Source organism: Staurois parvus, unplaced genomic scaffold (genome assembly GCF_062004578.1).
Source record: "Staurois parvus isolate SC_StPar_1 unplaced genomic scaffold, SC_StPar_1.0 ptg001025l, whole genome shotgun sequence".
In the NCBI taxonomy this organism is placed as follows: domain Eukaryota; kingdom Metazoa; phylum Chordata; class Amphibia; order Anura; family Ranidae; genus Staurois; species Staurois parvus.
The window spans coordinates 12,065-156,243 of record NW_028318821.1 but is presented as its reverse complement, the minus strand read 5'-3'; the positions used below and the strand labels follow the sequence as shown (position 1 = coordinate 156,243).

The following is a 144,179-nucleotide window of genomic DNA, read 5'->3' as shown; positions in this document are numbered from 1 at the left end:
CCCGCTGTGTGCACCGACCACCCGTGTTCTGAATTGTCCCTGCTGTGTGCAGCGACCACCCGTGTTCTGAACTGCCCCCGCTGTGTGCACCGACCACCCGTGTTCTGAACTGCCCCCGCTGTGTGCACCGACCACCCGTGTTCTGAACTGTCCCCGATGTCCCTAGAAAGCTGGGTGGGAGCTGTGCTAGGCCAGACTCCACAGCTGGAGCCCTGTTGAGTCCCCGTGACCCAGATGTCCCTAGAAAGTTGGGTGGGAGCTATGCTAGGCCAGACTCCACAGCTGGAGTCCTGTTGAGTGCCCATGACCTCGATGTCCCTAGAAAGCTGGGTGGGAGCTGTGCTAGGCCAGACTCCACAGCTGGAGTCCTGTTGAGTCCCCGTGACCCCGATGTCCCTAGAAAGCTGGGTGGGAGCTGTGCTATGCCAGACTCCACAGCTAGAGTCCCGTTGAGTCCCCGAGACCCCTGCCCAGGGGTAGGTTGCCCGCCTGTTGCCCGAGTCTACAATCCCCTGTCCAGTCACGGAGGAAGCTCAGCTGAGGCGTCCAAAGGGGGGAAGACCGCACAAGCCAGCCTGCTGGAGAAGACCCCCCCATGCCTGGAATCATCCCTGGTTTGCGCACACATCACCCTCCCTGCCATTTCCCAATTGAGTGTCTGTCATTTTGTTGTTTCAATAAAGCTTTGTGTGTTCCCCATCTTCTCCGTGTGCTCTGTCCTGCCTACGCTTCCGTTACACCACCATTTTCAAAGCCCTTGGGAACATGCAAAACAGTTATAAAGATGCTTAAAATAAGTTCCATATACTTATCAAGTCCAAGCAGCAATCAGATGGTTTTCCCAGTGTGGGGCAGTGGAGATTAGGCCATCCTGACTGATTTCACCAGATAGACAGGCTGCCTCAAAGGTAGGCTGGTGTTTGTCTGGCATGCTTACAAACAATTGGGCCTAAAATGGCCACTGGGCGTCTGCCGCGCATGCACGGAACACCACGACATTTCGAGCACGCATGCTGCAGCGTACTGCGCGTGCGTCATGATGTCATGCACACGCACGGATCCCCAGAAGCCGTACACATTAGTTGAGCACAGGTGTAATGTAGCAAAGCAAGTATTAAGCAAACCAACATCAACAAGCAGGATGAATCCTGCCATCTAGGGGGCTAACACAATACCTACACTTAACCCCTTGACGCCGACGTAACACAAATATGCGGCCTCACAGAACTGTGCTTTTTTTATGTGGGACCGCATATTTGCGTACCTGTTTTGTGCAGCACAAAGGCCGGGGTGTCCCTGAGAGCCCTGGGTCCCGTTCTAATGATCGGGACCCGGGACTCCTGATTCTGGGTCACATGATTGCTGTGATAGCCTCTGATTGGCTAACACAGTGATCAGTCACTGTACATCCGGCCCCACTTGCTTCTTTTTCTCTATGAATGGAGGAGAGAGATACATTGTATCTCTCTCTCTCTCCATGCATAGAGGAAAAAAAAACTGGTTTGTTAAAAAAATAAATAAATATTAAAAAAGAAAAGAAAAAATACCTAGATCAAGGTTTGATCTAGTTCAGTGCCAGGGTTAGTGTTTGGGTCAAGGTCAGGATTTTGTTTTTTAAAGTGGTATCAGTGTCAGTGTGTTTTAGGTAAAAAAACAAAACAAAATGCGCACTATTGTTTCTGGGCCATACTGTGGGTACAAACAACAAATAACATACATATATGGTATCACTACTGGAAAATTTATTTTGGGTTGTTCTTAGATGGTAAGTTATGGCAGTAACCAGAAACACTCAGCTAAATAGAAAAAAATATATTTTGTTTACTATTTTGGGACAGTTTTCCTTTGCTAATAAATAAAAAAAATCACGAGATATCCATTACCATTTACCACCAAATGAAAGCCCAATTTGTCGTGAAAAAAACAAGGTATAATCCACCAGGATGTACAAAGTAGTTGTGATGATATGTACGGTTTTACTAACACATGTCAAAGTTGCAAGATTGTGCTTAGGCGTTAAGATTTGTTTTACCCTTAGGCGTGAAGGAGTTAAAGATGGTAATATATCTGTCTTCTACATCATAAAGCTAAACATCTCTTCAATCATGTAGTTAGACATTCAACATTAACTTAAGCCCAATGGGAAAGCATGCCAGTACAAAGCTATATAAAAGAATGTACACAAAAAAGAGAAATTGTAGCAAAAAAAAAGATAAAATGCTCTAGCCACTAATACTTGTTCCAAACATAATAGTGTCTAGCTAGTGGAAATTTTAGATGGTACATGGAAATCTCATAAAGATGATCCTGGAATCTCTTACAAATTATTTGAATGGTCTTGTCGATGTAGAAGGACCCAAAGGCGGAATGGATGACATGTATTACGCCAGTTGTATCACAACTGGCTCTCTGCCAAGCACTTGAGGGTCCTCCCTGTTGGCAAATCTAAAGTGTCCTCCTCAATCATAAAGGGACAGACATTGCATATATCACATTTGTGCATGCCGACTTGTGTGCCAAGTCTGGTGGAGGACCAATTGATGTCATTATGGACTAAGTTACCCACAGATTTAGCCTTCCTATAAATTACATTTGAGAAATATTTATCCACAGAGGGATCTTCTTTCATTCAGCAAGTGCCTATGTTTCGCACAAATGTTTCTAACTTTATCTGAAAGTTCAGTGTATTGCATGCTGAGTCTAATGTCTTGGGATTCCATAATTCTTTCTCTGTGCCCAAATCCAAATGCTTTCTGATATGGTTTTTTTAAGCCATTTCTTTTTATTCCCCCATTGAGAAAATCTCTCACGCAAATTAGGTGCCTCGACTTCAAAGTCCTGAAGATCTGAGCAGTTTCTTCTTGCCCTCAGGTATTGGTCCTGTCATGATTACCTGAATCAGGGGGCGTGGGTGGAAACTTCTAGCATCCAACAAGCTGTTAGTGGCTGTAGATTTCCTGTACAGTTTGTTTTTCACACCACCCCTACCATCCAGTTCCACTATTAGATCTAGAAAAGTAACCTAGTTAGGGCTACGCTTGCTGCTAAATTTTAAATTGTATGGGTTGGGCATAAGTTCATTCACAAACCCTCAAGCCTGTCGCATTGTACCTGTCCAAAGGATGAGGACGTCATCATTGTACCTGTACCAGGCTAGAATCCTGGACAGGCACACCAACAACATCCCTCCCTCCATCAAAAAGCCAACTCTCCCAATCGCCTAGGTAAATGTTCGCACATTTTGTGCCCATGGCAGTTCCTTGAGTCTGGCAATATGTTTTACCACTAAACTGGAACTTATTGTGCGTCAAAAAATCCTTAATCACAAATTGGGTATGCTTCTGTTAGTCTATCACCCCACTAGAGAGAACTTTGTTGATAACCTGAAGACCTGTGGACTGTGGAACTGAGGAGTAAAGAGCCTCTATGTCAAGGGTAAGGAGGATTGTATTAGTGGGAATAACCAAGCCATGCAATAGTGTCAAAAGGTGCAAAGTGTCTCTAACAAAGGAGAATTTATTTGTCATGAATCTTATCTTTATACTCATTGGATTTTTCCGTGAGCAACCCAATGCCCAATATCATTGGACGTCCTGGAGGGTTGTCCATTGATTTATGAATTTTTGGAAGTGCATAAAGAACTGGAATAATTGGATGTTCAACTTTCAAAAATTCAACTGTATCCCTATCAATCAATATTCTTTTCTCATGCCTGGTCAATGAAAGTAAATAAGCAGGTTTTTCCCTTTCCAAATTGACACTTGGTATGGGGGTGTACCAGTCCCTGTTGTTCAGAAATCGCTTGCACATCCCTACATATTTTATTCTGTCCATTATAGCAAGGTTTCCCCACTTGTCTGCCATTTTAATAATCAAATCAAAAGCACTGCATTTTGCTGGAGTCAGGTTGTCATTAGACATTCCTTTCCACCTCAGTTTTATTAATTTGTTGGTGACAACCTTGACAAAGCAAGACACTCCAGCTATGACAAACAAAGGGGAAGAAAAGCTAGATCTCTTAAAGAGGTTGGTCTCCTTCAATGTGACAGTATGTGTTGCCTGATTTTGTAAGCAAAATGCCTCCCCACTCACCTCCAATGCTAGGTCCAACATCAATTGGGAGAACTACTCTTGTGAGGATTCCTCTAGATCCACATTTTCCTCCTCCCAGAGGTCCATCAAATCCCGTAATGCCCTGTATTCGCATCTAATTAGATATGTCCAATCACCCAATGGTCCCATCGGGGGAAACTTGGGATTTCCGATCATGCAGGGCCCATAATACTAATCTTCTAGCAAATAGACATCCTTGACAACTTCAAATATCTCCCCACAAAAAGTGGGACAAAAAGTTAGACTTCTAAGAAGAAGGGAAAGCTGGGCCTCAGAGAATTGCACACTGGAGAAATTTATAACTTTTAGACTTTCTTGTTCCCTGGTTGTATCATATACTGGTCCAGCCCATATTTTTTGGGAAGGGGGTGAAGGTAAGTTAGGGACTGGTTCATTGTGGCATGTGTACTGCCAGCCCTATTGTGTTGATAACCTGTTGAATCGGGGTTTGATCCTCCTGATATTCTATTTCTTGTGTGCCTCCTCCTTCTGCGTTTTTTAGAGCCCACTCGTTTTTTGACTGGGGTTGTTGCTGTGTATGTCCTGTATCCACACCCATTACTATATTAGACTGTATTTTTTCTACATCTTCCAACACCACATTTTTCCTTTTACAGTGTCTCCACTTCCCCAGCCTCTACCCCCCCTAGGATACCCTCCCCTTTGTGGAAAGAAAGATTTCCTTTCTTGGTTGCCTGTTTCAGACTCTGACTACTTTCATCATAGATTGTGTATTCCTTCTGTTGTTCTCGAGTTCTCCATAAATGTTTGACTCTATTCCATCTATACGCTTCTCACTCTTTGATTTTACAATATCCTTATTCAATTTTTCCATTGAGGTACAAATTTCTTTTTCTTTCTGAATAACAGTTGAATTCTGTTTAAAGGGTTGCAAAACTTCCAAAACTCCTCGTAGATCTTTATAAATTTCAGCCCTTTGTTCTTCATAATATTCTTTTAACAACACCACTATATTATGGGAGCACTGTTGGAGGTTTTCCTCCCATTTGTTTTTAATTCAGGGCTGGCTTATTTCTCTGATCTTAGGGAAAATCTGGACTCTTAGACCCCTTGGGTATACTTGTTCATTAATATATTTATTAAAATAAGAGATGTTCCACCAAACCCTTGACTTTCTTTCATATAGATTTTTCAATCTGAACAGTCATTTTACCTGCTCCATCTCTCTGGTCCTATTTCTAGATGGGGCACCTTCTTTCAATTCTAGTTTCCCAACCATCTCCTTTGGGATCCATGATAAAGGAAAAGAAGAGAGAAAAGCAACCCTGACAACCCTTTGGAAGTACAATTATTTATGGATGATTAACTTTGGAAGGCAAATTATTAATATAAACTCTTCAGTGCACAGGGCACATGCTAGTTTTCATCGATCATGGATACCTATATTATCATTTACAAATATTTATAATGCCCAAGCAGTTGTTCTGATAGTTTATAATTACATGTGAGCAGCAATCAGCCCTAGTATAAGTAAACCCAGGTGCTTGTGGAAATGTTTTGTAATGTGTTGTGTGTGTTATTTGTACAATAAAGAGAATTGTCTATATGCTCTGGTCACAAGTATACATATATATATATTATATATAAGTAAAGCTTCTACATATATAAATATATAAAAACCCACTTAATTTGGTTGAGCCATAAACGAGTTATTTTTCCATTTTTTGTTTCATTCGAGTATCGATTAGTGGCTCCCAGATTAATTTGCAGAATTTAGGGCCTTGAGGCTGTTAGTTTTTGTTTCATATCTAAAAAAATTATACAGCAGCAAGAGGCTTTTCAGATACTGAGTATGATGGACAGGAGTAGCGGGGAACTCTCTCTGTTAGACTCAGATTCTGAGTATGAGCTAGTTGAAAGCAGTGGATTAGTAATGGATTCTGAGGAGGAGAGAGTCCAAGCAAAGAGGTTCAGGAGCTCTGCAGGCATCCACTAGTAGCGCTGAAAATCCTGGTGCAGTGGTGAGTACAAGCAGTGGCGTCCCGAGGCAGGTGGGGGGGGGTGCGGTCCGCACCGGTGACACCAACCGCACGGAGTGACTCCGAACCCACTCCACAAAAAGGTAAGTTGTAAACCAAGCCAATGGTCCCCACAGGATGTATCGTCGGCTTTCTTTACAACTTACCTTTTCTTGGAGCAGGTCCGGTGTCACCCCGTATAGGTTGCATGCGGACGATCCTGCGAGGTGACACTGGTGTATCGGCAATATGTGTCTCCCATGCAGGAGTGTATCCACCACGAGGCAAACAAGGCATTTGCCTATGGCGGCAATTTTTAGGGGGGTGTCACCGCCCCTACCTCCCCCCAAAGAAGGGACCCTTTGAGCAGCAGCGGACAACATGAAGATTGATGGGGGGGAGGGCGGTTGCAGAGCGATGATCATGCACCTCTCCCTCCAGCAGCTGACAAGCCAGGACCAGGGGAATGCCTGGAGCAGGGAGAGAAGCGATGAAAGAGCCCAGAAGAGGTGAACTGTGTTGTCTTCTGTGGGCTCTCCCTCCTGTCATCCATCCAGCAGATTGCACTGATACTGATCACTGGCAGATCGTATGGGACTGCACACACCTCCCCCCCTTCCTGCTGCATGGAGATCAGCAGCCCTTGGAGCGGGGGGAGGGGTGGGTGTGTGGGTGTGGCCCAATAGGATTTGAGGGAGGGGGAGGAGAGAAAGAAAGGGAAGAGAAAGAAAGAGGGAGGGAGGGAAGAGAAAGAAAGAGGGAGGGAGGGAAGAGAAAGAGGGAGGGAGGGAAGAGAAAGAGGGAGGGAGGGAAGAGAAAGAGGGAGGGAGGGAAGAGAAAGAGGGAGGGAGGGAAGAGAAAGAGGGAGGGAGGGAAGAGAAAGAGGGAGGGAGGGAAGAGAAAGAGAGAGGGAGGGAGGGAAGAGAAAGAGGGAGGGAAGAGAAAGAGGGAGGGAGGGAAGAGAAAGAGGGAGGGAAGAGAAAGAGGGAGGGAAGAGAAAGAGGGAGGGAAGAGAAAGAGGGGGAGGGAAGAGAAAGAGGGGGAGGGAAGAGAAAGAGGGGGAGGGAAGAGAAAGAGGGGGAGGGAAGAGAAAGAGGGGGAGGGAAGAGAAAGAGGGGGAGGGAAGAGAAAGAGGGGGAGGGAAGAGAAAGAGGGGGAGGGAAGAGAAAGAGGGGGAGGGAAGAGAAAGAGGGGGGGGGAGGGAAGAGGGAGAGGGAGGGAAGAGAGAGAGGGAGGGAAGAGAAAGAGGGAAGGGGAAGAGAAAGAGGGAGAGGGAGAGGGAGGGAAGAGAGAGAGGGAGGGAAGAGGGAGAGGGAGAGGGAAGAGAGAGAGGGAGAGGGAGAGAGAGGGAGAGGGAGAGAGAGGGAGAGGGAGAGAGAGGGAGAGGGAGAGGGAGGGGAGAGGGAGAGGGGGGGGAGAGGGAGAGGGAGGGAAGAGAGAGAGGGAGGGAAGAGAGAGAGGGAGGGAAGAGGGAGAGGGAGGGAAGAGAGAGAGGGAGGGAAGAGAAAGAGGGAGAGGGAGGGAAGAGAAAGAGGGAGGGAAGAGGGAGAGGGAGGGAAGAGGGAGAGGGAGGGGAGAGGAGAGAAGAGGGAGAGAGGAGAGGGAGGAGAGAGGGAGGGAAGAGGGAGAGGGAGAGGGAGGGAAGAGGGAGAGGGAGAGGGAGGGAGAGGGAGAGGGAGGAAGAGGAGAGGGAGGGAGAGAGAGAGGGAGGGAGGAAAGAGAGGGAGGGAAGAGAGGGAGAGAGGGAAAGAGAGGGAGAAAGACAGAGGGAAGAGAGTGGAGGAGGGAAGAGAGAGAGAAAGAAAAAGAGGAGGAAGAGGGAAGAGAGAGAGGGAAGAGAGGGAGAGGGAGAAAGAGAGGGAGAAAGACAGAGGGAAGAGAGTGGGGGGGAAGAGAGAGAGAAAGAAAGAGGGAGGAGAGGGAAGAGAGGGAAGAAGAGAGAGAGAAAGAGAGAAAGAGAGGGAGGGAGGGAGGGAGGGAGGAGGGAGAGGGGAGAAAAAGGGAAGAGAGAAAGAGAGGGAGGGAGGGGGGAGAGGGGGAGAAAGAGGGAAGAGAGAGAGAGGGAGGGAGGGAGAGGGGGAGAGGAGAGAAAGGATAGGGGAGGGAGGAAGGGGAGGATAAGAAAGAGGGAGAGAGAGAGAGAGAGAAGGGGAGAGAGAGAGGGGGGAAGAGAGAGAGAACAGAAAGAAAGGGAGGGAGAATCATATATACAGTGGGGATCGAAAGTTTGGGCACCCCAGCTAAAAATTTGTATTAATGTGCATAAAGAAGCCAAGGAAAGATGGAAAAATCTCCAAAAGGCATCAAATTACAGATTAGACATTCTTATAATATGTCGACAAAAGTTAGATTTTATTTCCATCATTTACACTTTCAAAATAACAGAAAACAAAAAAATGGCATCTGCAAAAGTTTGGGCACCCTGCAGAATTTATAGCATGCACTGCCCCCTTGGCCAAGCTGAGACCTGCCAGTGTCATGGATTGTTCTCAATCATCGTCTGGGAAGACCAGGTGATGTCAATCTCAAAGGTTTTAAATGCCCAGACTCACCTGACCTCGCCCCAACAATCAGCACCATGGGTTCTTCTAAGCAGTTGTCTAGAAAACTGAAACTGAAAATAGTTGACGCTCACAAAGCTGGAGAAGGCTATAAGAAGATAGCAAAGCGTTTTTAGATGTCATTATCCTCTGTTTGGAATGTAATTAAGAAATGGCAGTCATCAGGAACAATGGAAGTTAAAGCAAGATCTGGAAGACCAAGAAAAATATCAGACAGAACAGCTCGCAGGATTGTGAGAAAAACAATTCAAAACCCACGTTTGACTGCACGATCCCTCCAGAAAGATCTGGCAGACACTGGAGTTGTGGTACACTATTCCACTATAAAGAGATACTTGTACAAATATGGTCTTCATGGAAGAGTCATCAGAAGAAAACCTCTTCTACGTCCTCACCACAAAAATCATCGTTTGAACTTTGCAAATGAACATATAGACAAGCCTGATGCATTTTGGAAACAAGTTCTGTGGACCGATGAGGTTAAAATTGAACTTTTTGGCCGGAATGAGCAAAGGTACGTTTGGAGAAGAAGGGGCACAGAATTTAATGAAAAGAACCTCTGTCCAACTGTTAAGCATGGGGTTGGATCAATCATGCTTTGAGGTTGTGTTGCAGCCAGTGGCACAGGGAACATCTCACGAGTAGAAGGAAAAATGGATTCAATAAAATTTCAGCAAATTTTGGATGGTAACTTGATGCTATCTGTGAAAAAGCTGAAGTTATAGAGAGGATGGCTTCTACAAATGGATAATGATCCTAAACACACCTCGAAATCCACGGGGGATTACATCAAGAGGCGTAAACTGAAGGTTTTGCCATGGCCTTCACAATCTCCTGACCTCAACATAATTGAAAATCTATGGATAGACCTTAAAAGAGCAGTGCGTGACAGACAGCCCAGAAATCTCAAAGAACTGGAAGACTTTTGTAAGGAAGAATGGGCAAAGATACCTCAAACAAGAATTGAAAGACTCTTGGCTGGCTACAAAAAGCGTTTACAAGCTGTGATACTTGCCAAAGGGGGCAGTACAAGATATTAACTCTGCAGGGTGCCCAAACTTTTGCAGACGCCATTTTTTTGTTTTCTGTTATTTTGAAAGTGTAAATGATGGAAATAAAATCTAACTTTTGTTGACATATTATAAGAATGTCTAATCTGTAATTTGATGCCTTTTGGAGATTTTTCCATCTTTCCTTGGCTTCTTTATGCACATTAATACAAATTTTTAGCTGGGGTGCCCAAACTTTCGATCCCCACTGTACATACACACACTTATTGAACTCTCTCGCTCTCTCATTAGGGAGGGGGGCACAACATTTTTGCGTTACCTAGGGCAGCACAAAATCTAAATACACTACTGCTCCCATGTAGATATGTCCCCCTGAAGCAACTGCGCATGTCCCGGTTTCAGGCACGATCAATCGATGATAGAACTACTGCTATCATCGATTGATCGTGCCTGAAACTAAGACATGCGCAGTTGTCCCGGACCCGCTCCAAGAAAAGGTAAGTTTTAAAGAAAGCTGACGATCCCCGCAGGATGGATCGGATCTGCGGATTGAGCATAATGGATCGGAGTCCGATTCATTCTGTGGAGATGGTCGGTGGGGGTGTCACCAAGTGTTACTGCACCGGCTGACACCAACCCTAGGGACGCCTTTGAGTACAAGCAAGGCAGCAGTCCCAGATGATAGGCAAGGCACAAAAATTAGATAGGGCCCATACTAGCCTCTCAGACTTCCTTTTATATCCCAAATGGCTGCCTGCTAATTTAGCAGAATCTACAATTTCCCCTTTTACAGGACAGCTGGTCAGATAAAAACAGAAAATGTTATCCCAATTTTTTTTTTCATTTCTTTTTTACTGACGATCTGCTAAATTACTTTGTGGAGTGATGTAATCTGTATGCTAGCCAATATATTACCAGCACATATCCATTTTCTGACCAGAGGGAGAGAGAGGAATCTCCAGGATTTCTTACACACATGCGTATTTTAAATGTGTTTCTGGTTAGTTTGCATTCTTTCCATTGGCACTGGGAATTATTGAGCACCTTTTCAGGACTATTATTGTGTTGATTTGCATGATTTGATCATTTACAGCGCTGCATTTTTATATATATATATGTTTTACTGAGGATTTTTACATGCGTTTATCCTGGATGTTCAGCTGCTGTTTCTTTGAGAGCGCTCACTGTGTGTCCTTTACCTATACAATATATTACCAGCAATCCTAATTCATCATATGCGCTCCCATTTGTGTGGACATCCCTCACTGTCGAGGAATTTAAATTTTTTCTTGGACTTACTTTGAACATGGGACTGACAAAAAAATGAAGTCCGTGCCTACTGGTCTTCCCAACCTATACATCATATGCCAGTCTATTCATCTTGTATGCCCAGAACATGCTACGAGATGATAATGAGGTTGTTACATTTCAATAATAATACCCAGTGCCCTCCTCAAAATCATCCTGATTACGACAAACTGTTCAAAATTACACACTAAACAACTTTTTTTTTTTGTATCTTCAAAGAAATGTTTACTCCCAACAAAAATATTTGTGTGGATGAATCCCTAGTCCACTTCACTGGAAGGCTTGGCATTAAACAGTAAATCCCTAGTAAACAGGTTAAACATGAGGTAAAATTCTACAAAGTATGCAACAGGGTCAAGTGATATACCTATAACTTCAAAATTTATGAGAGAAAGAACAGCCAGCTAGACCCCTCTGGATGTCCTACCAATATGGGTACAAGCAGCAAAATTGTTTTGCAACCTATTGAACCGCTGTTCGAGAAGGGTTACCATCTGTATGTAGATCATTTCTACACAAGTCTCCCACTATTCTGCCATTTCTATCTAAAGCAAACTGTGGCCTATGCCCAGCTGCAAAGGCTTCCCACAAAGATTGGTCACCACAAAACTAAAACGGGTAAAACAGCCAGTTTGCAGAACAAAGAGATACTAGCCCTAAAGTGGAGAGATAAAAGAGATGTCTATACAGTATCCTTTCCTTAATCCATGATGACACCTCAGTGAAACTTTAAACAAGACAAGGTCACGTCCAGAACCAGAATGCATACATGACTATAACCAGTTAATGGGGGCATGGATATGAACAACCAGATGTTAACGCGCTACTTAGCCACCAGGAGATCAATCTTTTGGTATACAAAACACAAATGCTCCTGCACTTGGGGATGGACTCAATGTAGGCTAGGATCACATCATGAATGTCCTGGAATATGCACACCTTGCTGCCCTCAAAAGACCGGGGAAGTCCAAAATATACTGAATAGAGAAAGAACAAACAGAGGGCGCACCGGCCTAGTGCATTACAATAAAAAATGTTTAATAAGGGATAAAAATAGGTATTGTACTCACAAACTACAGTAAAGTCAAAGGCACATCATAAAAGGACAGCTTGGTCAAAACCACGCTATGTGACTTTCCGCAATAGGGAGTGTAGACATCCAGTAGGCGAACGTGTTTCGAGGACTTGCCTCTTCCTCAGAGCCAACTGACCAGATGTCTGTACCCTCTTTTATATGCTCACTACTAGTTTAACCAAAGGTCACATGTGGGCCGTCCTGGACACTATCCGAGGCAGGGGGAGGAGTCACAAGGGCTATTGACATCATGAAAGCAAACACAAAAACGTATACTGAAGCTTGTCAAAATTCATGCACACCATAAAAACCATAAGAAATGTACATGTGAGAACATAGAATCCTTCTCTTATATTGCACTGCATTGCCTGCATATATATGAAAAAATAGATAAATGAGTATATAAATCATTGGATGGTGGAAATAAATAATTTAATAATTTATGAGATATGGGGATACTTAGCAGCCAGAAGGTGAGTATTTGTATAAGTGAATGTAATATAGTAACATAGTGTTCAGGGACACACATACCAGGTGAATGGGGCATGATGATAGCCTGGTGCATGAGTTGGATAATGGATCTTACAAAAGATCGGCTTCAGGAGTGGTGGTGCGGCTGGAAACTACCCTGTAGAGCTGTGTATGCTGGAACGCATGCCCATATAAGTTAGCCATGGATCTTTAGGCTTGTGCGTTCTAGCAGAAGGCGGGACCGCCTCCCTCCACGAGGATTTGGCTTGGAAAAGCAGCAACAAGTGCACTCCACCAAGGGCCAATAGCAGGGGCGGACTGACCATTTGGAAACTCGGGCACTGCCTGAGGGCCCAGGGTCAGTAGGGGGCCCCATGAGATTCCCCTGGTACCTTTTTCATAGGCTTTTTTGAGTTTGGGCAAGGACACAGGGACCCCATGATCCCCTATTGCCAGGGGGCCCCATGAGTTGTCAGTCCGCCCCTGCCCAATAGGAACCCCTGGATACAGGGAGTCTCAGGCCAAACCCACCAAGGGGGGGGGCTCAGAGTGCGCTCCACTGGGGGCCAATCAGAGCAGGGAGTAAAACACATGACCACTCATCACCACAGAGGGGCGGGCATATTGAGATCAGTACTATGATGCTGCCTGGTGCCCTAATTGGCAGCCACGGGAGGGGGATCCTCCTGCGGAATATGTATTGCTGGTATAAACAGAAATGTTAAAACATTACAAAATCATATTGATAATACTGATGAAAAATTAATGAGATAATAAAATGGACATAGATGCAACACACACACCGAAATAAGTATTTGATCCCCTGCTAATTTTGAATGTTTGCCCACTCACAAAGAAATGGTCAGTTTAAAAATGGAACGGTAGGTGTATTGTAACACTGGGAGACAGAATAGCAACAAAAAATTCAAAAGAATGCATGTCTAACAAATTATGCACTGATTTGCATGTTCATGAGGGAAATAAGTATTTGATCCCCTTCACAAAACATGACTTAGTACCTGGTGGCAAATCCCTTGTTGGCAATCACAGAGGTCAGACGTTTCCTGTAGTTGGCCACCAGGTTTGCACACATCTCAGGAGGGATTTTGGCCCACTCCTCTTGGCAGATCCTCCCTATGTCATTAAGGTTTGGTGGCTGACATTTGGCAACTCGAACTTTCAGCTCCCTCCACAGATTTGCAATCGGATTAAGGTCTGGAGACTGGCTAGACAACTCCAGGATCTTAATGTGCTTCTTCTTAATCCACTCCTTTGTTGCCTTGGCCGTGTGTTTTGGGTCATTGTCATGCTGGAACACCCATCCATGACCCATTTTCAATGCCCTGCCTGAGGGAAGAAGGTTCTCACCCAAGATTTGATGGTACATTGCCCCGTCCATCGTCCCTTTGATGTAGTGCAGTTGTCCTGTCCCCTTAGCAGAAAAACACCCCCAAAGCAGAATGTTTCCACCACCATGTTTGACAGTTGGGATGGTGTTCTTGGGGTCATAGGCAGCATTCCCCCTACTCCAAACACGGTGAGTTGAGTTGAGTTGATGCCAAAGAGCTCGATTTTGGTCTCATCTGACCACAACACTTTCAACCATCCTCCTCTGCATCATTCAGATGTTTAGTGGTAAACTTTAGACGGGCCTGGACATGTGCTTTCTTGAGCAGAGAGACCTTGCTGGCACTGCAGGATTTTAATCTTTGTTAGTGCACTGTGTTACCAATTGTTTTCTTAGTGACTGTGGTCCCAGCTGCCTGGAGATCATTGACAAGATCCTCACGTGTAGTTCTGGGATGATTCCTCACTGTTCTTATGATCATTGACACTCCACGAGGTGAGATCTTGCATGGTGCAGCAGACCTAGGGAGACTGACCGTTGTTTTGTGTTTCCTCCATTTGTGAATGATTTCACCAACTGTTGGCACCTTCTCACCAAGCTGCTTGGCGATAGTTTGGTAGCCCAGTCCAGCCTTGTGTAGCCCTACAATCGTGTCCCTGACATCCTTGGACAGCTCTTTGGTCTTTGTCATGGTGTAGAGTTTGGAATTTGATTGTTTGATTGCTCCTGTGGACAGGTGTCTTTTACACAGGTAACAAAATGAGATTAGCAGCACTTTAAGAGACTACTTCTAATCTCAGCTTGGCACCTGTATGAAAGACACCTGGTAGACAGAAATCCTGCTGAATGATAGGGGATCAAATACTTATCATTTGAATTTTTTGTTGCTATTCTGTCTCTCAGTGTTACAATACACCTACCATTCGATTTTTAGACTGATCATTTCTTTGTGAGTGGGCAAACATTCAAAATCAGCAGGGGATCAAATACTTCTTTCCTTCACTATATATATATATATATATATATATTTAATTTATATATACGCGGAGAAGTAAATTAATGAATAAATACCTAAAAGCCATCAAATGGTATGGTGGGAAAAACACCTGCATGAAAACACAGCAGTGCCTCGTGGAATACTCCCTATACAAATGCCTGCATACATGCGCATGTTGGTACATATCCATATGTATACTTGTCATTAATGCTATAAATCATATATGATGTAGATATGAGAAAGGATATGTTAAAAAGGTAGTAAAATGAGTAGTGAATGTAACACACAAGAGAGCGCATGTGCGGATGCGCACGCGCCCACATGAGCCACATGTATACAGATAGATGTAGTATGTTATAAAGAATTAATATATTAATAAAGAATTATTATTCAATGAGGGGCAGGATGAAAAAAAATTAAAAATGAATATATATATATATATATATATATATATATATATATATATATATAATGTTAAGTAAAAGAATAAGTAACCAATGAGAGACGCAAATGCACACATGAAATTTAATCGAGTGCATGGGAGGCACAATAGGTGTAATGTGAGCAACCTGACATATGAAGATACAGGGTGTTGGTAGCTTTGCTGATGATACTAGAGTTGTGGTAGCAGGTGAAAGTTGGTGTACATATGAGCATCTGTAATGGGTAGTGTGCCCGCTATAAGTCACGAAGGAAAGGATGAAATTAGCACAAAAGAGGGGGGGGGGGAGACAGAAAGGGAGGAGTGAAAGAATGTGAGAAACATATACAGCTCAGCAGAAGGTCCCTATGGATGATAGGGGGTCAGTGAATGACCCCATGTATCTCAAGATCTTCGTTGAGCCCAGTGGGTGCAAGGGAATCTAGAGGAAAGAAACAATAAGTCTCTCTCTTGCATAGTCTTTGAAATTTTCTTCCACCATCTGAATCTCCTGTGATGGATTCAATCCCAAAGACGTTCATGCCTGATGGATCATTGTTGTGTGCCTCCTGAAAATGCCGAGGTACAGAATATTTATATTTGCCTTTATTGCTCTCCTTATAATTAATGATGTTGCATTTATGTTTGCCAAATCTGACCCTCAAAGGACGTATGGTTCGGCCAACATTTAGGAATCCACAGGGGCAAATCAGTCCATATATCACAAAAGAAGTTTCACAGTTAATTAACTGCTTGATCTTATGCGCATGACCATTGATGCCAGCCACCTCTTTCTTTATGTGGCACATATTTAAAAGTTCCACAATTGGTCACTCCACATTTGAAGCTGCCCCTTTGATCAAAAAGGGCAGACCAAGGATTGACCGTATTAATGGCACTGGCAAGAGGCTTCTTAATCCTACTGGGTGCTATGTGACTCCTGAGATCCCTGGGTTTCCTGAACACAATTTCAGATCTTGAGGCAAGGCTCTGACCAAGGATAGGATCTTGCGTCAGGGTTTTCCAATGCTTTTGTATGCTTCGCTGTATGTCGAAGGCTTTGGTGTTAAACCTGGTGCAGAATCTGACCTGGTTGTTGGATCTGTTGTTAGAGTCTTTAGTGGCTTGCCTGGCAGATGTGTGTGGTATATTCAGTCGACTCTCTCCATATTGGCCCCAATATTTCTGCTAGGCTTCCTCAATGTGGACCTCACTATAGCCTTTTTCTAGGAACTTAGTCTTCAAGATGGCGCTCTGTTCCTCATAGTCAGCTCTGGTGGTACATGTTCTCCTCAACCTGCAATACTGTCCAAAGGAGATACTTGAAGGAAGATAGAATCTCCAACATATGTCAGAGCTTCATCTAACAACCCTTTCAGGGAATCTTTGAAGCCTAGCAGAAATATTGGGGCCAATATGGAGAGAGTCCACTGAATATACCACACACATCTGCCAGGCAAGCCACTAAAGACTCAAACAACAGATCCAACAACCAGGTCAGCAATTTGGGATGCTACATTGATCATTTCCTCCAAGAATTAGTCGTGAGTTTACCATCATATGTCAGAGACTCAGGACATATGTTGGAGATTCTATCTTCCTTCTAGTGGCGTCCTGATTATAAATGGTTATCCTTAGATGTTACTTCGCTCTACACATCTATTGAACATCAGTATGGCATTTCTGCCATTAAACACTTTTTGGATAAGGGAAAAATAAGGGATAAGGGAACTTTTATAGACAAATTAGAGGCACGGCTATGGGAGCCAGATTTGCCCCCAGTTATGCAAACCTGTTCATGGAGTATTGGGAGGAGGAATCGATATGGAATAACAACCCATATCGGGGCAATCTGGCCCTGTACGCCAGATATATATCATCTGATATCCTCATCATCTGGCAAGGGTCAGACGAAGAATTTGATGGGTTCCTCGCACACTGCAGAAATAATTCCTTTGGCATTGGGTTTACACATGAGGAACAGAGCATCGTCTTGAAGACTAAGTTCCTAGAAAAAGGCTATAGTGAGGTCCACATTGAGGAAGCCTATCAGAAATATTGGGGTCAATATGGAGAGAGTCCACTGAATATACCACACACATCTGCCAGGCAAGCCAGTAAAGACTCTGATAACAGATTCAACAACCAGGTCAGATTCTGCACCAGTTTTAACACCAAAGCCTTCGACAGACAGCGAAGCATACAAAAGCATTGGAAAATCCTGAAGCAGGATTCTGTCCTTGGTCAGAGCGTTGCCTCAAGACCTGAAATTGTGTTCAGGAAACCCAGGGATCTCAGGAGTCACATAGCACCCAGTAGGATTAAGAAGCCTCTTGCTAGTGCCATTAATACGGTCAATCCTTGGTCTGCCCTTTTTGATCAAAGGGGCAGCTTCAAATGCGGTGTGACCAATTGTGGAACTTTTAAATACATGTGCCACAGGAAGAAAGAGATGGCAGGCATCAATGGTCATGCGCATAAGATCAAGCAGTTAATTAACTGTGAAACTTCTTTTGTGATATATAGGCTCATTTGCCCCTGTGGATTCCAATATGTTGGCCGAACCATACGTCCTTTGAGGGTCAGATTTGGCAAACATAAATGCAAAATCAATAATTATAAGGAGAGCAATAAAGGCAAATATAAATATTCTGTACCACGGCATTTTCAGGAGGCACTCAACAATGATCCATCAGGCATGAAAGTCTTTGGGATTGAATCCATCACAGGAGATTCAGATGGTGGAAGAAAATTCCAAAGACTATGCAAGAGAGAGACTTATTGGATCTTTACTTTAGGTTCCCTTGCACCCACTGGGCTCATCGAAGATCTTGAGATGCAAGGGGTCATTCACTGACCTCCTGTCATTCATTGGGACCTTCTGCTGAGCTGTATATGCTCTTCACATTCTTTCTCTCCTCCTTTTCTGTCTCCCCCCTCCCCTTCCCCTTGTGACTTAGAGTGGGTACACTACCCATTACAGATGTATGCTTATATGTACACCAACTTTCACCTGCTACCACAACTCTAGTATCATCAGCAAAGCTACCAATACCTTGTATCCTCTTATGTCAGATTGCTCACATTATACCTATTGTGCCACCCATGCACATATGCACTCAATTACATTTCATGTGTGCATGTGCGTCTTTCATTCTTTCATTGGTCACTTATTCTTTTACGTAACATAAATATATATATATATATATTAATATATATACTTTTTTTTTCATCCTGCCCCTCATTGAATAATAATTCTTTACTAATATATTAATTCTTTATAACATACTACATACAGCTATTCGTATACATGTGGCTCATGTGGGCGCGTGCGCATCCGCACACGCACTATCTTGTATTTATCTTAGCATGCAGGCTTTCATGTGCCACATGTGTGTTACATTCACTACCCATTTTTACTACCTTTTCAGCTTATCCTTTTTGCTTTCTCATATCTACATCATATATAATTTATGGCATTAGTGACAAGTATACATATGGATATGTACCAACATACGCATGTATGCACACGTGTATAGGGAGTATTCCACAAGGTACTGCTGTTTTTTCATGCAGGTGTTTTCCCATCATACCATTTGATGGCTTTTAGGCATTTATTCATTCATTTACCCCTCTCTCTCTCTCTCTCTCTTCCAATTTATACTATTTTACTATCTCATTAATTTTTTATCAGTATTATCAATATGAATTTGTAACCTTTTAACATTTATGTTTATACCAGCAATATAATTTTCCCCCTTATATAGTATTTATATATGTATATCCACCCCTGGTGCACTGCATTGCAATGCATGCCTTATCATTGGCAACCATCTATGACTATATTATAATAGCACATCCTACAGGTTTCATTTTTATAACCCACACTGAGCATCTCCTGGCCTCCAGATCCTCTTTTTCACTCTACATCTACAGTATCTTAACATCACATTCCGCATGAGGATCCCCCTCTCGCGGCTGCCAATTAGGGCACCAGGCAGCATCATAGTACTGATCTCAATATGCCCGCCCCTCTGTGGTGATGAGCAGTCATGTGTTTTACTCCCTGCTCTGATTGGCCCCCAGTGGAGCATGCTCTGAGCCCGCCCCTTGGTGGGTTTGGCCCGAAACTCCCCGTATCCAGGGGTTCCTACTGGCCCTTGGTGGAGTGCACTTGTTGCTGCTCTTCCAAGCCAGATCCTTGTGGAAGGGGACAGTCCTGCCTTCTGCTAGAATGCACAAGCCTACAGATCCACAGCTGACATATATGGGCATGCGTTCCAGCATACACAACTCTACAGGGTAGTTTCCAGCCGCACCACCACTCCTGAAGCCAATCTTTTATAAGATCCATTATCCAACTTATGCATCAGGCTTTCATCATGCCCCATTCACCTGGTATGTGTGTCCCTGAACACTATGTTACTATATTACATTCACTTATACAAGTACTCACCTTCTGGCTGCTGAGTATCCCCATATCTCATAAATGATTAAATTATTTATTTATTTATTTCACCATCCAATGATTTATATACTCATTTATCTATTTATTCATTTTTATGTGGGCAACGCAGTGCAATATAAGAGGAGGATTCTAATGTTCCCACATTATGGTTTTTATGGTTTTCATGAATTTTGACAAGCTTCAATGTATGTTTTTGTGTTTGCTTTTATGATGTCAATAGCCCCTGTGACTTCTCCCCACGCCTCCAGGACAGCCCACATGTGAGCTTTGGTTAAACTAGTAGTGAGCATATAAAAGAGGGTACAGACATCTGGTCAGTTGGCTCTGAGGAAGAGGCAAGTCCTTGAAACGCATTCACCTACTGGATGTCTACACTCCCTATTGCAGAGAGTCACGTAGCGTGGTTTTGACCATGCTGTTCTTTTATGTAGTTTGTGAGTACAATACCTATTTTTATCTCTTATTAAATATTTTTTATGGTAATGCACTAGGCCGGTGCACCCTCTGTTTATTCTTTCTCCATTCAGTATACAAAGGTCACTATCTGCTTGCTTCAGTTAGCCCTGTACAATTTGTATGTCATCTTTTCTAAGTGCACACAAAGATCCCTAACCTACCTTAAATACCAAGAGGACATTGTTACAGCCCTTCTCTATCCGCATGGCCATGCCTCTAAACAAATTTGCTCTGATTCATTAACCAGACTCCATGAAAGGCATTTCCCCGATATCCTCCCTCTTACATAAACAGGCTGCAAACCCCAAAGAAAATGTGTATGTTGCAGTTATGGTATTCGGCGTGACACCCAATAGTACCGTCCCCAATGTCCCTCCCAGCCAGGTCTCTGTATTGGAGAGTGCTTCCAGATCTATCACACATCACTATACTATTAGTCAAGTATATGTGAAGTGAAGATATTTTTCCAATATCTGCTAACTGCTATTTCCATGTATGAACAGGACTGTTTACTGACAATGCCTCTGCTTGCTGCTTGAACTGATCCTGGACTGTTTATTAATGATGCCTCTGCCTGCCGCTTGAGCTATCAACCATGTTTCTGCCTTCTACGTGTATTTACCTTGGCCTCCTAATCGACCATGCTTTTTGTCTGCCTCACTAACTGATCTTTTGCCTTGCCACTGTATTAGTGGGATTCAAGACAATACAGGGGTTTCACATATGTGAGGGGCTCCAGAATAGTTTTTCAGAGTAAAGGTAACTACATTTTTGCTTTTCTCTGGGATTTATAATTTTTGGATTAGGGTCTGCAGACCAGAGGCTTCGAAGAGATTAGGGTGGGAAGAAGCCTCTACCCCTGTGTCCAGGTCCTACCTTACCTAGTTTCTAAGACTGACGTGTCTTCCTGCTGCCATCTGACCCTGGCCTGTTGTGCCTCTGTCTGCCAACTGAATTGACCACGCCTCTGCCTGCTAATGAACCATGTTCCCGCCTACTGCCAGGACCAGTACTTTGGCTGTGCTGACCACATCTCTGCCTGCTGCCTGGACAATTCTTTTGGTTGTTGCTGACCACATCTCTGCCTGCTGCTTGGACCAATGCTTTGGCTGTACTGACAATATCTGTATCTCTGCTACCTGTACTGACTATGGACAGTATTCCTGTCTGCTGCCTGGATAATTCCTTTTGCTGTTGCTGCCCACATACCTGCCTGCTGCCTGGAGCAATGCTCTCCTCTGTGGACAACTACACTACTAAAACCACAGGTAATATTTTGTTTACCCTTTGCTGTAATTTGGGGGGCAATGTACATGCTATGTGTTAGAGGCCTGAAGGTGATACTTGGACGTTGGGCCTCTATATGTGGTCAGGCTGTGGAAAAGTCTTAAACATGTGGTATCACCATACTCAGGAGGACTAGCAGAATGTATTTTGGAGTGTAATTCTTGGTATGTACATGCTATGTGTTAGAAATATCTTATAAATTGGCAACATTGTGTAATAAAATAAGTTTTTATTTTTTTGCCACATTTTCCAAATACTTATGGAAAAAATGACATGTTCAAAATACTCATTATGCCTCATAGAATATACATTGGGGTGTTTGCTTTTCAAAATGTGGTCATTTTGTGGGTGTTTCCATTGTTCTGGTGCTCCAGGTCCTTCAAAAATGTGATATGTATTCAGGAAATTAGATGCGTAAATATGCCTCTAGGACCCCTGAAGGTGATATTTGGATGTTGGGCCTCTGTATGTGGTCAGACTGTGGAAAAGTCTCTAACATGTGCTATCACCATACTCAGGAATAGTAGAATGTATTTTGGAGTGTAATTCTTGGTATGTACATGCTATGTGTTAGAAATATTTTATAAATTGACAACTTTGTGTAAAAAAAAATATATTTTCATTTTCTTTCCACATTTCCATATACTTGTGGAAAAAAATTACATGTTCAATAGACTGATTATGCCTCATAGAATATACATTAGAATGTTTGTTTTCCAAAATATGGTCATTTTGTGGGTGTTTCCATTGTTGTGGTGCTCCAGGGCTTTCAAAAATGTGATATGTATTCAGGAAATTAGATGTGTGATTTATGCCTCTAAGAGGCTACTTAGGGGATACTTAGATATTGGGCCTTTGTATGTGGTCAGGCTGTGGAAAAGTCTCTCACATGTGGTATCACCATGCTCAGGAGGAGTAGCAGAATGTATTTTGGGCTGTAATTCTTGGTATGGTGTGTGTTAGAAATATTTTATAATTTGACAACTTTGTTTAAAAAAAAAAAAAAAAAGTTTTCATTTTCTTTTCACATTTTCCAAAAACTTGTGGAAAAAAAATTACATGTTCAAAAGACTCAGTATGCCTCATAAAATATACATTGGGGTGTTTGCTTTCCAAAATGGTGTCTTTTTGTGGGTAATTCCATTATCCTGGTGCTGCAGGGCCCTACAAAATGTGATAGGTAGTGTCAGGAATGGACTTGCCAGTAATGGTGGGACTCACCTGCCTTGTGGGCTGCAGTACCAGGGCTGGCCAGCGGGTGCTCCCAGCAATCAGAGACTCAACCCTGCAGCCAGCCAAACACCTGAAGTTGATTATGCAGGTGTATTTAAGGGATGGCCAGACCTGCAGTCTCTGCCTTGGTGTGTGTTTTTCCTGGGCCCTGTATCTTGTTCCTGCATCCCTGTCCCTGTCTGATTCGTTGCTGACCCTGCCTGATCCGGACCTCTGCTGACTTCTCCTGTTTTATCCCTGGCTTGTGACCCCGACCATTCTCTGCCTGACCCCCTGTACCTACCTGCCCGTTAGTTGCTGTACCCGGCTCGTGACCTGACTACTCTCTGCCTGCTCCTCCTGTTCCTACCTGCCCGATTGTTATTGACCCGGCCTGCCTGACGACGCTTGCATTGTATGTACTGTTATCTGTGGGTGGTTTGGTTTATAACTTATCTGAAGCCTGCGTTTCCGTGCGTCAGTTCACATACCTCTGGTCATACCCTGGAGCCCTGACATTACACCAAGGCCAATCCTGACCAGAAGTGGCTGCACAGGGAAGCCATCTTGGCTTGTTGCTGGGAAGGATGGATCTTGATGAGGTTGTGTATTTATCTCTGCTAGTGTTTGATGACAGAGAGTATGCTTATCAAACTCTGAAGGAGTATCCCAGGGATCAACTGCTAGAATGTATACGGATCGCTCATTGCCTAGTAGATCAGGGCACAGAGTTCTCTGAGGTGCAGCCATTGATTCAGGTTTGTGCTAAGTTGGTTTCATCTGGTACCCCCGAATGCAGGGATGAATTTTTGCCCCCATTTAGTGCTGACCAGGTAGAGTCCCTGGTATGGTTATTAGAGGATGATGTGGATTACTTTCTGGAGCGTTATTCTGCATGTTCACAACAGGTACTAAGAGATTGTATAAATGCAGTGCAGTCTTTGGTCAGACAGGCTTTGTGTAAGCTGAGCTTTGTTCAACCCATAATGCAGACATGGTCAGACTTGTTGCACCCAGCCTCAGTCAGCTTACAAAAACCCAGTCCTGCTCCTAATCTATTTCTTCAAAGCTCTATTCCTGCATTCCCAACAGCACTTCCAGTTACAGCCCAGTATACCCTCCTATCTACCGCATGTCAGTACCCTGTTCCCACTCGCTGCACCTATCCTGCCTTTAACCCTGTAAAGAAGCCCTCTGTAGCAACTGTTCCCTCCCCTGTTCCATCCTCCAGCTCTTCTCTGTCTCCAGCTGCTCCATCCGTTTACAAACCTGCGCTTACTTACGGTGCTCCGGTAACTAAACCAGGAAAAGGCGAAAGTTCTTTCCAACCAATACCATCCTGCCAGTATCCAAACCGGTCAGCATCCCATCTGAGAACCTGCCTTCCGTGGTGCAGCCTGGTGCCTCGGCGCCCACAATTCAGCCTGATGCCTCTACCCAGCCTGATGCCTCTACCCAGCCTGATGCCTCTACCCAGCCTGATGCCTCCATTCAGCCTGATGCCTCCATTCAGCCTGATGCCTCTACCCAGCATGATGTTTCTACCCAGCCTGATGAACTGATCCAGCCTGATGATTCCATTAGGCCAGTTGACTCGATGCCCGCTGTCGATCCAGACGATCCGGTACCTGATGACCCAGTACCCGCTGTCATGCCTGGTGACCCGATGCCCGCTGTCGAGCCAGACGATCCAATGCCTGATGACCCAGTGCCCGCTGTCATGCCTGGTGAACCGATGCCCGCTGTCGGGCCAGACGATCCAATGTCTGACCCAGTGCCCGCGGTCATGCCAGTTGACTCGGAGCCCACTGTCGTGCCTGGTGACTCGGTGCCCACTGCCTTGCCAGATGACGCGGTGCCCGCTGGCGAGCCAAATGACCTGATGCCTGGTGACCCAGTGCCCGCTGTCATACCTGGTGACCCGATGCCCGCTGTCGAGCCAGACAATCCCATGCCTGATGACCCAGTGCCCGCTGTCATGCCTGGTAATCCGATGCCCGCTGTCGGGCCAGACGATCCAATGTCTGACCCAGTGCCCGCGGTCATGCCAGTTGACTCGGTGCCCACTGCCTTGCCAGATGACGCGGTGCCCGCTGGCGAGCCAAATGACCTGATGCCTGGTGACCCAGTGCCCGCTGTCATGCCTGGTGACCCGATGCCCGCTGTCGAGCCAGACGATCCAACGCCAGATGACCCGGTGCCCGCTGTCGATCCAGACGATCCGGTACCTGATGACCCGGTGCCCGCTGTCGTGCCAATTGACTCAGAGCCCACTGTCGTGCCTGGTGACTCGGTGCCCACTGCCTTGCCAGATGACGCGGTGCCCGCTGTCGAGCCAAATGACCCGATGCCCGCTGTCGAGCCAGACGATCCAATGTCTGACCCAGTGCCCGTGGTCATGCCAGTTGACTCGGAACTCACTGTCGTGCCTGGTGACTCGGTGCCCACTGCCTTGCCAGATGACGCGGTGCCCGCTGGCGAGCAAAATGACCTGATGCCTGGTGACCCGATGCCCGCTGTTGAGCCAGACGATCCAATGTCTGACCCAGTGCCCGTGGTCATGCCAGTTGACTCGGAACCCACTGTCTTGCCTGGTGACTCGGTGCCCACTGCCTTGCCAGATGACGCGGTGCCCGCTGGCGAGCCAAATGACCTGATGCCTGGGGACCCGATGCCCGTTGTCGTGCCTGATGACCCGGTGCCCGCCGCTCCGCCTGGGGGCCCGACGCCCGCCGCTCCGCCTGGGGGCCCGATGCCTGTCGCTCCTCCTGGGGGCCAGGCGCCTGCCGCTCCGCCTGGGGGCCCGATGCCTGTCGCCCCGCCTGGGGGCCCCGATGCCTGTCACCCCGCCTGGGGGCCCGATGCCTGTCCCCCCGCCTGGGGGCCCGATGTCTGTCACCCCGCCTGGGGGCCCGATGCCTGTCGCTCCGCCTGGGGGCCCGATGCCTGTCGCCCCTCCTGGGGGCCCGGTGCCTGCCGCTCTGCCTGGGGGCCCAGTGCCTGCCGCTCCGCCTGGTGGCCCGGTGCCTGCTGCTCCGCCTGGTGGCCCGGTGCCTGCTGCTCCGCCTGGTGATCCGGTGTCCAGCTCGATGTGCCTCTGCCCGGAGTCCAGCTCGATGTGCCTCTGCTCGGAGTCCTGCCCGATGTGCCACTGCCCGGAGTCCTGCTCGATGTGCCGCTGCCCGAAGTCCTGCCCGATGTGCCGCTGCCCGGAGTCCTGCCCGATGTGCCGCTGCCCGGAGTCCTGCCCGATGTGCCTCTGCCCGGAGTCCAGCCCGATGTGCCTCTGCCCGGAGTCCAGCCCGATGTGCCTCTGCCCGGAGTCCAGCCCGATGTGCCTCTGCCCGGAGTCCAGCTCGATGTGCCTCTGCCCGGTGTGCCGCTGCCCGGAGTCCTGCCCGGTGTGCCGCTGCCCGGAGTCCTGCCCGGTGTGCCGCTGCCCGGAGTCCTGCCCGGTGTGCCGCTGCCCGGAGTCCAGCTGCTCGGAGTCCTGCCCGGTGTGCCGCTGCCCGGAGTCCAGCTGCTCGGAGTCCTGCCCGGTGTGCCGCTGCCCAGAGTCCTGCACGGTGTGCCGCTGCCCGGAGTCCTGCCCGGTGTGCCGCTGCCCGGAGTCCTGCCCGATGTGCCAGTCTTTGATATCCCGCCAGTTACCAGACCCGGGCGGTGGAACATTTTGCCCAGCTAGGACTGTTTGGAGCGTCCTGAGGCCGCTCCTTGAGGGGGGGGTACTGTCAGGAATGGACTTGCCAGTAATGGTGGGACTCACCTGCCTTGTGGGCTGCAGTACCAGGGCTGGCCAGCGGGTGCTCCCAGCAATCAGAGACTCAACCCTGCAGCCAGCCAAACACCTGAAGTTGATTATGCAGGTGTATTTAAGGGATGGCCAGACCTGCAGTCTCTGCCTTGGTGTGTGTTTTTCCTGGGCCCTGTATCTTATTCCTGCATCCTTGTCCCTGTCCCTGTCTGATTCGTTGCTGACCCTGCCTGATCCGGACCTCTGCTGACTTCTCCTGTTTTATCCCTGGCTTGTGACCCCGACCATTCTCTGCCTGACCCCCTGTACCTACCTGCCCGTTAGTTGCTGTACCCGGCTCGTGACCTGACTACTCTCTGCCTGCTCCTCCTGTTCCTACCTGCCCGATTGTTATTGACCCGGCCTGCCTGATGACGCTTGCATTGTATGTACTGTTATCTGTGGGTGGTTTGGTTTGGTTCGTTTGCACTGTGTTATGTTTTAGTATTGCACTGCGTTTATGTTTGTATTGTTAGTCTTTAATAAATTATATTGTTTATAACTTATCTGAAGCCTGCGTTTCCCTGCGTCAGTTCACACACCTCTGGTCATACCCTGGAGCTCTGACAGGTAGTCAGGAAATTAGATGTGTAATTTATGCCTCTAGAATGCCTAGATGAAAGGTGCTACTTGGATGTTGGGCCTCTGTAAGTGGTCAGGCTGTGGAATGTATTAGTGTAATTCTTGATATGTACATGCTATGTGTTAGAAATATCTTATAATTTGACAACTTTGTTTAAAAAAAAAAAGTTTTCATTTTCTTTCCACATTTTCCAAATACTTGTGGAAAAAATTACATGCACAAAAGACTCATTATGCCCCATAGAATATACATGTTTGCTTTCCAAAATGGGGTCGATTTGTGGGTAATTCTATTGTCCTGGTGCTCCAGGGCCTTCGAAAATGTGATACGTAGTCAGGAAATTAGATGTGTAATTTATGCCTCTAGAAAGCCTTTCAGTGCTGCTTGGATGTTGGGCCATTGTATGTGGCCAGGCTGTGGAAAAGTCTCACACATGTGGTATCACCATACTCAGATGGAGTAGCAGAATGGATTATGGGGTGTAATTCTTGGTATGCACGTCATGTTTTAGAAATATCTTATAAATTGACAACTTTGTTTAAAAAAAAAAAAAATATATATATATTTTCATTTTCTTTCCACATTTTTAGGAGTAGCAGAATGTATTTTGGGGTGTAATTGCAAGTAAGCCTATGCCATGTGTGAGAAATAACTTGAAAATATGCCATTTTTGTGGAAAAAAAAATATTTCTTAATTTTCCAAACAATTGTGAGAAAACAATTACAACTTCAAAAAACTCACAATGCCTCTTACTAAATACATTGGACTGTCTTCTTTGCAAAAAGGGGTCATTTGGAGGACCTATTGTTCAGTATCGGAAAAAAACATGTGAGGTTCACTGGTCAACGAACACCAAGTGTTTTTTCCACTCTAATGATACTGAACAATTGAGGTCCAATAATACCTCCATATATACTGCCTGTCAGGAATGGACTCACCATTAGTGGTGGGACTCATCTGCCGTGTGGGCTGCAGTACCAGGGCTGGTCAGCGGGTGCTCTCAGCAACCAGAAGCTCACTCCTGCAATCAGCCATCACCTGAGGCTGATTGCAGGAGGTGTATTTAAGGAATGGCCAGACCTGCAGTCAGTGCCTTGGTGTATGTTTCCCATGAGCCCCTGTACCTGCATCCTGTCTGCTTCCTGCCTGATCCTGACTCTGCTTTGATCCTGACTCTGAACGAACTCCGCCTGTCCTGACCTCGGCTATTCCTGACCACTCTTCCGCTCGCTCCTGGTACCCTGTTTGCCCATTTGCTACCAACCCGTCCTGCCCGACTACGTTTGATTTGTATATATGGTTATCTGTTGGAGTTTAGGTTGTTTGCACTGTGTTATGTTCACCTTGCACTGCGTTTGTGTTGTTTAGTCTTAATAAATTGTCTTATTTACACTATACCTGAAGCCTGCGTTTCCCTGTGTCAGTCCACACACCTCTGGTCATACCCGGAGCCCTGACACTGCCATTCTTCAATCTAGCTTAGTCATTATAGACCTCTTCTGGTTGGGACACAATGCAAGGAGGATTGTTTCCAATCATCGAAAATACAACCCTCGCTCTCTGTTTTTGCATCCTCTCTCATCCATAAACTATCTCAGTGTCCACTTTCAATGGTTTAAAGGGTGATGTGGAGAGCCTCTTCTATCTGAGGGTTGTTTTGACGTGATGGCATTTGGATTATGCTTTTATCAACAGATTTTAATCTTTGTTTATTTCATTAATTTATCATACCGTATTGTACACAGAGTTGTCCCTGAAGAAGGAGCTACTGTCTCCGAAATGCGTCAGTACTTAGAGTTTCTGCTAACATATAAAACTCTTTTGTACTATTTGAAATAGGTTTATTATGTAACAATACTGTATGGATAACATTGTAATGTATAATGTTTTACACTTTTAAGATATAACCATAATAAAGAATATTTTGTAATCTTTTAATACATTTTCAAATTTGCCTAAAAAGTCCCATATAATAGGGGGGATTTGGTTGTGTATATTCCTAATCATAGAAACATAGAAAAGTGATGGCAGAAGAAGACCAAATGCTCTATGGAGTCTGCCAGGTTTTTTGGGGGAGTGGTTTTGTTTTTTTTTTATTTTTTTTTGTTAACCAGAACCCAGAAAGGGCAAGTTTTATATTCCCTTTTACAAACCTTTATTCAAGGTGTTTCTCATATCAGGCACTCTTGCAGCATCCCACGCTTCCTTGTGACCTCTGTTTGGTACTCTCTGCCTTGCAGAAACCACCCCTTCAACCCATTAGGGATATTCCCTTGGAGATTCCTGCCAGTAGCTTTTCTGGTGGCCATCATGTCTGTCAGACATATGTCTCTGAACTAGCAGCTGTAGAGACCCTTTTCTCATACTTTACAATGTCAAGGTTGCATTATGCCCTAGAGTTGACCATTCTTTTTTCCAAAGGTGGTTTCAGAGTTCTATGTCAATGAGGACATTGTTCTGCCATTATTGTGCCCTACTCCTAAGTATACAAAGGAAGTCTGTCTACATTGACTGGACATAGTCAGAGCCATTTGAATGTACAGTACCTAAAAGTTACTGCTTCCTTTAGATGGAATCCTTGTTTGTTCTTTTTTTGGGACCTTGAAAGGGGCTCCCTACTTCAAGTCTATCATTGCAAGGTGGATAAAGAATTTGATTACAAGATACTATGCTCAAAAACACAAGATACTATGCCCCTTTCTGCCCTGTTGCAAGCCCACTCAACTAGATCTGTTGGAGTTTCCTTGGCCACCAAGACTCTGTTGTCCAACTCTGGTGTTCTGTTCATACTTTTTCAAAGTTTTACCAGGTAATGTCCAATCTTCTCCGGATGCAGCTTTTGGCTGAAAGGTTCTTACAGCAGCACTCTTAAGCAGGATCTTTTACCCATGTTGTTTTTGGGCCTGTTGGCACAGTTCCATTTGCCTAGTTATTACCCATCCTTGTATTCATTGCATCAGGATGTCCCATGCTGTATGAATAAGTTTGCCCCAGAAAGGAGGGGGGGTCCTCAAAAACTTGTCAGTGTCTAGTTATTTGAAAGTACATGGCTATAACCCATGGTCTATGAATACATTGCCTGTGTCCGTTACTGTACTCTAAGATTTGGAATTTACAGGTAAGTCAAAATTCCACTTTTTCCTTTACTGTCACCTGGTAATTCTGCCATTAACAGGCTTCCTGTGCTAGGGTGACAACCATACTAAGCAGCATTGTCACCATAGAACAGGTAGTATTAAAACAAATGGCGCTGATCAGTACCAGCCACATATCAATTACGTTGTGCAATGAATCAACTTAATATATTATTAATAAAAATGTGATAAATAAAATCAACCATATATCTCATGAATCCCTAAATAAGTTTTGTCAGTCCACCTTATACTTGTGTCAGTGTCCTTTTTTCCCCCACTACTGTCCTTCAATTTAGTGAACTGTATACAGGATTGTGAACTCCTCCACTCTCAATCATGCACCAATTTCACCATACACCGTGAAATTCCCAACACCAACAATCAAATGCCCTCACCTTCTTCACATGACCTAAATGTATTTTGGTCCAATACACATTCCCCTTTAACCACTTTACAATCGCGCTATAGCCGAATGATGGCTACAGCACGGTAGTCCAGTTCCAGTAGGGCTTCATATGACATCCTCTCAGCACACGCCCCCAGCAGCATGCACCCGACGCTGTCTGTGGTCACTGTATCCTTTGGACATAGCTGATGACATGACATGGTAAAAGGCCAATCACTGTGGCCTTTTGCCACGTGATCAGCTATGTCCAATCACAGCTAACCACTATGTAGTTACCGGCAGTACTTTCCTCACACTGTCACAGCATGGGGAAAGTACTGCAGATAACTGGCACCCGTCAAAGCAGGCATCTGCACTGATAATCAGGGCACTGATTATCAGTGCAGGTGTAGATGGAGAAGAGAAGGGGCCTGAGGACAGAGCCTTGAGGGACCCCAACAGAGAGGGGGAGTGAGGGAGAGGTGGTAGCGTTATAGGTTATGCTGAAGGAGCATTGTGATAGGTAGGACGAGAGCCAGGAGAGAGTGGAGTCTCTGAGGCCAAGGGAGTTTGTTTGTTGAGGAGGAGGGGGTGGTCGACTGTGTCGAAAGCCGGGAAGAGGTTAAGGAGTAGGAGCACTGAATAGTGGCCATTAGCTTTGCCAGTTAGCAGGTCATTGGAGAGTTTGAGTAGGGCAGTTTCGGTGGAGTGTAGGGGATGGAAGCCAGACTGTAGGGGATCGAGGAGGTTGTTGTCGTTGAGGTGGGAGCTTAGGCAATTGTAGACTAAGCGCTCGAGGAGTTTGGATGTAAATGGGAGCAGGGAGATGGGTCTAAGGTTGTTCAGGTCAGTGGGGTCCAGAGAGGGCTTTTTAAGTATGGGAGTGATGTGCGCGTGCTTCAGAAGGGAGGGGAATGCGCCGGAAGAGAGGGAGAGATTAAAGATGTGGGTGAGGGAGCGTAGGATGGAGAAGGAGGGAGGTCGTAAGAGCTGTGAGGGGAGAGGGTCGAGGGGGCAGGTGGTGAGGCGGGCTTCAGAGAAGACCTTGGTGACCACCTCAATGGTAGTAAAGTCGAAGGAGTGGAGTGTTGAGGGGGCTTCAGTGTGAGGAATGTTAGGTGGGGTGGAGGTCTGAACAGTGGTGAGGCTGAGGGAGAGGGGTGATGACGGGGTTGTTATGTGAGAGGGGATGGGTGGGGAGGAAGTTTTAGCAGCTGCAATGCCCCGGCGAATTGTGTCAATCTTGTTTTTTAGTGATTGGCAATCTCAAGGCGGTGAGTGAGGTGCTGGGTGGAGGTGGGGGCGGAGAAAGTTGAAGGTGGAGAAGAACCGGCAAGGATTGGAGGAGAGGGTCTTGATGAGGGTCAGGAAGTAGGCTTGTTTGGCAGCGTGGAGGGAGAAGGTGTAGGTGTGGAAGGCAAATTTATAGCGGGTGAAGGCTAGTTGGGATCTAGTTTTGTGCCATAGTCGCTGCGCACGACTTTGAGAGTTTTGGTGTGATTAGTCTGCCAGGGCTGGAGCGGTCGGGGTCTGATGTTTCGTGTGGTTAAAGGCGCTAGCGAGTCAAGGGTTGACAGTGAGTTGTTATAGGCAGTCATGGCCAGGTCGGGGCAAGATAAGGGGAAGGATGCTGTCATGAAGTTGATCAGCTGCAGAGTGTAAGGGGGCAGGGTTCAAGTTGCGGAGGTTTCGGCTGGTAGTAGTATGCCATTTGGTGGGGTAGGCGTTAGAGGATGAGGAGACAGAGAAGGTAATAAGGTTGTGGTTAGAGAGAGGGAAGGGGGTGTTTGTGAGGTTGTGGGGAGCGCAGAGATGGGAGAAGACAAGGTCCAGGATATTCCCGTCGGAGTGGGTGGTGGATTGTATGCACTGTGCGAGTGTAAAAGAGGAGGTTATGTGGAGGAGTTGGGATATGGCCGGGTTGTCGATGTTGACAGGGATATTGAAATCTCGAAGGATGATGGTGGGTAGCTCGGAGGAGAGAAAGAAGGGTAGCCAGGCGGAAAAGTCATCAAGGAAGCGGGATACGGGTCCAGGGGGCTGGTAGATTACAGCAATCCTCAGGGGGGTTGGGGAGAATAGTCGGATGCAGTGGGCCTCGAAGGAAGAGAAGGATAGAGAGGGGGGGTTTGGGAGGACTCAGAAGGTGCTCTGTGGTGACAGAAGCAGACCAACCCCACCACCTTTGCGACCGTTAAGTCTGGGTGAGTGGGTCCAGATGAGACCTCCATAGGAGAGTGCTGCAGGGGAGGTAGAGTCAGTGGCTTGGATCCAGGTTTCCGTGATCGCTAGGAGGTTAAGGGAGTGGGAAACAAAGAGGTCGTGGATGGCGGTGAGCTTGTTGCACACCGATCGGGCGTTCAGGAGTGCACACGAAAACGGGGGGGTGGTTTTAGGTAGCAGGGGGACAGATACTAGGTTGAGGGGGTTGCGGCAGGACGTGGAGGAGGGTGGGTGCCGTGTGGGTGAGCGAGGTGGTGGAGGGCCAGGGTTCAGGGAGATGTCCCCCCGCGGTTAGGAGGAGAAGAAGGGTGAGAAAGGTGGCATGGGAGCAGGATGTGCAGGAGCGTGTAAGTCTACCAGTGGAGGTGTTCGGGTCAGTGGGAGAGTGGAGTATTAGGAGGAGGTGGTGGGTGCCGTAGAGGGGCGAAGGAAGCAGTGAGGGCACAATATACAGTTGTTTGGGAGGAGCAGAGGGATATAGAGAAGAGATTTTGGGAACGGAGGAGAGGAATATGAGGAGGAGTGGAAGAGGCATTTTAGGGAGGTACATGGGGTGGCGGATAGGTGTGGTGGGAGGCTTGGCTGCAGATAGTCCAGCGTGCAGTGGCGTATCTCGTCACTGTGTCTTCCGGTAGCTAGAGTTTAAGGGTGTAGGGAGTGGGGATCAAGTGTGGAGAGATGGTTTCCAGGGGCACTTGATTGGAGATTGTCTAGCGTGGGATGATTGGATTATAGGCTGCAATGTTCAACACTCTCATTAGGTGTCAGTATATTTTTACGCACACATATGGTAGGGATTTTGTTGTTGCTCAAAATATGTTTTTTTCTGCAGTGCTTGATACTATGTTGCAAGAAGTAGTGATTAATGTTTAACTCTTCACTTACTGATATATGTGCAGCTGTAAAATGGCATCATAGTAAATTATACAGAAATAATGGAAACATTACTCAATATATTAATAGGAATAGATTTACTGATTTCATACAGTACAAGTATGTGTAAATGCATATAATTATTTTCTACATGGGGATTATGGGTGCATTTTTGTGGATACACATGCCAAGGATCAGATTTGATCTATTTCTGAAAACACTATGGGTATAGTTATTTTTCTACATGGGGATTATGGGTGGGATATCATGGTTATACATGCCTAGGAACACATTTGACCCCTTTCTGATAAGAATATGGGTATAGGTATTTTTCTACATGGGGATAATGAGTGGAATATTGTGGTTAAACGTGCCTAGGAACACATTTGACTTGTTTCTGATAATATTATGAGAATAGTTATTTTTCTACATGGGGATTATGGGTGGATTATTGTAGATACACATGCCAAGGACCAATATTTGACATGTTTCTCCTAAGAAATACAATGTGTGTTACTGCAATGCATGTTAAGTGCGTTAGCATGTGGCAGTGCCATTATCTTCAACAGAGAAGTGGTGTTTTCCTCCTGCATAGGATATCCATTTGCAGTTGCTTACTAATGAAAAATGTCATACCACTATTGCCACTCCTCTTGAAACAACCTCTTCATCCTTCCATTCATCGGGGGGGAATGGAAGGCTGTGCCTTAAAAACGTGAAGTATGTTCTAACTTCAAAGGCAGTCATCTGGGTCATTCCGTTCTGGGCCTGCTACCTAATGAATGACTGGACCCAAGAGACACTTGAACCCTGCTTAGCCTTTTCAAGGAGCATAATTGACCTTCTTCCACCTCTGGTGGAAGCCAGGTGCAAGGCAAAAGTGAATGGCTTGGATAAAGGTGCCTCCAGAGCCAGGAATAAAAATGGCTATGATAGGCTTGGGGCCTCCTTGGTAAGGAGGGCTAACTGGTGCCCTGTGTGCAGGGCTGAATCCTTGATGTTGTGCCCAGAGTCTGCTGGCATAAGTGGTTGGAGAACTCAGAGGATCATTGAAGTGTTACTAAACCCACAACAGTAAAATCAGTCTGTATATGCGGTAAAGCATGCTTGTTATACTCATTGTGGAACCCTCCTCTTGTTGAAATGACCACCTGATACAGACTGAACCCATGCACATGCTCAGTTTGGTGTGTATTGCAAGAGTTTTTTTTTCCCTTAGAGAGGGTGCATGTGATCAGCACAGGGCCAATCAATACTGTCCAGACAAAGGGTTCATATCCTACTAGAGCAGAAAGAAAATGCCTATAGGCTTTAACCAGTGCTCGGCTGGACACTGACAGAAGTCACAAGACTTCTCTAAATACTGCGAGAAAAGGAATTTAGCAGTTTAGATTTACTAAAATAACTCAATTTCCATGTTGTGTGTACTGTGGGTGTCAGGGCTCCGGGTATGACCAGAGGTATGTGAACTGACGCAGGGAAACGCAGGCTTCAGATATGTTATAAACAATATAATTTATTAATACTAACAATACATAAACGCAGTGCAATACTAAAACATAACACAGTGCAAACGAACCAAACCACCCACAGATAACAATACATACAATGCAAGCGTAGTCAGGCAGTCCGGGTCAATAACAATCGGGCAGGTAGGAACAGGAGGAGCAGGCAGAGAGTAGTCAGGTCACGAGCCGGGTACAGCAACTAACGGGCAGGTAGGTACAGGGGGTCAGGCAGAGAATGGTCGGGGTCACAAGCCAGGGATCAAACAGGAGAAGTCAGCAGAGGTCCTGATCAGGCAGGGTCGGCAACAAATCAGTCAGACAGGAACAGGAATGCAGGTAACAAGATACAGGGGCCCATGGAAAAACACACACCAAGGCACAAACTGCAGGTCTGGCCATCCCTTAAATACACCTGCAATCAGCCTCAGGTGTTTGGCTGACTGCAGGGTTGAGTCTCTGATTGCTGAGAGCACCCGCTGGCCAGCCCTGGTACTGCAGCCCACAAGGCAGGTGAGTCCCACCATTATTGGCAAGTCCATTCCTGACAGTGGGAGACCAGATATAGTGAATGCAGGGTCCGGGGTTTAGTATCACTTTAACTATTTGTCCTTGAAGGACCATGACTTGCTGGCTTCCAGCCTCCTTTGTCCTTAACATGTTCCCGCCTGGCCTATAGCAGATTGGGCAGGACACTCTCCGCTGTGACTGGGCATCATATGACGTCCTGTCAAAATGAGACGCTCACACAGCCACGGGGCCATGCAGCGGAGTGATCTGTCACCGGCTGTGTACATGTGACACAGCAAATGACATATCACTACACAGGCCCGTAGCCAGTGTCATGTGACCGCTGTGACCAATCACAGCAGATCACATGTCAATTGTATACAATGGATGGCTTCCATTCATGCTATCCATTGTATACAATTATGTTGTTAGCTGTAACTGGCCAAGGCAGCCACATGATACAGACAGGGCCAATCACAGCCCATCTATATCATGTGATCAGCTTTGTCCAATCACAGCTAATCACAACAAAAGGCTGAATGAATCAGTTTAATTCAGTAACAATGATTGCAAATATCAATGAAATACATTGGTATTAGCAATCATAATGTGTTAAGAAAAAAAAAATCCTGTGTGCTGAAAAATAAAATCGTAAAAAAAAGAAAAAATATAATAAAAAATAAAACATAGAAAAATGTAAAAAAAAAAACAAATTCAATTATTATTTTCATCAAAATAATGTAGCAGAATACATTTTGACCTAAATTTATGAAGAAATGTTTATTTGCAAGATTTTATAACAGAAACGAAGAAAAGTGTGTTTTTTTTTTCAAAAGTTTCAGGTGGTTTTTTTTTTATTTAGCAAAAAATAAAAAACTCAGTGGTGATTAAATACCACCAAAAGAAAGCTTTAGTGTTGCATGACCGTGCAATTGTCATTCAAAGTGCAACAGCACTGAAAGCTGAAAATTGCCCTGGGCAGGAAGGGGGTATAAGTGTCCGGTATTGAAGCAGTTAAACAGGTTTCAGCAGCAATATCACCACACATGTTGGTCTGGTCGTAGGTCCAAGCCGAGGGCTCAGCACTTTTTACCCTTTGTCACTCTTAGAGCTCAGGGAAGTAGAGATGCCAACACTCACTGGGAACTTTATGTGCATCCTGGGTGAGACCTACAGGGCTGCAAGAGCCCCTGGACTCTTCATGCCATGGCAACGCTATTTTAGCTTGACCTTAAGCAAGAGCGGGCTAGGTTGTACCAGAAGATTAAGGTCACACTCCTGGAAAGGCACTCTTTTTCCTCTTTTTACTTATCACACTCAAGATAAAGATGTAACCGATTAAATGAACACTGAGTTGGTTTTGGACTGTGCACTATTGGTTTTGTTCACTTTTTTGGCACATTTGTCATCTGTTTCAATAAATTTAATATTGTGATATTTGTTTATTCACTCACTTTTTTTGCTTGTACTCACTTCAATAGTTATCACATTGCATTTCATGTCATTGTGTATTTGTTCCCTGATGATTTTATTGTATTTAAGATCACGTGTATGATTATTATTTATTTTATATTTTTTGTTTATTTACAAGAGTGAGGTAAAGATTTTTATCCACTTTTTTGATCACATCCACCTCTCTTTATACAGTGAGGAACAGAAGTATTTGAACACCCTGCGATTTTGCAAGTTCTCCCACTTAGAAATCATGGAGGGGTCTGACATTCACATTGTAGGTGCTATTCCCACTCTGAGAGACAGAATGTAAAAAAAAATTCAGGAAATCACATTGTATGATTTTTAAAGAATTTACTTGTCTTGCACTGCTGAACATAAGTATTTGAACACCTGAGAAAATCCATGTTAATATTTGGTACAGAAGCCTTTGTTTGCAATTACAGAGGTCAAACGTTTTCCTGTAGTTCCTGACCAGGTTTGCACTGCAACAGGGATTTTGGCCCACTCCTCCACACAGATCTCCTCTAGATCTGTCAGGTTTCGGGTCTGTCGCTGAGCAACACGGAGTTTCAGCTCCCTCCAAAGATGTTCTATTGGATTTAGGTCTGGAGACTGGCTAGGCCACTCCAGAACCTTCATATGCTTCTTACGGAGCCACTCCTTGGTTCTCCTGGCTGTGTTCTTCGGGTCGTTGTCAAGTTGGAAGACCCAGCCATGACCCATCTTCAATGCTCTGACAGAGGGACGGAGGTTGTTGCTCAAAATCTCACAATAAATGGCCCCATTCATCCTCTCCTTAATAGAGTGCAGTCGTTCTGTCCCCTTCGCAGAAAAGCACCCCCAAAGCATGATGTTACCACCCCCATGCTTCACAGTAGGGATGGTGTTCTTGGGATGCAACTTATCCTTTTTCCTCCAAACACGATGAGTGAGGTTTAGACCAAAAAGTTCTACTTTGGTCTCATATGACCACATGACTTTCTCCCATGCCTCCTCTGGATCATCCAGATGGTCATTGGCAAACTTCAGACGGGCCTGGACATGTGATGACTTGAGCAGGGGAGCCTTCCGTGCAATGCATGATTTGAAACCATGACGGTGTAGTGTTCTACCGACAGTGACCTTTGAAACTGTGGTCCCAGCTCTCTTCATGTCATTGACCAGCTCCTCCCTTGTAGTTCTGGGCTGATTCCTCACCTTTCTTATCATCAGTGATACCCCACGAGGTGAGATCTTGCGTGGAGCCCCAATCCGAGGGAGACTGACAGTCGTCTTTAGCCTCTTCCATTTTCTAACAATTGCTCCAACAGTTGATCTATTTTCACCAAGCTGCTTGGCAATTGCCCCGTAGCCCTTTCCAGCCTTGTGGAGGTCCACAATTTTGTCTCTGGTGTCTTTTGACAGCTCTTTAGTCTTGCCCATGGTAGTAGTTGGCGTCTGACTGACTGTGAGGTAGACAGGTGTCTTTAAAGAGCTCAGACAGGTGCTACTAAGTTAGATTAATGAGTGGAGTAGAGGTAGACTTTTTAAAGGCACAGTAACAGGTCTTTGAGAGCCAGAATTCTTGCTGTTTCTTAGGTGTTCAAATACTTATGTTCAGCAGTGCAAGACAAATACATTCTTTAAAAATCATACAATGTGATTTCCTGAATTTTTTTTTAAATTCTGTCTCTCAGAGTGGGAATGCACCTACAATGTGAATGTCAGACCCCTCTATGATTTCTAAGTGGGAGAACTTGCAAAATCGCAGGGGGTTCAAATACTTCTGTTCCTCACTGTATATAGGGTTAGCGCAGCGCCACCCGTTTGTTCCTTAACAAATATGGTCACCACAAGAGTGTATGTGTGGATGCCATAGCCAGCCATGAGATCGGAAACAGCCACACACCCCGAACTGGATTATGTACACACACTGGTCACAGGAGAAAGGAAAAAACAGCTGACAAAAGAAAACCCCTTAAATCACTCTCACAAATGAAAAATGACAAAATCTAATGAAGATAGAGGCAAGGGCGAGAAGACAAAAAGGCATAGCACTAACCTGTGGGAGAAACAAAAAAGGCAGCACTAACTCCAGCACCATGAACAGATCCAGGTGACAAGAGGTCTCCTAATGCAGGATGGATGGAAGGGGTTGCCTGTTTACAGGAGGTCTTCCTCCTCTTGGTATGGTGCCTAGGATCGTGAAAACGGGTTCTGCAAATAAAACTCCTCTCAAGGAGTCAGGGAAGGTGCCCATAGTGTAGTATGATAGAAAATTGCTTTATTATATACAGAGTAGCGGTTTGCAAACATATGTCATCCAGGTAAATAGAGTAAACTAACCCTAGGAGATTCAAAATGGCCACCGGGCCTTGTCATGGCTCCGACGGCGTAGCATCACGACGTCCGGGCTCCTCCTTACGCGTTACGTGCGCACGCACTTTATCAGAGGAATGGAACCAGTCAAATATAGTCCTTGACATGTGTATCTGCAATCATGCACCCATAATCCCTATGTAGAAAAATAACGATTCTCATATTATTATCAGAAACAGGTCAAATGTAATCCTAGACATGTTTAACCATAATATTCCACCCATCATACTCATATAGAAAAATAACTATACCCATATTCTTAGGAGAAACAGGTCAAATATGGTCCTTGGCATGTATATCTGCAATCATCCACCCATGTAGAAAAATTGCTATTCTCCTATTTTTATCAGAAAGGGTCAAATTTGTTCCTAGGCATGTTACAAAAAACAATATTCCACCCATAATCCCCATATAGAAAAATAACTATATTCATATTCTTAGGAGAAACAGGACAAATATGGTCCTTGGCATGTGTGTCTGCAATTATCCACCCATAATCCCCATGTAGAAAAATAACTATGCCCACCTTTTCAGAAATAGATCAAATATGATCCTTGGCATGTGTATCCACAAAAATTAACCTATAATCCCCATGTAAAAAAATAATTATATGCATTTGCTTATCCAAAATAGGTTAAGCGTGACCATGATATTCCTCTCATAATCCCCATATATAAAAGTAATTTTAGCCATATTTTTATCTAAAAAGGTGAAATTTATTTTGTATATGATGTGTATCCATTATGTTCCACCCATAATCCCCATGCAGATCAATAATAACCACATTCTCAGAAATACATTAATTTTTTCGTTGGCGTTAGAAATTTTTAATCTTCATTTTTAAACATGCTTTTCCAGGTTCCTAATAAAACAGTTCAAAGTGTAGTCCTTTACATATACATGTACAGTGGGGATCAAAAGTTTGGGCACCCCAGCTAAAATTTTTTATTAATGTGCATAAAGAAGCCAAGGAAAGATGGAAAAATCTCCAAAAGGCATCAAATTACAGATTAGACATTCTTATAATATGTCAACAAAAGTTAGATTTTATTTCCATCATTTACACTTTCAAAATAACAGAAAACAAAAAAAATGGCGTCTGCAAAAGGTTGGGCACCCTGCAGAGTTAATATCTTGTACTGCCCCCTTTGGCAAGTATCACAGCTTGTAAACGCTTTTTGTAGCCAGCCAAGAGTCTTTCAATTCTTGTTTGAGGTGTCTTTGCCCATTCTTCCTTACAAAAGTCTTCCAGTTCTTTGAGATTTTCTGGGCTGTCTATCACGCACTGCTCTTTTAAGGTCTATCCATAGATTTTCAATTATGTTGAGGTCAGGAGATTGTGAAGGCCATGGCAAAACCTTCAGTTTACGCCTCTTGATGTAATCCCCCGTGGACTTCGAGGTGTGTTTAGGATCATTATCCATTTGTAGAAGCCATCCTCTCTTTAACTTCAGCTTTTTCACAGATGGCATCAAGTTACTGAAATTTGCTGAAATTTTATTGAATCCATTTTTCCTTCTACTCGTGAGATGTTCCCTGTGCCACTGGCTGCAACACAACCCCAAAGCATGATTGATCCAACCCTGTGCTTAACAGTTGGACAGAGGTTCTTTTCATTAAATTCTGTGCCCCTTCTTCTCCAAACGTACCTTTGCTCATTCCGGCCAAAAAGTTCAATTTTAACCTCATCGGTCCACAGAACTTGTTTCCAAAATGCATCAGGCTTGTGTATATGTTCATTTGCAAAGTTGAAACAATGATTTTTGTGGTGAGGACGTAGAAGAGGTTTTCTTCTGATGACTCTTCCATGAAGACCATATTTGTACAAGTATCTCTTTATAGTGGAATAGTGTACCACAACTCCAGTGTCTGCCAGATCTTTCTGGAGGGATCGTGCAGTCAAACGTGGGTTTTGAATTGTTTTTCTCACAATCCTGCAAGCTGTTCTGTCTGATATTTTTCTTGGTCTTCCAGATCTTGCTTTAACTTCCACTGTTCCTGATGACTGCCATTTCTTAATTACATTCCGAACAGAGGATATTGACATCTGAAAACGCTTTGCTATCTTCTTATAGCCTTCTCCAGCTTTGTGAGTGTCAACTATTTTCAGTTTCAGTTTTCTAGACAACTGCTTAGAAGAACCCATGGTGCTGATTGTTGGGGCAAGGTCAGATGAGTCTGGTCATTTAAAACCTTTGAGATTGACATCACCTGGTCTTCCCAGACGATGATTGAGAACAATCCATGACACTGGCAGGTCTCAGCTTTGCAAAGGGGGCAGTGCATGCTATAAATTCTGCAGGGTGCCCAAACTTTTGCAGAAGCCATGTTTTTTGTTTTCTGTTATTTTGAAAGTGTAAATGATGGAAATAAAATCTAACTTTTGTTGACATATTATAAGAATGTCTAATCTGTAATTTGATACCTTTTGGAGATTTTTCCATCTTTCCTTGGCTTCTTTATGCACATTAATAAAATTTTTTAGCTGGGGTGCCCAAACTTTCGATCCCCACTGTACTGTATGAAATCAGTAAATCTATTCCTATTACTATATATTGAGTAATGTTTCCATTATCTCTGTATAATTTACCTTTAAATGTTTTCCATATTTTGTCTCTGCTCCTCCCTTTCCTTTGGTTTAGTTAACGCTGCATAGATAGCCCTCCCCTTTTCCCAGAGATGCATTGCAGCAGCCTCATGGCATGAAGCAAGAAACAGTATGTTCTTTTGACCTATGGAATTTCATTGTAGTTGCTCCTCTGAGTGACAATGTGGAAATATCTTTGCCCACTATCACTGAGTGCAAACAGATTCCAAGCATCAAAGAGGAGAACCCTACTACTGAGGCTGCTTTTCACCATTCTCACTTAAAGCACATAGCCAAATACCAGCCCTTGATGAAAGTGCCGATATCCTCCTGTTACTTGGTCGAGACATTCTAAGGGTGCCCAAAGTTCGTCATCAAATCAATGGTCCACACAATGCACCATATGCTCAGCGTCTGGATCTAGGATGGGTCATCATAGGCAATGTCTGCCTAGACAAGAACAAGAGATCCTACTCAGTCACTTCCTTTAAAACACATGTCCTGTCAAATGAACGAACAACTTGTTCTGCACAACGACCACATAAATATATTGTGAAAGCAAGTATCACGATCCGCCTGGCGGCGTCTCTATCAGTCCACAGCACGGGGTTCCTCAGGGCGCGGGGTCTAAGTCCCAATCTGCTTATTTACCAGGGCCCCTGATGGTGGGGATGGACATGGAGCAGACTGAGACCAGGTCGCAACCCCTGAGTACGTCCGACAATGGTAGAGAGCACCGTCAGAGGAGTGTGGGTAAAGGAGTCTGATGTGAAGAGGCTGGCAGACCTGGTAACCGGGAACGATCGGTGCGGGATGGATGGATGGTCTGGGTGACGTGAAGCGTAGTCAGGCAGGCCAGGTCAGCAACGTGCGGGCAGCGAGGTACCGGAGGAGTAGGCAGAGAATGGTCAGGGTCACAAGCCGGGTTCAGTAACTAGCGGACAGCGCGGTACAGAGGATCAGGCAGAAGGATGGTCAGGCAAGCCAAGGGTTAAGCAGGAGACAATCAGCAGGGTCAGGTACAAAGCAGAGGTCGGCAACGGAATAAGCAAAGGATCAGGTATCAGGAACAGAGCACAAAAGACCAAAAGGCAACTTGACATACCTCTAGTCCTGTTTAAATAGCCCGCCCTGCACTGTCATTGGTGCCAGGCGCACGTCCGCAATCGCGAGTGTGCATGCTCGGCCGTCGCGATCGCCCAGGTCCCGCTGCTCGCTGGCTAGGGTGCATCGATGTTCTGCACATGCGCCGCCCGGCGCATTGCAGCAGGGACACCAATCCCTGACAGAAAGACTGTTTGAAAAAGGTGCACAACAGCACATCATACAAGACAATAAGAAAGCTCTTAATCTCTGGGATGACGATATCAGCAACACAGTGTTCAAGGTAACCACTAAAGACAATGAGTTGGTAGCTACCATAGAAGACAAAGAATTCTTGGAAACCATGAGTAAAGAGTTCTACCAAGATGATTCCAACAGTTGGGTAGCCCCTCTACCATTTTGTACTCCAAGAAAGAGACTACCAAACAACAGGGTACATGCAGAATCTTGGTTTGTTCCTTTAAATCACAGTTTGAACCAGAAGCCTAAGATGAAAAGGCACTTTATGGACTTTATGCAGAAGGTGATTGAGAAAGATCATGCTGAACCTGCACCTCCTCTTACAGAAGGAGAAGAATGTTGATACCTACCATGCTTTGGTGTCTACCATCCTCGCAAGCCTGATCAAATTAGGGTGGTCTTTGACTCAAGTGCTCATCATGAAGGTGTCTCCCTCAATGACAATCTTCTCACTGGGCCTAATCTGAACAACAATTTCATAGGAGTTTTACTTCGCTTCAGACAAGAGCAAATTGCTTTTATGACTGACATTCTTCAGATGTTCCACTGTTTCATCGTCCGTGAAGATTACAGAAACTTCCTTAGGTTCCGATGGTATCGCAATAATGATGTCAACGATGAAGTCATAGACTACCGAATGAAGGTAGATGTTTTTGATAACAGTCCTTCTCCTGCAGTAGCAATTTATAGACTGAGGAAAACAGCTCAAGAGGGTGAGAAAGTATTTGGATCTGATGCAAGACAGTTCATCAAAAGGAATTTCGATGTAAACGGCGGACTCAAATCTATGCCCAATGAAGAAGAAGCTATTGACCTTCTTACTAGAACCCAGAACATGCTTACCACTGAAAACCTCAGACTTCACAAAATCATCTCTAACAGCGACAAGGTCATGATAGCCTTTCCTTCTGATGACCATGCTGTCAGTGTGAAGAAATTCCAACTAGGATCTGACCTTTCTGTTACACAACGCAGTCTTGTATTGCTTTGGAATGTTAAACAAGACACATTCACATTTCAAGCATCAGCCTGTGACAAGCCCTTCACAAAGTGAGGAGTATTGTCTACAGTAAACAGCATTTATGATCCGTTAGGTTTAATTACACCTCTCAGCATTCAGGGTAAGATACTGCTGAGACAACTTACTTCTGAAAGATTAGACTGGGATACCCCCTTACCCAAGGAGCAACAACAAAAGTGGGAATCCTGGAAACAGTCTCTAAAAGCATTAGAACAACTCCAGATACCACGCTCTTACACCCAAGCATCCTTAAAGAATTCCACCAGAAGAGAGAATCATGTCTTCTCCGATGCATCTAACGAAGCCATTGCTGCAGTGGCTTATCTTTGAGCTACGGATCTCAGCGGTGAAGTGGGTGTAGGATTTATCATGGGCAAGACCAAGCTCACACCAAAACCTGCAGATACTATTCCAAGGCTTGAACTTTGTGCAGCTGTGTTAGCTGTGGAAATTGCTGAGCTTATAGAACTTGAAACAGATGTTGAAATAGACTCCTTTGACTTTTATACAGACAGCAAAATAGTGCTAGGATATATACACAATCGCACAAGACAGTTCTACGTGTATGTCGGCAACAGAGTGGAACGCATAAGGAAGTTCTCTACGACTGAACAATGGCACTATGTTCCCACTAGCCTTAACCTTGCTGACTGCGGCAGTCGTGCAGTACATACTACTACATTTCGGGACACATCTTGGCTATATCCACCATGAAAGAAGGTTCTGCACACCTTTACTTTACGCCTATAAAGGAACTGGTACTTCTTTTGCCCAAAGAGTAAGACAAGTCATCAACCTGATTTAAAGGGAGGTAAGAACGAATCGTGCATGTTGCTGCCTTCCCCTCTGAATATGGATTTCCATGTCTCATCCTGGATTTTGAGACCAACATCTGCAAGTATTATGTTAAATGTTTGCATTGTTTTCCCTTGTTCTTCCCTTCCCTTTTGTTTTGCAGATGTTCCTGGAAAGAAATTTCATTATTTATATTGGACTTGAACTAAAGTTTATTATGATAGAAATCATGGATTTCGACAGGGAGTGTCATGTTTCACGACTGTCATATTGACTGTCATATGCCTTTAAATGTTTTCTATATTTTGTCTCTGCTCCTCCCTTTCCTTTGGTTTAGTTAATGTTGCATAGATAGCCCTCCCCCTTTCCCAGAGATGCATTGCAGCAGCCTCATGGCATGAAGCAAGAAACAGTATGTTCTTTTGACCTATGGAATTCATTGTTGTAAGATTCTCTCAGTTTATGGAATAAACTTCACAAGATCTACAAGATGTCATTCTCATTGAGTCACTGACTGTGGTATCCAACTGAGGTTGAAGTTATCGCTATCTAATCACTGTAAGTTACAGAGATCACACTATCAATGCTTAGATTGGAGACACAGAACAAAGAGTTAAACATTAGTCACTACTACTTACAACATAGTATAAAGCACTGGAGAAAAGAAAAACATTTTGTGTAACATCAAAATCACTACCTGTTCTGTCTCTCCAATCTAAGCATTGAAAGTATGATCTCTGTAACTTACAGTTGTGATGAGATAGCGATAACTCCAATCTTAGTTGAATAACACAGGCAGTGACTCAATCCAGACGACACCTTGAAGATCTTGTGAAGTGTATTACATAAACTGAGAGACTCTTACAATGAACATCGGATAGGTCAAAAGATCATAATGTGATCTACTTCCATAAGACATGACGCTTGAAGCTGAACTGCATTACTGGGAAAGGAATAAAAGGGTGGAGCTATCTACACAGCATGAACTAAACCAAAGGAAAGGGAGGAGCAGAGACAAAATACAAAGAACACTTAAAGGCATATGACAGTCATGTGAAACATGACACTCCCCGTCGAATTCTATGATTTCTATTACAACAAACTTTAGTCCTATATAAGAAATGAAGATTCTTTCCAGGATCATCTGCAAAACAAGAGAGAAAGGAAGAACAAAGGAAAACAATGCAAACATTTAGCATAATACTTGCAGATGTTGGTCTCGAATGTCCAGGCTGAGACATAGAAATCCATATTCAGAGGGGAAGGCAGCAACATGCACCATTCCTTCTTTCCTCCCTTTAAATCAAGTTGATGACTTGTCTTCCTCTTCGGGCAAAAGAAGTACTAGTTCCTTTATAGGCCTGAAGTAAAGGAGTGCAGAACCTTCTTTCATTACTTTAACTTCTACCCTGCATACTTTTCCATCGTTACTTGGCATAGTCTTTGTAATAAGACCCATGGGCCAATGGTTACGATGGGAATCTGTCTCCTTCAAGAGAACTACGTCTCCCACTTGTAGATTGGGTTTGCTAGTTTGCCATTTATTACGACTTTGAAAGGTAGAAAGGTACTCCATCTTCCAGCGGTTCCAAAACACATTAGCAAGATGTTGAACCCGTCGGCATTGATGCTTGTAAATGTTAGGGTATACAAGTTCCTCTGTGGGAATAGTGGCTACCCCAATTTTTTGGGTAATAAGAGTGGCTGGAGTGAGCAACACTGGGCACTCCGGATCTGAGGACACAGGGACCAATGGCCTTGCATTGATTATAGCAGACACTTCTGCAAGAAGAGTGATTAAGATTTCATGAGTAAATTGAGAAATTTTCTTGTCCAGTAGCATAGAGTCCAGGATCTTTTTTGCAACTCCAATTATGCGTTCCCAAGAGCCTCCCATGTGAGAGGAATGAGGTTGGTTGAATTCCCATTTACACTTCTTGCCATTCAAGTAGTTTACAATTTTTTCTGCTCCTGTAAAATTAGTCCCACAGTCAGATCTAAGTAACATTATGGGTCCTCGTACAGAAACAAATCTTCTGAAGGCATTAATGAAACAAGAGGAGTCCATCGATTCTATCACTTCGATGTGCACTACAAGAATGCTGAAGCAAGTGAACAGCACAGCCCATCACTTAATATTAGCAACTCCACCACGATATCTGTGTGTAACAACAGTTCAGGGGCCAAATATGTCCATGCCAACATTAGTAAATGGTGGTTCAGTGCTTAATTGGTCAGCTGGCAACTCTGCCATTTGTTGTTGTAGGTGCTTTCCTCTTAGTTTTTGGCACTTGACGCATTTGTGGAGTATGGACGACATACACCTTTTCATCATTATTGCGATACCATCGGAACCTAAGGAAGTTTCTGTAATCTTCACGGACGATGAAACAGTGGAACATCTGCTGAATGTCAGCCATAACAGCAATTTGCTCTTGTCTGAAGTGAAGTAAAGCACCTATGAAATTGTTGTTCAGATTAAGCCCAGTGAGAAGATTGTCATCGAGGGAGACACATTCATGACGAGCATTGAGTCAAAGACCATCCTAATTTGATCAGGCTTGCGAGGATGGTAGACACCAAAGCATGGTAGGTATCAACATTCTTCTCCTTCTGTAAGAGGAGGTGCAGGTTCAGCATGATCTCTCTCAATCACCTTCTGCATAAAGTCCACAAAGTGCCTTTTCATCTTAGGCTTCTGGTTCAAACTGTGATTTAAAGGAACAAACCAAGATTCTGCATGTACCCTGTTGTTTGGTAGTCTCTTTCTTGGGGTACGAAATGGTAGAGGTGCTACCCAACTGTTGGAATCATCTTGGTAGAACTCTTTACTCATGGTTTCCAAGAATTCTTTGTCTTCTATGGTAGCTACCAACTCATTGTCTTTAGTGGTTACCTCAAACACTGTGTTGCCGATGTCGTCATCCCAGAGATTAGGAGCTTTCTTATTGTCTTGTATGATGTGCTGTTGTGCACCTTTTTCAAACAGTCTTTCTTTCACAATAGAGATGATTTTGTGAAGTCAGAGGTTTGCAGTGGCAAGCATGTTCTGGGTTCTAGTATGAAGGTGTCAGGAATGGACTGGCCAGCAATAGTGGGACTCACCTGCCTTATGAGCTGCAGTACCAGGGCTGGCCAGCGGGTGCTCCCAGCAATCAGAGACTCAACCTTACAGCCAGTCAAACACCTGGAACTAATTATACTGGTGTATTTAAGGGACATTCAGACCTGCAGACTCTGCCTTGGTGTGTTTCTCCTGGGCCCTGTATCCTGTTCCTGTCTGATTCTCTGCTGACCCTGCTCTGATCCCTGGCTTGTCTGACCATTCTCCTGCTCCTGATCCCTGGCTTGTCTGACCATTCTCCTCTGCCTGACCCTCTGTACCACGCTGCCCGCTACCTGCTGAACCTGGCCTGTGACCCCGACCATTCTCTGCTTGCTCCCCCTGTACCTACCTGCCCAATTGATATTGACCCGGCCTGCCTGACGACGCTTGCATTGTATGTACTGTTATCTGTGGGTGGTTGGTTTGTTTGCACTGTGTTATGTTTTAGTATTGCACTGCGTTTATGTTTGTATTGTTAGTGTTAATAAATTACATTGTTTATAACATATCTGAAGTCTGCGTTTCCCTGCGTCAGTCACACACCTCTGGTCATACCTGGGAGCCCTGACAGAAGGTCTAGGGACCTAGCCATCTGATGAGTAGATCTAATTCCTCTGTGGCATTGATGTCTAGGTCACTCATTGATGCCTTAAAAGTGGATTTCCAGCCTCCGTAAATTTTCAGGCTTGTCATCAAACTTGGTGAGGCCTGCCTTAACAAGATCTCTGTGGAGCATGTATTTAGCAAACTGTGACATGTCCGTGTTTTCAGATTTTGGGTGCATGACTGCAGGTGGAATAGAGTTGGTTGTGATGGCTGGTGGACTTACGTGGAGTGACTTGGGAACATATGTTGCTGCTAAGGCATTCAATGCCGGAACTAGCTTAAAGTCCATTGGCGTGTTAGTTTTTAGAGTAGTGCGTTTGCTAGGAGGTACTCTGTTGGTGCCAAAGTAAGGTGGACGGTCTATAAATACATACGTGTGTCTGCGGCTAGCTGAGATGCTACAGTCTGATGTATTGGAGGATATAAGGGCAAATCGTCTTGAGGTACAGTAGGTGCAGAGAAGAGACTTTGATTGAGTAGTTTGGCTACTGTGACAGGGAGTTGACATTCTGGAGGTGTGTGAAGAATCTGAGACATAAGATACAACTGAATGTCTGGAACTGTTGTCTCTTTCGTTTTCACTAGCTGCTTGTTCTAAGACCCTTAACCTTGCCATGGCTGTGGCATGCTCACATTGTTTTTCCAAAACTTTAATTTCTGCCTTTTAGCGTGTGGCTTCAGCTTCTTTCTCTGCTTCCTGATGTGCGCCCTGAGCCTCCATTTCTGCTTTCTTATATGCATCCTGAGCCTCTATTTCTGCTTTCTTATGTGTGGCCTGAGCCTCCATTTCTGCTTTCTGATGTGCGTCCTGAGTTTCCATTTCTGCTTTCTTATGTGCGGCCTGAGCCTCCATTTCTGCTTTCTGATGTGCGGCCTAAGCCTCCAATTCTGCGTTCTTATATGCGGCCTGAGCCTCTATTTCTGCTTTCCTTTGGGCGAAAGCTGCCTGAATTTTAGAAGCATCAGCACAGGCTTTTATTAGTTGTTGACTGAGTGTAGAAGACCTTGATTGTAGGGCTTTGGAAGATCTAGTAGATGCAGAGCGATAAGATCTGGATTCAAGGAGCTGTGTTAATCTTACTTCTGCCTTTGTCTGCACCACTAAACTGTCTCTTTCATGATATGATTGAGCTCCTCAAAACTCATTAATTCTTCCAATGACCCTTGAGTGTTGTACCGCTTTAAGAGAGCAATATATTCAACACACAGTCTTTGATAATTCTCATAAGCAACATTCAATTGCTGGATAGCACCCTCTAGTTATATTGGTTCATGAGATTGTTGGGAGAGCAGACATGCATTTAACAGTATTAGACCATAAGTCATTAATATTAGACAGTAGTTCTTCCTTGTCAGCATTAAGATTCTCTTGCACCTTCCAGGTTGGTTTTATTTAGCATTTTTTTTTCTTTTGTCTGAAGGTTTAAGTCCTGATCTGGTTGTGTATTAATTTCCCCAGACTGTATATTACTTTCCTGAAACATCATGTCAGCAAGGAGAGAAGTTGATAGAAAGTTTACAGAGAAATGTATAAATTTTTCTGTGGGTGAGCTCCCATCCATACCAAGCCCTTCGGGTCTGGTATGGCTCTTGAGGGGAAGCCCCACACCAAACTTTAAAAAAAAAAAACGGCATGGGGTTCCCACCAAAATCCATACCAGACCCTTATCCGAGCATGCAGCCCGGCAGGTCAGGAAAGGGGGGGGGCGAGCACCCCCCCCTTTCTGAACCATACCAGGCCACATGCCCTCAACATGGAGGGGTGCTTTGGGGTAGGGGGAGCTCCCCCCCCAAAGAACTTTGTCCCCATGTTGATGGGGACAAGGGCCTCTTCAGGGCCCCTGGGATGTGGTTGTGGGGGTCTGCAGGCAGGGGGGCTTATCGGAATCTGGAAGCCCCCTTTAGCAAGGGGGCCCCCAGATCCCAGACCCCCCCATGTGAATGAGTATGGGGTACATGGTACCGCTACCCATTCACAAAAAAAAAAAGCTGTAGTGTGAAAAAAAGACAGGAGTCATTCTTTGACAAGTCCTTTAATAAAAGAATGTCCCCCAAAGTAGATTCAACGTCAATCACGATGTCCGCCACCACTCCGAAGAAAAAAAAAGGCTCTGGCTCCCAGCCGTCTGCTCAGAAACTGGTTTGACAGTTCTTAAATATGTAAGGGGCGGTGTGACCCCGCCCCCATGTGGCATCATCAACCGGGCCATGCAGTTCACTGATGTCACATGGGGCGGGTTCATATATGTGATAGCCCCACCCCTTACATATTTAAAAACTGTCAAACCCTTGCTGAAGGGGGCTTCTAGATTCCAATAAGCCCCCCATCTGCAGACCCCCACAACCACCGGCCAGGGTTGTGGGGAAAAGGCCCTTATCCCATCAACATGGGGACAAGGTGCTTTGGGGGGGGGGAGCTCTCCCTACCCCAAAGCACCCCTTATTGAAGGCATGTGGCCTGGTATTGTTCAGGGGGGGCGCTTGCTCACTCCCTTACCTGACCTGCTGGGCTGCATGCTCAGATAAGGGTCTGGTATGGACGGGAGGGGGACCCCACGCCGTTTTTTAAAATTATTTTTTAATTGCCGGCAATTCTTTCTTTTGCATTCAGCTGTCTGTTGGAACCCCGCTGACAGCTGAAACATGATCCATGCTTTTCACTACCAAAATTCTGCATGACTTGATAAAATCATGTGGTATTTTAGTAACCATTTTTAGTGGATTCAAATGGGCTTTTTAAAAAAAATGTCCAGGACCAGTTTGCGGCGTTTTACCATGTTTTTCAGCATTAGCCTTTTTACAGCTAAAAAAACTCTAGAAACCCACTGGTCCTGGTTTTTTTTTTCAGCCAAAAAATATTGATTACAGTCTGTGTGTATGAACACATAGGAAAACATGCTGGGGGGTTTACTGGTTGTAGAAAAAAACTGTCAAAAGCCAAAAACAGCAGCTATAAAAACGTCTATTGTGCATGAGAGCTCAAAATATACTGACACCTAATGAGACTGTTGAGCATTGCAGTAAATAATCCAATCATCCCCTAATTTCAATATGCATGTCCCTTTTTTTTTTTTTTTTTTTGCACTTATCAGATAAAACCGAGATCACAGCTATAGCGGCCATAGTCAGCAAATGATCGACTTATTTTCTGATCAATCTCTCCCAGGGAAAAATCACTCTATAGTGGCAACCCATTTGGCCAACATGCAACAGGATGGCAAGTGGATTTCGACTGATAGTTGAAAGTCACAATCACAAATTATCAATAAATCTGTCTTTACCATGAAATCTACTGGTGCCATTTAAACCCTGTATTATAAAAAATATTCCAAGCATTTATCAGACATTTGATCTAGTTGTTTTGTGCATGAAAGCTGTGCACAGTACAGGTTCGTTCTCCGGAATATTCATTCTCCTTGTTTCTTTTCTGGGCTGGAAGAAGCAGGAACTATGTAAACACCAGCACCCAGTTTCCGGTTATTTCTTGCTTCCGGGAAGCAGGTCTCGCGTCAGAGACCAAGCCGTCCAGCACAACGCTGCACAGGCGGCATTGGTACAGCTCAGCCAATAGGGGGGCAGGACGCGTGACGTCTTCATCTAGCCTGTACTGCCTTGTCCCAATCGTCACAGCGGAATGCTCCGGAAGCGGAAGCAGCAGCTGCCTGAAGTTGTCACTCTCATCTTCCCCGTACTGGTTAGCGGTCGTATTCTCCCCCCCCTTTTTCTCAGCTGGTCCTCCCTCCTTCCTCTGTAACCGGTGTAGACTTCTTTTGATGATGGAGCTGTGTGTGACTCACTCCTAAGCAATCCTTCATCTCGCCTGCCGTCAAACGGAGCCTAACCTCTCAGACGAGTAAATGTGTGATATGTAGTGTCTGTCTTGTCGTGCTGTGTACATGCACTTTACCTGTACCCCATTTCTTCCTGGTATTGAGCAGGCATTAGACCCTTGCTGAGCAGAGGGCAGTAATGTTTTTTAGGGGTGCCCTTAGTGTATGTATTCAGATTGTAAATTTAGGGCTCATGTACACTGCAGTCCCTGAGTTCAGTGTGCAGTTCCACGCAGTTGCTGTACATGGTTTAGACATTATTTTTCTTTTTTGATTGAGTTGCACTTGGATGTGTTTGTGGTGTGTTTTCAATATGTGTACATATGAAAAAACAGCAGCATGCTCTTCTGGGTTTTTTTTCCTTTACGCACATGAAAGCACCATAATGGTGCATACTAGGCTCTTTGAAATTGTGCATATTGAAATATTATTTTCCTTGCATGTTCATTCATTCTGCTTTTGGTGTAAATGAGACCTTACTGTTGTAGAACCTCTGTTGTGTTTGGAGAATGTAAAATATATTCGGCCATCTGTGCAGCCTACAGTCTATAGAGGTTTTATGTTGGTTGATATAGCTGTAGTTTTGGCATCTTTCTTTATTGCACATCATGGGACACAGAGCAGGCTATAATTAGAGCTAAAACTAACGATTATTTTCATAATCAATTAGTTGTCTGATAATTTTATTAAAGTAATTTTATTCTTAAATATCTATATGCAGTGGTAAATATAACCAGCTATATGTTTAGTGAACAAAATATCGCATCCACTCTGAGAATAACAGACAGATGAGATGTATGTACTATTAGGAGGTTACATTTGGTACATACCATCAGACATAGAGATCAAAATTTGTATCTAAAGTAAAACAAAATTTAAAACTACCTAAAACACAGTTTTGCAGATTTTCAGACAGGTCTGTGATATAATATTATGCATGACAGACTCCCTGGGTTCGCTGCAGAGTTATCAGGATTTTGCTTTGCATTTTTGGTTGTAGCAGAAATTATGGGCTTGTTAATGTAAGACACTCGACAAGTTTGGGGGTCCAAAACCAAACGGGGATGTGATGTCTATCTTGGATCTCAAGGCATAGACATAAGTCTAGATGTCCTTCTGTTTTGAATAGGATCTGTCCGAGTGTTCACAAAGCTCCTAGCCCTTGTGCTGGGCTTGCTGAGGACACGGGGGAGTCAATCTCAGGATACCTTAATGTTCCTTTGCTCAGGAAGATGTCTGTTCAAAGTTACAGCAAAATATAAATAAAAAAGCAAAAGGTATTCTTCAGTATGTCTCTGAATGAGGAAGTGGTATTTACATTAAAGCAGTTTCCTACGTGCAGTTCCACTCCAGAGGAACATTCTGCTTGGATCATGAAGATCCAATCATTGGATTGCCAGAGGGCTTTGTCCCTGGGATATTGCAGAGTCCGAATTGGTGGTTGGGGGGGCTGTTTTGAAGGTGGCTACAGTTCAGGGGACTTGTCGTCACAGGACAGAATACTGCTGATCAATATCTTGAAGTTTCGGGCAGTACGCCTTGCTCTGGATTATTAGATGAACCAGTTGCACAGGTTGTGGTAAGGGTTTGGTTGGACAATGCCATGGCAGTGGCATATATCAACCACCGGGGTGGCACCAGGAGTCGTGTGGCTCAAAAAAAGGTGAACCACATTCTGTCTGGGGCAGAATAGCTCTGTCGGCAGTACATGTTACAGGTATGAAAACTGGCAGGGTTTTTTTCCCCCAGTCGTCAGTGGCTAATACCAGGAGAGTGGTCCCTGCATCCCAATATGTTCTTGGCAGCCTGCCAGCGTTTGGGAACTCTGGATGTAGATATACTAGATTCCAGGTTCTACAACAACTTATACAGGTTGGGTCCAGGTCGTGAGTCCCACTGGCAATAGGGGTGAATGCACTGGTAACACCTTAAGGACCAGTTCTAATCTATGCCTTCTCATGATTCAACTATTGTGTCTTTGAGCAGGATCTGGGAGGAGGTAACACTGATAATAGTGGTAGCCCTGCCTAGCCCAGGAAGGGCTTGGTACACCAATATAGTGAATCTGGCAGTGGATGCTCCTTGGACACTTCTGGTCTGCCCAGACTTATGGTCTTGAGTCCAGTTATCTCTGAACTGTTGAGTACCAGGAAGGCAGCTTCAAGGAGCTTTCATTACAGGAGTTAGAAATCTTATATGCCTAGTGTGAAGCCAGGAAGTTGCACCTGCAGAGATGTGATTTTTCGCCCTTTCTCTAATTGGGAGGGGAAAATAAATTGGCCCTAAATACCATTAAGGGTCAGATTTCGCTCTATCTATTTTTTCCCAGCGACCATTGTTTCTCACTCCTTGATTCGTACTTCCTGCAGGGTGTAACTCGGATGATCCCGTCTGTCAGGCCACCTTTGTGTCCTTGGGACGTGAACATGGTCCTTGCAGAAGCAATTTTTTTAACCAATTTGTGAGACTCCATTAGTCCTTTGACTAGAAAGGGAGCTTCTTTGGTTACTATCACTTTGGCAAAAAGAGCATCAGAACTGGTGGCTCTTTCATGAAAGGAGCCCTTTTTGTATCATGATTAGGTGATGTTGCGTCCTCTTTCATCTTTCTTGCCTAGAGAGATTTCTAGTTTTCACTTGCATCAGGATAGTGTCTTGCCTTTCTTTTTTTTTTTTTTTTAGCCCACAGTCAGCAGGAGAAAGATCATTGCATACTCTGGATGTAGTACGGGTAGTCAGGATTTACTTGAGCTTGGTGGCACAGGACAGGAATCCTGGTTTGTGCTGCCAGAAGGGCTGCCGCAGCATCCAGGTCAACTATTTCTCATTAGATCTGCCAGTTAATCATTCAAGCCTGTTCTGGTTTGAAAGGGCAGGGTCCCACCCTTTCAGGTGAGAACACACTCTACCAGGAGTGTGGGGGCATCTTGGGCTATCTGCCATCATGGGTCAACTGCTCAGGTTTGCAAGGCCACTACATGGTCTTCGGTACATACATGCAGAAAGCTTTACCAGGTGGATGTCAGAGCTGAGAATGATTCTGTCTTTGCCCACAGTGCATTACAAATGGCTGAGTAGGTCCTTTTGGGATTTATTTGATGGTGGTGGTTATTATGGTGTCACCCACCCCTCAGATTTTTATTGGTTTGGGACATCCAACATAGTCAATATTATAGCCTGCTCTGTGTCCTGTAATGTACTCCAAGAAATGGATGTTACAGGTAAGTAGGTAGGAAAAATCCAATTTGTGTGTGACCGACTTTAAGGGTTGGTTCATACCACATGCTGTCCAGTACGTTTTTTTTTTTTTTTTTTGCAATTAAAAAGCATGTGTAGTAGGTTATAGGATTTCCAGTGAAATAGTTCACACCAGTGTAGTCAGTTCCAGAAAAAAAGTAGAACATGCTGCATTTTTCTGCTCTGAACTGTACTGGAACGCGGTAAAATGCATTGGAATGCACATGTCCTTATTTAAGATGAAGAAAAGAAAGAGGGGAAAAATGCATTGGAAAGCATCAAAAACTCACCTGCAAAAATGCGTCCAGACTGCCTTTCTATGGTGTGAACCTGACCTAAAGCAGAACTAAACTTACCTTTGCTACAGTGGCCTTGTACCTCACCAGCATCTTCTGCTGTTTGTCGATCTTCGGCCATCTTCATTGGCTAGCATGGGATTGACACCACTCCTGCACATGTGTAGGAGTTAATCATCCTGAAGCACAGAGAACGGACAGGTGGTGTAAGCTCAGCTTGCACATGCACAGCTCAGTTTACATGGTGAGCAGACAGGTAGGTAAATCTTATTGCAAAAGACATTGTTTGTCTCTTCTGCAGTAAAGAGCCTACTTGCTTTCTGTTTGTGACAGCTGAACTTTAGTTCCACTTTATGGACTTGTTTACATGGCTATCCCTGTATACAGTTATGCATACGTTTAGTTTGTTTGTGGTATGTTTAAAGCATTTTTTTTTTCATTGAGTTTCATTTGTTTGGTGCATTCTGATGCAAAAAAAAGCAGTATACTCTTCTTTCTTTAGACACCCATGAAAGCACGCAGTGGTGTAAGCCTTTTTGAAATACATTCATTTTTTTCTTGCATATGTGTCTAACTTGTTGCCACCTGCATTACCACCTGCATATGTGGTGGTAAAAGTGTAAGCTTTGATGCTCACACATGATGTTTTAATAGTAGTAATGCATGCGTTGCTCTGTCAGTATCACTCGCCAACCATTTTGGTAACTTGGAAACAAAACTGTATTGTTATATGTATAGTATTTTTGTATAATTTAAAGAAGTTGTGCACTTGTTTGTTTGATTTTTATCTAAAAATTGGCAAAAGGTTCCATCCCTGAAAAAAATGCCTAGTACACACGATGAGAAAATCGGATGGAAAAACTCCACTTTTGTAGCGAATGTGCGATAATCTGTTCACAGCCTCTGAGAGCTGATCACGACAGTTCACGCTGAATTATCCAAAGCAGCAAGCACGAACATTTTTCTTGTGAGATAACAGAACAATTTTCATATAATCAAGTATTCGTCCGTAGAAAATCGAGTGACCAGGATCGTGCATGTCCAGAAACAAAAGAATGCATTACATTATCATGGGACATTTTTTTTCTGTCTTATGAGAATCTTCATAACTTTAGTGGACCTATTTATTTTTGATATGAGACTAGCATGCAAAAAGAAATACAACGGACAATCATTTGTCCGATATTTTCATCGTGTGTATGAGGCTTAAATGTGAGACTTCTGTAGTCATTGAAGGGAATTTACCAAGACTGGAGCAGCTGTGCATGCACTTTCTAGTCAGAACCCACCTGAGCCTGCCAGGAACTTGTCACCTGTGCTGGGCGAATCATAAGTGACCAGGGCATTCCCAGCCCTGCAACCACATGTATGTGCCTCATATGTCAAAGCTGCATGGCAGGGAATTACCCAGTCACAGATCATTTACAAAGTACATTTAACTTCCTCTCAGGCTCACTCTGGTGGGTTTGGAATAGGATCTGAACACTCCTGAACTCCCTAGTGCATAGTGACCAATCATATTCTAACTAACAACAGTTTCTCCCATGGATTGTTTATGCATGCAAACCACACAATGAATGATATAAAAAAAAATTATTACATTTTATTGTACAATCTCTACTTTAAAGAGGAGCTCCAGTCTCCCCACAAAATATAATGTAGCTGTTGACTTGTCCACGAATGCAGCGATTCGGTTTTTTTTTTTTTTTTTTTTTTTTTTTGCTCCTCACCCAAGCCGTTTCTTCAATTGACTTAAGGTGCATCGGCATCTTCAGTAAGGGAAAACGGCAGTGAAGCCCTCCGGACCACAGCTGTTTCCTACTGCATATGCACGAGCCGTGCTGCACTTTTTGAATTGTCTTAGAAGGCCACGGGGGGAAAGAGGGGGCAGAACCTCCGTAGCGATCGTACCAGAAGTGGAAGAAGGTGTAGCAAGTGTACAGAGATGGACGCGGTTCAACCGTTTTGCTCCAACCCTCCATCTTGTAGACCCGTTTCCCCCTCTTTGATCATCCCCTCCCCCTCTCTGTTGAGTGACATGTGGTCGGTGTGTGTTGGCAGAGGTCACAGGCAGCCAAAGCGCAGCAGAGAGCTCCGAGCTATAAAACCCCCAAGGGAACTGGGGCCTAGCTGTCTAAGAAACTGTGTAATCTGGAATATCGTAAAAGTATAAACCAAGTCCCTCACTGAACTTCAAAAGACCTTCCAAGGGGTCGTAAATACAGACTTTTAAAAAAACTCACTTTTTCATATAAGTTGATATCTTCACGTAGGACATAATTACCTAAACACTGGTTGTGGTCCATTAGCTGGAAAATCTGTGTGCAGGGTGCAGCTGGGAGTGGCATTGTTGCGCACGTGACATCGCAGTTTTTGGATTGGCTAGTCCTTCGGTCACGAGTTTGGTGAGAAGGGCAGGGGTCTGACGCTGCGATCGTCACAGAAGGTAATTGTTGAAACCAGGTACCCCCCCCCCCCCTCTCCCCCCAAAAGTGCCAAACGTGGCAGTGGTGGGGGGGGGGCAAACAATTGGAATTTCCCCTTTCCCTACATATCAACGCTGTAGCAATGTTATAACATGTTTCAAAACTCATGATAGTTTTCAGGCTGAAGACACAACTACATGCATTATGAACACTGGATTTTTTCTTCCTGCCAAAAAAATTCCCAAGGCATTTTACTTGATTTACATAATCTTCATCAAGGGGTAACGGGCATCTAGGTATGAAACAAAGAAGTACATAATAATATAGTACGATAAAATCAAAATTCCCATACATCAAGGATAGTCTAATTGTTTACCTGCTTACATAATAAGCCAGAGCCTTTAAAAAGGATACTGTTTACTCCAGCAACAGAAAGCCCACCGGAATCCCAGCCTCCCACACACCATGCTCACAAGAGGCCCTGGTGACTGACCTTTGCAGGTCTGGGCGGGTAATCACCCACAGAATTGTTTGTACAAAATACATAATACAAAGAATTTACATCAATATCTGCCTCCTTTTTTAAAGATTTTACCTTTTCATTTTCAAAGCTAAACTTTATATACTGAAGATATAATCTGATTGGTTAGTATGCACAGCTGCTGCAGAGTCGGTCTGTTCCAGGCTTAGTAAAGTCCATCCATTGTACTTTTATACTCAGAAATGTCCATTTACTCCCAATCCAAATCAAAGTTGTGTGGGCTAGGGGGCCTTAAAAGTGACTAAATATAGAATTGCTGGAAAGTAAAGACATTGTCGTTGCTTTTTGAGGTTGTCTTAATTTGTCATTGTTTGTTTTTCTTTTTATATTTATATCTATACATATTTCATAGGGATTTCTATTCTAAGGACATGCGAAAACCACGCCGCAAATCACATCAAGGCGATGATGGACAACAGTCTTCCTCTCCTTATGGATTATCTTGTTCCCCTAGCCGAGAGACTCTGACATATGCACAGGCACAACGCATGGTTGATATTGAGATAGATGGGCGTCTTCACCGAATAAGTATATTTGAACCTCTTCGAATTGTGTCCGAAGATGAGCTTACTGCTCAAGACATCACAGAATGCAACAGCAACAAAGAAAACAGCGAGGTAACTCTGTCTACCAACTGTCGAAAGACCTTAACCAAAGGTAAAAAGAGAGAAATTTGTCCAAAGCAAGATGTGGGCACTAATTTGACACAGTTACCCCAGCCTGTATTTAGAGCAGTTGAGCAAGTTTATGTGGAAAACCTACCGGAAAATGCTATATTACCAGATACTTTTTATCGCTTCACTGAGCGCCCGGTAGAAGAGGTGGATAAGGATGTTGAATATGACCTGGATGAGGTTGATCTGGCATGGCTGGAAATGATTAATGAAAAGCGTCAGAATGATGGTTTTTCAATGGTTTCTGCAGACACCTTTGAACTGTTGATCGACAGTCTAGAAAAGGAGTCCTACCTTCAGAACAAGCGTATTGGTGTAACACAGTCTCCTATTGATGAAAATGCATTTTGTTGTGTATGCTTGGATGATGAGTGCCACAACAGTAATGCGATCTTATTCTGCGATATATGCAACCTTGCAGTTCACCAGGAATGCTATGGTGTGCCATACATCCCAGAAGGACAGTGGCTTTGCCGCTGCTGTTTGCAGTCACCTTCAAGACCAGTTAGTTGTGTGCTTTGCCCTAATCAGGGTGGGGCCTTTAAACAAACTAGTGATGGACGGTGGGCACATGTAATATGTGCTATCTGGGTTCCAGAGGTTTGTTTTGCCAACACTGTATTTTTGGAGCCAGTTGAAGGTATTGATAACATTCCACCAGCTCGATGGAGGCTTACATGTTACTTGTGTAAGCTGAAAGGACACGGAGCTGCAATTCAGTGTCACAAGGCAAACTGCTACACAGCCTTCCATGTCACATGTGCTCAGAGGGCTGGACTTTTTATGAAGGTGGAACCAGTACGTGAGACTGGACTGAATGGTACCACCTTCACTGTGCGCAAAACTGCATATTGTGAGGCTCACCGACCTCCTGGCACCCAGCAAGACGAATCCCCAAAAAGCTGTTTGCAAGAAGTTGATTCTGAGGAACAGGCCACTGAAATCGATAAGGTGGAAAAGGACAATGAAGATAACAAAAAGGAAGGTGGGAAAAGGTTTCATGAGAAACTATACACAAAAAACAGCAGGGATTTGGTGCGGAAGGGTAATCCTGTGCCAGTCATGGCAGCTTTTCAGATCCCGTTGTGTAGGTAAGGTTTATAAGATTATTTTTGTTTTTATATAGAGCTTAAAGTGTAATTTGAGAATCCTGTCCCTCCACCCTTCCAATCACATCTGTGCATATAATCTAGTATGAATGCAAACGGCACTTTACATTGATTCTCTAAGCCAGCAGTTAGGCAATGGTTTTTGTCTGAAGTGGTCTAGTGTTTTATGTAAATCTGGGCATGACCATAGAATATGATGACCATATCCATACTTAAAGGATAAGTTCAGATTTTGACAAGAAATAATAAATGCACATTTTTTTGCAGGAAATTATGCATTCATTATTTTTTGTTCTGGGAGCCTGTAAAACATTGTACCAGCGATCAGCTGGTGCCATGCGGGTCTCCTGCGGACCTGTATAGTATATTTGCTTGCTCATACAGGATGGGTAAGCAGATATACTGACAGGAAGAATCCATGAACAACCACAGTGCTGTGGTAGTTCTTTGAGAACTACAAGCCAATAGCCACTAAGGCTATCAGGACTTTCTCATTCACAGAATACTGTGAATGAGTGGTGCAGCCAGGCAAGCAAATTTTGACAGTGGGGAAAGAAGATTCCCTTCTAGCTGTCAAAGCGTGGGAGCGGGGGCCTGTCTATTCATAGCATCTTACACCCTGAATATGGGTGTAACATGTTATAAAAATTGAAATTATCCTTTAACCTAGTTAGTACATGTGCCGAGAATAGCCATTTTCTTCATTGGCACTGTTTTGTGGAATTGGCTTTTAAAGCAAACCTGTAATGGGAAAATGTTTTGGCTACAACTGCTACCTTTTTTTATATATAATCTAGTTGCTTGGTTGTCATGCTGACCATATGGCTTCATTACTTTTGAGTTACTCTCAACAAAAGCAGATCAGGAGTTTCCGGGGGATGGAACATTTTTTAAAAAAACTACTTGTCCAAGGGACTAAATCTGTGTCCCAGTCTAATTGTCCCTCATGTCAATCTACTTGTCCTGATTAAAAAGAAAAAAAATTAACCAAAACCGTATTTAAATCTGAGGTGCTTTTAGGAATGTCTGGGGCTTTTATAAATGAAAGGGGCTTTATGATGACTTAAACTTTTATTATTAACACTGCAGTGTTTACCTCCTACTCACCTCCCTGCCTGTCTCCAGCACTGCCCCCTGAACTGGCAGGGAGGGGAAGAGACCTTGCAGTATAATGAGCTCCGATTGGGAGCTCATCAAGAAAGGGGAGTGTGGGGCTCTCTTAATACTCAGCAGAAGCTCATCTGCTGAGCGAGTAAATGAGGTGTGGCTCCAGTGAGAAAAAAAAAGCTCTTGGGTACTCAGCACAAGCGTATGCTGAGCAGCCAACTCAAGCTCCAGTATCCACTCCGTTAAAAGAGAAGTTCACCTTTTAAAAAAAAAAAAAAATAATAATAATAAATGCACAGTTTTTGTGCATTTACTTTTTTTTTTTTTTTTTAGTAGCCTGGAAAGCATTGCACCAGTGATCAGCAGATCGCGGGTATAATGCATGGCTCCTGCAGACTGTAGGTGTAAGCTGTCTGCTCATACATCATATGGGCAGGCAGTTTTACAGTGACAGGAAGAATCAGAGTGCTCAACAGTGCCATGGTAGTTCATTGACAACTACAAGCTGATACTTCTAGTTGATTCATTCACAGAACTCTGTGAATAAATGACACGGCTGTGTGGGCGGAGCCCTGCATGGCTGTGCTCATTTCAAAAAGTGACAGCTAGTACAGGGAGCTTCCCCTTGTACTGCTGTCACACAGGCAATGGATCACTGAGTCACTGCAGGAACATGTTACATGTTCCATGTTTCGCCCTAAAAATGGGTGAACATATCTTTTAACCCTTTCACTGCTGAAGCCGTTTGTTTTGTTTTTTGTTTTTTTTTCCCCATGTTTAAAAATTAATTTTAGGTCTGAAGATTACATAAAACCCCTCAAACATTATATATTTTCTGTCACACAATATTTGCACAAAGGTCTGGGAAATACAAAATTTCAGTAAAAAAGACACTAAACTTAATTTTAGGGCACAATCGCAATAAATTACCAAATTTAGAAAAAAAAAATTATATGTATATTAAAGATGAGATGAGACCATGGAAATAGATACCAAATATGTCAAACCTTACACATGCACCTGTGAAATGACGTCAAACTTCAGTACCTTACATTTTCAATTGGTGAAGCTTTAAAAGCCCCCTATCATCAGTTTAGCGTTACGAAGAAGGTCTGGTGCTAGAATTATTGCTCTCATTCCAGCAAGTGCAGCGATATGTAACGCAATCAACGTTTGCATGTATAGGCGCCCCGATGCATGCGTTTATAGGTGGGGGGGCCTTCAATTTTTTTCGGGGGGGGGGGGGATTTTGTGTGTATGGGTACAACAAAAATTTCTTCTTTTTTTGCTTAACTTTTTTTTTTTTTTCGCCACATAAGTGACAAAAAGTCCCTTATGTGATGATTTTTTGGTGACAGGTTTTCTTTAATGAGACATCCAGGGTGTGAAAGACCCTGCATGTCTCCTGTTATCCAATGAATGTAATGCAGCGCAGATTCACTGCATTACATTCTTTCCCAGCCTCAGTTGATGGGGAAACTGTTAATGGGGAACCAAGAAGTGACATCATACATGTCACTTCTGGATCAGGAACACAATGGGGAGGAGAGCGGATGTATGGGCACTCTTCTCCCTCTGCTCTACCTTGCAGCACCCACTATCCCAGGATACATAGTGGGGGGCCCACTTTACCGGCATGTGGAAGCAATTGGGCAGCTACGCAGCTGCCCGAATGCTTCCACCTTACATGCCCTGCTGCTTTCCTACAGCAGGGCTAAATGTAAAGGAAAACTACCTGCCCGGCGCCCTGATCTGCATGTCCCATGCGTCTGCAATACAAATTGAGCATCTCTGTCTTCACATGTTGCACACTTGTTTGGGGTTGGTACATGCTTATTATCAAAACTGGAGATGTTGTAGGGTGTCTTTTTTTTTTTTTTTTTTTTTTTTTTTTTTTAAATGTAGAGAACAGGAAATATCGGCAAGTGTGCTGTAGGTTGCATTAGAAAAAAGATTGTGATGGAACTCTGGAAGTGTGTGCAAGGATAATCCAATGTTTCATCACCAGTCTCTTTCGTTGAGACATCTGTGCCTGTGTGTGTCTGTGTTTCCAGTCTTAGAATTTTTGGCAGGTGTGCAGGGCATTTTGTTGAGAATTGTCTCCTTTGGGATTTGAGAAGTCGTGCACTTGGATCAGATCTCAAAGCCTAAGTTTAGTCAAAAAGTTATAAATCAGCACAAGGGCATTAATTACAGACAGTAAGTGTTCTTTGTGCTGCTGGCTTAGGTTTTAGTTGAAATCTTTAGTCCACCCACCTCTGCAGTGGTACTCATTAGGGAATTAATGAAATGAAAACTTATCTATAAATGGAGCAGGCAGACCTTTTCATTCATTTGTTTTTAATTCATGGAAGCTACAGTACAGCTTCTATGAATGGTTTAGGGGGACAAAGTGGGGGGTATAGTTGGCATGCTTGACGCGTGCATAAAGCAGGTTCCTTGGCTCATATCAACCCCTGCGGCATCAGAAAAATACTGCTGCGTGGATAGGGAGGTTGATCAGAGGACTGAAGATTTCAACTAAAACATTGGCCAGCAGCACAAGGGACACTTCACACTGACTGCAACAAACTAAGAGGCTGTCACAGGCTCACATCAAGAGTGCATGACTATGCCTGCCCTTTCCACCCAGCTCCGTTTTTCATAGAAGCCATACTACAGCTTCTATGAATGGAAACCAATTTATAAATGGAGGATAGGCGGATGAGTGATTGGCCCACCCCTCAATTCATAGAAGCTATAGTGTGGCTTCTGTTAATGGTGAAAAGGGCAGGCATAGTCCAGCACTCTTGGTGAAAGCCTGTGACACCCCCTTAGTTCTATTAACCCATGTAGTGGGAAGGATATGGGAGTGGGGTTGTCAGGACGGAGGAAGGTTTCACCTAATAGAGAAGGCATCTGTGCAAGGGACACATCATATGGGACTGCAAATTATGTCCCTTGTGCTGTTTTTTAATTTAGATGCACTTGGGCTTTAATGCAAACCACAAGGAGTATCCAGCTTCCATTGAACTATTTATTGCTTCAGATGGAGGAGTTCTGTTTGGAGAGCAGCCAATATTTCCACTACTTGGCAAAAATGCACATGCTTGTGGTGTTGTCATTTGTTAATGGCACCCCAAAACACAGGTAGCAATCCTGCGTTTTCTTGCAAGAAAAACAAAGCAAGATGCACTTGGCTCAGTGCCAAAAAGGTACATGAGCTACTTTGGGAATGTGTAGGGCCGCCTATTCAAGTGAATGGACTGCCCTATGCTGTTGTGGTAAAATATGTTGTACAGGTTGTTTGAATGTGGCCTTAAGGGGATAGATTAGAGGAACTTTGTGTGTGTTTGTGTGTGTGTATATGTGTGTGTGTGTGTGTGTGTGTGTGTGTGTGTGTGTGTGTGTGTGTGTGTATATATATATATATATTTATTTAGTGAAGGAAATAAGTATTTGATCCCCTGCTGAATTTGAATGTTTGCCCACTCACAAAGAAGTGATCAGTCGAAAAATCGAATGGTAAGTGTAACACTTAGAGACAAAATAGCACTGGGAGGGAATATTGGCATCGATGAACACAACACAGAAATGGGAGTTCTTCAAAAAGACTGTGTGTGAACACACTGCAAAATATATTCCCATGGGCAACAAGTTTAAAAGGCTAAAAATCAAACCTATGTGGCTTACGGCCAAAGTTAAAAAGACTATAGATAATAAAAAAAGAGCTTTTATTCATTATGAAAATGAAGGAACACTATCCTCATTTAAACATTACAACGATTATAACAGTAAAAAGTAAAAAGGTTGCATGTAGGCCCTTTACAAAATAATCTAGAGTGGGTGACTGGGGACAAAGAGAAGGCAAATTTATTTAATACCTTCAGCTCTGTGTATACAAAGAAACATGGGGGAGCTCTGGTCCATAATGGGCATGGTATTGACACAGCTCTAGATGATCCACATTGGCTAACAATTGATATGATCCAAAAATATTTAGACAGTATAAAGGTGAATAAAAACACCTGGACCGGATGGCATACACCCACGGGTCCTTAAAGAATTGAGCTCTGTCATTTCAAAGCCATTGTTTCTAATTTTTAGAGACTCTTTAATGACTGGCATAGTACCACTGGATTGGCGTAAGGCCAATGCGGTGCCAATATTTAAAAAGGGGTCAAAATCTTTACCAAGTAATTACAGACGTGTTAGTTTAACTTCCATAGTTGGGAAGATACTGGAGAGTTTAATAAAAGACCACATAGATGAGTTCTTGCTGAAAAACAAAATTTTAAGCAACAGAAATCTGATTTCTTTTTATGAGGAGGTGAGCAAAACCTTGGACAGAGGGGTGGCGGTGGATGTGGTATACTTGGATTTGCAAGAGCGTTTGACTAAGTTCCCCCCACACGGCTAATGTGTAAGGTAAAGTCTACGGGCTTGGAAAAATCTGTATGTAAATGGATAGAAAACTGGCTAAAAGATCGTATTCAGAAAGTATTGGTTAATGATTCATACTCTGAATGGTCTGGAATTATCAGTGGTGTACCCCAGGGTTCAGTGTTGGGACCCTTACTTTTTAATATATTTATAAACGATCTAGGGTCTGAGATTAAAAATTCCATTTCAGCCTTTGCAGATGACACCTAGCTGTGCAGTGGAATAACGTCCTTACAGGATGTCTTCAACTAACAAGCCGACCTCAATGCACTGTTTAATTGGGCAACTATGTGGCAAATGAGGTTTAATGTTGATAAATGTAAGGTTATGCACTTGGGGGTTAAGAATATGCATGCATCATACATACTATGGGGAGTACAACTGGGGGAATCAATGGTGGAGAAGGATCTGGGAGTTCTGGTAGATCACAAGCTTGATAATGGCATCCAATGCCAAGCTATGGTTTCTAAAGCAAGCAAAATCCTCTCTTGTATTAAGAGGTATAGACTCCAGAGAGAGAGAGATATATTACCCCTGTACAAATCATTAGTAAGACCTCATCTGTAATATGCAGTTCACTTTTGGGCACCAATTCACAAAAAGAACATTGGGGAACTTGAGAGAGTACAGAGAATGGCAACTATACTGATACGAGGCATGGAGGAGATCAGCTATGATGAAAGATTAGAGGAACTGAATTTATATTCTCTCTTGAGAAGAGGAGAGTAAGGGGGGATATGATCAACATGTATAAATACATCAGTGGTTCATATAGTGAACTGACCGGCTCAATGGATTGCTTCAAAAAAGGCCTGGATTCTTTCTTAGATACACAGAATATAACTGGATACTAACATTTATAGGTAAAGTTGATCCAGGGAATATATTGCCTCTCGAGGGATCAGGAAGCAATTTTTTTTCCCAGCAGGAGCAAATTGGATCGTGCTTTGCTGGGGGTTTTTTTTGCCTTCCTCTGGATCAACTGTGGTTATAGGATTTATTAGTTTTGTTTTTTTTTTTTTTCTGTGGTTGAACTGGATGGACTTTTGTCTTTTTTTTCAGACAGACTAACTATATGTAGCAACAAAAAATTCTAAAGAAATGCTTGACTAACAAATTATGCACTGATATGCATGTTCATGAGGGAAATAAGTATTTGATCCTCTTCACAAAACATGACTTAATACTCGGTGGCAAATCCCTTGTTGGCAATCACAGAGGTCAGATGTTTCCTGTAGTTGGCCACCAGGTTTGCACACATCTCAGGATGGATTTTGGCCCATTCCTCTTGGCAGATCCTCTCCAAATCATTAAGGTTTGGTGGCTGACGTTTGGCAGCTCGAACTTTCAGCTTCCTCCACAGATTTTCAATCGGATTAAGGTCTGGAGACTGGCTAGGTCACTCCAGTACCTTAATGTGCTTCTTCTTGAGCCACTCCTTTGTTGCCTTGGCCGTGTGTTTTGGGTCATTGTCATGTTGGAACACCTATCCACGACCCATTTTCAATGCCCTGGCTGAGGGAATAAGGTTCTCACCCAAGATTTTGATGGTACATTGCCCTGTCCATCGTCCCTTTTGATGCGGTGCAGTTGTCCTGTCCCCTTAGCAGAAAAACACCCCCAAAGCAGAATGTTTCCACCACCATGTTTGACAGTTGGGATGGTGTTCTTGGGGTCATAGGCAGCATTCCTCCTCCTCCAAATACAGCGAGTTAAGTTGATGCCAATGAGCTCGATTTTGTTCTCATCTGACCACAGTTTCAACCGGTCCTCCTCTGCATCATTCAGATGTTCAGTGGCAATCTTCAGACGGGCCTGGGCGTGTGCTTTTTTGAGCAGAGGGACCTTGCGGGCACTGCAGGATTTCAGTCCTTGTCGGCTTAGTGTGTTACCAATTGTTTTTTTGGTGGCTGTGATCCCAGCTGCCTGGAGATCATTGACAAGATCCTCAGGTGTATTTCTGAGATGATTCTTCACTGTTCTCATGATCATTGACACTCCACGAGGTGAGATCTTGCATGGTGCACCAGACCTAGGGAGACTGACAGATGTTTTGTGTTTCTTCCATTTGCGAATGATTGCACCAACTGTTGTCACTTTCTCACCAAGCTGCTTGGCGATAGTTTGGTAGCCCAGTCCAGCCTTGTGTAGGTCTACAATCTTGCCCCTTACATCCTTGGACAGTTGTTTGGTCTTTGCCATGGTGGAGAGTTTGGAATCTGATTGTTTGATTGTTCCTGTGGACAGGTGTCTTTTATACAGGTAATAAAATGAGATTAGCAGCACTCCCTTTAAAAGAATGCTTCTAATCTCAGCTTGTTACCTGTATGAAAGACACCTGGTATCCAGAAATCCTGCTGAATGATAGGGGATCAAATGCTTATTTTCCTCATGAACATGTAAATCAGTGCATAATTTGTTAGACATGCATTTCTTTTGAATGTTTTGTTGCTATTCTGTCTCTGTGTTACAATACATCTACCATTCCCTTTTTAGACTGATCATTTCTTTGTGAGTGGGCAAACATTCAAAATCAGCAGGGGATCAAATACTTAATACCTTCATTGTGTGTGTGTCCACTCCTGCACACTGCTTTGCCATACAAATCATTGTGCTTACAGTGAAATACACACACAGTTAACCCTTTGATTGCCCCACATGTTAACCCCTGCCTGCCCAGTGCCATTAGTACAGTGTCGGTGCTTTTTATTAGCACTGATTACTGTATGGGTGTCACTGGGGATGTCAGTGACACCAAGTCGGTTCCCTCCAGTGTCAGAATTCCAGCTGCAGTCCCGCTATAGGTTGCTGATTGCCGCCATTACTAGAAAAAAAAAAAGCCCAGTATATATACCACCATTTGTAAACGCTGTAACGTTCACGTAAACCAATTCATTTACACGTATTGGTATTTGTTTTAGCAAAGACATGTAGAATACATTTTGGCCTAAATTTATGATGAGATTAGATTTTTTTTTTTTTTTTTTTTACTGGACATGTTTAATAGCAAAAAGTAAATATAGTTATTTTTTTTTTTCGTTTTGTTTTTTCAAAATTGTCGATCTTTTTTTGTTTATAGCTCAAAAAAAAAAAAACATGCACAGGCGATCAAATACCACTGAAAGAAAGCTTTATTTGTGGGGAAAAAAGGATGTAAATCCTCTGGAGGGCAAGTGGATATGTTAAGTTTACAAAAAAAAAAAAATACATTATTTACCACTGCATACAGATATTCAAGAATAAATTGCTCAGCATAAATGTGGTGGTTTATGTAATAATTTATTCTAAGTACGTAGGGCGGTGTCCTCTCCCTTAAACAATATTTAGCAGTGCCTCCAGCCGTTAAAATACGGCAAATATTTAATAAACCAATAATTTGATCACCACTTAATATTATTCCTTGAGTTCTTTTCACCAATGTGATTTAGTTACCATATACACAAAATTTGTCTTTTTGATAAATTTATTTATATACAAATATTTATATATATATTAATACAAATGCGAAATACTGGTGACGAATATATTCGTACACACAATCAAAGATATAGTACGCTAATTTCTACGGTATAACATAATATATGTTTATCAAATGGTAAAACAAATTTTAAAGGGTTTAGTTGCAACTTAGAGTGCTTCAGATATTATTTTCAATTTCTTGCAGCCGTAGGGAAAGTATCTCTGGTAATTAGCACCACAAAAACACTACAAATCAGTATACAGTATAAGATCTCAGCACTAATACTCAAACAGTTACCTTAATAATTCAGATAACCTTAGTACACTCCTAACCACACAATAAAATGTTATAAATCTTAAGTTTTAAATTTAAAAGAAACTTACAGTATTTTGGCACAGTCTCACCACTCCCAGAATTTCGATTTTTGAGGCCTCCCAGTGAGATGCAGTTAGGAAAAGAAAATGTTGCTGGTCAGTCAGGCACCAGAATTTAAATCGGCAGCAGATTCTCTGACGAAAGTCTTTTCCTTAAAAAATGGCCTTCAAAAACAAAATGGCAGCTGGATGTTCTCAACAAGATGGCCTTAGGTAGTAGGAAGCAAGTGAGTATAGTGAAGTGTATATAATAGTAGTAGAGTAGTTAAGAAGTTGTTTCAGAGGTAGTCAAGAAGTGATCCTCAATTTGAGGTGTGTGACATTTTTATATTTGGCCATAGGCCGGGCGTCAAATGGTTAAACATTTAACTTTTTTTTTTTTTTTACACATACTGTCACTAGTATGCTGTACAGTGGCATCATATAACTGGTGTGGTGGTGAACTGGGACACTGGTGACAGTAGGGAAAAAAAAAAAATTCTCCACTCCTCTTCCAGAACAGTACACCTAAGAGATGATAGGCTCCTCTTTGCCAGAAAACACAATCCGCTGTTAAAAGCCCCCACCCTTCCCCTTGTCTCTCAGTTTTGGTTGTTTCTCTCCCTACGCTGCAACATTTGTTATTTTGCGAAGACCAGAAGACTGGGGAGGGTCAAATAGTACCCCTGTGAGGCAGGTCTAGGGATGTCGGGGAGGGCTGAACTGACCTGCATGCCATGTTGCTTCTCACAGGTTGCCCTGGATGACACAAGGAAGTGTGTTCCGCTGCCATAGCAGGCTGTACAGTGGTTCTCTGTTGCTCTCTCTCTCCGTCCTCCTGGAGTCCCGGCAGGCATTCTGGGCATGTGCAGAAGAGGCGCACACTCCAAATCTCACACTTGCTTTAATTTCCAATCCGTCGGCTAGAAAAGGGGTGGAGCAGGAGCCAGGAAGAGCCTGTGGAGCTTTTCAGTCCTGCAGGGACAGTGCGAGATGGAGGCGGACCAGGTTTGGGGAGAGCGACATCTGGTGCCGTGTGACACTGTTGAGCCTAACCGCCTAATGGAGGAGGGAAAGGTGATGCCAGCAGCTGCAGGCAAAGCAAAGGCCAGGGACAGTAAGTGCCTTTTGTGCCCTGGTTGTGGGGTTGGTTGAGTGCCCATGCTAGGTAAGCACCCCAGCATCCACTCTGTCCCTTCCTGTCACCTTTGTATCATCAGTAGTGAGCAGGTTGTTAGGAGCATTATGGTTTTTCTCTCTGCCATTTTTCTGTAGCTGAGTCACCAAGTGGGATCCAGGAAGATGCAGATAAACCCCCCTCTGTCATCTGGCTCTAGTTCCTCCAAACAATGTGGCTATTGTGGTGAAAAACTGCCTAGATCCCACTCTAGGCCTTTTTGCTACTGGTGCATTAATAAGCTGACAGGGAAGGAAACGTCGGGGTTGGTGAAAGTTTCTGGCTTTCGTGCAGGCTGAAATGATTGCCACAATATAGTCTTTCTGTGTGAATGTGGCTCAGCCGCAGGCCCCAGGCATGAAGGAGTTAACACCTAACAAGAGCCCATCCTCACAGGAAAACCTTACCTCCAGGGGGTCCCAAGCTTATTTTTCCCCTCCTCTCAAGGGCTCTCTCCAGCTCAGATTAGGGAGGAAGAGGACCAAGGAGGAGAAGATAAAGATCCAGCTAAGTCAGACCACAGCTCAAGGGAGGAACCAGACTTAGCTAGTGAAACAAGCAAGGAGGTCAGGGCAGTTACCTTTTTGTCCTGTAAGATTTGGAGGGCCTCCTGCAGGCTTTTTACACCACAGAGAGACTCCGGAGCCTCCAAAAGAGGCCTCTGCACAGGACAAAATGTACAGGGGACTTGTTAAAACCCTTAGGGTACTCCCTTTCCACCAATCCTTAAAAGATCTCATCTTTCAGGGGTGGAAGGAACCTGAAGGGAAAATGGTCAGACCTTAAACTTGGAAAATATGATTTTCCTTTAAAGATGAGGATGAAGAGAGGTTCTTAAGATTCCTAAGTTGGACACTGCTCTGTCACAAGTGACCAAGAAGTCAGACCTCTCCTTAGAGAATGCCAAGAACATAAAGGATTTAATGGACCATGGAACAGAGACAATCCTGAGAAAGGCATGGGGCGCTAATGCATCTGCTATGACCCCCAGCCCTGGGAGTAACTTGCGTTGCCAGAATAGATTTCTGGGTAGAAAGACTTGCCAAACATCTGATGCAGAGGGCCAGATCAGAAGAGGTACTGGAATCCCTTTGGATTTATAGGTAAGGTCCTTGCTTATTTGGCAGTTGAAGCCATAAGGGCCTCACAGCCGCTCTTATTGACTTGGCTAGGGTAAAGGCGTTTTTGGGTTGGGAGTGGGAAGGTGAACTCGCATCAAAATCCACACTGTGGGGGCTACCTTTTGAAGGGTCCTTACTTTTTGGCCTAGGTCTAGATAAAGTTCTGTCCAGGCCCTCTGAAAAGGGGAAGAAGTTGCCGGTCAAGCCTAAGAGGGAAAATTATAAGAAATTTTTTGAGGCCCCTCAGGATAGAACCAACAAGGGGCTAAAAAGGAACCCAACAAAAAGTGGGGCAATAGTAGGGGTAGGTAGAGAAAAAAATTGTGGTTCTTCTCAACAGGTGCTAGCACCAAAGAAACAAAATGACACCAAGATCAGGGTAGGGGGCCAACTGTCTCAATTGATCTCCCAGTGGGAGAAAAAAAATCAGACTGTCCATACATCTGTCTGATAGGGCTACCTCCTAGAGTTCTCAACAGGCCCTCCACTGATGATTACTCTGACTCATCCCCCATGGGACGTTGTGAAAAAGCCATTTTGGAAGGGATTCAGGGACTTTAGGAATAGCTGGTAGTAGTGCCTGTACCAAAAGGTCAACAATAACAGGGATTCTACTCCCACGTGTTTGTAGTTCACAAATCCTCAGGGAAATACAGCCTCATCATAAATCTGAAGAATTTAAACAGATTCCTAGAGTACAAAAGGTTTTCCATGGACAGTTTGCAAAAATCTGCTAAAAGAGGTATTTTAGGGTATTTTAACTGGGAGTCCAACATGAAGCTAATCTATATTGCCAAAAGTATTGGGACACCTGCCTTTTACATGCACATGAACTTTAATGGCATCCCAGTCTTAGTCCATAGGGTTCAATATTGAGTTGGCCCACCCTTTGCAGATATAACCGCTTCAACTCTTCTGGGAAGGCTGCCCACAAGGTTTAGGAGTGTGTCTATGGGAATGTTTGACCATTCTTTCAGAAGTGCATTTGTGAGGTCAGGCACTCATGTCGGAGAAGGCCTGACTCGCAGTCTCCGCTCTAATTCATCCCAAAGGTGTTCTATTGAGTTGAGGTCAGGCCTCTGTGCAGGCTACCCAAGTTCCTCCATGCCGAAGCGCATCCATGTCTTTATGTACCTTTCTTTGTGCACTGGTGCGCAGTCATGTTATAACGGGAAGGGGCCATCCCAAAACTGTTCCCACTAAATTGGGGGCATGACATTGTCCAATATGTCTTGGTATGCTGACACCTTAAGAGTTCCCTTCATTGGAACTAAGGGGCCAAGCCTAACCCCTGAAAAACAATCCCACACCATAATTCCCCCTCCACCAAACATTACTCTTGGCACAGTGCAGTCAGGTAAGTACTGTTCTGGTAACCACCAAACTCAGACACGTCCATCGTATTGCCAGAAGAGTGATTTATCACTTCACAGAACATGTCTCCACTGCTCTAGAATCCAATGGCGGCGTGCTTTACACCATGGCATCCAACACTTTACATTGCACTTGGTGATGTAAGGCTTGGATGCAGCTGCTCGGCCATGGAAACCCATTCCATGAAGCTCTCTACGCATTGCTGTTGTGCTAATCTGAAGGCCACACGAAGTTTGGCGGTCTTTGGCTATTGACTCTGCAGACAGTTGGCGACTTCTGCACACTGTGCGCTTCAGCATGGTCTGACCCCGGTTTGTCTTTTTACGTGGCCTACCACTTCGTGGCTGAGTTTCTGCTTTTCCCAGTTGCTTCCACTTTATTATAATGCCACTAACAGTTGTCTGTGGACTATTTAGTAAAAAGGAAATTTCACGAATGGACTTATTGCACAGGTGGCAACCTATCACCATTGAATTCAATGAGCTTCAGAGAGCGACCCATTCTTTCACAAATGTTTGTAGAAGCAGTCTTAAGGCCTAGGTGCTTGATTTCATACATGGCCATGGAGGTGATTAAAACACCTGAATCCAATGATTTGGAGGGGTGTCCCACTACTTTTGGCAATATAGTGTAATTATTATCATACAGGTTTTATATAGCGCCAACAGTTTGCACAGCACTTTACAAAATGAAGGCAGACATTACAGTTACAATACAATTTGGTACAAGAGGAATCCGAGCTAATAAGGCCCAGATACTCTAAACACCTGGACGAAGTCAAGGCTGACTTCCTGAGGTTCACGCTCCACTCGAAATCCCATAGAGAGTTCATGGAGTTGTCCACGTTGTCCCTTGGTGCTGAGCAGTCTATGTGAGTCCAATTATCCAATTACAGTGATCCCATGCTGTCGCAGAAGAACTAGGACCAGGGCCAACACCTTGGTAAACGCCAGAAGAGCAGAGGTCAGGCCAAAGGGAAGTGCTACAGTATAATTTGTGTGCCTGATCATGAAGTGTAAGAAAACACTGATGTCCATCGCAGATGGGATGTGTCAGTAGGCTTCCTGGATGTCTACAGAGGCCAGGAAATCCCCCCCCCCCCCACACCACCGGAAACACCTCGAGATACCTGGATTCCCAGAAAGTTAATCCACAAGCAACTGGAAAGCCTGACTGAGAGGAGTAAACCGGGTCACGAGTTGTACCACACACCGGACTTGGGCAGAGATAATGAATTGCTGCAGGAGGCGGTAAAACCCCAAAGTACTGCTGTATATGTATATGTTTGAACAGGGTGTGGAAGCTAAAGAATTCTGTTTGGTGGTCTCGGGCTGTTTGGAACTGTAGAAAAATATTCTTTATTAAAGGAAATTTAAAGAAAGAAGGGGCTACCCTGGGAATTTAGAAGAGGAAAGTGTGATTTCTTTGTGAACTGTAAATCTCAAAAAGTCTCAGAGGAAAAAAAGAGAAAAATAGTAAAATTTCAAAGGGGGCGCAGAGTGAGAAAATCTGACTATTGTATCTACCAAACATATAGTGAAACAGGAAAGGAAAATTTACTCCTGAAATCTTTTTAAAAGGACAGTAACATTAAAGACAATAATTGGTCTGGAGTTATAAAATCCAATTGGAAATCCATAATAATATGAAGGGTAGATCTGTCAAAGGGAGAGGAACAAAAACTCCCCAATCAAGTACAAATACAAGTACAAAAAGAAAGTATATTGTACATATGGTGCAGCACTAAAATACTAAATAAACAATATTAAATAATATTAGTGCAACTAAAAAAAATCCTATAGGATCTAAAATAAAGTGCAAAATATGAAGTGCAACTGGGTGAATGAATCCAATGGGTCACAAAGTCAGACCCTATATAAAGTGAAAAAATGATAAACAACCCAATCCCAGAAAATGGGATAATACACACACCAATTGTGCCAACAAAGTGAATCCCAATAATGGGATAATAATAAAGTGATCAGTGCTTATTCACAATACGCACAGTGACAATAAATAATCTAAAAAATATTCAAAAGCAATATATATGTGTGGTAATACAATCAATAATAAATATATGCAGTGTAAAAAATCAAATGCTGTGGACAGGTCCAAAGATCCTATACAATAAAGCAGCAAATGGCCAATCAAGTCCAATAAAGTGCTGTAGGAATCCTCCACACAAAAAGTGCTCCACTACTTTTAAGGAACTGGTGTCGTGTGGTGTGCACTCCAAACAAATCCTAAAAATGGCTAAAATGCCCGCTCACCTCCATTAAGTGAACCTATGGGTCAATACGCTTTCTGGATCACACCAGGATCCTACGATATAGATCTCCTCAATATCCGACCTCCACACACAGGTTTCCACATATACTATATGAGTAATACCCTTCCTGGATTGGTAGGCAGGTGGCCTTACTGTATCTAACTTACTCAGTAAGACTTTGCACAGCTCTCAATAAGATCATGCGTGACATTTGTGGGCAAGCTTTGGATGACGCTCACAGTTGCTTCAAATCTTTTTTGGTGAAGTGGTTTAGTGTCTGCCATAATGATGCTTGGGATGGTACAAACGGTAAACCTGAGATCAAAATGCTGTGATCGTAGCAGCGGAGCCAGCAGCCTTCATCCTGGCCCCATCTGTCACTGTGTGTATTGTGAATAAGCACTGTTCCTTTTATTATTATCCCATTATTGGGATTCACTTTGTTGGCACAATTGGTGTGTGTATTATCCCATTTTCTGGGATTGGGTTGTTTTATAGTTTTTTCACTTTTATATAGGGTCTGACTTTGTGACCAATTGGATTAATTCACCCAGTTGCACTTTATATTTTGCACTTTATTTTAGATCCTATAGTATTTTTTTTTAGTTGCACTAATATTGTATTATTTAATATTGTTTTAGTATTTTAGCGCTGCACCATATGTACAATATTCATGGTATTCAGTCTTTTGAGGTAAAGGGTTTGGGTGCTAGCAGCTGTGTTAGGGCAGAGTTCATTTAGCGCAGGAGGAACCACTACACTTAATAAGAAAGTATATGCCCCCACAGGAGAAAAGCCCAGAGGACCAAAGCCCGGAGAAACCGCATGAAGTAAGAAAAAGTATAATGGAGATCAAACTAGACTGTCATATGGGACACTGGATGGGAGCCAGATTAAAGAACCTATAATTACGGAAAGTGTAATAGTGTAATTAGCCCGTGTCAAAGAAATGGAGGGAAAAATGGAGGTGCATGCTCAATCATTAAATTAGAAACGCAGATGGAAGAGATAAGAGAACAAAGGAAGCTACCATATAAATTGGAAGATCAAGAAAATAGAGATAACGATTCGGGGCCTGCCAGAAGACCCTCAAAGGAGAAGACCTACGAGATAAAATAAGGAGAGTGTTTAACCCACAAATGGGTAGACCGGTAACAGATCATATGAAAGTAGAAAGAGTGCATAGGACTAGGCGGCCCCAGTGAGTAACAGCTTATACCCCTAGAGATGTTTAATTTCACCACTATGAAGATAGAGAAAACATTTGGAAGAAATTCTGGTTCCAGACTGGTTTTATTCAAACCCCTTAAAATGGAAATTTTAGATGGGAATAGTATTATAAATGAGTATAATTAAATTTTATGACATACAACGTGAAAGAACTGAATACTCTGACTAAAAGACATAAGATCCTTAGAGAAATACATTACTGCTCTAGTGAGGTAGTGTTTCTTCAAGAGACACATATATCTCAAGATTCAAATGTGAAGCTTTACTCTAGATTTTATCCAACCTGATACTGTGCTGATTCACCAATAAAACGGGCAAAAGGAGTTTTGTTATTGCAAAAAATTTAAGATTCACCCTGGAAGAAAGTAGGGTGGACCCCTCTGGGGTCGGTTTTTATTTTTGAGAGGAAAGCTACAGGGACTGGAATGTACATTAGCAAACATCTACTGTCCCAATAAAAACCCAATGGCATTCCTAAAGGGTATTCTAAGAGAACTTGATGATTTCAAAAAGGGTAACCTGATTGTGGCAGGAGATTTTAATTTTTGCATGGATCCATGGATAGATACGTCATCTCGGGCGCAGAGAGAGGGAGGTGGAAGTTTAAAATCGGTTAAAAAGATGTTGCACCAATGTCAACTGATTGACGCTTGGAGAGTTAAACATCCGAGAGTGAGATTATACCTTCTTCTTGTCTGCACATGGGATGTGCTCTCGACTGGACTACATAATGATTTAGTATAGACTCTTGGGGGTTTATTTACTAAAGCTGGAGAGTCCAAAATCAGACTCCCTTCTGCATAGAAACCAATCAGCTTCTAACCTCAGCTTGTTCAATGAAGCTTTGGCAATGAAACCTGGAAGCTGATTGGTTTCTATGCAGAAGGGAGTCTGATTTTGGACTCTCCAGCTTTAGTAAATAAACCCCTTGGAGTCTTTGGAAAAGTCTAATACAGATATATGTCTATATCAGATCATGCACCCTTCACAATGAGATTGTTGGTGGGAGGGGAGCGGAATAAAACAACTATGTGGAGATTAAATTGGATGCTTTTACAAGACTCTGAGGTAGAAAAAAGATTAAAGAAGGAAATTGAGCAATATTTTGCATTCATTGAGAACTATGAGATTTCTGTTGCTGCAATCTGGGAGGCCCAAAAGGCATATATTAGGGGTATCCTGATCTCGATAGGGGTGGAAAAAAAGAGATAGGGGGAGGAAAATAAGGTCAATAACAGAGGAATTATATGATTTAGAACAGTTACATAAAAAGAAAATATATATGGATACACAAGAAGAATTAAAAGGTCTTATGGAACAAGAAACAAGGAGGATTTTTCACAGGGTTACAAAGGAAAGCTATCAGTGGGGGAATCGACCAGGAAAATATCTTATGAGAAAAGGAAGGGAAAAGAAATCAAAGAACTACCGTATTTTTCGCTCCATAAGACGCACTTTTTTCCCCCCCAAACGGGGGAAAATGGCAGTGCGTCTTATGGAGCGTATGTAAAGCGGCCGGTCTGGTATTTCTGCCGCCACCTTGTCAGAATATCGGGCCGGCCGCTGAGCTCTTCTCCTGCAGGACCTTACCTGTTCCTCTCTCCAGCGCTGCAGTCTTCCCGCGGTGGCTTCTGTGACAGCCGGGTGCCCACTGCGCATGCGCGAGAAGCGCTGCGTTTTGTGAATGGTCCGGCGTCTTCTGGGACACATGACAGGTCCCAGAAGGCTCCGGGCCATTCACAAAGCGCAGCACTTCTCGTGCATGCGCAGTGGGCACCCGGCTGTCACAGAAGCCGGCGTGGGAAGAAGAAGGAAGGACAACTCCGCAGAAGTGGGAGCGGGTACCTGTCAAATTCAGGTACCCGTTCCCCCTCCGTTCCCAAAGGTCCGCAGTCTCTGGTCATCTCCTTTTACTGTCTGCAGTCTCTGGTCATCTCCTGTACTGTCCGTAGTCTCTGGTCATCCCCTGTACTGTGTCCGCAGTCTCTGGTCATCCCCTGTACTGTGTCCGCAGTCTCTGGTCATCCCCTGTACTGTGTCCGCAGTCTCTGGTCATCCCCTGTACTGTGTCCGCAGTCTCTGGTCATCCCCTGTACTGTGTCCATTGGTTCAAAATCTTTTTTTTCTTGTTTTTCTCCTCTAAAACCTAGGTGCTTCTTATGGTCAGGTGCGTCTTATTGAGTGAAAAATACGGTATATAGAAAAAAATGAAAGCTGAAACGGGAGAAATGGTATATTCAACCACAGATATCGCCAATACATTTAAAAAAGTTTTTATAGTAGCCTATATGGTATAAAAGTTAAGATTCAGAAAGAATCTAAGGTAGAAAAAAGATAAAAAGGCAGACCTATCTAAAGGGCACTGCCCTTTCTAGACTTGTAAGTAAAATTACTAGCTTTAGAAAAACCAATATCGCAGGACAAAATTACTATTGCAATAAAAAGTATGGCAGTAAGAAGGAGTGCCGGAACGGATGGATATACTGTGGGATATTATAGGAAATTTAAAGACGACTTGTCCTCAGTGTGTACATACATGAATGCGTTAGAGGGGGTATAAATTAGGGAAGAGTCACTGCAGGCATATATAACAATTATACCAAAGGAAGGGAAGGACTGGACACTGCATCAGTTACAGACCTATACCATTATTAAATATTGACACAAAACTATATGCCAACGTATTAGCAACACGAGTGAAAGAGTTGATGCCTGATTGGATACACTTAGATCAAGTGGGATTTATCCCAGGTAGAGAAGGTCGGGACAATGGATTAAGATCATTACTCCTTCTGCAAAAAGGAGAGAAAAGACTCAGATAATTTTGTCAATTGACACAGAAAAAGCATTTGATAGGGTTGACTGGGGATTTATGATAGATACATTAGAGGCACTAGGTATTGGTCCCAAAATGTTGCAGTGGATAAAAAGGCTATATAGCTGCCCGTCAGCAACGGTGAAGGTTAATTGGTCCCTATCACAGTTTTTTTAACCACTTCCCGACCGGCCGTTGCATATAAACGGCCGGACGGTGGCACTGCAGGGTCGGGTGGCCGTCTATAAACGGCCTCCCCGCACCCTGCTTGTGCGCGCTCCCTGGGAGCGCGCAGCACCGCGATCCGGTGCCCGCTGTGTCCTCCGGACACAGTGAAACACAGATCGTCGGACGGGACCTCTGTACGAGGTCCCGATCATGTGATCACTGATTGGCCAATCAGTGATCACATGCAAAGTAGTAAGCAAGATGTCACTTGTGACATCATTGCTTACTTCGTGTGAAATCTGTGAATGATCACAGAGGTCACATGGTACAAGCCTATTCACAACAGGCTTGTACCATGTGACAAGCTGTGACCAATCACAGCTCAGTCGGTACTTCTCAATGAGTGCATGAATGCACACAGAGAGAAAGAGAAATGATTGCTTTTACATCCTATATGGGTGTAAAAGCAATGTGTAAAAAAAAAAAAAAAAAAAAAAAATCTTCATCACCCCCCACAAGTAGTACAGTGTCACCATGGTGACACTGTACTGCTAGGGTGGCAGTATGTAAAAAAAATAATATAAAAAAATAAAATAAAAATGTAAAAAAAATGTTTAAAAATTATAATTTTTGTTATAAACTAATTTGGATTTTTTTTTTTTACTAAAAAGATAACGGAATAAATTTTGGCAAAGATTTATGATGAAATATTATTTATTTGCAAAATTTTATAAAAAAAACTTTTTTTCTAAATTTTTGGACTTTTTCATTTACATAGCAAAAAAAATAAAAATCCCAGCGGTGAATAAATACCACCAAAATAAAGCTTTATCTGTTTCAAAAAAATGGTAAAAAATTCATTTGGGTACAGCGTTGCATGACCGCGTAATTGTCATTCAAAGCGTGATAGTGCTGAAAGCTAAAAATTGCCCTGGTCAGGAAGGGGGTAAAAGTGTCCGGTCTTGAAGTGGTTAAAATGTACTACGGAACAAGACAGGGATGCCCACTTCTCCCCTACTGTTTGTAATATCTCTGGAACCGTTATTCGCAACGGTACGAAAGAGTGTAGATGTAAGAGGTATTAGGATAGGAGATGTGAAACATAAGGTCCCGGCGTATGCAGATGATATGATGTTTTATAATGTAAACCTTAGATTAACGTTACCTAATTTAATGAGGATATTAAAAGATTATGGAGAAATATCAAATTTAAAAATTAACCCCGCAAAATCTGATATATCAAATATTATTTAGAAGACGGAGAAATAGACTTTACAAAGAATTCTAAACGTGATTCTTTTGAGCTACTATGGTGTATACTATAAGTAAAAATTAAAGTGGATATATAAAAAATCAATGTTAATGAAATGTCACCATGTGTTTGGTTGAAAATGAATGCAATGAAATATAAATCAAATAAGCTGGTGTGTGAAATATTGAATAAATGAGTGGGTTGCCTACACTATACACATACTCATATTAGTATGTCACTATAAATCAAAAAGCAGGGTGTCGCGCTCCACTATCAATAATGATATGAAAATATATAAACATTCATTAATAGAAATATATAAAATGAGTGAATAAGTCCAACATTAATTCAGCAGCATGATGTTACAATCACGCTGGTGCTGCATACATGTCTTTGAATAATCGGTGATTTTGAAGTGTCTTCTAATGGTGTAATACAAGGTATATAACGTATAGTCCACCAATCTTAAATAATGTGCTCCTTCACCAGTTGTGCTCTCACCTGACGTATATGACCAAACCATTAAGTGAGGTCATAAAAGCTTGTGTCCCTTTTTAATTGGACTCAAAGCTGAACAGCTGGATATATCTCTGTTTCCTAATTGGATGGATGGAGGAATGGAGTTTTTTCCTTTTCCTAGCAGAGGGTCTCGCAACTTCCTAGGGACCTTTTTTCCTGGAGGCGAATGGATGGAGTTATCCCTTTTCCCACTAGGGGATCTCTTCACTCCCTCCAAACTTTTTTCTCCATGTGCATGTATACCATGTAATTAAAAATAGAATAAAGGGAATGAAGAGAGAGAGACCCCCTAGTGGGAAGAGGGATAACTCCATCCATCCATCCGCCTCCAGGAAAAAGGTCTCTAGGAAGAGGCAAGACCCCCTGCTGGGAAAAAGGAAAAACTCCATTCATCCATCCATTTGGGAAACAGGGATATATCCATCTGTTCATCTTTGAGTCAAATTAACCACTTGCACACCTGAGGATTTACCCCCCTTAATGACCAGGCCTCTTTTTGCTACTCGGTGCTGCACTAATTCAAGTGATAATTGCACTGTCATACAATGCTGCACCCAAACAAAATTTACGTCCTTTTTCTCACACAAATAGAGCTTTCTTTCGGTGGTATTTGATCACCTGTGCGCTTTTTATTTTTCACGCTATAAACAAAAAAAGACTGAAAATGTTAAAGAAAAACAATATTTTTTACTTTCAGCTATAAAAAATATATGGTAAACTCAAAGTTAGTTATAAATTTAGGCCAAAATGTACTCTGTTACATGTTTTTGGTAACAAAAATCCCAATAAGTATATATTGATTGCTTTGTGTGAAAGTTATAACGTCTACAAACTATGGTATAGATATTGAAATTTACACCATTTTTTTTGCTATACAGCACTGTGCTAGTTTAACGGACAATTGCGCGGTCATGCAATACAGTACATAAATGAAATTTATGTCCTTTTTTTCACACAAATAGAGCTTTCTTTTGGTGGTATTTTATCACCTGTGCACTTTTTATTTTTGGCGCCATAATTATATATTTTTGAAGAAAAATGTTTTTAAAAAAAAAAAAAAACAATTTTCTCATTTCGATCATAACAAATATCCAAAAAAAACTAAAATTTTGTCATAAATTTAGGCCAAAACGTATTCTGCTACATGTTTTTGGTTAAAAAAAACTCCCAGTAAGTGTATATTTATTGCTTTGTGTGAAAGTTATAGCGTCTACAAACTAAGGTATAGATAATGGAATTTACACAGCTTTTACTTTCTGACTGCTCATCACATTTCTTGAGGTGTTAAAATAACTGGATAGTACAAACACCCCCAAATGACCCCTTTTCGGAAAGCTATCTGCTGAGAAGAATATTGAGTCCATGTAAGATTTATTTTTTTTCCAAAAGTTTCTGGAAAATTATAAATTTTATTTTTTTTACACAAAGTTGTAATTTAAATGATTTATTTCTCGCACAAGCCATGGGTATATGTGGAATTACACCCCAAAATACATTCTGCTACTTCTACCAAGTATGAGGATACCACATGTGTGCGACTTTTTGGGAGCCTAGCCACATACAAGAGCCTGAAATCCAATGACCACTTTGAAAGCCTGAAGATAACATGCCAGGATAGCACCAAACCCCCCCCCCCCCAAATGACCCCTTTCTGGAAAGTAGACACCCCAAGGAATTTAAAAAGAGGCATGGTGAGTATTTTCTCATTTTTTTCTCACAAGGTTTTGAAATAGAAAAAAAGAATATAAAAAATATGTTTTTTTTTTTTCTTCATTTTCCAGAAACTTGTGGCAACAAATGAGATCGGCAAAATACTTACCATGCTTCTTATCAAATTCCTTGGGGTGTCTACTTTCCAGAAAGGGGTCATTTGGGGGGGTTGGTACTATCCTGGCATGTCAGGGCCTTCGAAACTGTGATAGGTATTGAGGAGGTTACGCACCTTCAGGCTTTCAAAGTGGTCATTGGATTTCAGGCTCCTGTATGTGGCTAGGCTATGTGTATGTGGTGCTATCCTGGCATTTCAGGACCTCCGAAACTGTGATAGGTAGTCAGGAAGTGTAATCAGGAAATAAAGCCCTTTAAAAGCCTGAAGGTGCTTATTGGATTTTGGGGTCCTGTACTTGGCTAGACTGCCAAAACGTCTCTCACATGTGGTACCCCCATACTCGGGAGAAGTCGCAGAATGTATTTTGGGGAGTTATTCCACATATACCCATGGCATGTGTGACCAATAAATCATTTAAGTGACAATTTTGTGAAAAAACATTTTTTTTATCATTTTCCAAAAACTTGTGGTAAAAAAATACATTCTTCTATTGATTCAACATGCCTCTCAGCAAATAATTTGGGGTGTCTACTTTCCAAAAAGGGGTTGTTTTGGGGGGGTGGGGGCATTTTTTGCCCAGCATTTGAAGTTTACGCCACACGTCACTCACTCTTCTAACCACCTGAAGATCAAGCCTTGTCTGACACTTTTTTTGTTCACATGAAAAAAATCAGTAATTTTTGCCAGGAAATTGATTTAAACCCCCAAACATTATATATATTTTTAAAGCAGACACCCTAGTGAAAAAAATGGTGGGTACTACAATTTTTTATGGCACATAGTACTCGCTCAGCGATATTTCAAAAGCAATTTTTAAAAAAATAATACACTTTTTTTACTTTTAATGCAGAAAAACAAAATATTGGTCAATTATTTGCTAAGATATAAAAGATGATGGTATGCCGAGTAAATAGGTACCAAACATGACATGCTTTAAAACTGCGCATGCCCCGTGAAATGGCGACAAACTTCGCCCATTTTTAATATCCATAGGCAACACTTTAAAAGCCTTTGCAAGCTACCATTTTAGATTTACAGAGGAGGTCTAGTGTTAGAATTACTGCCCTTGATCTGACATTCTATACCTCACATATATGATACATCCGCTGTTTACATACCACCACAGGGTCAAGGCTTGTGCACACAGGTGTGCATGCATGGGAGGGGCGAGGTGTGTTTTTGTTTTTTTTTTATCACTTTTAATGCTATCACAGGGAATGCAAATATCCCCTATAACTTCAATGGGCATTGTCATATATTCTTTTTTGAGAAATCTGGGGTCCATCAGACTCTTTCCCAATTTACAAATGGCGCTGTTTATATCCTGCGAAACTGAAGTGATGAAATGCTTGTAGCTTCCGAATTCTTAGACTATAGAGATGATTGGCACCACTCTGGTCTCCAATCAGCTCAATGGTCAGCTGACAGAAACACCGGCTGCATTCTCAGGTTCCCCCAATGGCACGAGACTGCCCGAGAAGGCCGTGGAAGGCAGCGGGGGAGGGGGGCATCATCTCCTGCTGCTTGTAAAAGCAATCCTGCAGCTAATTAGCCACTAGGATTGCTTTTACATGAAAGCCGATCGCCAGCTGAAAAAATGATACCAGGATGATGCCTGCAGCTGTAGGCATCATCTTGGTATAACCATTCAAAGTCCAGTGATATACCAGAACGTCGCTGGTCCTTGTTGGGTGTATATGCTATGTTCTTTTTTTTTTTTTTTTTTTTTGTATGCAGCCTGTGGGCTGCATGAAAAAAAGAGAAGAAATTTCTGCCAGAAAAAGTGTGTGGTATGCCCACCATTAGAATATACTGCCCTACATCCACCCACTTCTAATGGTGGGCACACATTAGGTCACACTTTGCCACATGCGCCAGTTCCAAGATTGTACAAATGTCTAAATAGTGGCACGCTTGAATAAACATTGTCTACATATAAGTGGTACCCCATATGGAAAAAGGATGACACCAAGTCCCAAACTATCTTGCCACTGCTCCCCATGTAGTCTGGGCATCCGGGGGGCTCCACGTGACTATCTTTTCCCTCTTAAATCCGAAACTTATAAGTATAGCCTGTTGTCCTCTCACAGGTCTTTACATCTTGACCCCATATCTGGCACGCTTGCTGGGGAGAAATTGTTTGAATGCAATGCGGCCAGAAAAATGAATGAGGGACTCATCAATGCAGATGTTTTTCTGCAAATTTTTGGCTAAGGTGATTTGCGAGGGGCTGAATATTGTAGAGCCGGTCAAATTCAGGGTTACCCCGAGGATGACAGACTGTGTTGTTGAAATGCATAAAACATATTATAATCTGATATCTATGCCTGGCCATGGCAGCAGAGAACACAGCATTTGATGAATTGGGTCTTTGGACGAATACAACTGCAATTCATTTCTTTTAGTAATGCTCATGTTGAGGGTTAGGCCCCAAAAAAATGTAAATTCGAAAACTGTAATGAATTTCCATGCTACTGGTCTGGCAAGGTTTGAATTTTGGTTGGCGGTGATAAAATGTTGTGCATATAAATTGCTTTGATCCGCAATCAACGCATACAGATATTCTGTGAAAAACAGCTCCAAAAATCAAGGGGAGTAGTTAAATTTGCTATTTCCACCTGAATTCCAGGGTGGGCAGTGAATGGGGGAAGTACGAGTGTTGCAGAATTTGTGGGCTGCCAATCGGGATTTGCAAGCACATCCGGAAGGATACTAGGAGCTCTATGGGCCTGTGTACGAATTCTTGGTGGCTGCGGGACAATACTTGTGCTCGCCACTGCACCGGCTTGTACTGGACTTATGGGGCTCGCCACGTCACCAAGTCAAACTGCAGTGCTGGTATTATTATTATACAGGATTTATATAGCGCCAACAGTTTGCTCAGCGATTTACAATATAACGGGAGACAATACAGAACAATACAGTTCAATACAAGAGGGTAGGAGGGCCTGATCCTGGGAGCTTACAATCTAAGAGATATGTGAAAGACCAAGATATACAGTGGGGATCGAAAGTTTGGGCACCCCAGCTAAAAATTTGTATTAATGTGCATAAAGAAGCCAAGGAAAGATGGAAGAATCTCCAAAAGGCATCAAATTACAGATTAGACATTCTTATAATATGTCAACAAAAGTTAGATTTTATTTCCATCATTTACACTTTCAAAATAACAGAAAACAAAAAAATGGCGTCTGCAAAAGTTTGGGCACCCTGCAGAATTTATAGCATGCACTGCCCCCTTTGCAAAGCTGAGACCTGCCAGTGTCATGGATTGTTCTCAATCATCGTCTGGGAAGACCAGGTTATGTCAATCTCAAAGGTTTTAAATGCCCAGACTCATCTGACCTTGCCCCAACAATCAGCACCATGGGTTCTTCTAAGCAGTTGTCTAGAAAACTGAAACTGAAAATAGTTGACGCTCACAAAGCTGGAGAAGGCTATAAGCAGATAGCAAAGTGTTTTCAGATGTCAATATCCTCTGTTCGGAATGTAATTAAGAAATGGCAGTCATCAGGAACAGTGGAAGTTAAAGCAAGATCTGGAAGACCAAGAAAAATATCAGACAGAACAGTTCGCAGGATTGTGAGAAAAACAATTCAAAACCCACATTTGACTGCACGATCCCTCCAGAAAGATCTGGCAGACACTGGAGTTGTGGTACACTATTCCACTATAAAGAGATACTTGTACAAATATGGTCTTCATGGAAGAATCATCAGAAGAAAACCTCTTCTATGTCCTCACCACAAAAATCATCATTTGAACTTTGCAAATGAACATATAGACAAGTCTGATGCATTTTGGAAACAAGTTCTGTGGACCGATGAGGTTAAAATTGAACTTTTTGCAAAGGTACGTTTGGAGAAGAAGGGGCACAGAATTTAATGAAAAGAACCTCTGTCCAACTGTTAAGCATGGGGTTGGATCAATCATGCTTTGGGGTTGTGTTGCAGCCAGTGGCACAGGGAACATCTCACGAGTAGAAGGAAAAATGGATTCAATAAAATTTCAGCAAATTTTGGATGGTAACTTGATGCCATCTGGGAAAAAGCTAATGTTAAAGAGAGGATGGCTTCTACAAATGGATAATGATCCTAAACACACCTCGAAATCCACGGGGGATTACATCAAGAGGCGTAAACTGAAGGTTTTGCCATGGCCTTCACAATCTCCTGACCTCAACATCATTGAAAATCTATGGATAGACCTTAAAAGAGCAGTGCGTGACAGACAGCCCAGAAATCTCAAAGAACTGGAAGACTTTTGTAAGGAAGAATGGGCAAAGATACCTCAAACAAGATTTGAAAGACTATTGGCTGGCTACAAAAAGCGTTTACAAGCTGTGATACTTGCCAAAGGGGGCAGTACAAGATATTAACTCTGCAGGGTGCCCAAACTTTTGCAGACGCTATTTTTTTGTTTTCTGTTATTTTGAAAGTGTAAATGATGGAAATAAAATCTAACTTTTGTTGACATATTATAAGAATGTCTAATCTGTAATTTGATGATTTTTGGAGATTTTTCCATCTTTCCTTGGCTTCTTTATGCACATTAATACAAATTTTTAGCTGGGGTGCCCAAACTTTTGATCCCCACTGTACTAGATTGCTGGTGCTCGCCAGTTCACCAAAAGGTAGTACGGCACTAGTACGGGCATTCTGCTGCATATGAGAGTCATCAAAATTTACTGACAAGTGCTAACAGAGATCAGGCCTGATTCTGTGAACACTGCGTTTTTGTGCGCAATGTATCAAGTGACAGGGACCTACTGACACTGCACTTGCTGGGGGAGAAGGGTGGGGGGTAAGCGTAGGGGCTAAACGCAGGTGCCGGGGCTGATCCTGCTAACACTGCATTTTTGGGGACGCTATATTAATGTGAATGCTGGTATAGTGCTGACCTGATCAAAGATATTGATCCGTTCAGATGCTATACTAGCAATGGAGGATTATTGTGCATGAGCATGTTCCTGGCAATCAAGGGGTTAAATGTGATGACTGGTGTAATGACGGGCAATCAGACGCTATCTGGGAGGGGTGTGAAAACCATGGGAGCACAAATCATGTATGTGTGTGTGTGTATATATATATATATATATATATATATGTGATTTTGCGCACCTATGTCGCCCTGTAGCAGTATTTCTGCTACAGGTAGGTCAGGAAGCGGTTACAGAAGAGGTTTGTATTACGGCGCTGCATTACTTTAACTGACAATTGCGCGGTCATGCAACACTGCACCCAAATTACATTTACATCCTTTTTTTCCCACAAATTGAGCTTTCTTTCGGTGGTATTTGATCGCCTGTGTTTTTTTTTTTTTTTTAATTTTTTGCGCAATAAAAAAAAAAAAGCTGACAATTTTGAGCAAAAAAAATATTTTGGACTTTTTTCTATAAAACATGTCCAGTAAAAAATGTAAAAATCAAATTTCGGCATAAATTTTGGCCAAAATGCATTCTGCGAAAAAAAAAACCCAATACGTGTAAATTGGTTTACGTGAAAGTTATGTTGTTTACAAATGGCGGGAAAGATACTGGGATTTTTACTTTTTTGTAATACTAATAATGGCGGCGATCAGCGACTTATGGCAGGACTGCGGCGGACATTCTGACACGGGGGGGGGGGGGGGGGGACGGACTGATTTGGGGTCACTGACATCCCCAGTGACACCAATACAGTGATCAGTGCAAAAAACAAACAAACACTGACACTGTATTAATTGCACTGGGGAGGGAGGGGTTAACTTTTTTATTCAATGAAATGGTTAACTGTGTGAGGGGAGTGTTTTACTAGGGGGCGGGGGGGTGTACTGCACGGGAACACGCTGATCTGGAGAGATAAACTCTTCTCTCCGGATCAGCATGTCAGGAGCTGACAGGGAACTGAGAGAAAGCAGTGATTGCCGGTAATCGCCGAGACAAGGCCGGTAATGACCGGCCGTGACCCAGCGACTTACACCTGCAGCCAGGATCAGTGGCGCAGGTAGGGCGGTGGCGCGCCTCACGTGCGCCCCCTACCTGTTTTGCAAAATCACCTTTTAAAACGTGGTTTTGCGCAGCCGTGCCGCCCTGCCACTGTATTTCTACAGTGGCTGATCGGCAAGTGGTTAAAGGGACACAAGCTTTTATGACCTCACTTAACGGTTTGGTCATATATGTCAGGTGAGAGCACAATTGGTGAAGGAGCACATTATTTAAGATTGGTGGACTCCTACGTTATTTACCTTGTATTACACCATTAGTGGACACTTCAAAATCATGGATTATTCAAAGACATGCATGCAGCACCAGCGTGATTGTAACATCACGCTGCTGAATTAATGTTGGACTTATTCACTCATTTTATTATATATATTTCTATTAATGAATGTTTATATATTTTCATATCATCATTATTGATAGTGGAGCGCGACATCTTGCTTTTTGATTTATACAAAAAGAATTCTCCTTTTGCATGGAAGGCAAAAGACCTAAGCTATCTAGTAATGAAGTTAACCCCCTCTATAAAGAAGTTATACCAGGCAAATTATATACCAATAATAAACGAGATAAAGGATGAATTGAAAAAAATATAATTGGGATGGCTTTCCTGGATATGGTAGGATAAATATAGTAAATATGGTAATTGTACCAAAAATTTTATATAAGTTTCATATGTTACCAACATATATTCTAGGGTCCTTCCTTCTTTGTGCCCTGAAAAAAACGAGAGTTACATATGAAGTGCTGTGTAACGATAAAGGGAAAGGGGGCTTAAACTTGCCAAATTTCAGGAAATATTATTATTCGGTGCTACGATCACAAATAGTAGATTGGATAGGGAATTTACGGGGAATAAGTTGGTTAAGAATAGGAAGTACACTTAGGCACATTTAGATAGGATTATTTGACTCCCACAAAAGTTTAGTTCAATGGCCAAAAATACAAGCACTTTAACACAGAACGTTTTCAGGGTATGGGACGCATCGCACAAATAAATGGGATGGGAGTAAAATTCACTGCTAATTCCATTGGTTGGAACTGAGTTTTTCCTACCGGGTAAAGACAATATTTTGGGGAAATGGATACAAGATAGCAATGCACGTTTAAAGGATATTATGGACAAAAGGAAAATGTGTTCTTTTCAGCATTTAAAGAGTAACATTTATCACATTAGATGAGTGGCGTTATTACCAATTACGACACTTTGTTGCATCGCTTCCACAGCCACTAAGGACCCTGAAGGATATGAATCCATTTGAACAAATGTTTAGTTCAAACTCAACTCAAAAACCAGAGTTAGACTTACCGGTAACTCCTTTTCTGCGAGTCTTCCAGGACACCCCCTTGAGACGTAGAGCTCCTCCCTACGGGTCAGGAAACACGCTATCCCCCACGCCTTTTAAAAGAAGGACCTGCAGGCCTCCATCCCCAGTTTTGCTCGAGAACTAGTAGAAGACACTGAAAGACACAAACATTTAGGTAACCACATATACATCACTTGTACATCTTCAGGGTGGGAAATCACGGCTGTCCTGAAAGACTCGTAGAAAAGGAGTTACTGGTAAGTCTAACTCTGGTTTTCTCCCTGCGTCTTCCAGGACAGCCCCTTGAGATGATAATCAAGAACTTGCCTTTAAGGGCGGGCCCGCTGCCTGGAGGACCTTGCGCCCAAATGCCTGCTCCTTACTTGATAGGAGATCCAGGCGATAATGCTTCACAAAAGTAGAGTACTTGGACCAGGTGGCTGCCTTACATATTTCTTCCGGCGAAGCCCCGGCTCTCTCTTCCCAGGATGCAGAAAAGGATCTAGTTGAATGAGCATTAACAAAGGGGGGAGGAATCCCTAAAATCTTGTAAGATTCTATGATAGCTAATCTAATCCATCTACCTATGGATTAGATTTGGATGCTTTGGAACCTTTCCTTGCACCTGCAAATAATACAAACAGGGAATCCGAATTTCTAATTTCCCGGGACCTACTGAGATAAACTATAAGACTTCTCCTTACGTCCAGCAAACTTAATCTTTCTTCTTCCTTACCGTCAGGAGAATAACAAAAGGTCGGTAGGACTATATCCTGAGACCTATGAAAAGAGGAGGACACCTTAGAGAGAGAACCTGGATCCGTTTTGAGCATGACCCTGTCCTCAAAAACGGTCAGGTAGGGTTCCCTAATGGAGTTTTTAAAGTCAAATGTTTTACAGAAGATTCTTGCAGAGGTTCAAAGGGTTCGAGGATCAAAGCCTTTAGAACTAGGGATAGATCCCAAACTGGACAAGACCTGACCTTAACTGGTCTGGACTTGGAAAGAGACCTGAAAAAATCCACTACAAAGGGATCCTGCTGCAGGGGGGCCTGCAGAAAAATACTGAGGGCTGAAGCCTGCACTTTTAAGGTGCTGATCAAGAGTCCCCGATCCACCCCTTCCTGAAAGAAGTCCAAAACTGCTGGAATATCTGGGTGGCCCTGCCGCTTGCTTGACAACCAAGAATTGAACTTCTTCCAGACCTTCGCATAATTGGCTCTGGTTACCTTCTTGTGGCAGCTTACCAGAGTCTTTTTTTTTTTTTTTTTTTTTTTTTTTTTTTTTTACAGTGTCTGAAAACCCTCTGGCTTTCAGGAGCTGCTCTTCAAAAACCATGCTGTCAATTTCAAGGTTCTGATCCAAGGATGCAGAACAGGACCTTGAGAAATCAGATCTTCCCTCTCTGGGAGAGGAAATGGGGGAGCTGAGATAAGACTGTTCAGAAGGGAAAACCAGGGTCTTTTTGGCCAAAAGGGCCAAAATTAGAATAAGATCTGTCTTTTCCCCCATAAACTTCTGCAAGACCACTGGGATCAGTCTCACAGAAGGGAATGCGTAAGATAGGTTGAAATCCCACAAACTCGTCAAGGCGTCTATTCCCAAGGCCTGCTCTCGTGGATTCAGGGTGAAAAAATGACTGACCTTCCTTTTTTCCTGTGAAGCAAAAAGATCGGCCTCCTGTACTCCCCACTTGCGAACTGTGTCTAGAAAGACCTCCTGGTTGAGAGACCAGTCGTCGTGACTGATTGGCTTCCGACTTAGTAAGTCCGCTAGGGAGTTTTGCAATCCTTTTAAATGAATGGCAGAAATCGAATGCAGATTTAGTTCGGCCCAGGCTAGAATGTTTCCTGCAATCCTCTACAGAGAAGGGCTCCGTGTACATCCCTGTTAGTTGATATAAGCCACTGCAGCTATATTGTCCAACTGGATCTGTAAGTGACGGTCCAAAAGCTTTGTTCCAAAGGCCTCCAATGCCCTTTGAACTGCCATCAGTTCCCTCTGATTCGAGGATCTCTGAGACTCTTCCCGAGACCACAGCCCCTGGGCTGCCATGTCTTCTAGATGAGCTCCCCAACCATAGCTGCTGGCATGGGTTGTAACAATGAGCGGAGCCAGCTGGTTCCACTCCAGTCCCCTGGCCAGATTTACTTCGTTTCGCCACCACTAGAGAGATCTTTTGACCCTGGACGGGAGCTGGACTGCTTGATCTAATGTAGGTCCCAAACCCTCAACAGGAACACCTGAAGAGGCCTCTGGTGGAGCCTTGCCCACGGGACCACTGGAAAACAAGAAGTCCTAAGACCTACTGCTCTTGAAACCTCTTACTGACACCAGCAGATTGCATTGCAATCCTGCTAGCGGCTGGTCCATCCTCAGGAATTTTTCCCGAGGGAAGGAAAATTTTCTTCTCCAGCAACGAGATCTCATATCCCAGGTAGACTACTCTCTTGGAGGGAGTTAATGATGATTTGTCCCTGTTCACGAGCCAGCCCAGACTCTGAAGGAAACCCTGAGCCACCTCTAGCTCCTGCTGGTAAGATTTGGCCACGAAGAGAAGGTCATCTAAATAAAGAATGATGGTGATAGACCTCATCCTTAGGGGAACTAAGGCCTCTGCCAGTACCTTGGTAAATATTCTCAGCGCTGAAGCCAGTCCAAAGGGTAGGGCCTGACACTTCCAGTGGAGGACCTGCGAACCCGTATTTACTGCAATTCTCAGGTACCTCTGACTTGCCTGATGAATGGGGACGTGAAAATATGCATCCCTTAGATCCAGTGTGGCCATAAAACAATTCTGAAAAAGGATATTTCTTACAGAATAAATCGATTCCATCCTGAAGTATTTGTACTTCAGTGGCCGATTTAGAGGACGCAAGTTTAAGATCAGTTGAAATTTGCCTGAGGGTTTTCCTACGACAAATATGTGGGAATAACAGCCCATACCCTGATCGCTCTGAGGGACCTGAACTAGGACCTGCAGGTCCACTAAATCCCCAGTTGGACCGCACAGAGCCTGAGCCTTGTTCCGGTCCTTGGGTAGATTGGTCACCAAAAATCTGTTCGGGGGACAGGAGTCGAATTCTAACCTGTAACCCCTCCGTATTAGGTCTAAAATGTAGGGGTACTGGGAGATAGGTCCCCAATCTCCCCCCCCCACTGGGACACTCAAGTCATTGCGACTTGGAGGGGTCTTAAGGAGGATTGAATAGAATCCCCCCTTTTCCCCTTTTCTTGTGTCCCGTCCAATGTTTCTTGGGCTGACCTTCCCTAACCTGCGGCGTCTGTGATTTCGGACGAAAAATTTTCCTGGGATAACCCTTCTTTTTATTCTCAGGAAAGGCTTTCTTTTTGTCGGCCGTACGCTCTAAAGCTTCTAAACCTGGCCCAAAAAGACTATCACCCGCGAAGGGCAAGGCGCAATTTAGACTGAGTCCCCTGCCCAGGTCTTTAACCATAAGGCTCGCCTGGCCGAATTTACTAAGGCCAAAGATCTTGTGGCTACCTTAACCGATTCTGCTGAGGCGTCTGCGAGAAACCCTACTGCCTTAAATAGTAAAGGCAGAGATTTTAGAATCTGCTGCCTTGACGTTCCCGCCGCCAGATGATTCTGCAACTGGGTAAGCCAGCACTCCAGGTTTCTGGCTACACAAGTAGCTGATGGGGCCAGCTTAAGACTAACTGACGAGGATTCCCATGCCCTACACAGCAAGACTTCTTTCCTTTTATCCATGGGGTCCTTTAGAGCCCCCATATCCTCAAAGGCCAAATCCATCCTTTTGGAAACTCTGGATAAGGGGGCGTCCAATCTTGGAACTTTGTTCCAAGGTTGGGACGCATCCTCGTCAAAAGGAAATCTTCTTTTTAAACTACCGGGAAAAAAAAGGGTTTCCTCTCTGGGTTTTCCCACTCCTGCTTAATGGTATCAACCAGGGAGCTGTGGACTTAAAAGACCCTACTCTTTTTAGCATGAAGCCCCTGGTACATCAGGTCTTGCTTGGATAGACACTCTTTCTCCTCCTCAATCTCTAAGGTCTCGTAGATAGCCTTCAGGAGATCATCCACATCTTCTAGGGCTAACTTATGCCTAGAATTTCTGGAGGTGCTTACTTCCTCTTCGTTATCTGCCTCCGAACCTGAACCCGCCTGAGAGGAGGGAAGGGACTGAGGGTCTTCCTCCTCCGAGTCTTCCTGCCTAGCTGACACTACTGCTGCGGCCGACTGCGTCCAAGGGCCCAGCGGTATCTGCATTCTGTCACAGGGACCTGAAGGAATGGAATGTCGCTGTCATGTCGTATCCTTAATATAGGTTAACACCTTGTGACAGGCTGTGAAGGACTCATCCTTAACCAGGCTATCTATGCAGCTGCGGCATAGGGGTTTTTCACAAGTAGACCCCAATTTATCCGTGCACACTTCTTCTTCGGAGTCTGAATCTGGGTCCTGTCCTGGGTCTTAACCTAAAGAAAAAAGACAAAACACAAGGCGGGCCCTCATCTCTAATCTTCCTCCACACACCCTGTGCTAGGGGAGATCTGCAGTGTGCCCCACCGTCACCTGCCCTCAGAGACTGGGGGAACAATCACCCAGCCCCCAGGAGTCAGCTAAAGGGATTGTCCCCAAGGCTACCTGAGAGGAGCTCATGCCGTAACCAGGATCCGCTTGCTACGATGAGCCAGCTTCCATGGCATTCCGTCTGGCGTGGTCCACAGCTTCTGCTGGTTTCCACGTCTTACCGACCACCCGAGTGGATGCCTGTGCCTTCTTTCTTCCTGGAGACTGGAACCAGCATCTCTGGTGACCGGCGATGACATCACCGCGCCGGACTTCCGGTCTTTGGAATGCAAAACCACGCCCACCGGAAGTTGCACCTGGTCTTCCTTCCGCCCTGCACACTTGCACAACCACGCTAGAGGGAAAGAAGTTCTCCCAGGCCCCAGAGAGAGCGGATGCCTTGGGCAAGGGACCAGTCAGCAGCGGTCCCTCACCTGAGGATGAAGGCTTATCCACAGCGCAGCTCCACTCGTGTCGGGAGAGGAGGTAAGTGAACCTCCGGATCTTACACTCTTCCAGGACCCCCCCCCACAGAGTGCAGAGACCCCTCAGGTTCCAAGGTGTGTTTCTCCGGATCAGGAAATGCTAAAAACTGGGGATGGAGGCCCGCCTTTTAAAGGCGTGGGGGCTGCCGTGTTTCCTGACCCGGAGGGAGGAGCTCTACATCTCAAGGGGCTGTTCTGGAAGACGCAGGGAGAAAACATGTTACGTCTCGGAATTATTTATTTCAGGTACTTTATATAGCGCCGTCAATTTACGCAGCGCTTTACATATATATTGTACATTCACATCAGTCCCTAATCCTCAAGGGGCGTACAATCTAAGGTCCCTAACTCACATTCATACATACACATACTAGGGCCAATTTAGACAGGATCCAATTAATCTACCAGCATGTCTTTGGAGTGTGGGAGGAAACCGGAGTACCCGGAGGAAACCCACGCAGGCACAGGGTGAACATGCAAACTCCAGGCAGGAGGTGCCGTGGCTGGGATTCGAACCAACGACCCTAGTACTGCCAGGCGGAAGTGCTAACCATTTAGCCACTGTATTTATAAGACTCCCTTTGATATAGCTGGATATGATCCTCCATTGTACTTTTAAAAGTGGGAAAAGGAATTAGGAACAAAATTGAGCAACAAAAAAAATTAAATATTTACTTTAACACATGGGACGATGAACATGAACACCATAGAAATAAATTAAACATTTTTAGTTAGATGGTATATTACACCTAGTATTGCACATAAACAATGACCTGAAAGGGGGGTGAGATGAAGGCACCAATGTCACACATTTGGTGGGAGTGCCCTAAAATACAAAAGTTTTGGCAAGAAATAACCCAATATATACAAGAGATTCTGCAGATAATACTGAAGGACCAGTGGGTCCATTTATTTCATATAACGGAGACCTCAGTGAAACAATTTAAGAATAGAGCAATATCTCGTCTAATAAATGCGGCTAAAGAACTTCTCCCTAAATTTTGGCAAACACAAGATCCACCAAAAATAAAGGATTGGATAAATAGAGTTTAACCCCTTGACGCCAACGTAACACAAATATGCTGCATCACAGAACTGGGCTTTTTTCCGTGGGGCCGCATATTTGCGTACCCGTCTTTCTAACTATCGGGACCCGGGACTCCCGATTCTGGGTCACATGATCGCTGTGATAGCCTCTGATTGGCTATCACAGTGATCAGTCACTGTACAGCCCGGCCCCCTTGTGTTTTTTTTTGTTTTGTTTTGTTTTTTCTCTTTCTGTGAATGGAGGAGAGAGCTGCATTGTATCTCTCTAACTCCTGGCATAGAGGGGGAAAAAAAAGTTTTGTAAAAAAATAAAGAAAATAAAGAAAAATACCTAGATCAAGGTTTGGTCTAGTTCAGTGCCAGGGTAAGTGTTTGGGTTAGGGTCAAAGGTCATGATTAAAAAAAAAAATTGGGTGTCAGTGTGTTTTAGGTAAAAAAGACAAAAAAATGTGCACTATTGTTTCTGGGCTGTACTAGAAGTACAAATAACATACACATACAGTCAGGTCCATTAAATATTGGGACATTGACACAATTCAAACATTTTTGGCTCTATACACCACCACAATGGATTTGAAATGAAATGAACAAGATGTGCTTTAACTGCAGATTGTCAGCTTTAATTTGAGGGTATTTACATCCAAATCAGGTGAACGGTGTAGGAATTACAACAGTTTGCATATGTGCCTCCCACTTGTTAAGGAACCAAAAGAAATGGGACAATTGGCTTTTCAGCTGTTCCATAGCCAGGTGTGTGTGTTATTCCCTCATTATCCCAATTACAGTGAGCAGATAAAAGGTCCAGAGTTCATTTCAAGTGTGCTATTTGCATTTGGAATCTGTTGCTGTCAACTCTCAAGATGAGATCCAAAGAGCTGTCACTATCAGTGAAGCAAGCCATCATTAGGCTGAAAAAACAAAACAAACCCATCAGAGAGATAGCAAAAACATTAGGCGTGGCCAAAACAACTGTTTGGAACATTCTTAAAAAGAAGGAACGCACCGATGAGCTCAGCAACACCAAAAGACCCGGAAGAGCACGGAAAACAACTGTGGTGGATGACCGAAGAATTCTTTCCCTGGTGAAGAAAACACCCTTCAGAACAGTTGGCCAGATCAAGACCACTCTCCAGGAGATAGGTGTATGTGTGTCCAAAGTCAACAATCAAGAGAAGACTTCACCAGAGTGAATACAGAGGGTTCACCACAAGATGTAAACCATTGGTGAGCCTCAAAAACAGGAAGGCCAGATTTGAGTTTGCCAAACAACATCTAAAAAAGCCTTCACAGTTCTGGAACAACATCCTATGGACAGATGAGACCAAGATCAACTTGTACCAGAGTGATGGGAAGAGAAGAGTATAGAGAAGGAAAGGAACTGCTCATGATCCTAAGCATACCACCTCATCAGTGAAGCATGGTGGTGGTAGTGTCATGGCGTGGGCATGTATGGCTGCCAATGGAACTGGTTCTCTTGTATTTATTGATTTGACTGCTGACAAAAGCAGCAGGATGAATTCTGAAGTGTTTCGGGCAATATTATCTGCTCATATTCGGCCAGAACTCATTGGACGCCGCTTCACAGTGCAGATGGACAATGACCCAAAGCATACTGTAAAAGCAACCAAAGAGTTTTTTAAGGGAAAGAAGTGGAATGTTATGCAATGGCCAAGTCAATTACCTGACCTGAATCTGATTGAGCATGCATTTCACTTGCTGAAGACAAAACTGAAGGGAAAATGCCCCAAGAACAAGCAGGAACTGAAGACAGTTGCATTAGAGGCCTGGCAGAGCATCACCGGGGATGAAACCAGCGTCTGGTGATATCTATGTGTTCCAGACTTCAGGCTGTAATTGACTGCAAAGGATTTGCTACCAAGTATTAAAAAGTGAAAGTTTGATTTATGATTATTATTCTGTCCCATTAATTTTAGTCCCTTAACAAGTGGGAGGCACATATGCAAACTGTTGTAATTCCTACACCGTTCACCTGATTTGGATGTAAATACCCTCAAATTAAAGCTGACAGTCTGCAGTTAAAGCACATCTTGTGCATTTCATTTCAAATCCATTGTGGTGGTGTAAAGAGCCAGAAATGTTAGAATTGTGTCGATGTCCCAATATTTATGGACCTGACTGTATATGGTATCACTACGATCATCGAGATCTGGAAAATGTATTTTGGGTTGTTCTTTGGTGGTTGGTTGTGGTAGTAACAAGAAACACAGCTAAAAAAAAATGATTTTGGGCCAGTTTTCCTTTGATAATAAAAAAAAAAATCTGGAGATATCCATTACCATTTACCACTAAATGAAAGCCCACTTTGTCCTGAGAAAAACGCGGTATAATTCACCTGGATGTACAAAGCAGCTGTGATGATATATATGGTTTTACTAACACAAGTCAACGTTGCAAAATTGTGCTTAGGCATTTAGATTTGTTTTACCCTTAGGTATGAAGGGGTTAATATACATCTAGGATTGAGGAGTTACATCATTTGGATGTAGACCAAATGGAAAAATAAATAAAACTTGGGGCGGATGGTACAACTTTAAAACATCAAAAAGATATCTCGAAGTGGTCGGAGGTTAAAGAGTAGGATGAGCCGAGATAAAAAAGAAACAATGTCCCATAGGAGGGTAGGAGAGAGGAGATATGTGAGATTAAGTTAAGTTAGATTGAAAGAATACTTGAGGAACCAGAAGCAAAAGAAAATAGAAAATAAAAAGGAGAATAAATTGGGGGCGGAAGGTGAAGGGAAAAAGGTACATATTGTTTAAAAATTTGTATGTTGAAATGTTGGTTGTAAAATTATTTAGTATGGAAAAAATGTAATAGAAGATATAATAAAAAAAAAATCCCCATCCCAAATTGTCCATCAGTCCCGCAGACACTTGGGGCACCTGGCTAGTTAGGCCCAGCCCCAGGCAGAGCCTTGGCCTGTGGGCCTATGCAGTAGTGACTGAGACTCCAAGTCCTCGGCCCACAGATAATAGTGCCGAACCAGCGATGGAGAGCACGCCACTGACTATACTGAACCCCTTCTCTGCTATAGGCAATCCAGGTTTTTCTGTCTAGTGTTCAGGAGTAAGGACCTGCAGGGACCTTTGGTTCCATAGCCTTATTCCGTTCCCCTGATTTTATTTTTTTTTTCCCTGTGGATATCTTTATCTAGATTCACTGGTCACTCAACTCTGGCCAACGAGCGCTTTCAGACCTTAGCTAAGCGCTGAGTCATTGGGCAGTTGGACAGCTAGACTGGTGTCACCATGTTACCTGAGGGTATCTCCCCTTTTCTGCCTCCCAGACGTGCCATGCAAGCCATTGTTTTTGGCGCTGTAATATCTCAGTACATTGCACTGTTTATAAATTGATAGCTGAGGAAGCCACTGTGTGGTTGGCTTATCACTGGATCCCAGCTACTCCCTCCTCCAAAAAATAAAAACACAATATGCCTCGGTGACTCTGTGCAGGTGAATAGAGCACCCTGGTAAAAGCATGTCATTGTCCGTGCCTATCACGGTCCCCAGGTTCACGAGGCGTGATCACAGGGTTCATGCGTGCTTCACTTAGAAACAGCCAGAGGCCAAAATGGCACCAAGATAAAAATGGAGCAGCTAGCATAAACCTTAGGTCATATGTGGGCACATACCACAGACCTGGTCTGTGGTATGTGCTCACATATGACCTAAGGCTTATGCTAGCTGCTCCGTTTCTAGCCTGGTGCTATTTTGGCCTCCAGCTATATGGCTTGCAGCTCTGCCATGTTTCCAGGTGAAGCGCGCATGAAGCGGCAGACTCATGTTTGTATGTGTGCATAGGTTTTCCCTGGCGCTATTCCCATGCGGCAATAGGCATTGGTGGCCAATCCACTCAAAGCAGTTGGACATGTTCTTGGTTGTCCCCTTTGGTTACGCACTGACTGGCTAGCTCCGGTAAGGTTTTGCCTTATTCTGCTTGCTTTGATAACTGTCTGCAACACTGGAAACGTCCAAGGCCGCCTTTTGTGGCTCAAAGCACTTGTGGTCTGTTACTCCTTTGGAGTAGGCCATTCTGCAGATGTGAACCTCACCTCCTGTGGTACACCTTCCCATTGCTAGGTGACATGCTATACTGGGATACTGGTAGTGGAATTTCCTTCCTTTAAATATTTGCAGACTCCAGGGCAGAATATGTCACCTGCTTTACGTTTTCCATGGCGTGGATGCGTTGCAGCCTGTGTTGGCCTTGGCCCTGGTGTCTGGCACTTACTTAATGGGCAAGGCTTTTGCTGTAAGTTTCGAACATCACCATGTGGATCAGATGTCTGTGGATCTGGCAGACCAGGTGGATCCTGGACCTGCAGGCTCTGCATTGCCTCGGGCTAGTTTAGAGCTTCCAGCTGGAATCCATCCGTTTGGTGGTGGCCTCTCCTTGTGTGGGGTATTTGCTAGCATCCTTTAGATTCCAAGGGTGCATATCTGTACTCTTCCATGTGCAGAGACATCGGCCGTTCCTTCCCCTTGCATTGGGGACACTCATCAATTTGGGGTGCTCCCCTTCAGGCCAGCCTCGCCTGCACGAGTGTTTCTTGAATCAGCTTGGCCTAATCGCTCTGGTCCAGTGAGAAGTCCTCCCTGCTGTCTTGTATGCAGGCGCTGGATCACATGGTGTCCACCTCTGGTCCAGTCCCATATGCCTAGTTCCACGCTAGAGTCTGCAGAGGGAACTTCTGCCCCCACTGGGACTTTTACAGTCTCCCTAACCTAGGCCTGCCTTCTGTGGTGACTCTGGCCCCCCTGCCTTGCAAGCTGGGAAGTCCTGTCTTCCCCTACTCTGGCTGATTGTCAAGACAGATGTCAGCCTGTCTGGTGGGGGTTAATCCTTGGTTCAAGAGGCTGCTGGACTCCAGAGGCGACTCATCTGTCCATCTTTGTATTGGAGCTGCTAGTGATTAGCTGTTTCTGGAGCAGACCTCCATTCAAACCATTTTGGTTTCATTTGGTTAGTGGTACGCTGTCATGGCGTGGCTAGTCAGGGATGTTCTCCGATGGATGCCTCTTTGGAAGGACCACTTGTCCTAGTGTCTGGTCTACCACTCTGCCCTCCCGTCTCTGTCTTTGATGGCATGGCTATAGAAATTTAGTGTTGGGAGACTGGAGTTGTCAGGTTTGATATTCTCTACAATGTTGAAGGCTCACAGGAGGATATATCCTCACACCATGGGAGGCTTGTTTTGCTGGGTGCGGGGATCTGGGTGACCATCCATGAGCCTCTCAGTGGCTTGGGTATTGGCCATCAGGGTCCAGGGTTTTTCTGTATCCCCTGGTCAAGCACTTCATGCTTTGCAAATTTTTTTTCTGGTGTGCAGCCCAGTACCACAGTGGGGCTTGGCTTTGGTTCTTTCCTTTTCCCGAAGCCTTGCATTGGAGAGCATTGCGGTATTCCCCTGCTTACTCTTCCTCACTAAATGACTTTCTTGATCATCCTCACCTCTGCAAGACAGGTGTCTGTGCTGGCAGCCTTGTCTTGTCAGTCTCCCTCTTTGCTTCTACACAAGGATGAGTTGGTTTTTGTCTGGCTGCTCCTTTCCTCCAAAGGTGATTTTTGTTTTTTTTTTAACTTAACTGTGGACTTGGCCTGCCTTCCTTGTGTCAACGTCCATTGCATCCCATGGGGGTGGCGGTGCTCTTCTTGGCTTATCCAGGTGGCTCTTGTGTGCTTGCCCATTACAGCCTTTAGTAGGAGGTCTGATTCTTTTTTCTGTTCACAGCTTCACTGTTGACTGCTGTTTAAGGCTCCTTGTTTGCCCCTTTAGGGGTTGTTTGGGTAGCTGGCATGCGTGCCTGGTTGCTCCAGTTCCCTTTCGGTTTGCCCACTCCATGCTGAGGTACTGCTTTGGGACATCCCTATGGTCAAGATTCAGAAGAACTGTGTCCATCAGTGAATGTAAAAGAAATCAGGATTTTTTTTGTTGCCATAAAATCCCTTTCTCGGAGTTCAGAAAAAGGGACTTTACAGTAAGTAATGGTTTTGCACAGAGCCCTGACATTCATCTTCTGGGGTTAACTGCCGTCACTACAGGCTCCATCTCTTTGGTGAGTGCCCCCATAGGAAGCATCTATAGATACAGATAGTGTGGCTTGGCCCCGCCACCTGCTTCCTCATCACGGGATTTGATTGACAGCAGCAGGAGCCAAACAGGACAAATAGAGAGCGTGATTCTCCTTAGCTGGGGCAATGACAGCAATGAAACCTGACAGGCTTTCTTCTCCCTCACTGCTCCCTCTCCACTCTATCCAAAATTAAAAAATAGTTTTGCCTTTTAGATATATATAGATATATATATACCCTCCTATGGGACATTGTTTCTTTTTTATCTCGGCTCATCCTACTCTTTAACCTCCGACCACTTCGAGGTATCTTTTTGATGTTTTAAAGTTGTACCATCCACCCCAAGTTTTATTTATTTTTCCATTTGGTCTACATCCAAATGATGTAACTCCTCAATCCTATATGTATATTAACCCCTTCATGCCTAAGGGTAAAACAAATCTAAATGCCTAAGCACAATTTTGCAACATTGACATGTGTTAGTAAAACCGTATATATCATCACAGCTGCTTTGTACATCCAGGTGAATTATACCGCGTTTTCTTCAGGACAAAGTGGGCTTTCATTTAGTGGTAAATGGTAATGGATATCTCCTGGATTTTTTTTTTTTTTTTTTTATTATTATTATCAAAGGAAAACTGGCCCAAAATAATTTATTTTTTTAAGCTGTGTGTTTCTTGTTACTACCACAACCAACCACCAAAGCACAACCCAAAATAAATAAATACATTTTCCAGATCTCGATGATCGTAGTGATACCATATACCATAAAATTGAAAATCTGAATAAAGATAATAATGAAAAAAACCCCACAAATTTATATATATATTTTTATATAAATATATATATATATATATATATATATATATATATATATATATATATATATATTTTTTATATATATTTATATATATATATATATATTTTTTTTTTTTTTCATTATCTTTATTCAGATTTTTAATTTTTCTTTTCACAAAAGTGCAAAAGAAAAATATAGTATACAGAATCCCGATACATAGGAACCAGGCCGGAGATCAAAGCAACAAATGAAGAACAAATCAACAGAATAACTAAATGTAATATACCCTGCAAGACAAATAAGCAGAGGAAAGTTTGTCAAGATCCAATAACCTCCCCTACCCAGAGTTTCTTGAGACGATGAAGATCAGATTCTAAAAGGTGTGTCTCTTGTAGAAGGGCAATATCTGCTTTTAAGTGACGTAAGATTTTCATCCGTTTGCCCAGAGAGCGTAGGCCCTTTAACGTTCCAGGAGATGACCTACATGACTCCATAAGGATCAAGTGCGTGGTATATCAAAGCAGTGCTCACTGGCAAAAGGATGAAAGACAAAAAGGATGAGCTCACCTGAGACAAGGAAAGGAAAAAAAAAAAAAAAATACCCCACTAAGGGTCACAGGCCTGGTCCCTGCCTCCGAGCGCATAACAGAAATAGTGTAATAACCAACTGTTAGAGACAGTATCACAATGGGTGAATGAATATATGAACAGAGACCAAACAAAAGAAATCGAGATGGAAAAACAAAAACCTAGGAAACCCAGAAATGTCTAAGAACTTCACTCTGTTTGAGGTACACTCCACAATCAGAATGTCCAGCTTCCAAACCCCTGTATGATAAAAGGACTCACATTAGTGAGCCATATAGAGCGCCAGAGGGGATGCCAAGTGGGATGTGGGAGGAGCGCTCCACCTTAGGATATAGAAGCTGGCCACCCCGAATGAAAGCTGGGAGTGTGGTTTCAGGGAGGACAGTAACTCTATTTAAAATCAATGCAACAGGATATGAAAACAGATCAGGCCGCACTGGAAACTGAATAGGGTGCTCAGGCCCGAAACATACATGAAAACCATAGGGATGTACCCTCCCTGAGAAATGCATACAACATGACGGGTATATTAAAAAAAAGGGAGGAGAACAACAGAATGTACTTTAGGCACAGTAGAGGCCAGAGGATAACAAGTCCTCCAAAGGATAAGCCAGCCCGTCTTGGGCTCGTCAGGTAGTTCCTCTATGTTTGGAGGCGACAGTATAGCGTCCGTGTTTAGATGGGTGCTTCGCTGGGCTGCTTAGATGCTTGTCGATGGTGGTCTCATCCATTGCATGATTAGAAGACAGGTCACCGCCAAGGGAACATAAGCGTAACACCGCTGGATAGGCCAAAGAAAACTGTAGATCATGCTGGTGAAGTAGGGAGCTGGTTGAGGCAAAAGATTTGCGTTGTTTCGACACTTCCACAGAGTAGTCAGAAAAAAGCAGCAATTTGTGGTTGTCCATTATAAATGTCCCACCTTTGCGGTAGTATTGCAAAATAAGGTGTTTATCTGCATAATTGAGGTACCTGACAATTATTGGTCTGGGCCTCAGCTGGTGGTCTGGGTCAGAGTCTTGTGGCGGTCCCACTCGATGAGCCCTTTCCACAACACAGGGATAATGTAGGCCTAAGGCCTCAGGAATGCGGTGGCTGCAGAGTTCCATCAAAGAGGATGGTTTATAACTTTCTGGTAGACCAATAATGTGCAGGTTGTTCCTACGAGATCTGTTCTCCAAATCCTCTAATTTGCCAAAGATGGTTTGCGGTATGTTACTTGATGCAATTGCTTCTCTATGCAATTCCGTTCTGCTTCCTCCAGCCTATGAATCTGGCTATGAAATTCCTGCCGCAGCTGTTCCATACCTTGTTGCACCGCCTTGTCGACTGCTTCAGCGATCAATGGGGTGAGTATGCTGGCTGCAGCCTGAGCGATCTTCGTGTGTGAGAAAGCTCTGTCTTCTGCCTGCTGCAGAGATGGCAGAATAGGGAATAGGGATATCCACATGTTAGGTTTGTTGTATGTTGTGGCCATCTTGGAAGTTACCTCCGGCCCGGAGTCAGGATCCTGCCGGGATCCCTGGGACGATCGAGGAGTGGAGTGCTCCAAAAAGAAGTCCATCTGGTCCCCTAGGGCGGGGGGTATGAGAACCGCCCGGGTGAATGTTGATCTGGCGCGGTATCAAAGTGCAGAGGGCAGCAGGGACAGTAACAGCGACAGGTCACTCCATCCTCACACGGTGCTGGAACTGGAAGTCTCTAGTTATACTTTAAGCCTTTAGAACCACTTTAACAGTTTCCAGTCCAGCAACAGGGGAAGGGCTGCAGTGATGACAGAGATGTGTTTTGGTTTTTTTTTTTTTTTTTTTCAGCTGGCGATTTCCTACAAGGTACAAGTAATCCTAGTGGCTGTGGATCCTCTGGAACCCACCCTGCTACCTGCTCCTGCCACTGCCTTTACTAGGCTCTCCCAAGCAATTGGGGAGCCTAGTGAGGATGCAACCAGCAGCATCCAGTTACTGCAGCACACTAGAAGGAACTGGTGGTGTTTCTCCCGCTGTATGACATTATGTAAACGACAATCACACCACACATGTGAGGTATTGCCGCAAACGTCATAGTGAGAGCAATAACTCCAGCTCCAGACCTCCTGTGACTCTAAACTGGTAACCTGTAAAGGCTTTTTAAGTGTTGCCTATGAACATTTGTAGGTACTGTAGTTTGGAACCGTTCAACGAGTGTACACAATTTTGAAACTGTGACATGTTTATTTACTTGGCATAAATTCATCTTTTTTTTAACCATTTTCCCACCATCCCATAGCAGATGTACTGCTACAGGGCGGCTGCGCTGTGCAAAATCACGTAAATATATGTGCTTTTGCATTTCTGGGTAGGGTCGTGGGTGCACCGCCCTACCCGCGCTGCTATTGACTGCTGAAGATGTCAATCATCAGGTACTGGCCAGAACTCTGTGATCATCGGCGAAGCTGAGAGGGGAAAGATCTGTGTGTAATCAACACAGGTCTCTCCTGTCGGCATTGCCTTGAGTTTTTTTTTCTCTCAGTAGCAGAGATATAAAGCAGCAGATCTCCTTTAGTAAAACCCAGCACAGTACACAATCTAACTATTCCCTAACACAGTTAACCCTTTGATCACCCAGATGTTAACCCCTTCCTGCCCAGTGTCATTAGTACAGTGTCAGTGCTTTTTTTAGCACTGATCACTGTATTCGTGTCTGGAGATGCCAGTGGCAGTTAGTCAGTTCCCACCCAGTATTAGAATGCCCACTGCAGTCCTGCTATAAGTTACTAATCGCTACCATTACTAGTATAAATAAATACAAAATACACTTATTGGGATTATTTTTAACAAAGACGTGTAGCAGAATAAATTTTGGCCTAAATTTATGAAGAAATGTATTTTTTTTTATTTTTGTATTGGATATGTTTTATAGCAAAAAGTCAAAATTGTCTTTTTTTTTTTTTTTTTTTCTTTTTTTGTTTATAGTACAAAAAAAAAAAAAAAAAACAGAGGTGATCAAATACCACTGAAAGAAAGCTCTATGTGGGGAAAAAAGAACATACGTTTAATTTATGTACAGCATTGCATGACTGCGCAATTATCAGTTACAAAATGCAGTGCTGTATTGCAAAAAATGGCCTAGTCAGGGAGGGGGGTATATTTTACCAAACATTTGGTTATTATATTACGTTTTTGTACATCAGAGTTTATTTTTTCCTCAAAATTTTGTGTTTTAAAAACCACTGCGTAGATATCACGTGACATAAACATATGCAACACGTACCATTTTATTCTCTAGGGCTTCTGCTTAAAAATATATAATGTTTGGGGGTTTTAAGTAATTTTCTAGAAAAAAAAAAGTTTTTTAAATGTAGGAAAGGAATGTCAGAACTAGTCACTGGAAGTGGTCATTTACTGTTTTATATGTGCTGTGCCTCATGCAAAGTCCCATGGGCAATTTTATGTTTTTAAATAACGTGGGGGAAGCAGGGGTGGGTAGAAGGCGTGGGGGCAGTTACAAGCACTAATCTTCATGTATGGCTTTCAGTGAAGCAGCTGAAAGCTTTCTTTCTTCCTTTTTTCCCTTTTTTTCTTTTCCCTTTTCCTTTTCTTTCTTTCCGTCCCTTCCCTGTCCTTCCTTCCTTCCCTGTCCTTCCTTCCTCCACTCACCCTCCTTGTCCTTCCTTCCTCCACTCACCCTCTCTCCCTGTCCTTCCTTCCTTCCTCCCCTCTCCCTCTCTCCCTGTCCTTCCTTCCTTCCTCCCCTCTCCCTCTCTCCCTGTCCTTCCTTCCTTCCTCCCCTCTCCCTCTCTCCCTGTCCTTCCTTCCTTCCTTCCTCCCCTCTCCCTCTCTCCCTGTCCTTCCTTCCTTCCTCCCCTCTCCCTCTCTCCCTGTCCTTCCTTCCTTCCTTCCTTCCTCCCCTCTCCCTGTCCTTCCTTCCTTCCTTCCTCCCCTCTCCCTCTCTCCCTGTCCTTCCTTCCTCCCCTCTCCCTCCCTCCCTCCCTGTCCTTCCTTCCTTCCTTCCTCCCCTCTCCCTTCCTCCCCTCCCCTCCCCTCTCCCTCCCTCCCTCCCTCCCTGTCCTTCCTTCCTTCCTTCCTCCCCTCTCCCTCCCTCCCTCCCTGTCCTTCCTTCCTCCCCTCTCCCTCCCTCCCTCCCTCCCTCCCTGTCCTTCCTTCCTTCCTCCCCTCTCCCTTCCTCCCCTCCCCTCTCCCTCCCTCCCTCCCTCCCTCCCTTCCTTCCTCCCCTCTCCCTCCCTCCCTGTCCTTCCTTCCTTCCTCCCCTCTCCCTTCCTCCCCTCCCCTCTCTCCCTGTCCTTCCTTCCTTCCTCCCCTCTCCCTTCCTCCCCTCCCCTCTCCCTTCCTCCCCTCCCCTCTCCCTTCCTCCCCTCCCCTCTCCCTCCCTCCCTCCCTGTCCTTCCTTCCTTCCCTCCCCTCTCCCTCCCTCCCTCCCTGTCCTTCCTTCATTCCTCCCCTCTCCCTCCCTCCCTCCCTGTCCTTCCTTCCTTCCTCCCCTCTCCCTCCCTTCCTCCCTGTCCTTCCTTCCTTCCTCCCCTCTCCCTCCCTTCCTCCCTGTCCTTCCTTCCTTCCTCCCCTCTCCCTCCCTTCCTCCCTGTCCTTCCTTCCTTCCTCCCCTCTCCCTCCCTTCCTCCCTGTCCTTCCTTCCTTCCTCCCCTCTCCCTCCCTTCCTCCCTGTCCTTCCTTCCTTCCTCCCCTCTCCCTCCCTTCCTCCCTGTCCTTCCTTCCTTCCTCCCCTCTCCCTCCCTTCCTCCCTGTCCTTCCTTCCTTCCTCCCCTCTCCCTCCCTTCCTCCCTGTCCTTCCTTCCTTCCTCCCCTCTCCCTCCCTTCCTCCCTGTCCTTCCTTCCTTCCTCCCCTCTCCCTCCCTTCCTCCCTGTCCTTCCTTCCTTCCTCCCCTCTCCCTCCCTTCCTCCCTGTCCTTCCTTCCTTCCTCCCCTCTCCCTCCCTTCCTCCCTGTCCTTCCTTCCTTCCTCCCCTCTCCCTCCCTTCCTGTCCTTCCTTCCTCCCCTCTCCCTCCCTTCCTGTCCTTCCTTCCTCCCCTCTCCCTCCCTTCCTGTCCTTCCCTCTGTCCTTCCCTCTCCCTCCCTCCCCTCTCATTCCCATGTCTGTCCGTCCTTCCTTTCGTCCTTCCTTCCTTTCGTCCTTCCTTCCCTCCTTTCTTCCCTCCTTCCTTCCCTCCCCTCTCCCACCTTCCTTCCTCCCCTCCCCCTTTCCTTCCTCCCCTCCCGCTCTCTGTCCGTCCGTCCTTCCTTTCCTCCCCTCTCCCTCCCTGTCCGTCCGTCCTTCCTTTCCTCCCCTCTCCCTCCCTGTCCGTCCGTCCTTCCTTTCCTCCCCTCTCCCTCCCTGTCCTTCCTTCCTTTCCTCCCCTCTCCCTCCCTGTCCTTCCTTCCTTTCCTCCCTCTCCTTACACTGTGTGTCACACCGCTGACCTCTGCACTGTACGTCATTTTGTTTCTCTATTGATGTAAAACATTTATTTTCTTTTTATGTTTACTTTGCTTCATGTTAATATTGGTAAGGTTGTTGTTAATATTTATTTTTGTACCTTATGTTCTGCTTAAAACATTTTAACAGTGCCATTTCATGAGATAATTACAAGAACCTGTTTAGGGGCTGGGCAGAGTAGAAGTTGGGTGGGGCAACTGGTGGCAAGTAATTCTTCTTTAGGCCAATATTCCAATATTGCACTACAAATCCCTCCAGACTGCTTCAAAAATGCCCTAAGGCTATTAAACAGAGATATTAATGGACAAGCAAAGTGCACATAGTTAACCCTATTGAGACTGAAACACCTTGCATGCTCATAGAAGTATTTTGTTGTATCCAGGAGACAACCCAAGGTCAGAATGGACTTAAACATCCCTGTGCTAAAATACTGTATTGCTGGAATGTGGTCAGTGGATTTGGTGACATAACCTTCCCTAGCATTCATGAGAATAAGCACTTACAACGTCTGTTACCCTTTCAGGTTAATTAAGATCTCTAGTGGAGTTTGTTTGCAAAAAAAGACCCAGTTCATGCGTCATCTACACAGTTACTGGCTGCTCAAACGTCAGTCTAGGAATGGTGTTCCTCTTATTCGAAGACTTCATTCTCATGTACAGTCTCAAAGAAATGCAGACCAGGTGAGAACAGAAAGAAATTTGATAAGGGTTTACAATCCTCTGTAATATTATGTGTAAATTTGAAACATGGTTTCATCCAGATTTTCAAAAGTTTGTAAATTTTAATTTTCTCCACCAAACAGCTGTAAGACAAAGGGACTATTCATAGATATGGACTCCTGCAAATGGGAAGTTATGATGGCCTTTTGCTATTGGATCTGATGAAATGTCATGCAAACTGATTATTAAGTAAATATGTATCTAGCATACTAAAAATGTTAACAGTCATTATATGGTTGACCTATTTTGTCGGGTAAATATGACCAACATGTAATTGCACTTTTTTTAAATGGATTGTTAGAGTTTGGTTACATTCATTTTATATATTAAAAGAAAAAAAAAATCAGAAAAAACATGACATGAACGATTTTAAATTTGAATGTCAGGCAGATAAAGGAAAATGCAATTAAATGCAGTTGTGCAAATGTATTTTTACATACCAGAAGCAGAGGTGCTGTACGTTAAGTATTGATTATCATAGTGATCATTCATTCTACAGGTGAAACTCGAAAAATTTGAATATCGTGCAAAAGTTCATTTATTTCAGTAATGCAACTTAAAAGGCGAAACTAATAAATGAGATAGACTCATTACATGCAAAGCAAGATAGTTAAAACCGTGATTTGTCATTATTGTGATGATTATGGCTTACAGCTCATGAAAACCCCAAATCCACAATTTCAGAAAATTAGAATATTACATGCAATCAATTAAACAAGGATTGTACATAGAACAATATTGGACCTCTGAAAAGTATAAGCATGCATACAGTCAGGTCCATAAATATTGGGACATCGACACAATTCTAACATTTTTGGCTCTATAAACCACCACCATGGATTTGAAATGAAACGAACAAGAAGTGCTTTAACTGCAGACTGTCAGCTTTAATTTGAGGGTATTTACATCCAAATCAGGTGAACGGTGTAGGAATTACAACAGTTTGCATATGTGCCTCCCACTTGTTAAGGGACCAAAAGTAATGGGACAGAATGATAATCATAAATCAAACTTTCACTTTTTAATATTTGGTTGCAAATCCTTTGCAGTCAATTACAGCCTGAAGTCTGGACCGACTAGACATCACCAGACGCTGGGTTTCATCCCTGGTGATGCTCTGCCAGGCCTCTACTGCAACTGTCTTCAGTTCCTGCTTGTTCTTGGGGCATTTTCCCTTCAGTTTTGTCTTCAGCAAGTGAAATGCATGCTCAATCGGATTCTGGTCAGGTGATTGACTTGGCCATTGCATAACATTCCACTTCTTTCCCTTAAAAAAACTCTTTGGTTGCTTTTGCAGTATGCTTTGGGTCATTGTCCATCTGCACTGTGAAGCGACGTCCAATGAGTTCTGAAGCATTTGACTGATTATGAGCAGATAATATTGCCCGAAACACTTTAGAATTCATCCTGCTGCTTTTTTCAGCAGTCACATCATCAATAAATATATAGAGCCATACATGCCCACGCCATGACACTACCACCACCATGCTTCGTTGATGAGGTGGTATGCTTAGGATCATGAGCAGTTCCTTTCCTTCTCCATACTCTTCTCTTCCCATCACTCTGGTACAAGTTGATGTTGGTCTCATCTGTCCATAGGATGTTGTTCCAGAACTGTGAAGGCTTTTTTAGATGTCGTTTGGCAAACTCTAATCTGGCCTTCCCGTTTTTGAGGCTTACCAATGATTTACATCTTGTGGTGAACCCTCTGTATTCACTCTGGTGAAGTCTTCTCTTGATTGTTGACTTTGACACACATACACCTACCTCCTGGAGAGTGTTCTTGATTTGGCCAACTGTTGTAAAGGGTGTTTTCTTCACCAGGGAAAGAATTCTTCGGTCACCCACCACAGTGTTTTTCCGTGGTCTTCCGGGTCTTTTGGTGTTGCAGAGCTCACAGGTGCGTTCCTTCTTTTTAAGAATGTTCCAAACAGTTGTTTTGGCCACGCCTAATGTTTTTGCTATCTCTCTGATGGGTTTGTTTTGTTTTTTCAGCCTAATGAAGGCTTGCTTCACTGATAGTGACAGCTCTTTGGATCTCATCTTGAGAGTTGACAGCAACAGATTCCAAATGCAAATAGCACACTTGAAATGACCTTGTATCTGCTCATTGTAATTGGGATAATGAGGGAATAACACACACCTGGCCATGGAACAGCTGAGAAGTCAATTGTCCCATTACTTTTGGTCCCTTAACAAGTGGGAGGCACATATGCAAACTGTTGTAATTCCTACACCGTTCAACTAAATTTGGATGTAAATACCCTCAAATTAAAGCTGACAGTCTGCAGTTAAAGCACATCTTGTTCGTTTCATTTCAAATCCATTGTGGTGGTGTATAGAGCCAAAAATGTTAGAATTGTGTCGATGTCCCAATATTTATGGACCTGACTGTATGTACTCAGTACTTGGTTTGGGCCTGTTTGCAGCAATTACTGCCTCAATGCGGCGTGGCATGGAAGCCATCAGCCTGTGGCACTGCTGAGGTGTTATGGAAGACCAGGAAGCTTCAATAGCGGCCTTCAGCTCTTCTGCATTGTTCGGTCTCATGTCTCTCATCTTTCTCTTGGCTATGCCCCATAGATTCTCTATGGGGTTCAGGTCAGGCGAGTTTGCTGGCCAATCAAGCACAGTAATCCCACGGTCATTGAACCAGGTTTTGGTGCTTTTGGCAGTGTGGGCAGGTTCCAAGTCCTACTGGAAAATGAAGTCCTCATCCCCATAAAGCTTGTCTGCGGAAGGAAGCATGAAGTGCTCCAAAATCTCCTGGTAGACGGCTGTGTTGACCCTGGACTTAATGAAGCACAGTGGAGCAACACCAGCAGATGACATGGCTCCCCAAATCAACACAGACTTGGAACTGTGGACTGTGGAAACTTCACACTGGACTTCAAGCATCTTGCAGTGTGTGCCTCTCCATTCTTCTACTCTGGGTCCTTGGTTTCCAAATGAGATGAAAAGTTGCTCTCATCAAAAAAGAGGACTTGGACCACTGAACAACAGACCAGGTCTGTTTTTCTTTAGCCTAGGTAAGACGCTTCTGATGTTGTTTGTTTTTCAGGAGCAGCTTGACAAGAGGAATACGACAGTTGAAGCCCATGTCCAGGATCCGTCTGTCTGTGTGTGTCTGTGTGTGTGTGTGGTGGCTCTTGATGCACTGAATCCAGCTTCAGTCCACTCCTTGTGAAAGTCCCCAACACTTTTGAATGGCCTTTTCCTGACAATCCTCTCCAGACTGTGGTCATCCCTGCTGCTTGTGCACCTTTTTTCTTCCACACTTTTCCCTTTCACATAACTTTCTATTAATGTGCTTTGATACAGCACTTTGGGAACATCCAACTTCTTTTACAATTACCTTTTGAGGCTTTCCCTCCTTACGGAGCGTGTCAATGATGGTTTTCTGCACAACTGTCAGGTCAGCAGTCTTTCCCATGATTGTAATTCCTACTGAACCAGACTGAGAGACCATTTAAAGGCTCAGGAACCCTTTGCAGGTGTTATGGCTTAATTAGCTGATTAGAGTGGGACACTTTGAGCCTAGAATATTGCACCTCACAATATTCTAATTTTCTGAGATTGTGGATTTGGGGTTTTCATGAGCTGTAAGCCATAATCATCACAATTATGACAAATCACGGCTTGAACTATCTTGCTTTGCATGTAATGAGTCTATCTCATATATTAGTTTCACCTTTTAAGTTGCATTCCTGAAGTAAATGAACTTTTGCACGATATTCAAATTTTTTGAGTTTCACCTGTATAGCCCATCCCTATAGACCAGCGGTAGGCAACCTTTTGAGCACAGCGTGCTGAAAAATGTTTTCAAAGAAATTGAGAGTGCTGGTTTTATTTAAAAAAAAAAAAAAAATCATCAACTTCACACTCTCAATCACGAAAAGGAATTATTTATAAAGTAAATGCTGTAAACTTTGAGTAATAGTGAGAAATTAACACTGTACGCTTTCATGCCTCAGATCAGCCCAAATCCCTGCATCTTCACACCTCAAATTACTGTACCCCCTGCGCATCTGTCCCACCATTGTCGTTCCCCCTGCTCATCTGTCCCACCATTGTCTCCCCCCCCCCCCGCTCATCTGTCCCACCATTGTCTCTCACCATTGTCTCCCCCCCGCTCATCTGTCCCACCATTGTCTTCCCCCCCCCCCCCCCCCCCGCTCATCTGTCCCACCACTGTACCCCCCTTCTCATCTATACCACCACTGTACCACCCTGCTCATCTGTCACACCACTGTACCACCTGCTCATCTGTCCCACCACTGTACACCCCTGCTCATCTGTCCCACCACTGTACACCCCTGCTCATCTGTCCCACCATTGTACCACCTTGCTCATCTGTCCCACCATTGTACCTCCTTGCTCATCTGTCCCACCACTGTAGCCCCCTGCTCATCTGCCCCACTATTGTACCCCCCTTCTCACCTGGACCACTATTGTACCCCCCTGCTCACCTGCCCCACTATTGTACCCTCCTGATCATCTGTCCCACCATTGTACCCCCCTGCTCATCTGTCCCACCATTGTACCCCCCTGCTCCTCTGTCCCACCACTGTACCCCCCCGTGCTCATCTGTCCCACCACTGTAGCCCTCGTGCTCATCTGTCCCACCACTGTAGCCCCCGTGCTTATCTGTCCCACCACTGTAGCCCCCGTGCTTATCTGTCCCACCACTGTAGCCCCCTGCTCCTCTATCCCACCACTGTAGCCCCCTACTCCTCTGTCCCACCACTGTATCCCCCCTTGCTCATCTGTCCCACCACTGTACCCCCGTGCTTATCTGTCCCACCACTGTAGCCCTCTGTCCCACCACTGTACCCCCCGTGGTCATCTGTAGCCCCCGTGCTCATCTTTCCCACCACTGTACCCCCCCTTGCTCAACTGTCCCACCACTGTAGCCCTCGTGCTCATCTGTCCCACCACTGTAGCTCCCTGCTCCTCTGTCCCACCACTGTAGCCCCCTACTCCTCTGTCTCACCACTGTACCTCCCTGCTCCTCTGTCCCACCACTGTACCCCCCTGCTTCTCTGTCCCACCACTGTACCCCCCTGCTCCTCTGTCCCACCACTGTACCCCCCTGCTCCTCTGTCCCACCACTGTACCCCCCTGCTCCTCTGTCCCACCACTGTACCCCCTGCTCATCTGTCTCACCACTGTACCTCCTGTCCCACCACTGTAGCCACCTGCGCCTGTCCCACCACTGTAGCCCCCTGCTTCTCTGTCCCACCACTGTAGCCCCCTGCTTCTCTGTCCCACCACTGTAGCCCCCTGCTTCTCTGTCCCACCACTGTAGCCCCCTGCTCCTCTGTCCCACCACTGTAGCCCCCCATGCTCATCTGTCCCACCACTGTACCTCCTTTCTCATCTTCCCCACCACAGTACCTCCCTGTATATCTGCTCCACCCCCTTGTTATCTGCCCCACCACTGTATCTCCTGTACATCTGTCCCACCTCCTGTACCCCCCTGCTCTTCTGCATCATGGCTGTAATCCCTGCTCCCGTCCCACCAATGTACCTCCCTGCACGTCTTCCCCACCACTACACCCCCCTGCATATATACCCTGCTCCTGCTCATCTGTCCCACCACTGTACCCCCCTGCTGATCTGTCCCACCACTGTACCCTCTTCTTATCTATGATATGCGCGATATGCAGAGCGGTACAAGGATGCAGAGACGAGACATAGCTGCCTGTCCTGACGCACTCATCCCTGTTGATTTGCCTCCCACATCCAGCCCAGGTGTTTGTTTGTGATTTCACAGACAAGTATCTGGAATGGATGGATGCGCAGGGATGAGCTCACGACAGGGGCCTTTTCCAGGAAGCAATGGGCCTATGTGCAAGGTCAAAAAAGTGCGGCCCAATGCGCCGCTGCAAAAATTGGATGTGATTTTCATTGTGCTAAATACTGACTGTAGCTTAAAGGGACGCAGAGTGCAGGAGTTCAGTAGTAAATGAGGCAAAGGTTCAGTAGTAAGTGAGGCAAAGTTCATGGGTCCAGGCGTAAGTGCCACAGAGTTCAGGGGTCAGGAGTAAGTGATGTAAAGTTTCACGAGTAGGTGACACACAGGTTCAGGTTCATTATTATTTTTTTTTTTTTTTCTACAAGGTTCCAGAAGCTTAACAGTAATTCCACAAGCTATCACCTGATTATGATTTTTTTTCATTCACCAAGCAATTCATCTTTCTAAAGATGGTGGTTGGGGCTAGCAGGACTGTGATTGGCTTTAGCAGGGGCCAATCACAGTCCTCCTCCTCCTCCTGCAAACAGGGATCGCCCCCCCTAGCAGAACTGCACCCATGCTCTTCCCCATCACAAAATTAGAAGATTGCAGCTACAGCAATGTTAGAGAAACTAACAATGCTTCCCATCTTGTAAAATGTGTGGGGGCACAGTGCCTCCCCTTCAGTGCAGCTGCGGTCCAGGGAATTCTGAGATTGTAATGCATTAGTACAGCAGAAGCTGTGTCTCACTGACACTTCCTTGCATCGCTGTGCTGATGAGGAGGGAGTTGTGTGCCAGCAAAAGAGGCTTTTGTGTGGCACTTGTGCCAGGGGTTGCCTACCCCTGATACAGACAGATGAGATACAACAGACTGTTGAGGAGGAAAATGTACAATGTTTATTTTCCTCCTAGCTAGAGAAGTTTGTAGGGAAAAAGAAAAGATCTGCTGAAAAAAAAAAAGTAAAACTAGTTCAGTGTCAGTTAATGGCAGATAGTGTCAGTTAATGGCAGTGGCTGTGGCAATGTAAGAACTGATTCACACGTGCGGTGCTGATTGAAGCTCAGGTTTCACAGCTAATTGATACAGTAGTTGTTCACAGGTTCAGGAGAGGATTAGCTCAGGATCTCATCTTGTTCAAACATATGCGGTTTAGAAACCAATCCCATAGAAGTCAACAGACTGTAATCCGCACATGAACCGGACCATGCTGCTTAAAAATTGGTCATGACTCTTTTTAAAACCACACTGAAACCGCACTGCCAGTGCACTGGACATATGTGAACAGGCACCATAGGAAGCAATGTTTTTTTTGTCATGTCATGCAGTTTGGATGCGGTTCAAACTGCATCCAGTCCGCATGTATGTGAACGGGCACAAAGTGTCATTTAGTGTTGGCGTGTTTAGGTAGGATAAAAAAAACAAACAAACTGCCTACTTCTGTTTCTTTGCCCTACTACAAAGTACAAAGAACAAATAACATGCACGTATGTGGTATTGCCATGATCGTCAGCAGTAGAATTTATTTTGCAGGTTATTCGGTGGTGGCACATGGTAATGGCATAGGAATATACTACTATATATTATTATTTTTTTTACTATTCTTAGCCAGTTTTCCTTGGATAATAAAACAAAATCAGGATGTATCTAGTAATGCCTGGTTCACACCAGTGCAGTTTTTACTGCTTGTTGCTGAAACGCACTAGTCCATTTAATGTGGTTTCCTATCGGACGCACTCACATTTTATGATTTTTTTTTTTGCGCTGCTGCGTTTCAAGAAAGGGTTTTTTGGAAAGGGTCAGGGACTTATTAAAATGCAAAATGTTGCATTTTTCAATTGATTTCAGTGCAGATGCCGCAGAAAACGCATGTAGTGCGTTTTTGATGTGTTGTGCATTTTTAATCTGCCCAGCAACAAGTCCAATAGACTTCAATGGAGATGCCACAGAAAATGCATGTAGTGCATTTTTGACATGTTTTGCTGTTTTTGTTTTTTTTTTTTTGCAGACTAAAAACGCAAAACGCTTCAAAAGATGCGTTTAAAAATGTGAAAACTGCATCATTATTATTGTGAACCAGGCCTAACACCACCAAATGAAAAAACAATTTGTCCTCAAAAAAGATATATAATCCACCTGAATACAAAATTGGTCATGAGCGTTAAAGTTTGTTTTTTCACTGTGATCTTGAAGGGGTTCAAGATACAATTCAAGGAAAAGCATCATATATTCAGAAGAATGTTGAGACATTGCATTGTACATAATAGAGCTGCATAATCATCCAAACAGTGTGTTTGTTTTTCTTGCATCTAATAAGGTTACTTAGCGGTATAAGTCAAGGAAGCTTAGACCTCTGCTTTGTATTAATGTTGCTTTACTAAACAGAAAATTTTGTATATAAAAGCTAATACAATTTTAGAAAAAAACAATGCTTGAGGTGATTGTAGCCGTATTAGTGCATTTGCGACAGAAACAATTGAGTACTGTCCGTGATACTTTTTTTAATTTGAACTAACATACAATTTTGAGGACAAGCTTTCGGGGTATGTCCCCTTCTTCAAGGTCCAAGCCGTACTAATCACAAAGTTTTAGCAGAATGTTAGAAGAGATGTGGGGGATGAAGAAAAAAAAAAAAAAGACGAGATAAAACATCCCCCACATCTCTTCTAACATTCTGCCAAGATTTTGTGATTAGTACTGCTTGGACCTTGAAGAAGGGGACATACCCGAAAGCTTGTCCTCAAAATTGTATGTTAGTGCAAATAAAAAAAGTATCATGGACAGTACTCAGAGAAAAACAATATAAGATCTAATATATCTTGCATACAACAAGCAAATTGCTACCTACTTCCTAGTAATTAAGCAGAAACTATGAGCTGTAAACAACAGAAATACTCTAAAAGTTACTTTAACGTGTTCACGATCTCCGTAGGCAACGAGGACCCCAAGCTTACTCTACAGCGATTGCAGGAGAGTGGGCTAAAGCGTCTTTGGGTGAAGCTTCTGGCTGGTACAGACATTCCTTGGAGTTAAAATGGTTGTAAAGGCTGAATGTTTTTTTTTATGTTTATGCATGAAGATAAAAAACCTTCTGTGTGCAGCAGATCCCCCAGCCCCCTCAATACTTACCTGAGCCCAATCGCAATCCAGCGATGTGAATGTCCACCTCGGCTTTCTCGGGACTCTGCCTCCTCATCAGCTGAGAAAGCAAGCGGGAGCAATTGACTCCCGCTGCTGTCAATCACAGCCAGTCAGCCAATGAGGAGGGGGGGTGGGGCCAAGCCGCAGCTTTGTGTGTGAACGGACACATGAAGCAGCGGGTGCCCCCATAGCAAGCTGCTTGCTGTGGGGGCATTTGACAGACAGGCGGAGCCAGGAGAGCCTGTGCGGGACCCGAGAGAAGAGGAGGATTCAGGCTGCTTTTTGCAAAACTACTGCACACATTAGGTAAGTATAGCCATGTTTATTATTTTACAGAAAAAATTAACCTTTAGATTCACTTTGTCATTAGAGTCCTTGTTTCAGTCTGTTTTTGGCTTTTTTATTTGAAAAGTTTTACCACTTCTACATGGGTGTGGCCCCTTTTACAATACTGTGTTTCAATGGGAGAAGCTTTCTCCAGTTCGACCTCTAGATGGCACTACTGTATCATACTTGCCATAGGTCATATATGTCAGAATGTCAAGCTATTGTTAACCATCAATTTAACATGACTTGTTGATTTCAATTGCATAACTAAATGTAAAACAAGAGCCCAACATGCAACAATGGTATCTAAGTTCCCATTGTTTGCGGACAGCTTGTGTAATTGTTCCCAAGGCAGTTATTTATTTGAGAAGTCCACTCAAACTATCAGAAGTATCCTGTCTTTAATGTAGTTTGAGGAAAATCTGTAAACACACACACACACAGATATATATATATACGTATGATTGATGTATGTATGTAAAATAAGTATTGAACACATCACCATTTTCCCCTTTCGTCTTTCAGGACAGCACCTTGAGAGACCTCGGCTCCTCCCCACCTGAGGAAACACCTCCACCCAAAATAAAGCACCTGTCACTCCCCTCCGAGTTTTTGGTGTTTCTCCGGTGGGGAGACCTGTGGAGGCCTGTCCAGGTGTGGTCAGGGGACCGGAAGGCCTGGTGGAGCGAGAGAGTAAGAGAGTGGTGCAGCAGTGGGGGTTAAGGCCGGAGAGCCGGCTCCTATCCCCCAGGGTGTTGTAGTGGCAGGACGGCCTCCCCTGTAGAGACGGGGGGGGGGGCACTGACCTATCTAGCTGCGCCCCGGCCCCCTCCAGAGGGGTTGTGGTGAGCCGGGGCGTCCTCATGTCCAGAGGGACCGGGGGAGGGGTCCCGCTGTCCCACGCGGTGCCGGCATTGGAGCAGGGCCGGATGTCGGGAGATGTCATTTCCAGCGGAAGAGGCGGGGCTTCTCCCAGGCTTCCGGCTGCGGCCCAGAAGACACGAGGGACAGCGTTGCAAGGCGGTGTGAGTACTGTATCCTGCAGAGGCAGGCGACACAGTACTCTGGCAACCACCTTCCTGAAGATGTCTGGAGCAGAGGCACCGGGACCAGGCGAGGCCAGCATCAGCCAGGTACAGGTAGGCAGCCCGGAGTCTTTCCCTACCTGTGGGCCCCTAGGTCCAGGGGGTGTTCCCAGCCCTCTTGTGGTCAGAGGAGTAGGAAGGGGGTGGGCAGGCGCTTTGGAGGGCCTAAAGGTAATGGGCTCCCTGGGTCTCCTCTTCTTGTTATACAGAGAAAGGCCCGTGAAAAGCTCAAGACACACCAGGTGTCTAAGCGGAAGTGCCCTTCATGCAAGGTGACCCAAGGTGCTGTGTGGGCCCTGTATTGAGGGACTGGTTAGGTAGGAGATTCCTTCACAGGGGGACCTGGTTAAGTCAGTTAGAGAGCTGACTAGTTCCTTTTGATTCCTTTAAGTCTCTGGTTGAGAATTTAGCCTTGCCCCATACCGCGCCCCGTACCCCCCAGCACACCGAGGTACTCCTTTCCACTAGTAAAGGGACGGGAGGCCAGGGGTGTGAGGCAGCTGAATGCGAGCCATCTCTGGGTTCCCATTCCGAGGAGGATTCAGAATGGGAGGGCCCCTCAGATGAACCTAGAGGTCCCTCTAGATATAAGTTGTCCCTGGAGGAGGTTGACGACTTGCTGGGAGCGTTTTATGCCACCCTGGACATTAAAGAAGATAAGAAGCCTCTGACGTTACATGACCAGATGTATCAGGGCATGGAAGAGCAGAAACGTAGGGTTTTTCCGGTCCATGAGGTATTGGTTAAAATGATTAAAAAGGAGAATGGCAGGATCCTGAAAAGAAGCTTTTCTTTGCTAGATCCGTTAATGGTAGGTTCCCGTTTGACGAGGACCCGGCGGCTTTGTGGAATAAGAACCCCAAGGTAGATGCTGCGTTTTCCCAAATAGCTAGGAGAATGGACTTGGCCTTTGAGGATATGGGGGTCCTGCCGGACATTATGGACAGGAGGGCGGATTCCCTCCTCAAAAAGTCCTGGGACTCTACTTTGTCCAATTTAAAGCCTGAAGTGGCCAGAAATATGGAATACTGGCTTACACAGTTGCAGGTGCACATTGTGATGGATTATCCCAAGGAAAAGATACTGACTTCTTTTCAGACCTTACTGCAGGGGGTAGGCTATATAGTGGATGCTTCTGCGGAGTCTGTTAGAATGTCAGCTAGGTCGGCGGCCCTGACCAATTTGGCCCGTAGAGCCCTCTGGCTCAAAACGTGGCAGGAAGATATTGCTTCTAAAGTCAAACTATGTGGCATCCCGTTCACAGGGGATTTCCTATTTGGCCCAGGGCTAGAGACGGTGCTGGATCACACGGCGGATAGGAAGAAATCCTTTCCCCTTAAGCGGAAGCTGCAGGGGGAGAGAAAGTTTTGTCCCCAAAAGAAGATGCAAGTCCTTAGTCCAGAGGTTCAGAAAAGGCCCTGGTGGCAGAGAGGTAGGGGCAAAGCAGGAGTGATTTTCCGTCGTCCTGAGCAGCCCCAAAAGCCGCAATGAGTTTATTCCCCCAGTGGGAGGAAGATTGGGGGTCTTCCTCCCACAATGGGAATCAGAGATCTCCAGCCCCTTCATACTAAATATTGTGAGAAGGGGGTACTGCCTGGAGTTCTCAAGGCCACTGCCACGCAGGTTGTGGGTAACCAGCCTTCCAAGGTGTGCTCAAAAGGCATCAGCTTTGCTCGCTTCTCTACCGGAGTTAGAGGAGCAGAGCGTTGTGGTAAAAGTCCCCACTGCGGAGGTAGGCAGGGGTTTTTACTCACATGTCTTTGTCATCCGAAAGCCCTCGGGGGTTTACAGGCTAATTCTAAACTTGAAGCCCCTGAACAAAGCTATCAAGTACAAGAGGTTTCAGATGGATTCAATTTTCACGGTCAGGTCCCTTCTTCCTCCTTACTCGTTTGTAGCCTCGATAGAGCTTTAGATCGATAGATCTAAAGGATGCGTAACTACATGTTCCCATTGCCGAAACCTGGACTTTCCTCCTCTCCGAGGATCTTCACGAAGGTTATGTCCGAGGTTCTGGTGCCACTTCGGTTGAAGGGAATTTCAATTGTGGCCTACCTAGACGACCTTCTGTTGTTTGAGAGGTCGGAAGGGCAGTTGTCGCAGGACATAGCCGTGGTGAAGAAGCATTTGGAGGGTCTGGGCTGGCTGATAAACCTGGCCAAGTCCAGTTTGGTTCTGGCCCAGAGGTTGGTATATCTGGGCTACATACTAGATTCCACCTGTCAGAAAACGTTTCTGACTCCAGAGAAGCTCCTGAAGTTAGACGGGGGAATTAGGCGGTTATTAGAGAGCCAGGGGGTATCTTTGAGGATGGCCATGTCAATTCTGGGTCTTCTAACTTCGTGCATTCCGGCGGTACAATTGGCAGGGTTACACCTACGGCCCCTCCAGCTGTTCATTTTGAACATCTGGGATCATCAGCAGACATCTTTAGACTCCTGGGTGCGGGTACCCTCCAGGGTGAAGAGTTCCCTCTGGTGATGGAGGAAAGCAGCCAATTTGACCCAGGCGTTACTTTGGAACTTCCCGGTGGTCAGGGAGATCACAACAGACGCGAGTGCCCAGGTTTGGGGAGTGCACCTGGGGGAGTTCGTTGCACAGGGCTCTTGATCTCGGGAAGAGAGGAGGGAGTCCTCAAACTGGAAGGAACTCAAGGCAGTTTGGTGGGCTCTTCTTTCCTTCCGGGTTTTGATTCAGGGCCGACACGTTCGTGTCCTCTCAGACAATTCGACCTTGGTAGCCTATGTGAACAGGCAGGGAAGAACTCGAAGCAGGTCCCTATGGGTCCTGACAGCGGTGCTGCTGTCATGGGCTGAGTCAAATCTAGCCTCCTTATCTGCCGTCCACCTGAAGGGGGAGTTAAATCAGGTAGCCGATTTTCTCAGCAGGAGGCAGCTGAGAGAATCAGATTGGGTTCTCAATGGGTAGGTCTACCAAGCCATCGTAAGGGAGTGGGGGTCTCCAGCCATAGGCCTGTTTGCGTCGGGCGAAAACACCAATTCCCAGTGTTTTTCTCGCTAAATCGGTGGGACGGGGCACGGGCAGTGGATGCCCTGGCGCAGCAGTGGTACTTTCGCCTGTGTATGCCTTCCCCCCCAGTCGCCTTGCTGGCAGCAGTATTAAGGAAATTCAGTACCGAGCGGACTTCTCTGATTTTAATAGCTCTAAATTTGGCCCCGACGAGCGTGATTTTCAACGCTGGTGGCCTTAGGGACACGTCCGCCTTGGGTATTGCCGCCTCGGTAGGGCTATCACAGGGCCCGGTCCTGTGTCCCAGGGTAGACAAATGGAACTTGGCGGCGTGGTTTCTGAGGAACAGCTCTTGCTAGCCAAGGGACTTTCAGGTAGGGTAGTTGCCACGCTCCTGGATAGTAGAAAGAAAGAGACCCGGGCAATCTATTTGAAGGTCTGGAAGTGCTTCAATAGTTGGTGTACCTGGGCCTCGATGGACGTTTATAGCCTGGTGTCGGTCCTAGACTTTTTGCAGGCTGGGGCCAAGGGGTTAGGAGTCAGTACTATTAAAAGCCAAGTATCGGCTCTAAGTGTGTTTTTTGAGGCCCCGTTGGCTAAGGAGGCACTGGTGGTTAGGTTTTTCAGGGCCTTGTCGAGGCAGAGACCGGCAGGGAATAGACAGTTTCCAAAGTGGGATCTGTCAATGGTGCTTAATGTACTTACGGGATCCCCGTTTGAACCTTTAGATTCAAGCTCCCTGAGGGCCCTCACTTTCAAAACGGTTTTTCTTATAGCGATCACTACGGCAAGAAGAGTGAGTGAACTAGAAGCTCTGTCAATCAGAGCTCCCTTTTATTCAAGATTTTTTGGACAGGGTTACATTCAGGATGGACCCGGCCTTTGTACTCAAAGTGGCCTCGAGTTTTCACAGAGGTCAAGATATTATTTTGCCTTCATTTTGCTCCAATCCTTCATGTGACCAGGGGGTAAAGTTTCACACGCTGGATGAGAGGAAGTGTGTTCTCCTTTATTTGGAAAGGACAAAAGAATTTCGTAAGTCAGATTCATATTTTGTTTCTTTTTCGGGGGTAAGGAAGGGACAGAAAGCTTCCAGATGCACGTTAGCCAGGTGGTTAAGATTGGCAATCGGGCAGGCGTAACGGGCCGAGGGCCTAGAGGTCCCAGAGGGCATCATGGCACATTCTACTCATGCCATGGCGGCCACACAAGCTGAACGGGCAGGGGCTTCTCTGGGGCAGATCTGTAGAGCTGCGACCTGGTCCACTTACGGTACCTTTTGTCAGACATTACAGACTCGACTTGGTCTCGGTGCAGGAGCAAGCCTTCGGACGTAGCGTTCTGCAAGCAGTGGTCCCGCCCTAGGGGTGAGTACTCGCTTATCCGCTCAAGGTGCTGTCCTGAAAGACGAAAGGGGAAAAAGCAAAGTTACACTTACGGTAACGCCTTTTCCAGTAGCGTTTCAGGACAGCACCGGTTACCCACCCTCTGTATGATGCTTAAGAGATACGTTTTTTGGTGTCTTATGTTATGTCTCCCCAGGTGACCGGAGGTGCTTAACCGTGAACTGAGGTCAGAGGGGAGTGACAGGTGCTTTATTTTGGGTGGAGGTGTTTCCTCAGGTGGGGAGGAGCCGAGGTCTCTCAAGGTGCTATCCTGAAAGACTACCGTAAGTGTATAAGTATATTTCTAAAGGTGCCATTGACATGAAATTTTCACTACTTATCGTTAACAACCCATGCAATCCATACATACAACCAAACACTACATACAAGAAACCAAAACCAATAAGTTAAAAAACTTAAATTATGTGCAATAAAATGGAATGACACAGGGAAAAAATATTGAACACATGAAGAAAGGAAGGTGCAAAAAGGCATGGGAAGCCAAGACACCAGCTGAAATTATCATTAACCCTTGGCGCCGGTGCCTCCCGGCCCTTTAAGGGTTTCAAAAGTGGGGCGGGGTTTAGAGTCATGTGACTGCCGTGACACGTCGTCACGGCGGTCACATGATCCGGAAAGGTCCCGATCGAAAGAGGAGATCGGGACCTTTCCGTGAGCACCGGGGGTGGTGAACATAAAAAGGCATGAACGTCCACGGAAGACAACAGTGGTGGATGATCGCATGATCCTTTCTATGGTAAAGAAAAACCCATTCACAACAGGAGGTGGGCGTATCATTGTCAAAGTCTACCATCAAGAGAAGACTTCACAAGAGCAAAAACATCTAAAAAAAAAGAAAAAAAAAAAAAAAACCAGACCAGCTCTAGAAAAGCATTCGTTGGACGGCTGAAACTAAGATGAATCTGTACCAGAATGACAGGAATAAAAAAGTGTGGAGAAGACTTAGAACAGCTAATGATCCAAAGCACACAACGTCTCCTGTAAAACATGGTGGAGGCAGTGTAATGGCATGGGCATGCATGGCTTCCAGTGGCACTGGGTCATTGGTGTTTATTGATGATGTGACAGAAAACAGAAGCAGCCGGATGAATTCTGCAGTGTTTAGAAATATACGGTCAGCCCAGAATCAGCCAAATGCAGCAACGTTGATTGGACGGCGCTTCACAGTGCAGATGGACAATGATCCAAAACACACTGCAAAAGCAACCCTGGAGCTTTTTAAGGAAAAGTGGAATATTCTGCAATGGCTGAGTCAATCACCTGATCTCAACCCAATTGAGCATGCATTTCACTTGCTGAAGGCAAAACTAAAGGCAGAAAGACCCGCAAACAAAGAACAACTGAAGACAGCTGCAGTTAGAGCCTGGCAAAACATCAGAAAGGGGGAAACCCATTCTTTGGTAATGTCCATGGGTATCAGACTTCAAGCAGTCATTGCTAGTAAAGTATAAACTATTAAAAATTAACATTTTATTTATGACTACAGTGGGGCAAAAAAGTATATAGACAGCCACCAATTGTGCAAGTTCTCCCACTTAAAAAGATTAGAGAGGCCTGTAATTAGCATCATAGGTAGACCTCAACTATGAAAGACAAAATGAGAAAAAAAATCCAGACAATCACATTGGCTCCAGGACCTTGAAATGCATCTTACAAAGCCACTTCTTCATTGCCCAGGCAGTATGTTTTGGATCATTGTCATGTTGGAAGACCCAGCCACGTTTCACCTTCAATGCCCTTGCTGATGGAAGGAGGTTTGCGCTCAAAATCTCACGATACATGGCCCCATTCATTCTGTCCTGTACATGGATCAGTCGTCCTGGTCCTTTTGCAGAGAAACCGCCCCAAAGCATGATGTTGCCACCCCCATGCTTCACAGTAGGTATGGTGTTCTTTGGATGCAACTCAGCATTCTCTCTCCTCCAAACATGACGAGTTGTGTTTCTACCAGTGCAGGACAGAGGAGCCTCTTAAAGAAGAAGGTACAGGTCTGTAAGAGCCAGAAATCTTGCTTGTTTGTAGGTGACCAAATACTTATTTTCCACCATAATTTGCAAATAAATTCTTTCCAAATCAGCCAATGTGATTGTCTGGATTTTTTTTTTCTCATTTTGTCTCTCATAGTTGAGTTCTACCTATGATGCCAGTTACAGGCCTCTCTCATCTTTTTAAGTGGGAGAACTTGCACAATTGGTGGCTGACTAAATACTTTTTTTCCCCACTGTATATTAATTTGTCCAATTATTAGTAAGTGTTCTTGCATGGCAAGACCACTTACTGTTATCTCACATATATATTCTTATTATTCTAGCCAAATTTACCACCCTAACTTCTCCCACAGTTTTTACACTACATAGACAGTAATATACCGAAACGTGCGGATTGTTCCCGATTGGTGTGCTATTACTTTGTGGAGCGTTTCGCCAAATGGTTCACGAAATATCGGTGTTTTTGTGGTGAAATTGATACCATAGGAATGAATGGCGGAATGTTCAAAACTAGAGTGGGAGCTGACAAAAGCTAGAGTGACACAGCCACCCAATTACTCCGCCCACTCCAGTTGTAGACTACTGGTGGAGGCAAAAAGACTTCACACAATTTCCCCAGAAATTTTAGCTTTTCTAGTTATTATTATTATACAGTATTTATATAATGCCAAAAGGTTTGCTCAGCGCTGTACATTATAGTGGGGGACAGAGTCAATACAGTAACAAAACAATACACAAGGGGTTCGAGGGCCCTGCTCTTTCGAGCTTACAATCTAGGAGTCCAATTAATTTTGGTCCCTTGAAAAAGGAGGGGGGGGGGCTACTCTTAAGAGCTGTAATTCCTAAACCCCTCCTCCAATTTGGATGTACATACCCTCAAATTAAACCTGAGAGTGTGCACTTTCAGCCCATATCCATTTTTTTAACTATAGCTTGAGTATGTTTTGGTAAATACCTGAAACATTCTAAAATTGTGTCTGTGTCCAAATGTATATGGGCCTAACTGTGTGTATGTGTGTGTGTGTATGTATATATATATATATATATATATATATATATATATATATGTGTGTGTGTATATACACACACACACACAGGCAAAAAAGTATTTAGTCAGCCACCAATTGTGCAAGTTCTCCCACTTAAAAAGATGAGAGAGGCCTGTAATTGGCATCATAGGTAGACCTCAACTATGAGAGACAAAATGAGAAAAATCCAGACAATCACATTGGCTGATTTGGAAAGAATTTATTTGCAAATTATGGTGGAAAATAAGTATTTGGTCACCTACAAACAAGCAAGATTTCTGGCTCTCACAGACCTGTACCTTCTTCTTTAAGAGGCTCCTCTGTCCTGCACTCATTACCTGTATCAATGGCACCTGTTTGAACTTGTTATCAGTATAAAAGACACCTGTCCACAACCTCAAACAGTCACACTCCAAACTCCACTATGGTGAAGACCAAAGAGCTGTCGAAGGACACCAGAAACAAAATTGTAGACCTGCACCAGGCTGGGAAGACTGAATCTGCAATAGGCAAGCAGCTTGGTGTGAACAAATCAACTGTGGGAGCAATAATTAGAAAATGGAAGACATACAAGATCACTGATTATCTCCCTCGATCTGGGTCTCCACGCAAGATCTCACCCCGTGGGGTCAAAATGATCACAAGAACAGTGAGCAAAAATCCCAGGACCATACGGGGGGACCTAGTGAATAACTTGCAGAGAGCTGGGACCAACGTAACAAAGGCTACCATCAGTAACACACTACGCTGCCAGGGACTCAGATCCTGCAGTGCCAGAAGTGTCCCCCTGCTTAAGCCAGTACATGTCCGGGCCCGTCTGAAGTTTGCTAGAGAGCATTTGGATGATCCAGAAGAGGATTGGGAGAATGTCATATGGCAAGATGAAACCAAAATAGAACTGTTTGATAGAAACACAACTCGTGTTTGGAGGAGAGAGAATGCTGAGTTGCATCCAAAGAACACCATACCTACTGTGAAGCAAGGGGGTGGCAACATCATGCTTTGGGGCTGTTTCTCCGCAAAGGGACCAGGACGACTGATCCATGTACAGGACAGAATGAATGGGGCCATGTATCGTGAAATTTTGAGTGCAAACCTCCTTCCATCAGCAAGGGCATCGAAGATGAAACGTGGCTGGGTCTTCCAACATGACAATGATCCCAAACATACCGCTCGGGCAACGAAGGAGTGGCTTCGTAAGATGCATTTCAAGGTCCTGGAGTGGCCTAGCCAGTCTCCAGATCTCAACCCCATAGAAAATCTTTGGAGGGAGTTGAAAGTCCGTGTTGCCCAGCGACAGCCCCAAAACATCACTGCTCTAGAGGAGATCTGCATGGAGGAATGGGCCAACATACCAGCAACAGTGTGTGCCAACCTTGTGAAGACTTACAGGAAACGTTTGACCTCTGTCATTGCCAACAAAGGATATATAACAAAGTATTGAGATGAACTTTTGATATTGACCAAATACTTTTTTTCCACCATAATTTGCAAATAAATTCTTTCCAAACCAGCCAATGTGATTGTCTGGATTTTTTTTCTCATTTTGTCTCTCATAGTTGAGGTCTACCTATGATGCCAATTACAGGCCTCTCTCATCTTCTTAAGTGGGAGAATTTGCACAATTGGTGGCTGACTAAATTCTTTTTTGCCTCACTGTGTGTGTGTGTGTGTGTGTGTGTGTGTGTGTGTGTGTGTGTATATGTATGTATATATATATGTATGTGTGTGTGTATATATATATATATATATGGGAAAATTGTATTCCTTACTTACTGTAATTTTCCTTTCTTAGATCCTCCCCATGGCAGCCTACCATGGGTCAGCCCTCTCAGACACCTCCAGTACAACCCATGTTTCCTAGCCTAGAAGATCGGTTGTCTCCCCCCACTCAGCGTTCAGCATATCACTCCTCACTGTGGAGACTGGGTGGGAATCCCCAGCTGACATGGGGAGGATCCAGAAAAGGAAAATTACGGCAAGTAAGGAATACAATTTTTCCCTATTCCTGGACCTCCCCATGTCAGCCTACCATGGGATTTACCAAGCAATGCTAAAAGGAACAAAGGAAGGGGAAAATCAAGACATAAGCTGAATTCTGCATACAAACCTCTATGACTGACAGCTGCTCCAATGACTGTAGATCAAAAAAAGACTGCACTGATGGAGAAGCCACTCTCATTCTGTAGTGGCAAATAAATGCGTTTGCTGTGCTCTAGCTTGCTGCCCTGCAAACCACCTTTGCTGACACTTTAGTCTATTCCCCCCATGAGGTTGAGTTGCTTCTCGTTGAATTAGCTCTCACTTATAAAGGTGGCGGTAGGCCTAGGATTTTGTAGGCAATCTGAATGGTCTTGACAATCCACGAAGACATGACCTTGAGTAGTACCATGAAGCCCTTCCTTGGACCTTGAGGGAAGATTAAAAGACTATCTTGTTCACTGAAGTCCTGCATGCATTTCATATATACTGAAAGCAAAAAAACCAGATCCAATTTCTTCCACTCATCCTCTGACCCATCTTCCAGAGTAGCAGAAAGTACGAACTCCCAAAAAGTTTCAACTTTATTCCATAGAAATTAGAAGAAATTTGGGACCTGTCTCAGAATGACCCTGTCTTGGATGATCAAGCAGTATGGCTCTCTAGCTGAAAAGGCATATATGTCAGATACTCTCCTTGCGGTAGCAATTGCAATTAGGAAAAATGTGTTCAGGCCCAAATGGAATGAGGAGCACGAAGTTATCGGGTGAAATGGTGCCAGCAAAGCATTCAAGACAAATTCCCACTGGTGATCTAATCTTCATTGCTGTCTTTAGAAAATGAATGACCAAAAGGTTAAAAGCCCATCTCTTACTTGCCATGGCAGAGGACTGAAAGTTGAATTTGCAACTAATTATAAGCTAGGCTGCTTTTAAACCATTTTGCAGGAATTCAAGAACATTAGATACCGAGGGAGTTGAAGTATTCCATTTTTTGCCAGAAGGGAGCTCCAAAATCTCTTTCCATACCCAATGGAAGGTCAAAATAGCTGACTTTTTCATAACTTGCAACAAGGTGTCGACTACACCCTTTGATAGCTCCAGCTGTCTTAGAGACCACCTCTCAACTTCCAAGCCAATAATTTCATTCTCGCAGGGATCGGATGGAACACTCCGTTCTGAACCAGGAGATCCCGACAACCTGGGAGTGGAATTGGATGTTCTAGCCTTGTCCTCTATACAAGGGGAAACCAACGCCACCTCAGCAAAAAGGGCAGGACTATTATTGCCCCCACTTCGTGTTGTATCTTCAGGAGAACCATTAGAATCAGGATTGGCGGAAAGACGTGTACTAGGCAAAACCATCACGGCCTGGAAAGGGCATCTTAGCCTAGGGCTTGCGGGTCCCAAATTTAGGAGAAGTAGAGGGGAAACTAGAAGTTCATCGTTGACACCATCAGATCGTCCAGGTTTCTTCCACAAGAATTTCAAATTGAGGCCCCATTTGCTGTGATCTACAAAACTCCGACTCTGGCCTGCAAGAATGTTCTTCGTTCCTAGGAGGTATAAAGGAAGGCTACATTCCCTACCGCCCAAAGGAAGATTTGACAGGCTATTCTCAGGAGAGGCAAGCTTCTGGTACCCCCTTGACAGGCCAAGTAAGCCACTGTAGCCCGATTGTCTGAAAGCACCTTCACCACTTTTCCACAGATTCTGGAATGCTAGCAGAATGAGACGGGAAGCTACTAACGCTAGCAGATTTGAAACTCTGCGTTCTCCACCTCTTCTAATTATCTTGGACCTGGTGACCCTAGCAGAGGGCTCTCCTAACCCACCAGCCTGCTTGTGGAGGCTCGAGAGGGACACAGCTCTTCCGATTTCGCAAAACTGTTCACCAGGTTAATGGACCTGGTGTGAGGATCTTCTGGTTCAATATGTGATGGTCCCACTGTTGAAGGAAACTGAATTGAAACTTTCTTCTTCAGCTTTTGACCCAAAAAACAACCCGGTTGGTGGATAATAGAAGGCCCAGTTACTGCATGCACTCTCTTGCCAATAAGCAAGGCCTACTCATTGACCAAAACAAAAAACAAATGCAATCTCCTGCGCTTAAATGGAAAATCCCTACCCCTAAGCTGCTAACACCCACCTTCAACCATAAAGTATAAATAATCAATATATAATGGTGCAGCGCTAAATAAATACTAATATAAATGACCAGAATCAGACTAAAGATAATCAAATAAATAAACAATCTTAGGTGAAAAAGTGTACGAATATGAAATAAGTGAGTGCACACATATAATCGATCGATATAAAAGCATAACCCCAAAACCAGGGATCACATTAATAAATAAACAATCTTAAGTGAAAAAGTGTACCAATATTACATAAGTGAGTGCACACACACAATCGATATAAAATCGATATAAAAAATAACCCCAATAGGGATCACACTAAGTGAATAACATAATAAGTACATGTGTATACACAAACACACTCTGTGAAATTCTATATATCCACTATAAAAAGTCCACACACTATCCCAATGTTCAATATAAATAGTGCTGCACAGCAATAACTCGCGTGTAAATGATCATAAATCCAGTGCCAACTCGTGAATCCAAAACCATCCGAACTGCCCCTTCACCTCCTAACCGTGACCACAAGGGCCAGCTCGCTTTAAGGTAAGACACACTTTCCCAGGAATAATCTCGTCTCCACCAGATGGACCCTCCTGGATATCCCACAGACTTTTATCCTCCTGAGTACTCCAATCCCCTGGTACTTGTATCAGTAGTTCACCCACACAGGATTATGGTAAAGACAGATAGAAAACCTCCATAGTGTAAATCCGTATTTATTGCACAAATAAATCCAAAAAATCCTACTCACATGTCACACAGCAACATCAGGCATTTCCCCATATTATGGGTGCATATGCATGGTTCTGGGTGTATAAAGATGGCCCCCATGCTGGAACTGACGTCACTGCGCACCGGAAGTACTGGTACTTTATTTATTAATGTGATCCCTGGTTTTGGGGTTATTCTTTTATATCGATCGATTATATGTGTGCACTCACTTATTTGATATTCGTACACTTTTTCACCTAGGATTGTTTATTTATCACTTATATTAGTATTTATTTAGCGCTGCACCATTATATATTAAAGGCCTACTCATTGCTTCCCTCATCTGAGTCTTGATTTCTTGGAATTTCTTCTGGAGGAGAAAGATATTGCAGGACCTGCATTTGGTTGCAATTGACTCTTTTGATAGTTGATTATCCAACCAAAGTATTTGAGCGTGTTACAGATTAGACACGTGATCCATCGGAAGACCCCTCAATGGGGCCAATAGAAAGATGGCATTGAGGTAATGAAATATCTGAAGACCCCTGAGAAAGCGATGAGCCAGATCTATGGGGCCATGTAGATCCCTGTCAAATCCACTGAGGCCATCCAATCTCTGTATTTTTTTTACTGAAATGATTGTCTCCAAGGAATCCGTCTGGAAAGGAGGGGCCTTCATAAAGGAATCCAAATATTTTAGGTTTAGAACTGGTCTGAAGGCGGCTGAGGACTTGGTTACCAGAAGCAAAGAGGAATACACGTCTTCGCCCCAATTTTGTCTTGGTACAGGAAAAATGGCTTAAGCTGTTAACAATTCTTTTATATATGCGTACAAACAATTCAATTTCTCCAGACACACCGGTACCCGAGTTCCCACGGAGTAATACTGAGGGGGATTTGTTGTGAATTGGATCAGGTATCCGCTTTGGATGATATTCAGAATCCTCCACTTCTTCCAGCCAGACCTCCATGAATAGAGCCAATTTTGTTCCCACTTGAGAGGGCTGGGCAGAGACACCTTCAGAAGGCCTTGTCTGAAAACTTAACTGTCTGGCTTGATTTGGACTTGGCTCCCTTGGGAAATGCCACACTGACATTCTTCCAGTGTTTTTGAAAAGTGGACCACCAGGCCTGTATCCACTGGCTTCTTTGACACTATCCTTAACTCTTATGAAAAAGCGAAAGGACTAATGTTGCCATCTCTCCTCCTGCGGGTTAAGACCTGACTTCCCACTGGATTCCTGCTGAATGGCCGCTTTAAAGTTATTGCCAAAAAGGAGCTTCCCATCAAATGGAATTGAGCAAATGCTGTGTTTAGAGGCATTGTCTGCAGTCCAAATGTTTTAGCCATAGGGCTCTTTTGGCACTACTGTGTGAGTCATTACCTTTTGCTGTCATCCTGACTAGATCCACTGCCACTTCAGTACTGAAGTCCACAGCCATCCTCAAAAACTGAACTCCTGAACCACAGGACTCCTTTTCTACCATCAAAACTGTGAGGGCCATAGAGACTATGACTGGCCTACAGGATGCTCCCACCAGAGTGTACATCCTTTTCAGATCTATATCAATATTGCAGTCCATTGCATCCATAAGACACAGAATCCTCAAATGGAAGCATTATGTGGCAGACCAATCTCTGTAAAGAGGCATCTACTTTGGGAGCTGTATTCCATAATAATTCCATAATACGCCATCCTTTTGAAAAAACGGGTAGAACTTTGAAACTCTGTTATGGTTATTTAATCTTTTCTCAGGTTTTTGCCCATCCATCCTCAATTGTCTCCAAAGGGAAAGAAGGAACCCTTTTTTTCTTTTTGTTTAAATCCAGGTAGTTCTTGCTCTGTCCTTCCTTCCTTCTTCTTTTTTTTTTTTTTTTTTTTTTTTTGGTGAAGAACCCTCTTCCTGCCACCTCAGGGCTTCCTTCATTGCCCACACCAGGGAAGGCACCAGAGAAAAGTCCAAGGAATATGATTCCAGTTCAGTGTACACATCAGAAAATTCAGGGCCTCCATCTTCTGAGGGCCTGCATTTTGAGGTAGCCGCGGAATCTGAATCCTCAGAGGACTGAGGAAGATGCTTGCGAGATGTATTCTTTAACTCAGTCTGCAAGCCTTTTTTACTGCGTCTCTAATTTACAATTTTACTTGCTGTGCTTCTGCCGCTTTGTCACATGCCCCCTAACTAAGATAGGATGTGGACACCAATTTTCCCTGCAATGCCTCAGCTGAACAGCCCAACAAGCCCCCTCTTCAGGGTAGGTTGGAGAAGAGGCTCTGGAAGAGCTAGAAGACCTTTTTCTGTGCTGGCCAGAGAATTTACTTCTTTTGGAAGCCTTTTGGTGATGTCATTTTCCTCATCCCGTTTTCATACGACTGCAATGAGCCACTGATGACTGTGTCCTAGAATGGCCGCTTGGTGGATGTTTTTAATTCTCCCTGGACTATTCTGGTGAAACAATTTGTTCTGGGCAACAGGAGACAGTGCTTTGGACCAAGCTTTTGACTGACACTTTTTTCCATGCTGGAGTCTTCTTTCTGCCAACATGGTATGCAGATGGCACTCTTTTTTAAAAAGTAGCAAAAAATCAAATTAAAAATAATTCTAGAAAGCAGGGAAAGAAAAAAAAAAAAACCTCTCCATTACATCTTCAGTGCTTAAAGGATAAGTTCACCTTTTGGAACATGATACATGTTCCTATAGCCACAGCCACACCTGACGCTGTAGCCACAGCCCCCCCTCTGACAGATGGTACGGGGGGAGAAGTTTCCCCATACTATCTGTCAGATTTGAAAACAGTGCGGCCGTGCGGGGGCTCTGCCCACATGGCCGCATCACTCATTCATGTAGTTTTCAATGAACTCCAGGTGGAGTACTCTTGCAATGGCCATTTTCACTCTTCTCCACACACTGTACAGTCCCTTATTACAGTCTTTTACATGTCCATGAATATAGGCAATCCTCTCCGCTGTGCCTATTCATATGTCGTTTTCTTACCCAAATGCCCAGATTGCTTGTGAGCCCAATTGGCCAAGTTATTTCAGACCGGATCACTGCCACTCTGCTATAGTTTTTGAAGTCTGGAACTTGGGGCATAAATACATCAACATGCCCCACTTTTATGTTGCGGGAGTTAGCTTCCTTCCAGATGTAGTCCCAGACTTCCTTGCCTCCCCACACCACCTTTCCTTGTGTTATCTATTCACTGGACTTCCACATGGTAATCCAAGTTGTCAATCTCTTAAAGACCGCCCAGCTGTAAGTGTAGATGGTGACATGGGAAGAAGGATCCTCCTGAAGAATCATTACTACAGCTTTCAACTCTGCATACATACACCCTCCAATTCCAGTCTCCTGCTGGACTGTGTCTGTACTCGGGTTGTAGGCTGTGGCTGATTAAATACTTAATGTAAGAGTTTGTTTAATCAAAACAATATTTAACAAACACAATGTCAATTAATTCAAGCCCTCATATTGCCTTGTGCAAATAAATAGTTTAGTCTATTATTTGTGCTGGTTTCCTTAACCACCTCCTGTCCGGCCGTTGTATATAAACGGCCAGACGGTGGCAGTGCAGGGGTTGTATATAAACGGCCTCCCCGCCCCCTGCTTGTGTGCGCTCCCTGGGACACAGTGGAACACCAATCGTCGTACGGGACCTCTGAGCGAGGTCCCTATCATGTGATCACTGATTGGCCAATCAGTGATCACATGCAGAGTAGTAAGCAAGATGTCACTTCTGACATCATTGCTTACTACGTGATCACAGAGGTCACATGGTACAAGACTATTCACAACAGCCTTGTACCATGTGACAAGCTGTGACCAATCACAGCTCACGCAGTATTTCTCAATGGCTGCAAGAATACAGCCAGAGAGGAGGAGAAATTATTACAGCCTTTATGGGTGTAAAAGCAATCGGTGTAAAAAAAAAAAAAAGTCTTCATCACCCCCCCACAAGTAGTACAGTGTCACCATGGTTACACTGTACTGCTAGGGTGACAGTATGTAAAAAAAAAAACAAATATAAAAAAATGAAATAAAAATGTAAAAAAATTTTTTTTTATATAATTTGGGTTATTTTTATTTTTTACTAAAAAAAATAAATTTTGGCCAAGATCCATCTCCAGAATCCCACAGCTTCAATGAACTTCCGTGCCTCCTTTTTTGTAGTAGGGGGCGACAGTGCCTGGGTAGTTTGCACAACTGTCTCTAGAATTTTTCGCTGTGGCCCAGTCCTTATCATTCACAGGAATTTTATTCTCTCTGGACTTTGTCTCTGTTGATAGCCCATCCATGTGCTGTATCAGCATGTGCAGTGCTCCAGTTAAAGCTTATTTTGTCCCAGAGATCATGATGTCATCAATGTAATGAAATACATCAACTTTCAGATTCAGGCTACTTAAATGTTGGGCAATCAGTCCATGAAAAATCATTGAAGAATGTAGTCTTACGGAAAGACAATGAACGTGTAGTGGCAGCCATCCCACACAAAGGAAAAACTGTTCCTGACACTCTGGATCTATCAAAATTGAGAAAAAGGCATTAGGTCTATTACAGCATGATATTCTCCTGCCTCTTGCGCAATTTTCTTAATAATTGAGATCATGTCAGGTACAGCTGACTTCAATGGAGGTGCCACTTTGTTTAGACCTCTGTAATCCACAGTCATTCTATATGTCCCATCCATTTTCTTTACAGTGAACACTGGAGATGAAAAAAGGACTTACAGCAGGTCTAAAGATCCCTACTGTCAACAGGTTTTGAATGGTCCCCCCAGTTTCTTTGTGACCTCCAGGAAGTCTGTACTGCTTGAGACAGACTGGCCTCTATGGTGGAGGAATGTAGACGGGTCCATTTTGCATGACCTCTGACCACAGCCTTCACCATCCTAACCAGATACGCTTTTCAGGATACCCGAATGTGAATATACCCTATTCAGTCTGAATTGACTGACCTTGAAGTACATCCATCCCAAGAATGTTTTCAGTTAACTGATACCAAAGCATTTTTCCAAAATCCTGGTCCCTTGCCATTAGCCAATTTCACCTGTGTCCTAACTGCTAGTGTGGTTTGCCTTCCTAAACCTGAATCCATTCTCCTTTTGTGATAGGAAGGATTTCCTTGCAAATGTGTAACTTCAGCTCCAGTATCAACTAAAGACATCACATGTGTAGGAGAAGGTGACTTCCCCCACCATAGGGTGAAAGGGGCATATGGGCATCGGTCTGCTGCTGTCACTGTTCTAACTGCTATCACAGGAGACCCACTTTTCCTTCATAAAGGATAAGAAACATCCAACTTCCCCTTTCTGAGTCTCTCTAACTCCTTTCCAGGATAAAGGGGTCTGTTTTGTTTCCTCCAATTCTAGGCTGATGTTAGCTTTGCTAGGAGTAGGTTTTCTAACCCTGACAGTTTTCCCCACTAACTGAATCTACCTCTTCAGCAATTCTGCAGTAGAAATCCCATCTATCTCAGATGTTCCAGATAGGCTGATTGAGAAGTGCAGTTTGCGGTAATTATTTTCTGTAACCATCCTTAACAATGCAAATATCCTATTCCAAAATGTCCTAATCTTACGGAATTGCCACCAAATATGATATAGTACCCTGAAGGTCGCAACACCTAAAACACGGAAGAAGAATTTGTGTACAGTTCCAAAAGACGAGAGGGGACTAGGTACCACCTAGTTAACACTTTAAGATTGGCTTCAATCAATTAAACATTCAGGATTTCTCTAAAAGAAGATTGGTAATGCTTATGCCAGAAGTCCAGCTCTTTGTTAACAGAGAGGTCCCTGTCCCAATCTGCCATGTATAATAGCTGGCGTTTATTTATTTTTTTTGTAAATCCCATACATCTCCTTTAACATAACTAAATGCAAGTCAGTATTCACTTTGGTAGATGGTCAGTCAGATCTCTACTCTCTGCAGAGGACTTCACAATTTCTCTGGTAATCTCCTTCCTGTGGCTCTCTATCTGGCTCTGTTCTCCACATCTTGAGCTGATGGCTCTGTAAAGTCTCCCTTTTTTATTATTATTATACAGGATGTATATAGCGCCAACAGTTTGCTCAGCGCTTTACAATATACCGGGAGACAATACAGCAACAATACAGTTCAATACAAGAGGGTAGGAGAGCCCTGCTCCTTGGAGCTTACAATCTTTACCTTTATTCCCTTTGTGGCTTAACGAATGTTGGCTAAGCATCAGCATTGCCAGCCACAGACTCACAGGTAGCCTGCCATATACATGTGTGATGAATGAGGTAATAGTGCAGTTTACTTTTATTAAACATAAAACCTAATAAAAACTAGTAAAACACTGTTTTTACAGACTAAACAACCTGAGCTCCACCAAACACGCTGAAATGCTTTGGATGGCGTTTAGGTCTATGAGACTTTTAATTTTTTTGGTTTTATTAAGAATCAGTAAAGCTTAATTTAACTTTTTGGAATGCCATTTTTGCCTTTCTATTTATCCTACATGAATCTAGGAACTCCCCTGTGTGAGTCTGAAGCCTGGTACACACGGTAAGTTTTTAAAAAAGAAAAAACTGAGGTGCTTGCCAGGATTTCGCTGTACTAACGGTGCAATTTTAGTACAGTGATCTCCCCGATACTGATTGGCTGCTGTCAAAAAAGGCCCTGTACATCTGGGCTGAATGTCAGCCAGTATATACTAATTTATACTTATACTAATTTATACTAATTTACTAATTATACTATACTATATTTATACTAATATATACCAATATTTGGCCTGTGTGTATGGGGCCTTGTTTGGCAGAAGCCAATCACTTGGTCAGCTTCTGTCAAGCAAGCCTCCTGGGAAACCAGCAGCAGGGATTAATACTAGTAAACTGATTCCTTTGAGGCTGAACAGATTCCTCCATCCACACTATACAGTGCAAATAGACTAATCCCCTCGCTAGGCCATTGCCAGAGGCTGTCCGAAAATGTAAATACTGGCTGCACCAATGTTTGGCTGACAGGTTTGTGCCTGATTAAAAGTCAGCAGCTACAAATACTGCTTAGGTGAGGATATCGCTGGATCCCTGGACAGGTAAATGACCTTATGTTAAAAGTCAGACTTTTAACATAAGGTGACTTACCTGTCCAGGGATCCAGCAATGTCCTCACCCAAGCCGATCCTTCAATCAGCTTTGTGTGCAGGTTCCAGAATCTTAAGTAAGGGAAAACGGCTTTGCGGTTCACCTTCCCGTTTTCTACTGCACATGCGCGAAGTGTGAATGGTCCCCAGTCTTCTGGGACCTGTGAAGTGTCCTGAAAGACTGCAAAGGAAGGGGCAAACTTCTAGCTCAGATCACTGCAGCGCATCTGACTGGATGTAGGAACAGGTATCTGTCAAAACCAGGTACCCACTCCCCCCAAAAATGTGGCAGTGGAAGGGGGGAGGATACAGACAAGCAGAACTTCCCCTTTTGGGTTAATTTCCGTTTTAAGGGCAGTGACAATCTGGGGTCTAATCTGTGGAAGAAGGAATCTGGTGAAAGAGCACCACAGGGATAAGATTATCAATAGCTATGTGAAGTCGTCGATCTGTTGTGGGTAGTAAAACTCTAGCTAATCATCTACCGTCCGTAAGTGTAGAATGACCTACGTTTTTTTTTTTTTTTTTTGTTTTTTATATGTGAGGTCAATAACGTCTAGTAAAGCTAGCCATAGATGGGTCTTGTTTTTTTTTTTTGATCAGCCAGCCAGCTGATGCACAGCCGATCCACACATTTAAGGTGGATAAAAGAAGGCCGCACTATTGTATTCTGACAAAGGGACTCTGCGTTGATCAAATAAAAAAATTTCCATCATTCCTGTTCAAGAGAAGCTGATCTTTCGACTTGTCTCTAGAGGGCACGGTCATAGACGGATCACAATTTGGCCTGTCCCTCCTGAACCGGCTGAAGTTTGATCCATCTATGGCCAGCTTAAGTAATCCAGCGTGTTCACGGCTATATTTTGGAACTTTGCAAGGTAAATAAGCAGCTGCTGTTAACCACTTGCCCTCTTGAGGATTTTACCCCCCTTCCTGACAGGCCATTTTTTGCGTTACGGCGCTTCGTTACTTTAACTGACAATTGTGTGGTCATGCAACACTGCACCCAAATGAAATTTACGTCTTTTTTTTTTTCCCCACGAATTGAGCTTCTTTTCGGTGGTATTTGATCACCTGTGTGGTTTTAATTTTTTGCGCTATAAACAAAAAAAGATACTGACAATTTGAAGAAACAACATTGTTTACTTTTTGCTATTAAACCTGTCCCTAAAAAAAAAATAAAATGTGTCATAAATTTAGGCCAAAATGTATTCTGCTAACAGGTCTTTGCTAAAAAAAAAAAAAAACCCAATACATGTAAATTAACTGGTTTACGTGAACGTTGTAGCGTACAAATGACAGTATATATACTGGATTTTTTAAATTTTATTTTTACTAGTAATGATGGCGATCAGCGACTTATAGCAGGGTTGCAGCGGGCATTCTGATACTGGGGGGAACTGACTTGGTGTCACTGACATCCCCAGTGACACCAGAGTCCCTTTACGGATATCCCCAGTGACACCAATACAGTGATCAGTGCTAAAAAAACAAACAAACAAAAAACAGACACTGTACTAATGGCACTGGGCAGGAAGGGGTTAACATGTGGGGCGATCAACGGGTTAACTGTGTGCTGGGAGTGTTTTACTGGGGGGGGCGGTGTTTTGGGGCTTCACTAAGCACACTGCTCTGGATGGCTGTGCTGTGCAGTGTGCCCAAGCCCACGGAGGAGGGACTATTAGTAAATAAAGAAGTCCTGCTCCCCGTCGGAGATTGGTAATCACCACGCCCCCTACCCGGAAATACAAAATCATGTATATAAGTGATTTTGCGAACCCCTGCCAGTTGGGATGTGGTTAAAAAGCAAATATATGGCATGACATATCGTTAGACACACAAGTACATAGATCTGGCTTTGTATCAGCCTCTGACATTCCTTGCATAGCATCACTAGGTCTGAGAGAGGGAGGGGCAGCATTAGGAGCCAGTCTGTGTTCTATGTTGGTGTGTTGATATTAAACATGCAGAGTTGTTGACTTGTCGCTGCACCATTATTGTCCAGTTAGCAGGTTTTAGGCAAGAAGGTGATATCACGGTATTCCTTAACTTCAAATGTGGAAAATGTGTCACCATCCTGGTTGTGATATCTGGCACAGTATTAGAAATCCTCTATTAGATAAGACAATTCAACTTGCATTTAGCTCTTTGTACGGTGTTTACCTTTATAACATTAAAACCTAGGTATAAACGAGTGGTGGAAATGGATATAAAAAGCAGCTAGCATGAAAGGCAAATACCCCTAAACCTTCTGTAAGACATAAAATCAACATGCAGCGCTAAAAGTAACAGTGGTTAAAACCCAAATGGGAATAATGTCAAATTCTCTCAATATGATATACAGTCAGGTCCATAAATATTGGGACATCGACACAATTCTAACATTTTTGGCTCTATACACCACCACAATGGATTTGAAATGAAACGAACAAGATGTGCTTTAACTGCAGACTTCAGCTTTAATTTGAGGGGATTTACATCCAAATCAGGTGAACGGTGTAGGAATTACAACAGTTTGCATATGTGCCTCCCACTTGTGGGACCAAAAGTAATGGGACAGAATAATAATCATAAATCAAACTTTCACTTTTTAATAATTGGTTGCAAATCCTTTGCAGTCAATTACAGCCTGAAGTCTGGAACGCATAGACATCACCAGACGCTGGGTTTCATCCCTGGTGATGCTCTGCCAGGCCTCTACTGCAACTGTCTTCAGTTCCTGCTTGTTCTTGGGGCATTTTCCCTTCAGTTTTGTCTTCAGCAAGTGAAATGCATGCTCAATCGGATTCAGGTCAGGTGATTGACTTGGCCATTGCATAACATTCCACTTCTTTCCCTTAAAAACTCTTTGGTTGCTTTTGCAGTTTGCTTTGGGTCATTGTCCATCTGCACTGTGAAGCGGCGTCCAATGAGTTGTGAAGCATTTGGCTGAATATGAGCAGATAATATTGCCCGAAACACTTCAGAATTCATCCTGCTGATTTTGTCAGCAGTCACATCATCAATAAATACAAGAGAACCAGTTCCATTGGCAGCCATACATACCCACGCCATGACACTACCACCACCATGCTTCACTGATGAGGTGGTATGCTTAGGATCATGAGCAGTTCCTTTCCTTCTCCATACTCTTCTCTTCCCATCACTCTGGTACAAGTTGATCTTGGTCTCATCTGTCCATAGGATGTTGTTCCAGAACTGTGAAGGCTTTTTTAGATGTCGTTTGGCAAACTCTAATCTGGCCTTCCTGTTTTTGAGGCTCACCAATGGTTTACATCTTGTGGTGAACCCTCTGTATTCACTCTGGTGAAGTCTTCTCTTGATTGTTGACTTTGACACACATACACCTACCACCTGGAG

General features: G+C 44.0%; 1 protein-coding gene across 1 annotated transcript; it reads left to right on the top strand.

Moving 5' to 3' along the window:
* Positions 1 to 52,636: 52,636 nt before the first annotated feature.
* On the top strand, positions 52,637 to 111,418 carry LOC149441115 (bromodomain and PHD finger-containing protein 3-like). The gene is made up of 3 exons (XM_089657716.1): positions 52,637 to 52,838; positions 59,667 to 61,079; positions 110,995 to 111,418. Exons 2-3 carry the CDS (start codon positions 59,686 to 59,688, stop codon positions 111,194 to 111,196), a joined length of 1,596 nt encoding a protein of 531 aa, XP_089513842.1. The 5' UTR covers positions 52,637 to 52,838; positions 59,667 to 59,685; the 3' UTR covers positions 111,197 to 111,418.
* Positions 111,419 to 144,179: the final 32,761 nt, after the last annotated feature.

Coding starts and splice junctions, on each gene's coding strand:
- LOC149441115 (XM_089657716.1), top strand. CDS start 59,686: ATGCGAAAACCACGCCGCAAATCACATCAAGGCGATGATGGACAACAG. Junction 61,080..110,994: donor TTTCAGATCCCGTTGTGTAG/GTAAGGTTTATA, acceptor TTACCCTTTCAG/GTTAATTAAGATCTCTAGTG.